Raw genomic sequence first — 144179 nt, 5'->3', positions numbered from 1 at the left:
AGTATTCTCCAATGTTTGCCAATACAACGACTGACGGCATTGGAGATATTGCTGTAGGTCGTTACACACGTTAGTGGAACCTCAGTTGCTGTATCTTTTTCATGATCTTCCAGAAGGGTCTTCTAGCGTTCTTTGACTGGGTTAACACCTGTGACCCCCACCTCAGATTTACTCACCAATACAATTCTGAATCCATTGTCTTTTTAGATGTGACTCTTACCAGAGTAGGTAACCAACTTGTAAGTAAAACCTACTATAAACCAACCAGCACTAATAATCTACTCCATTTCACAAGTTTTCACCCACGCCCCTTAAGGGAAAATCTTCCTTTCGGCCAATATCTACGTATACGTAGGAATTGTAGTAGTCTCAGGGATTTCAATAGCCAGGCTGATGACCTTACTGTGAAGTTATCGCAGAGGGGTTATCCTAAGAAAATACTACAAAAAAGCCGTAAGAGGGCGAGGAATAACAACAGGGAGGCCCTTCTGGAAGATCATGAAAAAGATACAGCAACTGAGGTTCCACTAACGTGTGTAACGACCTACAGCAATATCTCCAATGCCGTCAGTCGTTGTATTGGCAAACATTGGAGAATACTGACAAGCAATGGTCGCAATTGGCAAAAACCGCTATTCTCCTATAAAAGAGAAAGAAGCTTGCATGATGCCCTTGTACATACCCGTCCTAGAAGTGACCGGCCTGTAGATCATCAATCTGTCCTCAATGCCTGGGGCTTACCACCTGTCATAGGCCATTTCCCTTGCGGTGGATGCAGTGTGTGCCATCTTACCACCTCTACCAAGGTCTTACACCTGAAAGAAGGAAAAGAGTGGCAACTGAGAGGCCACACCAATTGTAACTCAAGTAACGTTATCTACTTGATTACTTGTCCCTGCAGCCTGAGGTACGTGGGGATGACCACTAGGAGGATAAAAACACGCATTGGGGAGACCGTAGTAACGTGAGATGTGGCAGAAACACTACGAAATTAACCAGCCACTACTTGGAAAACGGACATGGCCCCAACGATATGAAATGGGTGATAATAGAGCAAATCAACTCAAATAATGAAGGCACTCTTTTTGAAAAAGAGCAAAGGTGGATATACCGTCTTTCCACACACCTTACTGGCCTTAATGATGATATTCTGTGGGGGTTGGTAATGCGGAGATAACTACACTATCAATCTTTCCAGTTTTGGTTGTTTCGCTTTTATATGGGTCCCTTTCTGACACAAGTGATACTGAGCCCATATACATTCCTCCCATTAATAGGCTATTTCTAGCTTTTGGTTTTTTCATCAGCTCTTATTCCACATAAGGTGGATATATGTAAGCATTTGCATTATATAACTCAGAAGCCAGACTGATAAAATAACCAACACTTACCATATGTAAATGCTTTGCCTGATATGTGTTTCTACATACCCTAGTTATTCTAACATAATGATAAAATAAATTCCATCTCAATACAAAGAACTTAACCCATTTTCAAAACGTAAGGGGTTCTGTTCGGTCTACTACGCCGATAATCCATGAACACGGCACTGTTAGGACCATAGCAGTGAGGCCCCTTTAAGAGTTATAAGCAGTGGCAGGATCACGTGACCGCCAGCCATGCAAGCCACGCCCCCCGCCGTACTTCCGCATTTTCTTCTAAATAAACCGAGCGCCGCACTGCCTCAGGGATGTACCGGGTGGCGGACGTGGCCTGAGCAGGTTCACAGGCGGAGAGGCGCTTGGGAGCAAGTACGTTTCTGGGCTTTTCCCGCGAACAGCGCTAACAACTTTTAGTGATTAGAAACCACACGCTAACAGAGTGGACTCACAGCGCGTTATTTTCGCTGTTTCTCCTTATTAGATTCACCGAGCATGAAGGTTTTCCCCCTGCCGCCAGCCCATGATGTCTGTCAAAGAACTTTCTCAAGTGAGTTGGCTACCCTTTCTGACACGATATGTTGTTTGATTCCTCCCAGTTCGAGGGGTGTCTTTTGATTCAAAAAAACTCCAACTGGTTGTTGGGTTCATTTCCTGACGAGCACTTTCTAAGATTTTGGGTCTTCCCTTTTAATGAGCATAATTAATATGCTTGGCTTGTTTTTCGATTGGCTGAGAAAAGGAAATACCTGTTTATGAACTCAAAATACTGAGAAAGCCTTCTTTAACTTTGGCCAGTGCATCTTTTCTAATTACAAACAGAATAATTCTTTGCATTAGTACTACTATTTAAAATACATGTGCACGTTTGTTTAGACGAAGCTAATAACGACAATTGCATAACAGCTACATACAAAACAAACATGCTTGTTTCTTTTTTTCACAGATTTTCGGTCTCTCTCAATGAGGCAAGACCTTTTTGGATATTCATCCTTCATAGGGACTTTTACAAAACCAGGTTGTATTAGTTTACCCTTTTTTCTTCTCTACCCCTTAGGTTAGGACACCTTAGCGAGTGCCCACTAGGGAGTATGAATGTTTGTTCTGGTCCTGACGAATGCTGAGCTGACCTTAGGCTCCATAGCAGAAACATGTTGACCATCTTTGTTTTCTTGTCACCATTGTGAGGACTTATTGGTTCAAACTAACCCAACCAATCATTAGTCCTGTTTTTTTCCCACCGTTTTTAATAGAGTTAGAGCTACCTTCTCAATAAAATTAATTGTTTGATGAGTAGCCCACACTCTTTTTAAAGCACTTTTTCTTTCACAATTTCAATTTCCTTTTCAATCTACCAGGGACCCAATGAAGACAACTGGCTACCAACTTTTAGTTGGGGCCTGAGGGTCCTTTTTACACACCTAGCACGTGCACTCTATTTCTTTACTAATGTGAGAACTATCAGTCGGTACCGATCTTTGCACTGACTATTTGCACATTTGACTCTGTGTTCTCTGTTCTGATGTTCTGTTCTTTTTACCTGACACTCTTATGTTGATTGATATAAATTAAGCAAACTATAGACTTTTTTCTTTCATTTTCTTGTGCATTACTTCTGCTGGTGTGTTTTAATTTGTAAACAAGTTCTTTAGTAGACGACTTTGAAAAACTTGTTTACCATGTTTGCTTAGAACACCAATTCTTACATTTTGCATAATCTTCATCTCTTGCTTGTCGCATATTCTGAGTGGGTTCTTTATATTCAAAATGTAACCACAGTTTCACATTTCCAATACTTCCCAAAGATTTCTTAGTGTCTTGTAGAAGAGTTTTAAACACTGGTTCTCCTTTTACAGGGGTTAGTTGTAGCAGATCTCTAAATACAATTAAATGTTTTCCTCCAAAGAGAACGTCGTAATCTGTTTTTAAATACCTGTTGTATTCTTAAGTGTACAAAAGCAAGCATTAAGTTTGAGACCATGCTCACCTCATCAATAATTAAAAGTTTCATTTTCTTCAGCACTCTTGGCACTTCATAAGAAGCTTCTCCAGACAACTTCTGATATTCTAATTTATTATCATGCTCAACTGGTAAGATCAATAATCTATGCAAAGTAACTCCTTTAACATTGCGTGCAGCTAATCCAGTTGGAGCTGTTACCACACAACATACATTTGAACCAGTAGCTTTTTGAAGATAACTGGTCAAAACTTTAATTAAAAAACTTTTACCTGTCCCAGCTTGACCACTGATGTACATCAGAAGAGGTTTAAAAGATAAACACCCATTCCTTTTTTTCATGCAACAAACCATGTTCTATACATTCTCTCACTTGCACATATATTTCTTTCTGTTCAACATTTACTTGCTCATCTAAGTTTTCCAATGTAATATTCTCCTTGTGTGCTTGTTGCATTGCAATTTCGACTTCATGCAAAGCAATCGCTGCTTCATTTTCCAGCATTGGTTGTTCAAGAGGATCTTTACTACATGGACTAGTATTTTGACTATCTTGAGAACTTTCATGAGCTTTTTCACCTGTAATAGTCTTTTCCTGTTCAACTTCATCATTCAACATTTTTAAATATGTAGGGAAAATTGTACATCCAATGCTATCTTTACATGCATTAAAAGAATCTTCATAGCAGTCAGAGGGGCCGATTATGATCGCGGACGGACTTGAGTCTGTCCGCGACCCCTGAGAAGGATGGAACGTCCGCAGGGGCTGCGGCGTTCCCTCCGAGCAGATTAGGATGTGACCGCCAGGGTGGCGGTCACATCCTCTATCTCTAACATTGTGGCGGGTGCAGCTTCAAGCTGCACCAGCCGCAAGGCAAAAAATACATGCATCGCATTTGCATACACAAAGCGGCAGGCACTGCGCAGTGCTTGCTGCTTTGTGCACGCAAATGCACGGGGGTAATATAGGTACCCCCCATGTGCACCCCCTTTCACCCAGGGGGCCCGCAACGGGCCCCCAAATTGAAAGTCCATATGCTTTTCCACGGCGGAAAAGCCGCCACGGAAAAGCATGTCTTTCCCACCAACCTAATATCACTGGCAGTGTTTGTTAGACACCGCCACCATATTAGGGCTTTTCCGCCGCGGTCGTAATGCGACCGCAGCGGAAAAGCGGCAGACAGAATTCAAGACCCACCAGCCATCCTAATATGGCGGTGGGTCTTTGGAGGCTCCGCAGCGGTTTTCCGCATCCTCAGGGCCGGCGGTGGCTTCCGCCGTCCCGGAGGATGCGGAAAAACCGCAATCATAATCGGCCCCAAAGTCTCCAAGTAATTCACATTCACTACGCCATGGTTTAAACAGTTGCAGAAGTGCTAAATAGTAAAATTCTCACTTATCTGGAGTTTCACAACTAAGTTTCTTGTGGTTTACAAGATTACCCTTTGCATGTTTTACTAAACAACCATTATATCCAACTACTGCAAATGTTCCTTCTTTTAAATTCTGTTTAACATTTCTTTTGAAGCTGTAATGTTGAAGTACTTCATACAGACATAGCTGTTCCAGATGTCGACTCCTTTTCGGATAGTATGTGCCCGACATATTCGTTTTAAGATTGTCTGTACTGTCTGGTTCATTTGCTGCAAATTGTTCAATTTCGTCTAATGATTTCAACACTCTATTTCATTTGCAGGCTAGACCTAATTTTACCCAAATGATTCCTTGTGACTTTGAATATAAAAGTGAAGAGCACAAGGGGTCTGAACATTCATAGGATCCAATTTCTCTGTGGGAAATCATTTTCAAAGTAAAGCTGAACAATTTTTTGCTAAGGTTTTTCTCTTGTGCAATTTCTTCCCACATTTGTTTCATCTCTGTTTTTTCCGATTTTGTTATGTACTATGTAACATAACATGCAACAGTAATTGAGGTTATCTGCAACATACTGCATGTCCATGTTCGCATTCCACATTTTTAAAATGACTAGATTGTAGTCATTGATATACTTTGACACTTGTGTTCTTTTTAAGTTGTAGGTATTCTTTGGAAATTTCCGAGTTATTGTGTGCCTTACAGAAGAAAAAATAAGAATTTACTCTTCCTTTAGAAATGCCTCAACGGGGAAAACCAAACCGACATTTGGTGTAAAATTTTCCTTTAGACTTATATTTTCTTCTGCAGTACTTACCACAACGATGACTTTGGACACCTAAACCTTGCTGTTCCAAGTTTCTAGCTCCTTCTTCTCTTGGAATCTCATATATCACGTACTGTTCAATGAAAGACAATACTGTTTCATCAGAATCATGTCCAAATGTAGGTGCATCCTTGATCCATAGTAGCATATGTATATGAGGTGCATCTCTTGCTTGATACTCCTTTCTCCAAAGGAAATCGGTAACTACTACAAGAGGTGGATTCTTTTTATTGCAGATGAAAGACATCATAGCTTGAAACCTATGATTAAATATCTGCACACATTTACAGGATCCAACTAACACAGTTCACTAGGAGTCTTTATTTCAACCTTTTTTATATTGGAACTCGCTTCTCTTAGAAACTCAAGCAAATCTTCCCATGCATACTCTGCACAGCTAAATGTGACAAACCATGTTGGTGTAACTAAGCTCCGTAACATACATTTGAGTTCTCTATGACGGCGATACCTATACTCATTTGTCCCACGTTGACATGCCATCAAATTGATTAACTGTGGTTGTAAATTTTCATCTGTTTCTTGAACTTTCTCCACAAATTCTTTCACAGAAAGAAGTGATTGATGAACTCCAGTTTTAAGTGTGTGGTTCACTGCATACGACAAACAACTTTCAAACAAAAGATGAAATATGTATGGAATGCACTGTCGAAATCTAGGATCTTCAGAATATAATCTTGTTTGACTGATATTCTGAAGCTGGAATCCATACAGGTCAGTCATCATATCGTCCACCTTCTCCAGTAGGAAACAGCTGTGGAAAACAACAAGCTTCCAAGCTTTTTTCCCATACACTCGTTTGAGTTCCCTGTGCTTTTTTCATTTTAAATAACTCAATGCTGCTTCCTATTACTTCTTTTGAATGCAAAGGACATATTGTGTAATGTTCATAAATCTCTTCAGTCCTTGACTTGTCCACTTTCTCTATTTTACCACTTGAAATTTCAGATTCATCTTCCAAACTTATTACCTGTTCATCCACATTTACATTGTTGTAATAAATATTGTTCTCTATAAGATATAAGGTAGCCTTTTCAACTTTATTAACATCCACAAATTCTTGCCATATTTTCTGACTCTTTGTTGGTACACCATTTACTAAAATAACTACTGCCTCCTTTTCCTCTTTCTCTCCAGCAATAGTTTCAATATTTTTCTTAAAATCCAAAGGTAAGTACACCACTCTTCCTTTCAGCCCTCTTTGCAAATCTGTTGGTGGCAGTTTACCTGTTAAAGGCTCCATCCAAATTATAGTTTGAAAAGGATGAACAGATTGAATTAAAACTGACTCATATGTATTCAATTTAGCCAGTTCCTCCGGAATAGCTACTAATTCTAAGTTATTATGTCCTGCTCTAGCAGGCTTTTTGTTCTCTTCTAATTTGTTGTAACAATATTTGCATATACATTGATCACTACGTAACTTAAATCGACCTTCCACAAACAAGTAAGTTGCAAATTCTTCCCACAGTTCTCCTTTTCACTTTTCAAATACAAATCAACATTCGTACTTTGACTTTTATAATGAGTACGTTGACAACAAACACACACATAGTTTGGTATTTCAGAGCACTCTACATAAAACTTTCCAATTTCTTCAAACTGATCAGTATTAATCACTTTCCCATCTCTTCCAACATCTGTAATTGTCAAACTTTCACATTCTATGGACTGCTCTTCCGAACCAAAGTATCGCATTTCAATATCATCACACTTTTTTTGAACATCTGATAAAGAACCATATAAAAGACATGTATTCAGTTCACTTAAACATAATGCAGGACTTTTTACATAGTACAGTTTCCTTACAAACTTCTGTATTTCTGAATGGTTTACTGCTAACATCCTCAAGTGATGTAAAACACTTTTGCAAACCTTTCTTGAAAGACAAGCCAGAGAATGCCCATACTTCTCAGTATATTTTCTTACATTACATGGATCTAGTCCTTGTAACAACTTAATCTTCTGTTTAATACTTTTCTGTGTATTTTCTTGTAGCACATTTTGCATTATATCAATAGATTCCTGTCGAATACTACAAATACTACTACAAGCCCACTTATACACAGGAGCTTGTGGACGTTCCCTTGCACTATGGCCGCGATACCCGCCACCCCCTCTCAACACACTCCCCAAGGATGGGAAACCGAAACCGTTCTGAACTTTTGGAAGACGGGAGGGAGTGACCCTCCCGGCCGTATTTATTAAAATATGAAACAAAAATAAAACATTAAAATAACAGTTTCATATTATGTACAATTTCATTACCACATTGCGATGTTTGGCTAACCTTAACATATTCTCTAATACAAAGGTTCTCCTAGCCGAACTAACATCCTACAAAACATTAACTTGAAATTTTGAAATTGTACATCCTAACGTTTAAGGGCCAACGGCAAGGTCGTAACCGGTGTCAAGATCCCTAAACCCGAAATATCCCCCTCACTTGTGAGGGGCGACCGCACAGAGGTGTACCTCAAGTGCAACTACCAATTTCCCTTGACTTGACGGGGGCCCCAATAAACTCGACGCCACTTAAAGGTCGTTCGAGGACTCGTGTGAGGTATCTAGAAGGTAGCGTAGACCCCCTCCCAAACCCCACACAACTTACCACATCTGCCGTCGCAGATATCCTGGCCCCGGGAAATTCCCCAGGAGGGGGCTGTAGCCCCTCCTACCCAGGAAGGGGCCTTGACCGCCTTTCCTTTCCTTTCGGCGTCCCATCCTTAGAAGGGACCGCCTACCCGTTGAGGGGCCAATGGCCACCTCCCTCGAGCGCTCCCATCCGTAATGGGTGACGCCCACTCATAGGGATCTACTAATTAGTGCTCACCGATCATGACCTTACCGCCCGACCAAAAAATAAATACGACAATTTACCTAAATTACTCAATTAAAAACAACCATAAACCATTTCACGTATGATCACTAATCGATACTTAGTGCAGAATTACTTTATTTGAAAAAACATATTGTAGCTGACCATTCTTTATTGCATACTAAGAATAACACGACAATCACCACAACCTGCAAGAAATAGAATTACCATATCAAAACTTTATTCAAAACAACTGGCTGTCCTCAGGGGCTGGTGGGTGGGTTCAAAATTGGCTCTTCGTTCCGTCTCGAGCTCACGTGCAGCGAGGGGGTGCAGCTTCAGAGCACAGGAACAAGAGGATGCGTTCTTGGCTTGTTGCTCCTTTTATCCGTCTTCAGGGCGGGCGTAAACCCGCCCCTGCCTGCCCTTAGGGCGTGGCCAGCCGCGTCAGTGTCTAGGCCAGCCCACTCGAGGGCGGGAAACAGCGCGCCCCGGCTACGCCGCTTCGGGCATACCAGCCGAGGCTCGCCTCCCGCCCAAAAATGGCTTCCCGGGGGGCTCGTGGTACTCGGCCATACGTTCGGGGGGACCGAATGGTCGCCCCTTTCCATATGGCCGCGATACCCGCCACCCCCTCTCAACACACTCCCCAAGGATGGGAAACCGGAAACCGTTCTGAACTTTTGGAAGACGGGAGGGAGTGACCCTCCCGGCCGTATTTATTAAAATATGAAACAAAAATAAAACATTAAAATAACAGTTTCATATTATGTACAATTTCATTACCACATTGCGATGTTTGGCTAACCTTAACATATTCTCTAATACAAAGGTTCTCCTAGCCGAACTAACATCCTACAAAACATTAACTTGAAATTTTGAAATTGTACATCCTAACGTTTAAGGGCCAACGGCAAGGTCGTAACCGGTGTCAAGATCCCTAAACCCGAAATATCCCCCTCACTTGTGAGGGGCGACCGCACAGAGGTGTACCTCAAGTGCAACTACCAATTTCCCTTGACTTGACGGGGGCCCCAATAAACTCGACGCCACTTAAAGGTCGTTCGAGGACTCGTGTGAGGTATCTAGAAGGTAGCGTAGACCCCCTCCCAAACCCCACACAACTTACCACATCTGCCGTCGCAGATATCCTGGCCCCGGGAAATTCCCCAGGAGGGGGCTGTAGCCCCTCCTACCCAGGAAGGGGCCTTGACCGCCTTTCCTTTCCTTTCGGCGTCCCATCCTTAGAAGGGACCGCCTACCCGTTGAGGGGCCAATGGCCACCTCCCTCGAGCGCTCCCATCCGTAATGGGTGATGCCCACTCATAGGGATCTACTAATTAGTGCTCACCGATCATGACCTTACCGCCACAGGCCGGATAGTTGACCGGCTATCCGGACCCCCCACACACTCCTACCTAAAGGTCATGTCTTAAAGTCCCCAGCCAAGCTATCAGGTCTCCTATGAGTAACTCGTTCCCCACCCGGGACAAATGAACACCATCACCCAAATACATACTGTCCCCTTTAATACAACCATGCGAAATAGAATGCAGTGTACTTGATCGGAACAATCGACTCACTTTATTATTAATCTTCCTTACTGAATGATTCAGAGCAGAAACTGAAAGAGCCCCCCGCCACACTTTTCGCGGTATCATATGGGACCATGCGATTGTGCACCCTGGAACTCTTCTCCCTAACCAACTTACAGTGGAAAGCATTGCCTCAAGAAGTAGTCGTCTACCAGTGGACACCAAATCGTTGCCCCCAAGATGTACTATGACTATAGCCGGCGGTGACCTCGTCCGCCCTAACAAACCCTCAAAAAATGATTGAAACTGGTCAATACAGAGCCCGCCCTTTCCGTAGAAGGACACACTGTACCCGTATTCCCCAGCCACGTGAATCATGTCACCTGCTTTGAATACGTCCGCGGCCCGCCTCACGTATGAGTGGCCCACGACCCACACCTCCTTTTTCACAGCCGGTGATGTCTGACCGCTGACCCGGTGTTGGGTCGACTGCCCAGTCCGCCCCGCCTCGTAGGCTTGCGCAACTGAAAACCAAAGAAAACAAGAAGCGTGAGTACATCATTACAGCTTCACAACATGTGCAGCCGCACATACCTTTTATAACAGTTCGAGGACCAACGCCCCACACGTTTAACTTGTTCGACATTCAGACCCCTGGCTGTAGCCTCTGTAGCAGCCCCTATCCGAAAGGAATGGGTCCCAAACTCGCCGGGGTTCAAGCCCGCAGCGGAGACTGACATCGCAAGCACCCGCTGAAACTGAAACCTCGTCAGTGGGGTGGTGTCAGCGTGTCGCAACAATGTCCCCCCCCATGATGCCACCCTTTGCGCTAAATATTCCTCTACGCAACTTACCGGGCACATGGAGGACCCGGGAATCCTTTGTATGATTATGCAGTCCCCCATCGCACCCTGGTCGGTCTTGGACCGGACAAACGAGATGGACATTGCCTCCCCTCTGACCTGAACGTGCTCTCGGCACAGTCCCCCCGTCACATCCCGCTTGTTCCTCGCCACTAGTTCGCTTACCCGCATAGCCCCATGGAATGCCAGCGCAAAAGCGGCTCGGAATAACACTGTTTCAAATTGGGATGAACACGTTGAAGGGAGTACAGATAATAACAGGGCCAGCCTATCCAGACCTATCGGGCGCCTTACATCTATTCTGCGACCCTCAAGGCGTTGCCACCCACGTAGCGCTTTTTGTACAACGAAAGACGCTGTCGGGTCCTGGATCCCATAAGCCCTAGCCACGAAGGAAATGGCTGCCCGATGCCTCTGGGCAGTAGCCACAGATTTGCCTGCCTGATGTAAAGACAGCAGGAAATTTACTACCCACTCCTCCTGGCCCCAAAGCTCCCCTCCAGCAGTCCCCAAAAAGGCCAAATAGGAACGGAACGCCCCTTCATATGCCTTCCTTGTCCTGGGTGCTAAACTCTCTCCCACGAGGTTTCGTAGTTCGGGGCACCGAGAGACCAGAGAACTTCGGGAAAGGGTGCCGCCACCGGGTCCGCTGTGGGTAGAAAACCCCAGAAGGCCTGCATACGGAAACGAGAAAGCGCATCAGCCGCTTGGTTCATCACCCCCGGCACATGTCTTGCCTTAAATAGGACATTCAATTGCATACACAACAAGACAATTTCTTTCAGCAGCCTCAGGATCCATTTGCATCGTGCAGCCTGGCTATTGATACACTCAACCACGGTCATGTTATCAGACCAGAATACCACAGAGTGATCTCTAAACCCCTCAGGCCAAGTTCTCAGGGCCACCAGAATGGGGAACAGTTCAAGAAAAGCAATGTTACTCGTCAACCCATCCTCATGCCACCATGACGGCCATTTTTGAGCCGACCATTTTGTGCCAAAGATGGCACCAAAACCAATGCTCCCTGCCGAATCTGTCCACAACCCCAGCTCCTCGGAGGACACCGCCGGTTTGTTCCAGACAACTCGACCATTGAAATCCGCCAGAAATGCCAACGAAACGCGCATGTCCTGGCGAACCTCGGCCGAGAGCCTCGTGCGATGGTGACCCTCCTTCAGGCCGACCATGGCCTGAGCGATCGAGCGGGAAAAGGGGCGGGCCATCGGTATTACTCTCAGGGCAAAATTCAGCTGTCCCACCAATTGTTGTAATTGCTGCAACTTAACCTTAGACTGACTAATACACGTCTCCAGGGATGCCCTGAACCTAATCACTTTTTCTCTTGGTAAACGAAAACAACCCTCCTCCGAGTCGAGCTCGATCCCCAGAAACTCGAGGCAAGTTGAAGGACCCACCGTCTTACCGGGTGCCAATGGCACACCAAAATGGTTCATTAAGACACAAAATTCATTCAAAGCCTGACCACATTCCGGGTCCCCGGCTGCCCCTAGAAACAAAAAGTCATCGAGATAATGCATAACCTGATGAAACCCCGTCTTCCTTGTGAAGACCCATTGCAGGAAACAACTGAACTGCTCGAAATAAGAACAAGATATAGAGCAACCCATTGGCATACATCTATCCATGTAATAGTGTCCCTGAAACATGAAACCAAGAAGACGCTGGTCGTCTGGATGTACCGGGAGCAACCGGAACGCTGACTCGATATCAGATTTCGCCATCAGCGCACCGGGCCCTAGGCGATTCAAAATGGCTACGGCCTCATCGAAAGATGCATACCGTACTGAACACACTGCTGGGTCTATCGCATCGTTTACGGAAAGGCCACGTGGGGCTGATAAATTATGTATCAGCCGAAACTCACCCGGGTCCTTCTTGGGGACCACCCGGGTCCTTCTTGGGGACCACCCCTAAGGGGGAACAAACAAAGTTAGCAACCGGTGGCACCTTAAACGGACCGGCGACTCGACCTCGAGCCACCTCTTTCCCAATCTTCTCCTGTACCACGGTCGTGTGCTGCAAGACTGATATTTGGTTTTTACATTTCGCTAAACCCTGAAACTCCCCCACTGGGATGCGGAAACCATATGAAAACCCGTTCCGCAACACCCCAGCGGAAGCGTGGTCCGGGTATTCGCTGAGCCAAGGAATCATTGCCATAGTATCAATCGGAGTAGGTAAAGGCGCCCCTCGGACTATTTCAGACCTGTTTGGCGCCTCCTCTACCCCCGTTGTCACCCGTTTTGGCTCTGCACATGGACTCAGGATGGGACGCTTGCCCACACCCGCTACATTCGTGCCTAAATTTGCATGACCCCTGGGGCCTCGTACATTTACCCCTGTTAAAGTTCCAACAACTCCCCTTTTTACCAGTGGTGCCGTTCGGCCTGGACTGGTACTCGTTACTCGCGCCTGATCGAAAGGAGGTCCCAGAATATTGGCGGGAGGACTCCCCCACACTACTCCCTACTAATGGCAAATTCAACATACCAGTATCCGCCATTTTTGACCATGACACAGAATCGTAACAATCCCAAGTTAAGTTTTTATCATGTTCTTTCGCTTTTCTGAAAATATTATCGTAACAGAACCATTGATTGCCCCCATGTGACACGGAATACCCCATGATACGTGACTGATAAATCGGCAATTCAGACAGTAATTCGGGCCTACGTTCGTCCAGGATGGATGTAAAATTCCCCCACGCCTTGCCCCAATTGCCAATGTTCTCATTTACCTTGAAGGCGGCCATCTTTGCGCGCCAAACACTCGGATGCATGAGCTCCTTTTGGCTCTTAACATATTCCATCTCATAATGATCGGTAAGTAACGAGAAGATGTTTACATACTCATCTGCCCATATCTTCTCCTTAATAGCTAGAGGGACATGTTGACCCAACTTTTCCCTTCTTGACGGGGCAGACTCATCCCTCGCAATCGGCAATGGCCGCTTACCTGAACCGGAAGCTGTATCTGCGGCTGAGCCTATCCCAGGTGGCTTTCCTCCTGCCGCGGCCGGCGTGATGACTGGCGATGCTGCCTTAGCCGCCTCCCTTGTTTCGCGCAGTTGCCTCATCAAGACCCGTGCGTCGTCAGCCGTGGCGCCCTCGTTATTTCTACCCAACCACGCTGCTAATTGTGCTGCCAGCTCGGGCGGCATATTGTCCCCGGACACGGGGGTGACCACCACGGGAATCGGATTCCCCTCCGCCGGCACCGGAGTTGGCTCTTCGAGTGGGGCAGGGGGAACCGGGATGTCCCCTCCAGCTGCTCCCCTTCTGGGCCTCTTGCCTTTTCCTCCCGGAGCTGCTCCAGCCAACGGACGTTTCGGTCCCTCTTCCCCATCTTTCTCTGCCATTCTCTTCTTTAAGTCGGTCACCTCTTTCATAAGAACACGCAGCATCTGGTCGGTAGTCATTCGCTTTCCAACTTTCTTAGGCATTCTCGAACAGAATATCTGTAAAATAAACAAGAAAGATTAAAACGTTCAAAATTGGCTCTTCGTTCCGTCTCGAGCTCACGTGCAGCGAGGGGGTGCAGCTTCAGAGCACAGGAACAAGAGGATGCGTTCTTGGCTTGTTGCTCCTTTTATCCGTCTTCAGGGCGGGCGTAAACCCGCCCCTGCCTGCCCTTAGGGCGTGGCCAGCCGCGTCAGTGTCTAGGCCAGCCCACTCGAGGGCGGGAAACAGCGCGCCCCGGCTACGCCGCTTCGGGCATACCAGCCGAGGCTCGCCTCCCGCCCAAAAATGGCTTCCCGGGGGGCTCGTGGTACTCGGTCATACGTTCGGGGGGACCGAATGGTCGCCCCTTTCCATTCTTCAGCTATTAACTCTTCTGCACTTTCCAAACCATTTCCTCCTTTGGAATGAGGACAGCCATGCTGAACTTCGTAGCAACGACCTCCAGCATCAACTGCAAATGGTAAACTATTTTCATGAAAGTTACTTTTCAAATTAAAAAAAGGCTCACTAATATAAGTATGTTTCCGATGTTCACTAAAAATTTTGCAGAAGTTGGTTCTGTTCACGTCTCTTTTTTTACTTTTTTCTTTCAACACTTTGATTATTTTATCCAACAGTTTGATTCTCTTCAAAATCAGAAGGAATAACTTCTGTTTTAAACTGAAAGCAGTATCCACTATACTTTCAATACGCTGCTTCTCTTTGAATTGCAACACTTTTCTTTTATATTTGCAGCATGTTTTCATTAAATTCTGAATCACTCTAGATCGAAAAAGTCTCTGAGGAATTACTTGAAATTGCTTTTGTCTCCGAGTAACAGATACTGTTTCTTTATCATGTTTCCTTTCCCTGGTATTTGAAATTGAAGTCTACATCACCTTACTTGAAAAATTCTTCTTTTTGCTTTGTGTGATGTTTATTTCATTAAATGTTCGTAATATTTTTTTCACAAATTGACTAGTGCTTTTACTAGAACAAACTGTTTCTGTACTACTTGCATTTTTCTCTAATTGAAGATTTTTCCTTTTTGGACAAATATATATTTTTCTTCTCTTTTCTTTTTTTTCACTTTTTCTAGGCATTTCCAAATTTTAATCCAAACAAAGTAATTTTCTGAAAAACAAAAAATAGATTCAGTTATTTTTTACATCTGTTCACTATGTTAAAATAATAACTTACAATTACAAAACTTCTACTAAAGACTTCCAGACCCAGTGCTGCAATGTGATGGAGCACAACAGGGGAGCAATAGGATGACAAGTAGTGCCATAGAACATACAGCAAGTATTTATTTAATTATTTACATACACCTTTACAATTTATATGTAACTGCACTACCTCGTACTTTTCACCTTTCTGCCGCACCCCACCACCCCACAGCACTCTCTCTGCAACCCTCCAAAGACAACTTTATAAATACTATTTAAAAAAAATGTAATCTTTGTACTTAGGATGATATTATCAACCAAACGGCACACACAACAATGACCATTATTAGCCTAACAATTTTATCTCCAACTTCGCAAACATAACACTGCAACCAGGGCTTTAATTGGGGGGGGGTATGGGGGTCTGAGCATTAGAACTTTATTTTTGGGGGCCTCGAAACAGGTCTTTATGGGGCTCTATATTCGGGCCTCGCAAAGGAAGTCTGATTTTTGTCTTTTTATTGCACTGCAGTGAGACTGTGGGAGCATGCACATTGCTCACTACTGAGAAGTGCAGACATCATGCCAGATGAGTCGCATTGTAGGAGAAGGGAAATCCTTTAAAGAGAGCCATTTTCTCTCAGGATTTCCCTTCTCTTTTTGCAACGCAGGAGCAACATCATCGTAGGGTGATTAGCAGCCAGACCACCAGGCGTGCAACGCCCATTGCTTTGGACTCTCTGAGACAGCTTACCAGGCGCATACACAGAGCCGCACCCGAGTACTTTACAGGTCTTCAAAAGACCATTTTTTCATCATCCCCACTCTGCCTATTGCTAAAAGAATTAGGCTCCCCCTCTGGTTGCGCCTCTGCGGACGACCACAAGCAGGCAACTCCAGCACAACTCCTGCTCTGACCCTGCACAGTGCCTTGTTTTAGTGCTACGAAAACACACCCTTTGCCTGGCTCACTTAGTGCTCACACCCCCTCTTTAATAGGAAGATAAAAGCTTTGCAATTCCTTTAATATTCCTATACTGTGCTTCACATGGAAATATAGAACTGCATGTTCAAATGAAAGAAGTAAAGGTATAAACAATCTGTGAGTCACTTAAAGGCAGTGTTCCTAAATACAAATGGACAAAGCGTTGTGTTTCTAAATTAACGGCTTATACTGAAAAGTTCCTTTATATTTCTTTTGCTAGATGAAGCTTTTTTTAAAATACCACCAGAGAAAGGTGGTGAACTATGCTCCACAAAGAGCAACTCAAAGCTTTGTTGTTCTTTATAAGAAACATCTGCCTGTCAATGTTTATCGCCAGCCTTTTTGACCCCTTAAGAGGCTGGGCGGATGAGTATAATACGCCGTATTTAGGATCAGGTGGAGGGTGCACCGAAATAAGGACGTATAGTTGAATAAAGGACGAGTGGATGCATGGCCAGATGGATAAATGGATAGGTAGATGGATGGATGTATCAATGTATGGATGGAAGGATAAATGAATGCATGGACCAGTACTTAGGATAGATGGGTGGGCTGATAGATGCTTAAGATTAGTTCTGGGACTGATGTATCTATGGATATATAGGTGTATGACTGCATGGATGACACAGTGCTTACCATAGGCGAGTGCGCTGATAGATGCTTAAGATAAATGCAGGAACAGATGTATGTATGTATATAAGTAGGAATGTATGCATCAATTAAAAGATGATTAGATGGTGCAGTGCAGGATGGATGGATGCTGGGCTTTAATTGGGCCGGGTCTGAGGACCGGTAGTTATTTTCAGGGAGCCTCAAAACGATTCTCTATCGGGCTCTATTTTCGGCCCTCGCAAAGATAGTCAATTATTTTTATTGCACTGCGGTGACAGCGTGCTCATCGATGTACGCATGCTCATTTTGCTCACTACTGAGAACTGGAGACATCATGCTAGGTGAGCCACGTTGTAGAAGGAAGGGAAATGGAGGGGATTTTCTAAAGCACACAATGCTACTTATCTTGCTTTGACCACACCCCTACTAGCATAGCCCACACCCCTTTAAGAGGTTTGCCCCCCTTTTAGAGCACCCCCAGTTTACTTTATCCTACTTAAAAACCTGCCTACACCTTAGTAACAGAAATAGTCTGAGCTTCCATTGAAATCTACAATTGCACCAAGTGTCATAATTTGCCATCAACGCTGGCAGCCTTCTACCACAGTGTAAGCGTGTCTATCAGCACGAAGATTTGTTATCCACAGAAATGTTGTGTGATTTATGTAGCTGTCTGCTGGAACACTCATCATCAAAAGGTATTAAAACATGGGAATTTGCCAGGAAAACATATACCATACCATAAAGCGATTCATAAATGGGCCCACTGCCACTACACCACCCTCTTCCCATCCTTCCTTAACCTTACACAATCAAAGAAAGAGCCCCAGCAAACATTGTAGAGTCACTATAGCAATACAGGATCTTAATTTCAACAACTGTCTGCCGGAGCGCTCATCAGCGAAAATTATTAAAACATACAAATTTGCGGGTAAAACATATACCATGCCATAGGGCTCTTTATAAATAGTCACAGTGGTACTACATCACCTTTAGTCGCTCAACATCTGCACATTACTAAATTCTGCGTTTTAATCACCAAATACCCACCTTCCCCACACCCACCCCTGCCCTTGCTTAACCATACGAAATCAAACAGAAACACCCACCATTCCCAGTAGCGCAACTATACCCATAGACGGGGTTAATTTTAAGAGGTGTCTGCCGGAACACTTATCAGCAAATAAGTATTCAAACATGCAAATTGGCGGGTAAAACATAAACCATCCCATAGCACGGTTTATAAATGGGCCCAGGGTAATTACACCATCTTTACTAGCTAGACATCTATATGTTACTAAAGTCGTTTAAACACTCTGTAGAGTGTATAGCAGGGGATGGGGAGAGTAAACAAAGTTGTAATTCCTAAACTTTTGATATACAGTCCCCTTACTATATCTATACTAAAGACATTAAATGGAATGAAAAAATTGACGAGTGTCTCAAAAGGGATAGTGAAGCTGAGCACTGGTAAAACCCGGACCACTTCAACACCTACATATATCCAGCACAAGAACACAGCCTGACAAATAGGATCAATTATAATCACATGTACTTTACTAATGTCAACAAAGTCATACAGAAAATATACTGCACATGTTCATTTCTTGTTTATTTCTCACACATTTATAAAACATCTCTTCTAAAGAAGCATTCCCCAACCAATTCTATTTCATAAGAACAGACAATGATTAATACGTTTACTACCATATATTTTAGTACATCTACCTTTTTATTATTCACTAGTCAGAAACTACAAAAACTATTAACTATACCCAAATGCAAACCAGAAACCATGTTCATATTATATCTCAACCTATGATCAAATGATTCAAACTATGCGTACATATAAAAGAAACGTATCAGTTTTACTATCTCCATCTCCTCTCCATGTAATCTTCAAACACTGTAGACGGGCTCACAGTACAACAACCTTCCTCCACTTACATTCAAATCTACCTCTCAGTGTCAAAAATGAGACCACAACTGCCCATATAACATTTCTGGGTTTCGTTTTATCTCTTTTAACTTAATAACACATACATCTCCTACCACCCCACCCCCACCACACTATTTCCACAAAAAGTACAATTTGCAAACGTGGGACATTTTCTTTATCTCACCCGAATACATTAGCAAACCCAAATTAACGCTGTACCTCATTTTCAGAACCATACAGTTCTTTAAAGATGACAAACTACACTTCTTCTTTGTGAAAAATTCCTAAACATATATAAAGTACTTATTTAACAACAGGGCAAACTTTATGCATATTTTATAACCAATATGAAACACCACACTTTACTAACACTATATTATTTTGATATAAAAAAATACTTTCAAACTTAAAAACATCACCTTAAATACTTGTTCATTTCTACCTCACCTTTGTAGTTGGTATGCAGATTGCAAATATCACACACACATGGATTTCTTTCTTTCTCACACACTACATGTAAAGCACCGCTTTCATCAAGAATAGAACCAGTAATGGCACAATTTCTCTGTCGCCCCACACATAAACACATGTAAAGAACAAATCAGAATACTTCATTCCTTCAACGACATTCCAAAACTTATCTCCATTGGTTAATTTAGAATTTTACATACGAAAAGCTACTTAATATTCCGCGCCACATACAGGTCAGAAGTTCAACCTATTTTATTACCACACTTCGTGGAATATTCTACGACACCTGCAGATTAAAAGTTCATCAATTTATTTTTAACCTAACAATATAGTTATGCAACATTTTATCGAACATTTAACGGCACGTGCAAGTTAAAAGTTCACAATAGGGGTCAGTAGTTCATCAGCTTTATCCCCAACTCCAGCAACACCTCAGCTTACGCCCCCAGTGCCATCAGACCCGTAGGAGTCAGTGCTTTCCACTTTACAAATACTGAATTCATTTAATACGCATAAATTAACCTTTGCACTTCCTATATAACACCCCCTAAGCACCATACTCAAGTTACAATGTTCGAAACAAAAGTTCCTCCGAGTAGGTATAACTACATGCTGACACTACTTGGACAGATGTGGCACAGCGACCAGAGCACATGACTTCACAGCATATGGCACACAGTTTGGGCTCACGCTTTCTTCCCCGAGTCCGGCAGCAGCTCAGCTTAGCAGCATGAGACTCTAGACAGTACCTCACATATTTTCCGTACCCCAGGACTTTCAGACCAGTACGGGTCAGTAGTTCATCCAAGTAGGTATAAACACATGCTTACACTACTTCAACAGGTGTAGTACAGCTGCCACGGCACATGACTTCACAGCATAAGACACACAATTTGGGCTCACGCTTTAATCCCCGAGTCCCGAACCAGCTCACCTTACCAGCATCAGACTCTACGCAATACCTCACTAAATGTCCGTAGCCCAGCACTTTCACACTGGTAGGGGTGAATACTTTGCTTCGCACCCCTTCTATAAGCACATCCTAAAAACCCCACAGAGGTTACAGTTCTCCTCCCCTCCTCATTCCTATTTCTTTCGCCCTTTTTCCCCTTACTCAGTTCAACGGAATCACAAAATGGCAGCCAACACTTCCTAGTTGTAAACGCTCACAGCGCTCTCAGCCAATAAGCAGCAAGCTCGCGCTCGTAACGCCTCAGCCAATCAGATGGCAGAATTCCCAAATATCGATATCTGTAAATGTAGAAATTTCTCAAAAACTACTGAATGGATTTACACCAAATAAACAAAAGCATGCTTTCTAGACCAAGACCCTTCTCCCTGCCAAATTTGGGGTAATTCCGTTCACCCGTTCGACCTGTAGCCTTGTCTAAAGTTTCCTATGGAAATTAACATGGAGAAAACACGTTTTGGGACCCCCTTTTTTCTCAGCCACCCCCTTGATGAATTACCCCCAAACTTTCAACATAGGAGCTGACATGAACAAAGAATTAGTTTTGAACATTTCATGAAGATTAATCAAACAACGTCAAAGTTATAAGCAAAACATAAAATGCTCTTCCTATGGAAACTAGGTCCTAACTATAACTACCTACTGGCAACCGCCAGTAGGTAATATATAAACATATACATGTATATGTATATTTGTATTAACTGAAGACACTAAAGGTTACAGGGACGTTACAGTTAGGTTTAGAATTTACACACACAAAACCATAGAAATCCAGCAGTTATAGTTATCGCAAGTAACTCTAACTTGTGCCCTAAGGTAACTAATAATCTTGCTTTTGCCATGTACAGTTTTCTCAGCGAGTTTCCCTGCAAGTGTTGTATGAAAGGAAAGAAGGCTAGCACCACCCTTGACAAGGATGGAAGAAGTCCTAGTGGCATTTACAACACATATACCCGTTTAGGCACTGCCACTTACTTCAGTGCAAATGTTGCAGTGAAATTATCAATGATGTCATAGAAGATGTCATGAGCGATGTAATTAGCAGTGCATGGCAAGTGCATGAGCTATAGTTACCTAAGGGTACAAGTTACAGTTGAGGTAACGATAATGCATTTCTATGGTTTTGTGGGTGTAAAATCTGAGTCTAACTATAACGTCCCTACAAATCTTTGTTTTTCCCCGCAAATTTCTACTTTTAAAAAAAATTCTATTTTTTTCTATACCAGCCCTGCAACATTTCCTTTTTTCAGTAAATTCCTACGTTTTATTAATGCTATTTACTAACTATAACGTACTTATAACTTATGTTTTTTTGCGAATTTTACTGTTTTATTTATATAAATTGCACTACAATTTGACCCATAAGTTCGATTTACTAATATACATTTTCGCAAGCTTATAAATACATTGTATTAACACATTCATTCTTTTGTTTTTTGCTATCCTATATGTCTTCAGGAAGGCGTGTATCTGTCACCACTTGTCTAGGCCTGCTGAAAAGAAGAACAATGCTCACCCTTCGCTCTCCACCCTGAGCTTCGCCGGGAACATGGGACTATAGTTTAAGTTCAAGACTCTTAGCTTCCTTTTCACTACAATGAAAGTTTTCTGCTGTTCCTGAACCCTTTGGGTATAATCCGGGAATATTGCTATAGAATGTCCCTCAAAGAAAACTTGTTTGCGGCTGCGGGAAAGCTGAAGCATAAGGTCCGTATCCCGGAAGTTAAACAGTTTTGCAATAATGGCTCGGGAGGTGCTCTAGGTCTAGGGGGGCAGCCAGTGCCCTGTGTGCCCACTCCACACTAAGGAACTTCAACAGTTGTGTGGGAGCCATTTCTCTGGTGATCCAGTCTTCCAAGAATAGGCCTACATCAGGCCCTTCCGCTTTCTCTGGAAACCCCACAAAATGTAGGTTTCCTTTTCTGGAGCAACCTTCAGCGTCTTCCGCCCTATCATCAAGCTTAATCACCTGACCCTTCAACTCCACCACTGTTTCACCAAGGTACTTTACCTCTTTCTTAAGGGCCTCCGTGTCTTTCTCAGTAGTCGTCACCCTGCCAGAGACTTTCCTGAGGTCGCATCTTAATAGATTAACATCTATGGCCACAGCTCCGATCTTCTTAATCATATTGTCTCTAGTGGATTGGACGGCTCTGATAACAATCATCAACGTTGGAGTATCCCTGGCAGCTTCCTCTACTGTTCCTTTTTCCATTATAGGGTCCTCACTTCGGTTCTCCGGACCATGGAGTAGAGGTTGAGCGTAGTTGGAAATCTTGTTGGATTGTGATTTCTCTGTTTTGTCTTTACCCATACTGTAATTCGAGGTGCAGCAAGGTTGTCCGTATGAGTCTTCTCCACAAGAGGTGTAGCCAGTCTGTGCCACACATCACTAAGATGTATTCCAGGAAGGATCTTGCGCTTCCACACACAAAGTATCAATCTCCCAAGTCGTGTTGGCAGGACACCAACCAGGTCAAAACCTTTCTGCCTTCCGTAGCTCTGTAGCAGGAGCACCACAGTCACTCCACTCCTTCGTCGTCCTTGGCGAGTTCAAACAGGCTGTCTGCTACCTCCCATGTAGGTTGCCCCAGTGGACCCCACCAAGACCCTCCGTCTTGCCTCCTTGAGGGGTCCCTCAGCAACCTCTCCATCAGTCCCATGGTAAGAGGGTACCTCTACCCTGATGCCTTCTACCACTTTTACATTTTACATTCCCCCTAGGAATCGTGTATCAATGCACAAAATGGTAGCCTCAACTTTCCTCTCAGGTTGCGACCAGCATTTCTGTTGGCGCATGGATCGTGGTAGGTCTGCATATCTAGATATTCATAAATCCTTGCCAGTCTCTCACTGGAGCCAGCAGTACTTGCTTGCTCCCATGAGAGTACTACATAAGCACAGGAGCCATGCTGGCTCCCTCAAGACTCTCACTTGATTGGTAAAAACTGAGAGGTATGAGTTTCTGTGATGTATTGGCCACATACAGGCCATTGCCCCTACAACTAACAAATGTCACACACAGCAAAAGGCCATGCGTACGGGCTGTCTGCCAAAAGCCATTTGTGGAAGGGGCTGACTGCCCGCAGTGGGTAGGCGGCAGGGCCTGGACACAGGCTAGGCTACCAACCCAACACCAAGCATGACCAAAGGCTGTGCGCAATGAGGGGTTGGCAGTGGTATAGCTATATTTGGTAATAAAAATGACGTTAAAACAATTAGATTATCATTGATAACATCACTGATGTCATCTGAAATTATGTCATTGATAACAATGCTGTGCATTGCTGGGGCGTGAATTACAGTTACCTGTAATAACTATAACTGGTGAATATCAGTATTTTTTGGTTTAAAATGTTACATTTAAACAATTTCACCTAACTAGAACATCACTTTACGTACCGTTATAAATAAAATATTACTTTATGTTTAAACAAAACTAGACATTCCCTGAAAAATCCAAAGGTTAAGGTGACAGTATAGTTAGGTATGGTAATAATATCAAACTGCCATCCTGGGTGCAAGGGGAGCTGACTATATTACTTTTATCTTACCCGGTCCATTCAGCATACCCGGATGGTAGCAAGTTTTTTTCTCTGTGTTTGCTACTCGGGAGAGTATGGGCTGTGAATCAATTTTATATTCGATGCACACACTCTCACAGGCGGGGCACAAGTCAGTGTCCCCGTGGATTTCTCGGGCCCTGGCTGAGTGGATACCAAGTGCCCTCCTATGGATTAGTGAGGGGAGACACATGCCTCCTTCCCATAACAAAGTCAAAGTCAGGGGATAGTATCCTGTGGGCCTTTTAGCAGCCCGAGAAGCGGGTTGCATTCCCCTTCCTAAAAATAATTAAGCTGTCCCCGGGGGATGGGGAACCCAAGTCCTTTTTATAGCTAATGGGGTGTGCCGCATGACCAAAGCCTGTGTGCGAAATAAGTAAATCGGCCTCGGAGATAATGTCCCTGGGGCCTTGAAATGCCTCAGGAATGGGGATGATAAAACCCACTTCCAAAACTATATTGAAACGTGCTGGAACCTGGTCCACCCCAGAGAGGGGGCTTCAAATTCAAAATGGCAGGAGCTCACCATTTTTACCATTTTTTTACCGGCACCTTGGATTATTTAAATAAAGGAAATCACTGAAATTCACCAGTTATAGGAGTTATCTCAAGTAACTATGACTTGTAACTTAAAGTAACTATAACTCGCACCCCCGCCATGCACGTTGTATTCATCAATTATGTACTTTCAGATGTTGCAGTGATGTTATCAATTATGTCATCAAACATATCATGTTTGATGAAATATGTGAGGTAATTAGTAGTCCATGGGGAGGACTAGAGTTATAGTTACTTGAGATAACTATAACTGGTAAGTGATTTTGTAAGTCTAAAATAGTATGTTTAACTGACGATTTCACCTAACTATAACCTGCCTTTAACCTGTGGTCAGGCTCTGTGCCCAACCCCCACATGAAGTCAAACCCCCTCTGCGCACTGCCTTTGGCCAGGCGTGGCAGTGGTTGGCTGCAGCTCACGCAGCTAGGCCTTGCATCCAACCCACCTGCTGGCATTGTATAGGATTAGTACAGTCCCGAAGTGGAACAAAGGCTTTTGTCATTTTTCAGCTTGGCATGGATCACACCTGCTAATACTATGCTTAAAAACTCTGCTCAAGAAACAGACATTTTATTTGAGAAGATTCAGAGTGTAAGTGGTGTTGTAGTGTGCTTCATATTAGGAGTTGCTCTCTAGAGTTCCTTGCTTTCTTTCTTGAATAATTTATGCAGCACTCTAAGCCGTAAAGGGTATTGTTTTGATATTACATTGAGATACACACATATATATACGTACAAAGTGACATCTAAGATCTCAATTGTATTGTTGCTGATGTTGGCATTAAACTCCAAATTGAGATTGTTGTTATTGATCATCATTAACAAATGTCTGTGCACTTTCCACACTACCTCTCCAGACTACAAAAACGTCATCTATGTATCTGAGCCAGGTAACCATGTTGTGATATGAAGAACCAGAGAGAACAGCCATGAGAACGCTCTCCTCCCACCATCCCACATGCAAGCATGCTTAGCTGGGAGAGATGCAACCTCCCATGGCCACCCCGCTGAGTTGCTGGTACACTGTTTTGTTGAACATAAAAAAGTTATGACATAAGCACCATTTAATTAGGAACAGAACAAAATCATTATGTTTATAACAGTGGATACGCTTTTTGTCGAGAAAGTACTTGCAGCCTTTTGACCATCTTTATGACAGATGCTAGTGTAAAGTGAGGTGATGCTGAGAGACATCAGATGTGGTCATCACACCGGGGAATGTCATTGATTTTCAAAAGGAATCACTGGTGTCCTTTAAATACATTGGTAGACTGGTCACCAAATCCTGTAGGAAAAAGTCAACATATTTTGATATGTTCTCACACATGTCACATGTTTTTGCTTGCAGAAATGATTGGGCGGCCTGGGATTGGAGTAGAGTTCTTGTGCACCTTGGGAAGAAAATATAGGATTGGGAGCACTGGAGAGTCCGTGGTCAGAAATGTATGTTCATTTCTGCCAAGAATTATATATATATATATATATATATATATATATATATATATATATATATATATATATATATATATATATATAAATATATATAAATATTTATATATATATATATATATATATATATATATATATATATATATATATATATATATATATATATATATATATATATATATATATATATATATATATATATATATATATATATATATATATATATATATATATATATATATATATATATATATATATATATATCCAAGTTCCTGGGTTGCTCCAAAGGGCTGCGGTCGGCCCCGTGGGAAGTGGCGTGAACGCCGGCGGAGCACGCCGGTAACTTCAATTGACAATACTTCGTCTCACAATTCACCACGCTCTCAGACACCAAGTAAACGCCAGAGATCAGCAAGGTCCAAGGGTGTTTATTGACACCTTACGACATGTTTCGGCTTACGAGAAGCCTTGTTCACGTAAGTTTGTGCATCGCATCTGTACAGCGTAAATACTGAACAACAACAGAAACAACGGACTCAGGTCACAAGTCAAATAACAAAAAGTGGGTCGGCCATGTTGGAACGGTCAAATTACGCTGTTAATGCGTCTTAACCAACATAACAATGCACATATATGTAAAGACAAATCAAATCAAAGAGTCATGGTCATGACACAATGTATATCCTCACAAATCAAATTAATGCATATTATTGATATGTGCACACAAACGAGACAAGTGCAGTCTGTGCTGGCGCTCGCGTTAAATGGCCAAGTTGGATCGTGAATGATATATTGGAGGTGACCAACATGCATGGCACAAAAGGTAGAAGACTGTCCAAATAGATGACAGTGTCTAAGCCAGTTACTAGGTAAAATACCTGGGTTCCCATAGTGCCTGCAGAGTGATGCAGTAGGCGGCGAAGCGCCAAAGTTCTATCAGGCGGCCTGGTCATAAAAGTCAATATCTGTGAAGTGAAGCCAATGAAGGCGTGCTCTTATCTTATATCAGGAACGTGCAGGGAAGATGACTGGTGCAGGTGCAGTGAAGGGTCTCAATCCCAGTGATGTTCCTGTGAATTTAAAATAGCAGATGTTAAAATCTAACATGAAAAACAGCGTATGCATAACGTCAATAAACCTGATGGTAGGCGCTAGGAAGGGAAGGTAAGGACAAGGAGAGCATGTTGTATCACAGTACATTCAATGAGACAAAAACAGGGTAATTAAACATAATCGTTCTTAAGATGAATTGCTAGTTCTTCATCATGATTGAGCCCCCCCGGGGCCTTGGTTTGGAAATTGATTATGTGTCTGGATTCCCTCTGTCTCATTTTGAGGACACGGTTCCCGCCCCTGGGATTTCTCTCTATTTGTTCCAGAATGAAAAATCTCATAAGGGTGGGGTCAGAGAAGTGAAATTCACTGAAGTGGCGTGCCACAGGGTATTTCGCATCCTTGTGGATGATAGCACGATAGTGCTCTAGGATGCGTTTCTTTGCATGGGCGGTGGTACTGCCAATATACCATAGTTCGCATGGGCAGACAATGACATATATAACAAACATGGTGTTACAAGTCAAGAATTGGGTAATCTCTTTCTTTAAGCCATTGTATTCTACTTTTTTGACCAGAGTACTACTCTTGCATGCTTTGCAGTGCCCGCATGGGAAGTATCCCTTGAGGCCAATGCCCTTGTTCTTAGAATAATCAGTGATGTCACTGCGGACACATATGTCTCTCAGGTTTTGGCTTTTTCTATAGGTGATGCTGGGTCTTTCGGGGATCAGATTACCGATAATGCTGTCACTTTGCAGAATATGCCAGTTTTTGGTGATGATTTTTTGGATCTGCTTGGATTTCTTATTGAAGGTGAGGATAAGGCGTGTGACACTGTCACTGGGTGAAATATCATCCTTGACAATGTTTTTGAGGGTGTCACAGCGTTTGACGGTGTCAGCTTTTTGTTTGGCCTTTTTGAGCACCCAGGCAGGGTAGTCACGCTGTTTGAATCTATCTAGCATGTCCTTAGCCATCAATTGGTAGCTGGCATCAGTGTTGCAATTTCTCCTTGCCCTCAGCAACTCCCCGTAGGGGATGCTCCACTTCAGAGGTTCAGGGTGGCCGCTGAGGGCATGGAGAATGCTGTTGCCTGCGGTTTCTTTTCTGAAAAGAGATGTGAGGATCTGATTACTGACAATGTCAATTCTGACATCTAGATATTCAGCCATGTCTTTGCTTATGTTGCTCGTCAATCTAATGTTCTTGTTATTAAGATTAAGACGATCAATAAAGCCAGAAGCCTGTTCTTCAGTGCCCTGCCATACCAGGAAGAGATCGTCGATGTATCTCCACCAGGTGATGACATGGCTGATCTCATCTATGTATGATGGATCCGCAAAGATCTCTTGTTCCCATTGTCCCATAAAGAGGTTCGCAAAACTTGGGGCAAAGCTTGAACCCATCGCCGTCCCCGTCTCTTGCCTGTAGATCTTACCATCAAACAGGAAAAAGTTGTTTGCGAGACAGAATGCCAACATTTCAAGGAGCATTTTGTTATGCTCTCTGAAGCACAATGGACGGTTCTTAAGGAAGTAATCACAGGCCTCTACACCCTGTTGGTGGTTAATTATGGTGTAGAGAGCCTGGACATCCATGGTAATGAGGAGATAGTCTTCATTCCATGTAAGGGTGTTAAGTTTGGTCAAAAAGTCTTTGGTGTCTTTTATATAGCTGTTGAGACCCTGTACCCACTCTTGAAGATAATGGTCAATATACTTAGACACATGTTCTGTCACACTGCCTCTGGAAGAGACAATGGGTCTTCCAGGAGGATTTTCTCTACACTTGTGCACCTTGGGAAGGAGGTATAAGACGGGCAGGGTCGGGTTGTTGTTCCTCAGATATCTGTATTCCTCCCATTCAATTATTCCCTTATCCTTCCAGCATTCCAACTTTTCCCACATAGAGGTTATACTGTTGTTATATGCTTCAAAATCACTTGGAGCATAATATTTTACATCAGATAATTGTCTTAGGGCTTCCATAGTGTATTGTTCCCTATCAAGAATGACAATATTGCCCCCTTTGTCTGCGGGGCGTATGACGATGGACTGGTCAACAATAAGAGAGTTAAGAGCTTCTCTTTGGCTCTTGGACAGATTGTTCCGTTTCCAGATTTGTTTCTTGTTCTTAGACCTGTGGGTGCTGAGCTGTTTGCTGACACATTCATGGAATGTGTCAATGGCGTCATGTGCCATGATGGGGATAAAGGTGGACTTGGGCTTGAACGCTGAGGCTGCGCTACTGTCAATGGTAAAACCTGCTTCACAGAGGAGCTGTTGGTCATCTCTGGTCTAGCAGATTCTTCTTGGACAGACTCACTGTTAGGCAGCATAGAGCTGTGTTCTAATTCAGCAATGTTGATAATGGCATCAATGTCACTTATAAGAAAGGTATCTGTATCAACTTTCTCGTTCACAGCGTCATTGGTACACGGACGATGTCTCAGTTTGTGCCATTTTTTAAATTTCAACTTGCGAATATATTTGAATAAATCAATTCTTGTTTCACAAAAATTCAAAGAATTTGAGGGGCAAAAGGATAAGCCAAGACTCAACACAGTTTTTTCAATGTCAGTTATGGCTCTTTTTGAAAGATTAATGATAGTCTTATTTACCATTGATGCTTCCATCATTGTCCTCTTCCAGAGCGGGTTTTCATGTGTCCCACGTTGCCCTTTGAGCTGCCTCTTCTTCCACCTCTGGAAGAGCCTCTTCCCCCGGTTCCTGCGCCTCCTCGTCCTCGTGGACGTCCTCTTCCCCTTGTTGGGCTCACTGGTGTTGCCGGAGTCTATATATATGGTGTTGCCTATATATATATATGCTTAAGAAGTCCTTGCTGAAGCAATAGCACCTCGCCAGAAGAACACAGCCCACACTCCAGGTAGGTCCAAAACCATTTATTTGAATAGCTGACGCGTTTCAACCAGGAGGTCTATATATATATATATATATATATATATATATATATATATATATATATATATATATATATATATATATATATATATATATATATATTTATTTATTTATATATATATATATATATAGACTAGCAGCCCGTCCCAGCGTTGCCTGGGGCAGAAAGGGGCTGGGGGCAGCATTCTAAGCCTCTGTGCACCGCACCGCACCCCTCCCCCCCACATTGCCCAGTCCGCATCCCTCCCGCCTCCCGCCTTGACATTGGCTATACCGCCTCCCACTTTGAGCCCGCCGCCCGCCGCCCCGACCCGACATTGAGCACTGAGCATAGCGCCGCTTTGAGCCCGCCGCCCCAACCCGACATTGAGCATAGCGCCTACCGCCTCCCGCCTCCCTCCTCGCGCCTTGAGTCTCCCGCCCGCCTCGGCTTTGTAAACCCCCCCCAGGTCCCGACTTACCTCCCTGCGCTGCCACTGCTCCTCCGCTTCTCACCGCTCTGTATTGCTGTTGCTGGTGAACTCCGCTCCTCCCCTCAGGCAGACGCTACTCATGTCCTCGCTCTTCCTGTTGCTGTGAACGACGCTACTCCCCTCATGCATACGTCGCGGCCGGCGCTACTTGCAAGGGACTACTTTATTTTTATTTGTGAATATTTTAAACAACATTTTTTTATTTTTTATGTAGCCTATGTCCTTCTGCTCGCCCTGAGGTTTTCTAAGATGTATTGGGTGTTCAGATTGGTGGTGTAGTTTTCGAGTTTACCTTGCCCAAAGGTGCAAGTTCTCTCTTTATAATAGTAGTATAGATACACACAAGTCATAGCAATAGACTCTCAAATGCTCAAGGTAGGCCACAAGCCAGAACTTAGGCATATACTCCACCCTAGCTGAAGAGAGGTACAATATATATGATGACTATGTATACAGAGAACGAGCCACCATGCTAGAATACCAACTGGACATTTTATCTGAGTGTACGCATTAAAGTACAACATGGAAGTCATGTCAACAAAATATGATGTCATCAGCGGGTCGATGTTTTGTTCCCTTCTTAGCCTCCCAAAAGCCGTTCATTTGCTTTTGAGGGTTGTATGACACTACAACGCAGTCTATTACCACGCGTGCCATTACAACGCTGTTTTTACAACGCAAGTCGTTACAACGACTTTCGCTGTAAGCGCTGGATAGTGGAATAGTTTAATTTTCTATTCCAACTCCAGCCCACGTTACAGTAGGGAAGGTGTTGAAATAGAAAATTAAACTATTCCCTATCCAACAGCGGCCTCCAGCGCAAGTTGTTGTAACGACTTGCGTTGTAAAAGCAGCGTAGTAATGGCAGCGCGTGGTAATGGCAGCGCGTGGTAATGCCCGCGTTGTAAAGGCTGCTCACCCTTTTAAGAGTTATAAGATAAGTACAAGAAGAGGAAACTACTCAAAGTAATGTAAAGGGACTCTTGGACACATGTTTACTTTCTATTTCTGGTACTGCCTTTTGACCAATGCAACAAAGGGTAGTAAGGGCAGTGACAACCGTATCAAAGTTCAAGACGGGGGGTAACGTTTGCTGTGACCTCTGCCCTCATCTGCTTTCATGAAAGAAGCTGCAGCAGTGCAAGTCCTTTCTACTACTTAAAATAACCTAGGAACTCAGGAGGCACCTAAAGTGTAGCCTCACCCCTGAAGGAGGCATCCCGAGTGTAGACTCACCCATGAAGCATGGATCCAGAGTGTAGCCTCACCCCTGAAGGAGGTATCCTGAGAGTAGCCTCACCCCTGACGGTGTCGGAGAAGGTTTTTGAAGCACTATATTTAGGATGATTTAGAGGTTCAGCAGAGCAGACACACCATGGATGGAACAATTGCACTAATAATGCAGCTACGTGGAGTGACCTGTGTGTAATGAGTACTGTGACCTTTTTCCAAGATGGCACCCAAACTCCTCTGATTGCAAGGACTGACACAAAAGATCACACTTTTTATTACGTCATAGTGAACCACCTGTGCATATAAGCATTTTCAGGTACTTGTCATGTCATTTGCAGTTCCTTATTAGCAAAAAATAAGGATTCCCGAATAAGGAATCGCAAAAGCCTATGCATGTAGGAATTGCTGAGAAAATAGAGGATCCAACAAATTCCTTAATTGTGACTCGCAAATTGCGAGTCGCAATTAAGAAATGGCTTCCCATTCATCCCTATGGGCCTCTAGGCCCATAGGAATGAATGGGAGATTGCACGCGCAATTAGCGAGTTGCAATAGATACTCGCAAATTGCGCAATTTCAAGGGTGTCAAAATGCGCCCCTGAAATTGTAATGTGCACCCATGTTGCGCACACACATGCCCCAAGGGCATGTGTGTGCACAACATGAAACTTTGAATGCACTTTAGTGCATTTTTCAAAGTTTTTGAAAATTACCGACTAGTTTAAATGCTCAGTAATTTGCGGACCCACATAGCGAAATCGCTATTTTTAAGTGGGTCTTGCATTGCATTTAAGGAATCGCAAATTGCGATTCCTTAAATGCAGTCGCAATTTAAGAAATCACAATAAAGTGCGATTTCTTAAGTTGCGAGGGCCTTAAACCATGATGCATCGCAAATGCGCTTTTTGCAGCAGGAAACAGCCAATGTTTGCGAATCGCACCGTTTGCGCTCGCAAATAAGGTAGATGCATGTGCCTGATTATGATTACCACATAGCGATTTTAACTGAATTGTTATTTGGTAATCGTAAAATGCTATGTATGTAAGGAATCGTCAAAGTTTGAGCGAGCCCCTAATATTACCTAATACCAATTCGGTAAATAGTGACTCCCTATTAGGCAATATTACTCCATTCGATTGCGAATGATTTTGCATTAGCCAATTTGCGATTACCCAATTACCAAGGGTGCCCAGGGCCGTTAGGCCCCCCTGAAGCACCACATATATGTGCACATGTAAAGCGCACATATGCCCAAACAAGATTCACATTTTGCACATGGTTACCATCGACTTCAAGGTGATTGTAATAGCATTTCCTAAATGCATAGTGTGCATTTAGAAAATGCTATGTACATGTGCTTACAGGATCGCAAATTGTGATTCCCTATTTGCATTCAAACTTTTAGGTAAGCACCCATTATAACACGTGGCCTTCCTTGGAGGTTTCTCTTTTTCTCTATCAGGCAAATAATTTAAATCGGATTCATAGCAGGGAGCTGTGTAACCACAAGAGTTGAATATGCTATTATAGTGGATGTGCATGAAGGCAATGTATGTAATTTACCAGTAATGTAGTTCAGTGTATTAAAACTCTTTCTCAGGCCTTTATATTTTCAGAGGTCAGTTAAATGAACCCTAGCCAGTATTTGAATGCAATAATAATGCCCACAGAAACACAAAAACTGAGGGTTCAGCCTTACCCTGTGCACCGTGTATTACGTTCCTATTCTGTTTGGAGGTAAAAAGGCAATTTTGTCCGGTTCCAGGCTTAGAAACTTTCAGATCTGTGAGGTAATTTTGTATAGCTTGTTATCTCTATTTGCACTGAAAATCCTGTTTGTGCCTGGATAATTGGCCTGACTAGAATGAAGGCCTGAGTTGTTAACAATCTTTTATTCATGTTTTGATAAAGAGTACTTAAATAGTGATATTTGTAGCAGTTTGCTCTTTTGCCCTTGGGGTTCTGTTCACACATTTCACAAGTCTCAACAGGCAGCCCAGCAATTTCCCCCCTTTTGATTTATGTTTCCAATACTTCACTGCTCAAAATCCTTCTCTATCAGTCTTAAACTTTCACAAAGGTTCTGTTCCAGCAAGCCTTCTGCTGCCTGAGTGATCTGTAAGATCTGAAATGATATATGCAATTCAAAAAACAAGTCGCGAGTTAGAAATGGAGGGCAAGATTTACTAACGCTTCAAGCAACGCAGTGTACGAAGGCAACTTGCTGTGCTGCGTTACATGAAACAGAAATGCACCATATATGCTAAAATATGGTACACTTCTGCTCTCTAATAGCGCTGGCACACTTCAGGCAGCCTGACGCCAATGCAGGCACTCTTGCACCAAGGTGCAAGAGTGCCTGTGTTGCAAGGAGATTCCTTTCTGCACAAAAACAATCTCTCGAGGCATTTTTCTGCTATGATTGCAGCACACACATAAAGAGGAAATAGGGAGAAGAGAATAGTTCTCTCCTTGCTACACTATCCTCTGGGAGGCGTTTATAAAACATTGTGAATCTGGGATTGTTTGAAATCCATGGGTGGATGCACGGGATCGCGCATGTTCCACCCATGGAACGCCTCCCAGAATGAAATGTAATGCAGCGCAGCACCAGCTGCTGCACTGAGTTACATTTTTCTTTACAACGTCATGCAAGGCAATTCGCCCTTGCCTGGGTTTGTAAATATCTACCAGTATTTAGCGACACAGATGCGCCAGAACAGTGGTGCAACCATGATGCAAAATGTTAGTAAATCTGGCCCATAGTTTTAAGTAGGCTTTTGCGGGAAAATCAAAGTAATCCGTACTGTTAACAGGATCGCAACCCTTAGATGGCCAAGCGAAAAAAAGCAAAACACAAAGGGCCTCATTTAGGAATGTTTTGGCACAGGGCAGCGCAGCAAGTCACTTTGTTGCACTGCCCCGCGTAAAAAGGAAAGGGCAGGAAATTGCCTTATTCATGATATACACCGCATTCCTGTCCTTTCCCACTGGGCTGGTGCAGTTTTGGTGCATTGCACCAGTGCAGGCACCCTTGCACCACAGTGCAACGGTGTCTGTTTTTTGGCAGGATTGTTTTGGTGCAGGAATGGGAAGCTTCCTGCACAAAAAACCATCCCCGCAAGGCATTTTCCTTGTTCTATGTGTGCTGCAGGAAAGAACTAAAAACGAGGAGAAATGAAAACATTTCTCCTCATTACGCCTGCTCTGGAGAGGCATATGGTTTTAGCGCTTCCTCTGGTTTACATGATTTTGTAAATCTGGGGCAGCGTCCATAACCATGGCTGTTGCATGGGAATAGCGACCGCAATTCCCATAAAATGAATCCTTGATGCAGAGTAAAGAAGCAAAGCGCTTTGCTTTACTCCGTATCTATGAGGCTATCCAGGCTGGATTTGCATCATCTCATAGATATGATTAAGAGGTCTGAGCCACCGGTTCGTTAAAAACATTTACACTCCAGTGGGAGAGGCCTCTTGTAAATTAGCCTCAAGCTCTGGATGTGGAGAATATTGTAGCCTCTTTGTATTCAACCCTGGGGTCTGGATTCATTGCACTGTAGTCTCACAACTCTGAGCTCCTATGTACCCATAGGCCGCACATCCAAGGGCCTTCCTGCCATGTTACCTGGCAAATGATGCATCTTGAGCAGTAGTAAGAGAAGTGACCCATCTCTCCTCTTCTTCCACCTGCAGGACACCGTGCGTGTTTGGGGGAGACGCTGGCCAGGACCGAACTGTTCATCTTCTTCACAAGCCTCCTCCGGGCCTTCACCTTCCGGCTACCAGAGGGAGTGAAAAATGTCAACATGGAAGTCATCTTGGGGGGCACAGTACACCCACACCCTTTTCAGATCTGTGCTGTACCCCACTAGGTATAGGGTGCCCCTGGACAGAAGAAAGAACTATTATTTAGAAATATTTTACAGTTGCATTGCCCACTTGGCACCATCTTATACCTACCTATAATAGCTCATTGGATTAAAATGAAAGTAACTTATGCAATACTATTGGTGGATTCATTTTGTTAGAGTCATGCAATGGAATTATTACTGTCTGGAGTACTGTTGTAAAATAGCTGTTTTCATTTACATTTCATAAATAGCTTGATTTACCTTAAATTATAACTAGTCAAAAATATACTGTCAAAGTGTCAGAGAATGTCTCCAAATCTTGTTAAGCGACAAACCCTTAAAGCATGTGTACACTGTGACTGTTCTGCTATTGTGCCCTTCATTGTAGTTCTGACTCTGAAGGTGATGTAGGAAAGGGGGTGGGATACTGCAGTCTCTATTGTAATGTTTGCTCTATATGCAACCCGCCATAAGGAAGAGCCAACCGGTAATGCGTTTATCAGGGTTAGCTATAGTTAGTGTAACAGGTGCAAGCCCAAAGGTTGGTGGCTTGCCTCAAAACAAAAGAAAACACATGCTGGGCAATCCCAGTGAAAACAATTCCGCCCAAAAAGCCTTTTTTGATGGACTACCAAGTATTCATATGTATAAGCGAGCATGCAAAAACATAGCTAACCATGCATGTCTGTTTCAGAAACCAGCCAAGTCTTAAGCGTTGGCGCATGACCTCAGGGACAGAGTTTAAGGGCAGATTGACTGAAACGAAATTTTCTAATTAAGGAAAAGTCATATATGGTCTGTGAGAAATGCAAGAAGTCTTCAACACAATTTGAGGAGCATTCATAGACAAGCTAAAGTTTTATCTTGTGAAAGATGATGACAAGTCATGGGCTGAAAGGGATGGCCCTTCTGGTGATGAAAGAAAGAATGAGAGATGGACTCTGTGGTCAGATTAAGGACATTGGCATCGCCTAATGTTTAGATCACTGCTTCTGGTATCCTCAGCCCAGCAAAGTTCAGTACAGGCAGCTATAGCATGTCTAGCTCCTGGCTGCCTGACCTGAAAATGAAGAATGTCTGTCAGGGTGACCTTTGCTCAGCCTGACAGACACTCTTTTTGAGGGGCAAAAGGGGAGGGGGTGAGGCCCCTAGGACGGGCCGCAGCTGATAGAGATGGGGGAAAATACAGACATGTTGGGGAGAAATGGAAGGTGACATAGGGCAAGACACAAAAAATAGAGAGTGGAGAGGTAGTGAAGAGAGGTGGGGAAGTAAGAGGGAGTTGATTGGATTAGCAAATTATTTAATGGCAAGGTCGGGGAAAAAGTGCTGCGTCAGGAAAATGGGTACACGTGGTGTGGACGTCATCAATATCACATAGTGGGGTCTTTAAAAAGGCTTTCTTCCCTATCTTCCGTTTTGCCAAAAGAAAATCACATTTAGGAAGTGTGTTTTCAAAAGGCATCCCTCCCACAAGAATTGATAAATGTTCCTTTCAAAATGTCCCTCAACTTTCTTGGTAACCTCCTTTCTGTCTTTACATCACCGGTGCAGAACACACATGGTCATCTGCTGAAAGCCTGCACATCAATAGTGAATAGTAATGTTCACAAAAGCCCTGCTCTGTGCACAACTCTTACCTTAACATGAGAGCAGGTGTTAGGCGATGAATGCTATGGCTATTTTTGTGTAATTGCAGAGGAGCATTGTAGATAACACATTATCAATCACCAGTTCTCCTGACCAATGTGACTTATAAGTTACACAACATGTTGACATAAAACGAGTACTATTTCCACCCATAGATAAGTTATGAAAACCAATTTCCAAAAACTGACTTTGATGTTTCAAGGAAGAACATTGTATTGTACTGTAACATTTGTATAGCCTTACTCTCTGTTTTTGGGGTGCTGAATCACTTGTTCACACAGATAGCACTCTGCGCCATACGGAGTTTCTGGTTGGAAGGGTGCTGTCACGCAGCGCAGCTCAGTCCACGTGGCTCATGGCCATCCTTGGATTCCCGCCTGCTGCCACTGATGAAGGCCCAGCCTGCCTTCTCCCGCCGGCTGCTGGGGGCGGTGCATGCGGCCTTTTAGTGGTCGGCATCAGAAACGCGATTCGAGTTCCTGATCAGACCCTACCGCGCATCCCACGCATTTCCACTTTTCTGTTTCCTTACCAGCTGCAACTCTGGTTCCACGACAGAGAGGAGTTTTGGTACTTTGTGTTCCTCTGCGGGAGTTCGTCTCTGTTTCCGATGTCTTGACTTGATGTTTCTTCCGGATGTATGACGTTACAACGCAAACTTTTACAACGCAGACCGTTACAATGCAATTTTTACAACGCAGATACATTTACAACGCATACCTTTACAACGCAAGACATTACATAGCAGATGCTATTACAACGCATGCCATTACAACGTAAGTATAGATAAGTATATTATTTTAATAAAAAATGTAATTTAATAAAATTTAATAAATTAAATAAGTTAAATTATTTATAAATAATTAATTTGTACTAATATATATTTTTAAAAAATAGTTTATTTTTAAAAGAACTATTATTATTAAAGAACTATAATAATAAATAAAAATTAATCAAAATAATTTTTTTAAATAGTTTAAAATTATTTATTTAAAAACGGAACCCTAAAAATACCCCTGTACCCCAAAACCCAAACCCAGCCCTAAAACTACCCCTGTACCCCTAAACCCAAACCCAGCCCTAAAACCAAAAATACCACTGTACCCCAAAACCCAAACCCAGCCCTAAAACCTAAAAATACCCCTGTACCCCAAAACCCAAACCCAGCCCTAAAACCTTAAAATACCCCTGTAGCCCTAAACCCAAACCCAGCCCTAAAACCTAAAAATACCCCTGTACCCCTAAACCCAAACCCAGCCCTAAAACCTAAAAATACCCCTGTACCCCAAAACCCAAACCCAGCCCTAAAACCTAAAAATACCCCTATACCCCAAAACCCAAACCCAACCCTAAAACCTAAAAATACCCCTGTACCCCAAAACCCAAACCCAGCCCTAAAACCTAAAAATACCCCTATACCCCAAAACCCAAACCCAACCCTAAAACCTAAAAATACCCCTGTACCCCAAAACCGAAACCCAGCCCTAAAACCTTAAAATACCCCTGTACCCCAAAACCCAAACCCAGCCCTAAAACCTAAAAATACCCCTGTACCCCTAAACCCAAACCCAGCCCTAAAACCTAAAAATACCCCTGTACCCCAAAACCCAAACCCAGCCCTAAAACCTAAAAATACCCCTGTACCCCTAAACCCAAACCCAACCCTAAAACCTAAAAATACCCCTGTACCCCAAAACCCAAACCCAGCCCTAAAACCTTAAAATACCCCTGTACCCCTAAACCCAAACCCAGCCCTAAAACCTAAAAATACCCCTGTACCCCAAAATCCAAACTATATATATAAAATTACTTTAATTAAATTATTTTATTAATTTTAAATATTTTAGAAATTAAAAAAAAGGTAAAATAAAATAAATTACTTACCTATACTTACGTTGTAATGGCATGCATTGTAATAGCATCTGCTATGTAATGTCATGCGTTGTAAAGCCATGCATTGTAAAGGAACCTGCGTTGTAATGGTATGCGTTGTAACGGTGTGCATTGTAAAAGTTGCGTTGTAACGGTGGTTTCCCGTCTCTTCCAGGACAGGTGATTCCTGGGAGTTGCTGAGACAGCTCGCAACATTGTTGCTCCCTAAGCAGTGCAGTGTAGTTAACTCTTTGCATTGTGTTCAGTCCCTGTAAGAAAAGGAAAAGAAAGGTTGTTTAAAGAATCTTTGTTTTGGTAGTGGTAGGTTGTGCTACATTCTGTTTTCTGAACACTCCACCTATACTTATCTGATTGTTCGGCTCCTTTGTTATATATTTTTTTTTTAAGTTTGAGTTTATTAAGAAACGAAAACAGAAAATTAAAAAACAGTTGAACTTTAAAAACTTTCCAAATTTGAAACCAAACAAGTTTCCAAAACTGGAGTATAGGAGGACATTCAAATAACATATGTTTTAAGTCAGCAATGGGGCAAGAACAAGACCAACAAGAAGAGGGAGTGTCTATTGAGAAAGTCGATAAAATCAATGGAGTAAATAAAATTCGATTATAAATGAAAAAAAGGGTTTGTGTGGTGTTGGTGGCTCTAGAGGTCTTATGAATCTTTGACCAAATCGTGTCCCAAAGAGGAACCGACCAATCCTGCGAAAAGTCTTTTTCCCACGCTTCCCCAACCTTAGTTTTGGGTCTATCTAAAGAAAGATTAAATGATTTGTAGAGGAAAGAAGCGGAGGGAGAATGTGTTAATGCTGAAGATACATTTTGAGAAGTAGAGGGAATGTCACTAGTAATAGCTAAAGATTGAAGATATTGAACGAGAATGGGACAGAGCAAATTATACTGTGGATGAGAAAATGTAGGTAAAGAGAATTGAGATTGAAGATCAGAAAAGGTACGAGGTTGATTATTAGATTGGAGCTGAGAGATCCATTTCAAGCCTTTGGAATACCAAGATTTCCAAAAAATGGAACGATTACGGATTCGGAGATGATTATTATGCCAAATAGGCTGATGATGAGTAAAATTGATAGAGGGATAAGAGGAGGACAAGAAAGGGATCAGGAGATTACGGGAGTGAGAAATAATAGGATTGCGAAGAGAAGCCAAATTGGATGTAAAAGATAGGGTTTCTCAGAACTCAAAGGGAGCAATGAGTGAAGATTCCATGTTGAGCCAGATAGGAGGATAAAGAGGAAGATCAGTAGACATCCAACTGGCTGTTTGTTTTAGTGAGAAAGCACAATGATAAGCTTTAAAATCTGGGAACCGAAGTCCACCATTAGATTTGTCTTTCTCCAAGGCGGAAAGAGCTATACGAGAACGTTTACCTTTCTACAGAAATTTAAGTTGGGTAGAATCAACTCTCTTAAAATAGTTGTCCAGAATACAAATAGGAATCATGGGGATCGTATATAATATAAGTGGAGATAACATAATTTTAATTGAATCAAGACGACCCCTCCAAGATAAAAATAGAGGGTTCAATCGAGTAATGGCAGCAGTCAATTTTTTGGTTATATAATCAAAGTTTATTTTGAGAGTGTCAGATAGAAAAGGGGCGAACCAAACTCCCAAATATTTGATCTTAGAGGGTTGCCAAGAGAAGCCAGAGTGTTCAAAAAGTTGTTTTTGGCATAATGAGTTTAGAGGTAGAATTTCACATTTGTCAACATTAAGGCGGTAGCCAGAGACTTTAGAAAAGGAAGAAACCTGCTGATGGAAAAAAGGAAGAGAGGATTGAGGATCAGAACAATAAAAAAGAATATCGTCAGCATAAACCAAAAGCCTAACTTTCTGGGAACCAAAATGAAAACCAGTGATATTGTCGTCTTGTCGAATTTTGGTGAGGAAGGGTTCTAAAGCTAAAACAAATAATAAGGGGGATAATGGACAACCTTGTCTGACACCTCTGTGCAGTGAAAAACAATCTGAAACTATACCATTAACAAATATTGATGCCTGGGGACCAGAGTAAAGTAAAGAAATAAAAGTAAGAGATTTAGGTTGAAACCCTGCCCATTTTAGAGCATTGAACATGAATTCCCAACTAATTCTATTGAATGCTTTCTCAGCATCCAATGAGATAGCAGCTAGAGGATGATTTAGTGAGGGGGCCTTACTTAGGACGTTAAAAAATACGCACAAATTATCAGAAGAGAGTCTGCCTTTAACAAAAACTGATTGCTCTGGAGCGATTAAGTCAGGTAAAAGTGGATCCATCCTAAGTGCCAGAATCTTGCCGAAAATCTTATAGTCAGTGTTTACTAAAGAAATAGGACGACAATTCTTGCATAAAGAGTGATCTTTGTCTTCCTTAGGGATTAAACAAATAAAGGCTTCTTGAAACGTACCGCGTGAAGAGCCTGAATCAAGAAATGATTGAAATAGAATTAAAAGATTTGGTAGGAGGAGAGATATAAAGGGGTTGTAGAATTTAGTGGTAAATCCATCGGAACCAGGAGCTCTCCCACGTCTCAAAACTGAAACAGCATGAGAGATTTCTGCAAGTGAGATGTCAGATTCCAGGGATCCAAAGTCAACATGATTGGAAGGAGGTAAGGGTAAAGAATGAAAATAAGAAAGATCAGCCGAATCTGGAATGGTTTCAGGAGTATAGAGGTTTTTGTAAAAAGCGACAAATTAATTTAGAATATCTTTGTCCTTAAATAAAGAAACTCCAGTAGGGCCTTGTATAGATTCTATTTTCGTACACTCCTTTCTCACTTTCAAATAATTAGCTAGTAGTTTACCCATTTTATTTTGACCTCCATAATAACGGGAAGTACATTTTAATAAAACATTTGAGGCAGCATCAGTGATTAATTTGTTAAAAGTAAATTTTGCATCAATAAGGTCCTTAAGAGAGGATTCAGAATTAGAATGATGATACATATACTCAAGTGGTTTGATTTTATTGAGAAGTTGGGTACATTGAGCTTCCATACGCTTTTTCTTCTGTGAGTCAAAATTGATGATAAAACCTCTAGCAGTTGGTTTGAAAGAGTCCCACACCATAACGAAAGGGGAATCAGGGGTTTGATTAATCATAAAAAAATTGGTTGCAAAAGTTTTGAATTTTTGACAAAAAATGGGATCAAGGAGTAACGAATTATTAAATCTCCATCTTCCTGGGTGGGGAGAGAAAGGAATGAGGTCTATGTCAACAAGTACGGGAGCGTGATTGGAGATTAGTATAGAGCCAATTTCAGAATGAATTGCATGCTGGGCTAAAGATTTACTTAGAAAAAGATAATCAATACGGGATTGGGAGTGATGGGAAGGAAAATAAAAACAATATTCTCTAAGGTCGGGGTGACATAATCTCCAAATATCTACTTAAGCTTTGTGATGTATAGATGCTGTGAATTGAGAATGCATTTTAAATGTAGAGAATTTAACTTTAGAATGCCTATCTAGTATAGGGTCAGGATTTGGTTACAGTCACTACCAAAAATAATGTAATCATCATTAAGTGAGTACATCTTTTCAGAACTAGTGGGTCAAAAAGATCCATCAACCAGTAGGAGCGTAAACATTACCAATTACAATAGGAATCTTATCTATAAGTAATTTAACAATTACCCAACGACCATCAACATCACATTCTTGATATACAGTAGAAACACTTAACTTTTATGGCAGAAAATCACAAGTCCATGTATCTTACCCACAGGAGAACTGAATACATGTCCCACCCAACAACGTTTGAGTTTTGCAGCTTCAGTGTCTGAAAAATTGGCCTCCTGGAGTAGAGCTAAATCTGTTTTAAGCTTGGCTAGGTGGGATAATACCTGTTGCCTTTTAATTGGAGTATTTAAACCTTTAACTTTCCAGGTGGTGACCCGGAATGTAATTCAATGAGAGATAGTATGAACAAAGATTATGCTTACTGGAACAAGAGAGAAAATCTTGTAGAAGAGATAGAGAAGAAAATAGAATATAAGAGAACCTAACAGAAAAGAGAATCAGAAGATAAGAAGTAAAAGAGTGCAAAGACAAAAAAGCATAAGAAAGAAGATAGGGGAAGAACAAAGAAAAGCGAAAAGGGGAGGAAAACCGAAAGAGCCAAGGAAAAGAGAAGAGGATAGAGAAAAATAAGACAGTACAAGTCTGATACAGACGACTGAAAAACAAGAGCAAACATCCCCGAACATCTGTTGAATTACCTCAAAACTTCACATAACAAAGGGGACACATCAGGATGGATAGACGAACAGCAACACCTCATCTTTAAACACAGGAATTTAACCCTGCGCAGTGGAACTGCCCAAAAGAGCCGACGTATGGTGTCTGGGAATGGAGGTCGGCGAAGGAGCTCCGCAGTTACGCTGCCATCTTGTGCGGCGCACAAGCAACGCCCCCCTCATTTGTTGTTTTGAGGAGTGTTTGTTTCGCCCAGTTGTGGCTTCTTGTTTTGTTTTTCTCTTTGGGCATCCATATTCTGACCTGTGATATATACACAGAGACCACGAGTATCAGTTACACTACGGACCCAGAGTTATATTTTCTTTTCTACCGCATATTTTTGTATTCTGTTTTCTCCTGTACAGGGAAATTTGTTTTTAGTTTTTTCCTCACTTTTTTCTACACTTTGTTTTGGTTAAACTCCTGCAGTCCTTATGAATAATAAGTATGCCTTTATTTTTCTAGATGCCTTATGTGAATCCTATGTCCTAGTGCTTTATACATTTTGTATGTGATTACGACATATCCTTCCACAGGTATAAAGCAGAAATAGTAATAGCTATATTTCAGTTTGCTAGTGTATCATATATACTTACCCTTGTGTTTTCTTCTTAGGGTGCCCTGGTGATACAGCATCGGACGAGCCAGTGGATTTAACCCCTTCTCCCGTTCCTAGTTTTGTCTCCTCTTCTTCCCCACCTTCCCTCTTTTGCTTTGACTGTGTTGGGCGAAGGAGGTGGGAGAGGGAAGTTGGGATTTAACATATGTTCCTTTCATTTCGCTCCTGCAGAATACCCAGGTGAGCCTTACAGGTGCTGTCTTTGCTTTGTGCCTATGAGGGAAGTGTTTACACTCCGTGCATGATGACCACTGAGGTGTGGTTATCATGGTATTGGACTCAGTGCTTTGCGGTGCGAATTACACCAGGCACATTCCCCGGCAGCCTCTTTTAATATTAGGACAAGCAAGAACAAGAGGAGATCAACCATGGGAAATTCAAACACAGTGCAGGTTAAACAAGGGGCAACAAGTCCAGCCCACAATATTTCAGACATCACTTAGTCCAAAAACAATAGCTGTGCTATCCAAAGGACTGTCCTTTATACCAGCACACCGGACTGACTTTGACCAATTAAAAATAGAAGCTTATTTTGCAAACTTCAAAGACACATTTATTTTCACGAAAAAAAGGGATTAGCACAGAAATAACAGGGTTGCAGGAAACAAGAATCTGCATTTGTGCCTCCTAATTCTGAAACCTCTTTGGAGATCATTACTTGTGAAACTAAAGTACTGTCAGCTATAAGACGTTTGGAAAAGAAATGCAAATACTTGAATCTCTTTTTCAAGTTCTGACTGAACTCAAAGAAAATGATAAAAAAGGTTATCAAATCAGTGGAGAAATGAGGGTCAAAACATTTCCTTCACAGAGATGATATACCAAGGAAGGCATGAGACAAGTTTTGGATCAAAACCTCTGTAAAGGGATCCCCAATGAGAACAGCTGGAAGAAATGATCCCTTTACTAAAACATTGACACATGGAAAAATGGATCGCATCTATGGAATATGATTTTCTTATAAATAATATGCTGAGAACACCCTAGTGTTATACCTCCTGCTCAAGATTCATAAAGATCCTCAGTATCTACCAAGCATGGTGATTGTCTGGGTCGCACACCATCCTGGTACCTTTCTTCACATGTATATGTTCTTTCCTAACCTCACCTTGCTACTATGATCCCCCAATTATCACTTACTAGACTCTAACTTCTTCTATCCCCCATTCACCTTTTCAATCCAACTAACAGAGTCACATGTCCACCACTCAAATTAACTCTCAGATTTTAAAATCACATTGCAATAATTCATACAAGACACTACTGATTTCATCATTGCTCTGTGCGAGGTTCAATAATGTAACTCCGACAGGTACATGTACTTACTACGCATTAGCTGTGTCGCAGGGTTTTGTTTCTGTGGCCTACCCAAGTGTAGAGCCGCCCCTCCCCCGTGATGTGTATAACCTCCGCTGACTAACTGTGCTTGGGTGCTTCAGGCTCCATGTTTTTCAAATGTTTTTTAAACTTTCATTGCGTTCCTTGTCAGCAAGTGTATAAAGCCCAAACTGGCCTGTCCTCAGGGATTGCAGAAAATGGGTAAACAGGTAATCTGTCATTTAAATGGTTCCTGCTTGACACATTAACTAAATAAGCAGTCATCGTTGGCATGCAGATTTTAACAAAAAAAGTGTTTCTGGCTCAAACCGTTCACAAGTTGCTAAAGCGCACCTGTACGTTTTGCACATTTTGTTGTGCAGTGGAAGTACCTTTGTAAAGCTTGACGGGTCACCTTTCCGTTGCGAATTGCTACATTTGTGTGGTAAATTGGTACTTCAGTAATGCAAAAAAAATTGAATATTCCCTTTGGAGATGCTATGCTCAATAAACCCACAATTATTCACAACAATCATTCACAATCTACCACACTATGTCCATTTAATACTCCATGTAATGCTCCTACAGGTGTGTAGGTCTCCTCCCCAGTTGGGGGAACGTGTTGTGCTGGGGTAGTCCGCTACGATGTGACTTCAGCTGGCTGCACCCCAATCACCTGCTCTTCCCATATAGCACTAATTTGGCGGGTTGGTGTTCTCGTCTATCCCCTCTGTAACTGTGGTCGCTTCTAGACCAGGGTTGTTTTCAAGGTGGTCAGTCTAGTAGGGGGTTGCTGGGTCCTCTGACCAAAAAGAAGGAAAAGAGGGGGGACAAGGGCCTCTATTCTTGCCCAAGGTGCGTGTCTCTGCCAGTTGCGGTGGTAACATGTACCCTGTATCCCAGGCTGTGCCCTATATCCTCTGAGGCTATTCTGCGGCCCCCGGTTGCGTGGATCCTGCCACTCTTTGCTGACCCAGTCTCCGTCGCCACTCTGGCGGCGTAATTATGCATTCACCTTCTCATCAGGATCCGGTCTGGCCACGCGTGGCTCACGACCTCAGCTGGGTATGGGATTTCTGCTGCCAGCTGCACCGGGTCCCAGTCTCCGGCCCGGACTGCTCGTGGAGGCGAGAGATGCCGCTCCTGGGCGGCCCTACCAATGTCCGCTTATTAATGCTTCTGTCCCCGAGTCATTCCGCGCACTCCTCGGCTCTCCCTCGCTCTCCAGATGTCCTCTATTCAGCTGGGCCTGGTCAAGGCCCGGCAGGTCTTAAAAGTCTGGGCCTCGATTTATGGCCACCACCCTGGGACGTCCACCACCTCACCTTTGTTTGGCCGCGTCTGTGATCCGAACCTCAATCACTTCTTTCTCTGGGCAGCTGTCACCTCTGACCCTCACCCAGCTCGCCTCAACGGGCCCGCAGCTTACTGGTGCTGCTGAAATCAATACACCATTGCCGCCTTTCTGAGTGCCTCTATGTTGAAGCCTCCATCTTCGTCCATCTTGCTCACTCCAACTCGTCAAATAGGGCATTTTCACCACCACTTCACCCACAGCTGGACTCCCAAGCCTTTCCGCACTCTCGGAGCGAGTTCACAGCTCCCAACGACATTGGATAATGCAGGATATTCAGCGGGGATGCGGGAGCTCCCTTAGCTAGCAACCATGCTCGCCGGCTGCTAGCCACGCCCTCTTTAATAAACATTATTGATACTAAAGTAAAGTAAAGTGGGGCCCACAGCTTCTTGGAATACATCAGTACTAGTTCCCATCTTCAAAAAGGGGGATAGGTCTAATCAAAAAAACTATAGAACTATCTTCCTTTTGGATAGCATTGCAAAATTGTTGGGGCGACCTCTGCTGAATAGATTGGAGGCTAGGACCATAGAGAAGAACATTTTACTACCGGTGCAATATATTTTTCAAATAGGCAAGGGAACAATTGATCAATGTCTTAACTTAAGTCTAATTTTAGCAAAATATACAGCACACCGATTCGAAAAAAATATATATGGCCTTTATGGATTGTTGGCCGCTTTTGATTGTTTTCCCACCCCAAACTCTGGGCCATCATGAAGGAAATGGGTATAGACCCCCAGTTAATTGCTTTTATTCATCAAATGTATGCCCAGGCCACTGCTTAGTAGAATGGGGAATTCTCTGGACTGTTTAAAACTTAACAGGGGGTAAGGCAGGGCTGTGTCCTTGCCCTTTTTCTGTTTTCACTTTATACCAATGGTATACAGGAAGTTGTGTTGGAAGCAAGACAAGATTTAACAACCTTTAATGCAGTATCACTTCCAATTCTGGTCTACGCAGATGAAGCTGTATGATTGCAAGAACTGGGTTGGGCTTACAGAAGCTGATAGTGGCCTACTCAACATTTATGTCCATTCTGGATCTTTGAGTGAATGAAGCGAAAACGTCTGTGCTTGTGGCAGGCCCCAGCCCTAAAAAACTCCCAATGTTTCATATAGAGCAGTGCAGATTGACAGTGGTTAATACTTTTACTTACCTGGGGGTTGAATATGATAGAAAAAGCACTTGGTCCAATATGGTGAGCAATAGAGCCCTTGCCATGGAGAAAAGTGTAAGCGGCATCTTTTCCATTACTAAGAAATTGGGCACTAGGAGGATTGATGTGATAAAAATGTGTATGCCACGAAAGCTGCAGCATCTTATGGAGCTGGGGTTCTCGGGTACGGTAGCAATTGACCAATTGCAAAGAATAGAAGATTGTTTCTATGAAAGACTGTTAGCTCCCCAAGCGACAGTGTGAAATACCTTTGCCGCACTGAGCTAGAGGCCCCCTATATCACAGATGTAGTGAAACTTGCAGCGATTATGCTATGGCACTTAATTTGGAACAGAGTTACTGTCACTGTGACTCAACATATTATTAAGGACTGTTTGACCCTAGACAATGCACACAAGTTCGCCTAGCTGCAATATGTGAAACCAGTGCTGGAGAGTCTGGGGATGGGGGACTTATTTACAAACTGGTCTAGCTGCAGAACTATGTCCAAGGTTAGAGTTAGTAAATATTCTTGGACAAAGCTGCAAGTAATCGCGCTGATTCTAGTAACACTAAAAACTCAGTAAAGGTATATCTTACTTGGCAATAAATTATCTTCCAGTAGGCACTTGTGATAAAAGCTCTGTACAGTCTGATTTGCATATCCTATTTTTCTGTACATTTTTTACCCCATATAGAAAGAGGTACATTCTCCCCCTCTTGCAATAATCCCATTTTAAACAATGCCGCCCTGCACTCTATTGTATTAAACAACTATCTAATCCTCTTATCTGTTATAGTACGGCATTGTTTCTAGGATCCTCGTGGACTAATAGGAAGGTCTTGACAGAATGGGATAGGGGAGGAGAAATGGGAAATACTGGGCATTGGGACTGACTGCATAATGTGGGTTTGCCATTTTGGGTACATATTTTATATCTATTATTTAATTTTATTTTAATGATGTTTTTGATATTATATCTATGAATATTTGGTGATAATACCAAAATTATTGGTAAGGTTTGATATATTAGATTAGTGTTGTAAAAAGGGAATGATTGAAACTAAGTTCTGAGGGCACAATGCACTTTATTTTACTGTGATGATTAAGATCAAAGCAACAATGAACTTTAAAGTGGGGGTCCTCACAGTCGAAGGCACAACGCACTTTATATATCTATTTATATGGAATTTGTACATGTAATTGATTCTTATTGATGTATTTTTATTGCTACCCATCTGGTATGTTTTTAGAGATTTTTTAATCATGTACTTTTAATGCTTTGGAAACAATGCAAATTAAAGATTATTGACTATGACTAAAGTTTCTATATTGGCACTCATTTTATCATAATCCTCCTTCCAAAAATGAGATGTTACTTCATTGATGTAAAAAGAGCAATCCTTTTACTTAGACTATACTAACTCACTCACTCAGGAAATCTGATAGATTGATTATTACCTTTGGGGAGCTAAGCAGACTAGTAAAGGACAATTGACAAGATGAATGGCTGCTCCTTGTGCTGACTTTAAAGACGTTTCTTTGCAAGAGCTGTGCTGAGCAGGCACTTAGGCTACTCCACATACTTTCTTGAACCACTATAAGATTCCAGGTGTGGATGTTAGGAATAATTTTTAGGGTTCAGAGTTTTGGAATCAGTGTTAGATCATTGAGGATTATCCTTAGTCTGTAGTCCTTGTCACAGATCTTTCAATCCTACCAATTTCTCTGGAGCTTCTGGTCTCAGGTGGCTTTGTAATCCAGGAAATGGAATGGGATTGGCCATTTCCTATACCACACTTTAGCAATGGGATTAAGTTGAGTCCACTCCTAATCCTAGTTTTGGTTCTGTCGTAGAGGTTGTTTCACTTTATGAGTAATGGACTGTAATGAGGGCTACAGTCTATGGATTATGAAGTGTACCAGTAAGTAATGTGACATTTATACACACCTAATACATCATACACATGCATTACAATCACTTACAGAATTCTGTTTTTTAAAGAAGATAAATCTGTTTACAGATTCATGACATATTTTGTGAACCGGAGATCATGGTACATGTAGTAAATAGTAGTAAAGAGATTGTATACCTGAAGCAGATAGCAATGTTGTAGTGTAGTTCCTATTTCCCTAATAGGCTCTGCACATTGGAATAATTTACCCTATAGGTTTGGCATAGGACTGAGGTCAGTATACCCCTATTGAGTATATTAAACTAAATTACTTTGTACCAGCTAACTCAGAGGCCACTAGAAACTCCTGTAAACAAGAAAGGAGTAGTTTTTGGCAACAGCTAATGTTAATACCATCTTGTTTTCCCCAGCCTGTTGCTGAGAGGATACCGCAGAACAACCTCAGTGTATTTGTCCGCGATGGGTACTGAGGTTTATGTATTATGTTAATTGAGCGAGTGGATTGAATATGTGTTGTTAGTTTAGTGGAATGAGTCTGTGATTTTGAATGGAAGATGAGTGGGTGCTTAGGGGTGTCCTATTTATTTCTATTGTGATTTAATGATTGTATATTGTATATATCTCGAAGAGGATGTTTTTGTATTCGCGTGAAATTAACTTTATATTTTGAATATGAAAATAAAACTATATATGTATTTCGATGCTGTGTGGATAATTTAAATGTGGGAGCCGTGAGTCACAGTGAGCTTAAAGTTGAGCGCATTATTTATGTTGGACTCCTTATGAGCCTTTAAACTAAAACATATAGGGCAGACTTATCTCTCCTGAATTGGATTTGGCAACAGCATAAACATGACAACTTTGTTTCCCTTGAGAATCGGAACAGTCTCAGAATCATGGGAACAATAGAAAACACTTGCACTCAGCTAATCGTGCACGCTTAGTTTCTTCAGAGTTACACAGAAAGAATCGACTGGCGTTTCAATAAAAGGGATTTATTGAACAGTCTTGATTCTCGAGTAAGAGATATGAGCTGTTACAATCATAAGACAGTATGCAAGATATATTATGCACAGCGTAAGCAGTAGAAAGAAATAATACTGCATTAGCTTTGTTCTTTTATTTATGACACATATTAATATACATCAATAACACAAATTAAAATGTGAATGCTCATATGATGCATCTCTATCTAGTTCTACCCCAGTGTACCTAACCTGAGTATAGTACAAGGTAATCAATAGGTGTTATATTCTATAGACCCCCGCGAAGGGAGTCAGAACACTGGAAGCTGGATTCTCTGCGAGCAGGGATGACAGCGTCTGGTTACTGCATCAGGCCGTGACACAGACTCCTCTAAAGTAGAGGTCTCACCTGTATCTCCTTATCTCCATACTTACTTGGGCAAGGGAAGGTATATTTATACCTGGAAGGTACTTTGGGATGTTAGCATTGACGTAAAGTCGAGCAGAGGAAGACATCAGGAATGAACCCTTAAGGAATAGCGGTTCATGCATAATAAATGAGATCTTGGAGAAATCAATAATCCTGGGCTAGGGAAACTCCCAATAACTTAAGGGTCTGGTTTCTAGGAACTCGTTGTGACGTTGGGGTACTCCAATTAGCAGGCTGCCAGCTGTAAAGTGCTCAGAATGTGAGACTGATCTCTTTACAACCTGCAAAGTGCACATGAGAAGCTTTTTAGAGCCAGAACACCATCCAACTCCTCCGCTATTTGGGTTTCCTAATTCTCTTCATCCTTGCCAGGCCCTGAGGACTTTGCAGAAATCTTCCTTCTTGGATTCCCAAATACACTTTAACCCTCCCATTTTGCACATGTTCCTTAATTCTGCAATGCCAAGGATCTATCTCCCTGGTAGACAGACCCAACTTCATGTTCCCAAATCTTAAAGGTGCTAAAAATAGAATCAGAAATTGATTTTTTAAACAATTAAATTGACCCAATAAAATGCCTTATGTTAATTAAAACCCAAAGACGTTTCGATGTCAGTTAAATTGAGAGATATTTAATTTCATAACTCAAACCTGAGTGGTACTACTATACAGAAGTTCTGAATCCCACATCTACAAGTTCTGGATCCCATCACTGAACACAAGTGTAAGAAAGAGAATTTTTGAATTTGGGTTGATGGTAGTTCACCGCAATTAACAACATCACTGCGCTGCTAGGTCCAGACTAAGGTTTCAGGCGCCCTAAAAGACGCCACCCTGGACCACCACCACCTCATCAGGACCACCAAGAAAGCCGCCTTCGAGAACCGCCTAGACAACAACGCACACAATAGCAAGGAACTCTTCAAAGTCGTGAGGGAACTCTCCAACCCCAGCTCCTGCACCAACGACATCCCACCATCATAAGCTCTTTGCGACACCCTCGCTGCCTTCTTCCACCGCAAGATCACAGACATTAACGACAGCTTCAATCCACGCTCAGACCCACCCAACCGCACCGCCCCGGACCCTCCGTTACCCACCAACCCCAAGCACCTCACAGTATGGACCAGCACTACCACCGATGACACCAGCAAGACTATGAACTCCATCCACTCAGGCGCCGCATCCGACCCTCTTCCCCACCACGTCATCAACAAGGGCGACAGCTCCATCGCACCCCACTTATGCAACATCATCAACCTCTCCTTCAAGACCGCAACCTTCCCTGAGAGCTGGAAACACGCCGAGATCAACGCCCTACTGAAGAAACCCAGGGCGGACCCAAGCGACCTTAAGAATTTCCGGCCCATCTCCCTTCTTCCGTTCCCTGCTAAGGTCATCGAAAAGATCGTCAACACCCAGCTCACCCACTACCTAGAAGACAACAGCATCCTCGACCCCTCCCAGTCAGGCTTCCGCACGAACCACAGTACCGAGACCACCCTCATCGCCGCCACGGACGACATCAGACTCATGATCGACAACGGGGAGACAGCAGCCCTCATCCTCCTCGACCTCTCCGCTGCCTTCGACACCGTATGCCACCACACTCTGAGTACACGCCTCTTCAACGCAGGAATTCGCGACAAGGCCCTGGACTGGATCATCTCCTTCCTCTCAGACAGAACCCAAAGAGTCCGCCTCCCCCTGTTCCACTCCAGAGTCACCAAGACGATCTGCGGTGTCCCTCGAGGATCATCCCTCAGCCCCACGCTCTTCAACGTCTACATGGCCCCGCTCGCACGCATCGCCAGACTCCACGACCTCAACATTATCTCCTACGCCGACAACACCCAACTGATCCTCTCCCTCACCAACGAACCCCGCACTGCCAAAGCCAAACTCCACCACGGCATGAAGGCTGTCGCCGACTAGATGGAAGAAAGCTGCATCAAGCTCAACACAGACAAGACAGAGATTCTCATTCTCGGACCCAACCCTTCAGCCTGGGACGACTCATGGTGGCCCACCTCCCTGGGCATCGCCCCTACACCAACCAACCACGCACGCAATCTGGGAGTCATCCTCGACTCAAAACTCTCCATGGCCAACCAGATCAACGCCGTCTCCTCAACCTTCTTCTACACCCTCCGCATGCTCCGCAAGATCTACAAATGGATCCCGACCGACACACGAAAGTCTGTCACTCACGCCCTCATCAGCAGTAGACTAGACTATGGCAATGCCCTCTACGCCGGAGCCCCGGCCAAACTCATCAGCAGACTTCAAAGAACCCAGAACGCCTCCGCCCGCCTGATCACCAACGCCCCTCGCCGAGACCACATCACCCTCCATCTGAGAAACCTGCACTGGCTTCCCATCGACAGAAGAATCACTTTCCAGCTCCTCCCCACGCACACAAGGCACTCCACAACACCGGCCGGGCCTTCCTCAACAACCGACTATCATTCTACGCACCCAACAGGAGACTCCGCTCTGCCGACCTCTCCCTGGCCGCCATCCCACGCATCCACAAAACCACCGCCGGAGGCAGATCCTTCTCCTACCGAGCCGCCAAGACTTGGAACTCCCTCCTCCTCCACCTTCGGCAGACAGAGGACCCACAGACCTTCAGGAGACTACTCAAGACCTGGCTCTTCGGCCTCTAGCTGCAGCCACCCCCCCCCCCGTCCCCCCCAAACCCCCCCCCCCGGGCGCCTTGGGACCCTCACGGGTATGTAGCGCGCTTTATAAATGCCTGATTGATTGATTGATTGATTATTTCAGTAATTTAATTCTGAACTTAACCCTTGGTAGCACCATGCAAGAGAAACCTGTTTCTTTAGCCCAGAAGAGACGCTGCTTGGGCTGATTGGCCTGGGTGGATGGTCCTGATCCTCTGGAGGTCTGGAAGTCAAAAAAGTACACAACTTTTCAGAGCTCTTAGAAAAAGTCCAGTTAAATACAGAAAAGGACCTCATGAACAGCACATTGTGGTCAAAACACACTCCAGCTAAGGCCACCATCATGATCCAGCCAGGATCCGGTAACTCCTGCTCAGCTGGGCAGTTTTATGGCAAAGGCCTTTTGAACGTTGGTCTGTACTGTGTCATCACAGGGGGTCAGCTAACTGGCTGAGTCCACTTATTTGTCTTGGTTAAAAGTGAGAGCAGTTCCGCCCCTTCAGATCTTCTCACAGGTCTTAAACTACAGGTGCCGTCCTTTTTCTGTTTCATCCTCAGGTCCAGAAAGTGTTCTAGGAAGGGTACCTTGAGGGGCCACATTTATCTTTGGCACTAGCTAGTGGGGGGATTTGAATGAAAGGTTAAGGTTGGAGAAGGGGGACTAAAATGGTAAAAATGAAAGCTAAACTTAACAGAGCATCTCTGTGAAACTCTCTCTGAGGGAGAATTCCCTACTCTCTCCTCATTTGTAAGGACTTGGATGAAGATATCTAGATTCAATGTATTAAAGATTCCTGAAAAGTTATTGAAATATTTTCTCTTTAATATGAAGGATTTCTTCATGGTGCAAAAATATCCCAAATCTACAGGATGCATTCAGTTGGAAAAACAGGAGACACAATCTATTTACATGCTTTTGGAGACAGACTAATAACTGAAACTTTTACCAGGTCCAACCTCTTCCAGCCTTCCAGCTGATGCTTCTGAGAGATTAGTTTCAGCTAAAGTGCATTATCAATAAAGTAAGAAGTAAAGCAAAATGCATTGTTTGACAATTTAGCATGTTCTTCATCTGTAAAGCACCTTCTGGACAGGGACCCGCTCTCTCCACCCGCAGCTCTGCTGGTCTGCTGCTGCCTGGTGTGAACAGGGTTCGAATCCACCCTCGGCCCACTCTCTGACTGCCCCTGGTGCTTTTCCTGCAGCTGGTACTTTTGCCCTTATTTGTATTGCCCTATTTGCAAAGCGCACCAAAGTCAAGACTGTCTAAGCCTGTCTACGACCCAACTGCGGCCAGCGCTACTGCCCCTCGGCCCTCCATGAACTCAACGCCGGCAAGAAAATTAACTGCAAGCTCGCCTCTCCTCTCGACATGCATGGACCTTTCACCTGCCCTCACTGCCGCCAAGCCTTTACCTTCTGGGGGGACATTCCACCTCCCTCCAGCAACACCTCCACTGCACCCCAAACCCTGCGATGTATCATCCTCAAAGTCCGCTACCCCCAAAGACATGCCACAGAAATCTGGGACCTTCTCGACAGCAACTTCCCGGACATCGACTTCCTCAACAAAACCTGGATGAAGGATATAAGGTCACCAGTAGGATCGCCCCAACCAACTCAGGGGAGGCATCGCCATCGCACACAAGGCCAACCTTCATCTAAGCACCTACACTGATGAGCCCACCGACCTGAAGGAACACCTCCACTTCAAGATACAGACCAAACTGTCCTCTACCCTCCGAGGCATCCTCGTCTACAGACCCCCGGACCTCGTGCTCCGTTAGCCGTTAGCAGTCACCTTGCTGTGCTGCCCTACGTCAAAGAGAAGGGGCAGGAATGCACCATATTCATCCAATACAGTGCATTCATATCCTTTCCTCATTGGCTGGTGCTATTTCATCAGCCTGGCGCCAATGCAGGCACCCTTGCACCTTGGTGCAATGGTGCCTGTGTTGTTAGCAAGATTGTTTACATTAGTATAACTTTATTTTGTTAATAATAACATTAATTTGAATTAATTCTATACATAATATTAAATAGGTAGTACTATGCAATAAATATACATTTTATATTTTAACTGATTTTTTTTATCAAATTGAAATTATAAAAATGATTTTAGTTTGATTTAATATATTAAAGACAATTACAATTTTAGTTCATAATATTGTAGCTACTTTACATGTTATTCTATGTTTAAAAAGATTACAAACAGTATCTGATAGTTTCAATATTTAAGAAGGGGAATGGAGCTGACCCTGCTAATTATCGCCCAATCTCCCTTCTGGACAGCACAGCAAAGGGGATGGGTAGACTGTTATTAAATAAGCTGGAGGAATGGGCAAGGGAAAATAACATACTTGCAGAAGTCCAAATCGGTTCTAAGAGGGGGAGGAGTACGACTAACGAATGCCTCAAACTGGCCCGAATCGCCGCCAAATATGTTACTGCAAAGAAAGGTGAAATATACATGGCATTTATGGACTTGTCTGTTGGCCAGATGTTATGCAAAGAGTTGCTGGCACCACATCGAAGGGAGTACAGTAACATATAATCTACTATAAAGTGTGTACTCTGCCATTGTGTAATCAAGACTCAGTTCAAAATGTGTGACCGACCTGGCAGCTGTGTATTCCGGTGGAGTATGTCAACGAGAAAGGAGTACTGCGGGCCTGTGTCACGGAGGCCGTGACTGTCTGAGGAGGCTGCTAAGCTCGCGGGACTCTGGCTTGGGGCTTGCACCGGCATGTGGTGGGCCCTCTTTGACACACGCTGGTGTCGGCAGGTGGGTAGTGAGCCCTGGCTACATGACGGGTCTGGGACCAGCAGCCTGGGGTGCAGCAGGCACACAGGATCGCAGGCAACACTGCTCACGGCAACGGCCTCGTGGACGGCTGGGAGGCGCAGTCCTGGCAGAACCATTGGGCATTCCGGAAGAGAGCCATGCCCATAGCTACGTGCTTTTAATTCACACTCCTACGCTGGCCTGGCATACGCCGGTCCGGCCCACTTCGCTTCCGCTTACAGGGGGGTACGTCACAAGCTACATTTCCAGGATCTTCCCCACTGGCTAGGGTGACATGGTTGCGTCCACTGTCAACTAAACTCCATACACCATCAGTACATGTGGACCTGCATTTGTCTGTGGTCTGCATACTGCAGTCTGTCCAGCACATCTCTGCCACACTTGGCATTGTGTACCTTCTCATTCATGGGTCACTTGCCTCCGTCGCACATGCCTGGTTCCCACCTCTCCCCACATTCCGCAATTGTGATGCTGAGGTGCCATGCCATTGATAGCTCTTTTACATGGCTAGCCCAGGTTGCCACAGTGAGTAATGTGGTTGTGTCTAGTGTGTGGGCATGTTGTTTTGCACGTTGACTGTGAGTCTGTGACATGTGCCCTCCCAGAGTTGTGAATTTGGGGGCTGTGGTGTGTGCATTTCCTTGGGTGCCATCCTGGAAGCTCTGATTGATGATGGACTGTAGGTAGACTTAGGAATCATGCACAATATCTGGGTAGTTGGTGATGATGTTGGTGGTGATTCCAAGGTGGTCCACTGTTGCCTGCTTATTGATGGAATGTGTGTGCTTTCTGTTGAGGTAATTGTGTGCAGTGTCACCAGGGTGCACACGTAGGACATTTGTGCAGTCAATTGCCCCCTGACACATGCAGGAAGCCAGCTATGGCATAGACGCCTTGCTTGGCCAACAGCTGTTCCTGCACAGGGGGGCGGGTATAGGTACTGGGGTACCAAGCTGATGATGGCATCCAGGACAGTTGTGATGAACGTGGGTGGGCTAGCTGTGAGACTACTCCGACTCTGCCGGCAGTTGTTTGGGAGGGCCCAGAGGCAAACATGTGCAGCACAGCCAGCAGCTTTGTGTGCGGAGGGATGTTGGTTGTCGGCTGTGTTGGTACCGTCAGCTTGTGGGGAATGGTTGTCAGGATGCGTAGGATGGTTGTCCTTTTCAGCCTGTGGTGGGCAATTGCATTCTCTGGTGTTGGGTCTGTGAGGTTGGTGCATTTTCTGAAGGCCTGCTGTCTTTGTCTGCGCTGCCTCTGTGGTGGTCTGGGGGGTGGAGCAGTGGGGGGTCTGGGGGGTGGCGGTCCTGGGGGTGCTGTTGTGTGTGTTGTGGCCGTGTTGGGGCTCCGAGCTGCATGATGAGTAGCTCTGTTGTTCTTCAGGTGTGGCTGTGGGATGGGCTCCCTTTTCTGGTGCTGGCTGTTGTCCGACTCTGCACCAGGTCAGAGCAGGTGTTAATTTCCTGCTGCTAACGCGCCTTATCGCATGTTTTGTGGTCTTATCGCTGATCTGGCTGGTCGTTGAGAATGTTGAGGTGTGGTATTGTTGCAGCTTTTTGCTTGGGAACGCCTACTCTGCATCTCATCAGTGTTAGTTGCCGAGGTCATTCGTGGCGATATTTTTTGAGGTTGCTACCACCGTAAAACTGGTGATATTGGCTGTTAGCACCCGCTTTCAAATGGGGCGGTAAATTTAGCGTGACTTTGGCTGTGATAAGGTGCCGATAAATCGGCAATAGCTCCTTGAAAATATGCCCTACTGAGTGCAGTGGGCTCCTGCTTTCTACCCATTCTCCTGAGTGCTTTTGCTAATTTTTTCTTTTTCCTTCCGTCTGCAATTTTTCTGAATGCTTTTCCTTATTTTTTCCTAGTTTCTTACTGCTTTTTCCTCCTCCTCCATTTTTCTGAGTGCTTTTCCTGCTTTTGCCTTGTTTTTCGCTGTTTTTCCCCATTCTGAGTAATTTCTCCTGCTTTTCCCTCATTTTTCTCTTGTTGCTCCTTGTTTTTTCACTCCTTTCCTGTTCCTGCCTGCCGCCTATTTTCCCACTCCCTGCCTATCTCCCCCCTGGTCATACTTAATGGAGGACGCAGCGCGATCCCATTGAGCAGGCCCCATGCCTAGCTCTCCCCCTCTCTCCATGAAGCAGCTCGCAACTCCAGTGCTTTGAGACCCTCATGGGTGATTTGCAGCGCTTTATAAATCCTGATTGATTGATTGGCTACTTGATTCACTGATGGTGACAAACCAATATCATAGGCTATGTGCCCTAATGTTTTTGGGGAAACATTATGATAAAGGCAGTGGGCCTGATATAGTGATTGTGAAAAGCATATGCTGAACCCAATAGGCATAAAATAGTAGAATGTTATTACTCTGAATTAAAGACTATGGATAGGTTTTTTTGTTACATGGATCTGCGTAATTACTTTAGTAGGCAAGGGGGTTACGGCTGGTTCACCCCTCTGACAAACTGCAACTATAGAACATTTGTACTGTGAGAATCTGGTTAAACCCTATTAAGAGCTATTATATTTAGCCATGCCAACTGTATTTTTGTAATCATTTCTAATTTGATGCCTGCTTGCCTAACAATTGCCTTGTAGGAAAGCCTATTCTCGGTATAGTAGGCCTGAGTTGGTTATGTTGACAAGCCAATGTTAAAGGTTGTGGGCTTGATTGGGGTACAGGGACATGTTATGTTATGTTATGTTATGTTATGTTATGTTATGTTATAACGTTTTATTGAGCACGAACAGCTGCCCCAGCAACGAGGCGTCCCGGCGCTAAACTATAACAAAACCTGAGGGGGGAGAAAGAAATGTGATGCTTGATGACATAGGTCTGACCTGCTTAATATGAAATGTTATTTTAAAGGCTGCAGGCCTGGCTTATTATTGTGAAAATCATAGGGTAAAGCCAATTCCCCCATAACAATGGTTTATCACATTATGTAACAGGCTGTCAGTAGGTAGTTGGTTTCCTTAGGTGTGATCTCTTTATAATGAAAAGTTATAACAAAGCAAGTAGGTCCTACTTAATTACTGAGAAAAACCAGTGTGTTAAAGACAATAGGCTTCTAAGGTGGATTCTTATTACACTGTGGGTGGTTGTTGAGTCCTTGAGTTTTGAATGTTTCTCCTTTTATAGTTCCCTTTTTTATCTTTGCTTCTCTTTTTGTTTTAATGTTTCCTAAGAGGACACTACTGTGCTGATGGGTTACTTCCTTGCCGCTCGTTTTAATTGCAGTGCATCGAATCCTGCACGGCCGGTTGCTCTGAACCAGTCAAGTGGTTGTTAATAGTGCATCAGTTTTTTTAACATTTAGGAATGTTGAAATGTTGGTTCTAAATGTGGCAACCATGCTTGATCTTTAAAATATCAATAGACTATTTACATTTATCTTTACAGGACAGGCACCTACTGCTATGTTTAGTTTGCTATTATAAGCATATGCCTGCTGTGTTCAGATGACAGCATGATATCTTTTTTCTAGTTTTGTTCTTTTAATTTATCTTGCATATGTTTTTGTTTGTGTGTGTTTTATTGTGTTTATGTCAGAGGCTGAACACAAGGAGTCAGTGAACTGATGAATGGATGTGATCCAGTGCGAACCCACTAAATTGATCAGGGATAAATATTCAATAACATACACATACTCCTACCCATACACATTCACCTGAATCCCTGGGGTCAAGTTTGTTAAATTTACTTCAATTTACTCTTGTTACTCAGGCACACAATTTTAAACATACTGTACTTTTGAGTATAGAACAAGTGATAATCGACAATTCATCTATTTGGTCGATAGACCAATTAGTTGAAGAGTTGATGGCAATAGTAATTATCAAAATAAAATCAATCTTAGAAACTGGATTAATAACCACAAACTCGTGGCGCGATTTAATAACTGTATCTAGTAATAATAAATGCTCAAAGCGATTACATTCATACCTTCAAATACTGGAAACCTCCTGAAAGAGAGAAAAACAATCTAATCATAGCAACAAAGAAACTATCATTTCAAATATACGTTGCAAAAGAGTAGATAGATAAAGAGACAATAGATTCAAGTAAAACATATATCCATTTTAAACCAACAATTTGGAGGGGATAGATAAGGAGACAAAGGTTTTGAGAGACAATAATACAACTGCAAAATAATTTCTGCAATGTTAAATTAGACCAAATACAAACCCAGGGGATCTGTAAGGGAAAACCCCCATTCAGGCCTAGGAAGCAGTGGGGGACCCCTGAACCAAGAGTTTAGGGATCAAAGACTCAAGAACCAGGACAGGGACAGGACAGGAACAGCAAGGCCTCTCTGCAAACCGACAAACAGTGACGCAACCCTTTCTCTCGGACACCTTCAGCCTAAGCGACTAAACCACACCCCTAAAGCACCTATTCTTATACCCTAAAAGTACATGTCCATCCCACAAGAGTTTTTAAATTCACATTTTCTAGCTAAGGGATTGGTTGAGTTTCTAGCGGTGAAATGTCATCCCACTATGAAATCATCTACTTTTGACTTCACCATTGTTCTGAACAATTTTTTTATACAGTCATCAATACCTCTTCTCTCTCATGAGTACACATGCAACAATTTCTTGTACATTTTAATACATTTAACAGCTACAGGTTCCATTCCCACAATGACACTGGCTTTGGCTGGCTTTCAATGTTCTGTCCTTCACCAGGTCAGGCTTTTCCAGCTTTGCACAGCAGTTCAGTCACGTAGTCACATGGTTACTGCTCGCTCCTAATTCCACCCGCCCTCGGTTAAGCTAACTTTAAAAGATGGAGGACTCGTCCATTACTAAAAAGAACAGGAAACGAACATGTATTAATTATATGACAATGAAATTTTCACTGTTTACCACCCACTTTAGCTCTACTTAATATTAACGGTTAGCCTAGCATAGCACAAGCAGAAAAGCTGCATTATTTATTAGTTTGAAGCAACAAACACCATGCTTTTTACTAAATACACATGCGGCATTGCCATGCAAACCTTCCTAATTCGTTCTAAACACAAGGTTAATTCATTTACATATTACTCAGGGTTATTTCATGCATATTGCAAAGCAAACTTCCCTTGTGTAGTGTAAATGTGCACATTAGTTGTTCTGACACTACTTACTGTTAGTACGTATTACAGGGGTGTTCGGTTGAGCAGGTTTCTTTCGCGAAAATCCTGCTCCATCATATGTACATGTGGAAAGATGAGTAATTTAGTGCGTGTATGATGACAAATTGAGTGCCTATAGCCATCGATACCTCAAAAGGCACTTTCAATCATGAGCCAGACCTATCGCATTGCCAATGCTTGTTAATTTCTGACTGTGACATATTCATTTTAACAGGTGTGGGGGTTTTGGGTTTTCAGTGCAATGGTCCTTCCACCTCTTATTTTCATTTTCCATAAAGCAAGAAATGTGAACCTTCCATGATTGTGGATGAAGAGGATTTAAATATAAATGGGTATTTAAATGCAAATGATGTTCATCAATCTAAATGCACACACGTACGGTGTTCTCTTGCACAGCTACAAAATGCTGGAGCACAGCCCAGGGAGTTTGAGTTTTTTTATTGACAATATATTTGGATACACTTAGGAGAGGTCAACTTAGAGTAGGGCAGTGATGATGCAGCAAATGTTCCAGCTCTGATAAGCCAATATGTGATGTAAAAAGACCAACTGGAAAATAAATCCACACTAATCAACATGTCTGTGGTGGCCTCTTCCTAAGAAGACCCACAATTAACATGCTTTGTTTCTGAGGAGCACATTTATACGTAACTTCCATGCACTGGGCAGATGCCCAGAAATGATGTTGTGTTTATTGCTAGAACAAGTTTATGTCCTCAGGAGAGGTCAAAGGAGGGTATGACAAAAACGCCATGTCCCACCGTAGAGAGATAAGCTTGTGTGTTAATATGAAGCCTAGAAAGCAAACACCAAAGGTAAACATCTCTGTTCTAGTTGTTGCAATGAATATAAAAGGGGAAAAAGTGGGACAGAAGCAGGGGAGTGAGGGGAGCTTTTACTGAAACAGGGAGAGTAGAAGAGAGGTGCACGGGGGTAAGCATACATATTGAAGAAGATAGACATTGAGGCTGGACAGAAAGGAGGAAAGGCAGACGGAATTGAAGGAATTCAAAGCACATGAAAAAAGGTGGAACCTGAGCACAGAGTACAGGCATATTCAGGGCAGGGAAAGACCTGCAATAGATTAGAACATGTTAAAAATAGAAAGAGATGAAGAGAGTGAAATACTAGGAGATATAAATGCAGGATTGGTCAACAAGAAATAAAGGACACTAGTTCTTGAGAGAAGAATAGTGTGAGGTTTGAATATAGAAGTAAATGTCCATTCTGAAGAAGAACACCTAGAAACAGAGACAAGCGTCCACCGCAATGCTGCTACTCACTCAGCTGTTAATTGCTCTGTTTGCTATTCTCCTCATTACACATTACCTCAAGCTTCAGTGGTTGAGGAGAAGATACCCCCCTGGACCGACCCCGCTGCCCATCATCGGCAACCTGTGGACTCTGAAATTTGTGCTTCACCACGAGACTCTCATGCAGGTACCATAGAACTGGTTGCAATGTTGTTACCTCTGTTGAATATTTAGCCATCACACAGACACACGCACACACACACACACACTTATACTTGAACTCAAGAAAAAATTGAAGGCAAGTCACTGGTCACAGATTCTTTGTATTTCTTTATCTGTGGCACACACCTGAATTTGTCTCTGCGCATCCATCTCCTGAGCCTGGCAGGAGAGTTTCATTCATTCAATCTTCTTTTTACTTCCTTTTCCTTTTTCACTTGTCATACCAAGCTGAGTCGCTCACCTTTTCTTAAATCTGCCATTCACCGTGAGTAACAACAAAATGCACACAGACACAGTTTCGATTGCTAAATTTCTTAAACCACTCTTGCCTCAACAGAGACAATTTGCTCAATTATAATTGTACTTTTACTGCTGCATGTTTTCCAATGAGTGCAATTTGTAGGCCTTCAGTGTTTCAAGCATAAACTTCTCCTAAACTAATCAGTACCATTAAATGCATAAAGTTATTTTCCCATAGGCTTTGTCCAAGATGACCAAGGATGTTGATTGCTTGTCAGTTCTCTGTGTCGCTTTACATTGCTCCCAGTCCCACCCCCCTCACCCGGCACTTCAAAAGTGAGCCAACGTATTACAAGAGCCAGGCGAGTTCCCAATTGCTGGTTCCACTGGGCTTTGCAATCCCCTTTTAGAGTAAATACTGAGCACTAACATTAATTATCAAGATGATGGTTATGATTAGATGCAAAAGTCCAGTCACTGTTTTGCTTAAAGCGTGATTGATTGGGGATAGATATTCCTGTTGCTGACTGTTCACAACTAGCACTCATTTATTCAGCAGACTGCATTAGAGTAACTCTCTGGAACCACTTTGATAAGTTACATATACTGTTCAATTTTCATAAACTGAACATTTGAGTTTCTGGCAAGTCAATTTTTAGATAAACTTCACTGTTTGCAAAGGAGCTGAAGTCTGTGGAGGGGATGGGCGCATAAGCACATTGCTCTTATGAGCTTCAGGAGAGGAGCTGGGACTTACCTTATTCCCCTATCTCCCTTCCAGAGCTGCTGCTAATGTCCTGGGAGTTTGAAAAAACACCTGTGAACATGACCAGTACTCAGCCTCCAAACATGAGCTGGAAACCCACACTGCACAGGGGTTTCCAGCTCATGCTATCTGCCACTGTGGGATACCAGCTCCTCACTGGGAGATCATGTGAGCAGAGCCGATATCTGTTAACACACGGTGGGACCATGTGTGTTTAAAGGTCTGGGGTTTTAAAACCAACAACAATCTCTCCTCACAATCTGCAAAGTTCAAATGTGACCACCACACAGAGCTCAGTCCCACGATGTACGTTTTATGGTTTCATTTAATCATTGCCATTAAAGGAAATGCATTATTTATTTCAAAATGTAGCACTTAAAAATTCATACCATCTTCAGACACTGGGAGAGTCTGCTGTTGGTAAAAACTTTGGTGGAGATTTCCATGGTGCCCCAGGTTTAAAATGTCTGATAATGAGCGGGAGCCATGACCATGGCTGTATGTACGGAGAATGTCACATATCTCTTCTTTCTTTTTCAATTTATATAGCGTGCAAATACCCATAGGTGTCTTGGCGCTTCCGGTACTCCTTACTATGCTTCAGACTAAAAGAAAGAGCTAGAAGAGCCATGTCTACAGTTGATTCCTAAACTCCAAGAGAGTAGGAATTTCCCTCAAGTATCGTGGGAGAGAGTTCCATTCCTTTGAGGTGTTATAGCTGAAACTCCGTCCTCCCCATTTCACCTTTCTTATTCTGGACATGGGCATCAGATGTGTGTTGGAAGATCTCAACAATCTGTTTGGGGTATACCATTTAAAGAGATCCCATAAAAATGTGGACCCTTCTTTGTAGAGAGCTTTGTGAGCAATGCACAAGGCTTTAAATGTTATCCTTTGGGCAACTGGCAACAAATGGAGGCCCTGAATTTCAGTTCAGACCGACTGATATTTAGGCATATCCAGAACAAGTCTAGCAGCAACATTTTGTACTGTTTGTAGTTTTTTTAGTAGAGTTGCTTGAATATTGATATATAGACCATTACAATAGTCTATTTTGGGTAAAACCAGTAAAGTCACCTCATCTTTCTTGATTTAAGCGGAATAAAAGGACACATTTTCCTTAGGATTTTTATCATGAAGTACGCTGAGGACACCACTTTAGATACTTGAGATTTGAGACTCAATTTCTCGTCTATAATAACTCCCAGATTTTTAGCTTTGGTCACAGATGTAGGAGGGGGGCCGAGATTGTCTCGCCACCAGTCTGGGGACCAGAGAGAAAAGAGATTCACGAACATGATCACTTCCGTCTTAGTGGAGTTTAATTTCAGACAGTGATCACTCATCCATGAACTAAGTTTAGTCATACAGTCATGGAGCTTAGTAGAGAAGTTGATATCCTTGTCCACTGTCGAGATAACCAATTGGGTATCATCGGCATAGGAGGTAGGAATAAGATCAAAACTTCTGATTAGTGGGGCCAATTCCGCTACATAAATATTAAAGAGTGTGGGGCTCAGCGAAGAGCCCTGCGGGACCCCACAAGGCAGTGTAAATGGTGCTGATTTAAAGTTGCCCAGCTGAACGGATTGAGTTCTGTCAGACAGAAAAGAGGTAAGAAAAGAAAGAGCAACTCCTCCAATTCCTATAGTTTGTAGACGCTGCACCAGAAGATTGTGGTCTACCGTGTCAAATGCAGCGGATAGGTCTAGCAGTATAAGAACTGCTTACCCACCGCTATCAAGAGACAAACACATTTCTTCTGTGGTTTTTAATAAGAGCCGTTTCCGTGCTATTATTAGTCCTAAAGCCAAACTGACTATGATCCAGGACTTCGGTGTTAGTAATGAAAGTAGAGAGTTCTTTACTTATAATTTTCTCTATTATCTTTGCCGTAATAGGAATTTTAGCAATAGGTCGATAATTGTTAGGATCAATTGCATTGAGGTTAGTCTTTTTCAACAAAGGGAGAATACAGGTCTGTTTCCAAACAGAAGGGAAGTACCCTTGTGCCAGCATTTGATTAAACAGTTTGGACAAATAGGGGCCTATAAAATGACCAATACTTTTTAAAAATTGTAGGTGGACAGGGGTCTTCCGGTGATCCTGATTTGGCCATAGAAATAGACGTAACTATTTAGGTTTCTGAGGTTGGGGTAAAGTTGAGAAGAGAAGTTTTGGCTGTGTCTTGCAGCTCTATCTTCTCACAAGATTTGGAAGAGGCAAATTGATTATAAATTTTGTCCACCTTGGATCTAAAAGTGTAAGCAAGAGTATTACAGATTTCTTGGCTGTGATTGGTGAAGTCTTCATTTCTACTGGATGTCAGATTTTTAACTGTTTGAAAAAGTTCCTTACTTGAGTGGCCTGCTGGAGGTGTAATATTGGCTCTTTTCACAGATACCTTTTTTTTAAAAAAATCCGTGAGTAAGGCTTTGTATTTAGCTTTTTCTGGAGCTTCATAGTGTTGTCTTCATGCTCTTTCTTGTCTCCTGCGAGCCTGTTTATCCAATCTTAAGGCTTCAGAAAACCAGGGAGCTGAAGATGTTTTCCTATTTTTATTGGTGGTCATAAGGGGAGCGAGGGGAAGGCAGTTGGAGTCCAGCCATGAAGTGTACTTTATGGCTGAAGATTCAGCATTTAGCTGCAGATCCGACTGGGTTTGGGCCAACTGATCTACCAGAACCTGAGGGTCAATGCGGTGCCAGGATCTACTAGTGGTCCTAGTAGGAGCCTTACTCCTATGATCACGTAGAGGAGTTTTATATCTAAAAAGAATAGCATGATGGTCAGACCATGATAGTGGAAGAGTATGGATGTTGTGAAGAGCAGGGTTGTTGGAAAAAAGACCATCTAGAGTGTGTCCTGCTACATGTGTAGGTTCTTGGATAAGCTGAGTGAGACCCAGCTCAGACATCAACTCCAAGAGCTCCTTCGTGTCTTTCTCCTCCAGTGTTTCCAGGTGAAAATTGCAACCATCCAGAAACGTAAAATATTTGTGTTGGAGGCTACATTCTAGGAGTGAGCTTAAGTTTGCCAAAAAGTTATTTCTTGGACCAGGTGGATGGTAAATTAAAAGATCATTAAAACAGTCTTGACCCTGAAATTTAATTTTATAGTGAGACGCCTCGCAGTTGGTGGAGGTGACTATTGAGCAATAAGCGCTAAATTCAATTTTATGAATTAGTGCAAGGCGACCCCTCTACCCAAATGCCTATCATGCCTAAACATATGATTTTATATGTTTGTTAATAATTAAGGCTATCAAACCCATACCTTCTTGAGAGGATCTGCATATAATCATGTTTTCAGGGACCAGAACAATGGCAGAAACAAAATATGTGTCCACATTAAATTCAAGACAGGGCCTGCTGGTTCACGTGCACTTATCATCTTTGTCATGAGCTGTTTTATTAATGATGAAGTCCTACTATATATTAGAGCAGGTCTTTACTATGTGTTCTCTCCTTTAACCTCTATAAGTATCTGAAAGTGAAAGGTGTGCCCCTTTCACATAAGCACATTAGGTCTAGCTGAGGCAGGTAATTAGGCTTAGTTTCTGAGTGTACCGCTTCTTCCGGCCTAACACCGGATCATCCTACCATATTTTATTTTTCTGTTGTGTTGGGACATTTCTGACAAAAGTGCTGATGCTGACATGGTAATTTCACTTTCATCAGAAAAAGAATGTTGGGTGGGTTTCCATGTCAGGTGGGGCTGCTCCACATTTTTGCCAAACTGAGGGATTGTTTCTACAAAACAAAAACACATGTTCCCCACAATAGATCATACCTTCTAGTGTCTATGTCCAGGTGGCTCCTCTACCTCTACCTGTAAATAAAGTGGAGCAACCTCTGGTTTGGTGAGGAGAGAGTCTGAGTCCTTCAACCAATTTAGAGCAGTGAGAACTCTAGATTGACCACTGGTGCAGGCTTTGCTGACTCTTCTGATGATCAACCATTAGAGGCGGTCCATAAACGTAGACCCCCTGCCCATAATGTGTCAGAATTTCTGCCCTGTCTAGGGCATATTCCAGATGCAGATTATCCCTGTCCACATCTGCCATTCAAAGACCTGGCAGGAAAAACTCTCTCTGGTGCCCAGGGAAAAAACCTCTCTGTGCATCAGGGTTATTGGTATTGTTTTGTTTAGTATAGCATGAAAAACCTAAATAGAAATGTTTCCTCATCACAAACATTTTTTCATGAGCAAAGCTGTCATACTCTGACCTACATTGGCAAGCCACACATAGGCATGGAGTAAGTCACAGCTACTCACATAAAATTATTTGACAGTTGTACACTATGACCAGTCAGACAAGAGGTAACATTTTAAAAAGATGGAGAACATTGTTGTTTAGAAAGATGGAGTATGTAAAAGAGATATTCGGAATGAGAACTTTGTAAAGTAGGATTTTCGGCCATTTATCTGGATCATATACTGTCCTTTCATAGATATGAACTTGATGCTGTGCACCTTTCAAGCTGCTCAGATGCTTACTGAAATAAGAAGATTTCTAGTGGCTGCCTGATGGGACCTTATGTTCTGTATTAGTGGTATTTAGGAAGGGCAAAGTAATGTGTGCAGTTCTATGCTCCATCAGTTCTACTACCCTGTGTATCCATCTTTGTGTGGGCAGCCCTAACTCTGAAATGCATAATAGTGACCTCCCCTAAAAGGGACAGCTTTTCAGTTGCCCCTCTCCTCTTGTGTTCTATTCACTTGTTGAGTGTTTACTTCCCATCTCCAGCTTGCAAAGACCTATGGGAATATTTTCACTGTGTGGCTGGGGCATCAACCAATAATTGTGCTGAATGGATGCCAGGCTGTTAGAGATGGTCTAATCTCCCACTCCGAGGAGCTTTCTGGACGCCCCTCAACTCCTTCTACAGAAGAGCTTTCAAAGGGAAAGGGTAGGTAACTCCCATCGCACAATGGTGCAGGTACACCTCAAATGATAACATCTTGTTTTTCTATTGCTCTTCATCTGCAGTTTTACCATTTATAAGTCCTATAAATAGCAGTTGTCAACATTTCGTGTTATGCAGTTCAATGGTATTCAATTCTGCAACCTTGGATGTATAGGAGGATGAGTTTCTTGCCAGGGACAGAGTGTGTGATCGGCAGTATCAAGAGTTTTACTCACTAAGCCACTCACTGAGCTCTTAGGCTATCAGAAGGCAAAGAGAGGAGTGAGAAGGACATGACATTCACTGGGAGATGAACTGATGGATTACCTCAACATTTAATGCAGTTATCTATCTGCTACCATACCATTCTGCTTTCGGGAATGGTAACTCAATGCCTTGTACACATGTACAGTTGTAGTTCATTTGTTGCATGTCTTCTGCCTACGTTTTGCTGATCATTATGACTGTAACATTGATCCACATAACCAATTCACACAGTGAACTTTCTGTAAAATGGTGGGAATTACTCCTGAGTTATTCCTACTGATGGAAAAAAATATTTGTGAATCTTAGTAAATGAAAGGATTGATGTATGGATGGGTGGTGCGGATCACTGACATAACATCGACAGACAAAATATCGAGAGGACAAAATATCGAGGTCAAAATATCGACTGCAAAAATATCGACTTCCTATCTTCAAACAGGTAAGTACAAAAATATCGACTCCAAAATATTGAGTGTAAAAAATATAGACTGTCAAAATATCGAATTTTTTAAATGTCTTAAAAGTAAATTAAAAGTAATATAATAATAAATTTAATTAATTTAAACATATTTAAAATACTTAAACGTAAAATTGAGAAATAATGAATGTAACTTTAAAAAATAGATATATTTTTAATATATATATATATATATATATATATATATATATATATATATATATATATATATGCCTGCTTGCTCGAAACCAACAGCCTGTCCCTCAGTTTCGAACGCAACCAGGAAGAAGGAACGGAAGACCCAAGGTGCAAGTGAGATTTTTTATTTATCGCAACTCGCCAGCATAACGTTTCGGCCTACACAGAGGCCTTGGTCACATGACGCTATGGAGGAAGAAGGCAATTTTTAAAGTGCAAGTGCGCGAAAACTGGTGCATTTCATTGGCTGACCAATCAGAAAAGTTGCAGAATGTAGTAATAGACATGGAAAACATACTAATTCCAAACGCATAGTGGGATAGTCCCCAAAAGTGCATAGCATTCACTTTAACTCATACATTGGTTAAATCCAATAATATTCATCCTATACAAAATTGATGTAAAATACTCAATAACAAAAAGGGTTATAATATTATTATTTACAAAATAAATAATTGAAAAAATATTCGGATAAAAACCACCATATAATTGATTTTATATATAGTATAAACGTTTGGTTGATGTTTGTATGTTATATGATTATTGATATTCGGGTGGACCAAGAGGTTTTTCAAATCTGATCACACACCCCTTTTAAGTATGTTCTTTCCTTATATTGTCTATCGAATCTTTACCATACTAACAACCAGTAAACACCTTTTGAAATACAACATCTAGTTCAACTAATGGCAACCAGATTAAAGTAAAAAGTGAAAAAAACTAAGTAAATTGAAATTGTTTTTTGTGAACAATATTAGAAAAGCAAGTAATGCCAGATGTTTTGTATAGGTTACTCCTAACCTATAGCATATACTTGAGGTGACACATATTTTATATGAACTTCAACAAGGGCAATTTTGCCACTGACCAACCTAGCTGGAAATACATATATAATTGGTCTGGTCCAAAAAATTGGAACAACAACGGAAGAGCAATACACTAGCCTTTTGCACGTCACAGGTACTTGGACAAAATAAACCCCAAACTCTTGGTTATTATAGGCAAGTATGGAAATCTTCCGTAGAGTTGAGGCCCCGCGGTGTCTTACTGTCCATTTTGTAGAATATATCTAGTTTCTGATGCTCTCAGGATACCCTCCCTATTGCCACCTCTCCTCAGGGGACCCACTGTATCATATCTAAGGAGTCCACTGTTGTTATTGTGGCACTCCTTAAAATGCCTGGCAACTGGGTATGTGGCGTCATTGGTGTTGATTGCCCTTATGTGCTGGAGTATCCTCTTGTGAACCTGCAATTTGGTACTACCAATATATTGCAGGCCGCACGGACACTCCAGCACATACACCATGTACTCACTCTTGCAAGTCAGTTGTTTGTTGATCTTGCGAGGCACCAATGAAAATGCTGTCATAAACTCAGTTTTACTGATGCCATGTGAACATGCCTTGCAACTGGAACACTTTCGAAATCCCTTACTGGATGCCATCCAGTTTTTGGGAGGAATCACCTCAGGACTAGATTTAACTGAGGCATCCTGCATAGAATAAGCCTTCCTGAAGGTGATATCCAGTTTGTTGGGCATATGTTCCCCGAATACTGGATCAAACCGGATTAAGTTCCAGTGTTTGTTCACTATTTTCCTTAGTGACCCATGCTGCCTGTTGTAGGTCCAAATGAGTCTGGTTGGTTGGTGTGTATTGGTATCAATGGGTTTGTGGGCTTTCTTGTGGACTGGTGCGGCGTCACGTGACAATGCATTTGCCTTGTTAATAGCTGTATTTATTATGGCCTCACTGTACCCTCTACCTAGAAATCTATCTTTGCTTGCTGCCTGGGCCACCTCGCACAGGTGGTTTGTGCTACAAATCCACCTGATCCGGATCATTTCCCCATAGGGGATACTCCTGATCAAGTGTGCTGGATGGTGGCTGTCGGCATGGAGTACCGTATTGCCCGCAGTGGGCTTTCTGTACAGTTTTGTTTCCAACTTTTCCTCTTTAATCTCTACCGTGATGTCCAAGAAGTGTGCCTGTGACTAACTAATGTCTGATGTGAATGCTACGTTAGACTCTTTGGTTTTTATAATATTGTTTTTGTATGACTATGTAATATGTGATGTACTGTAATACGATAACATTTTAATAAACTACTGTTTTTAACACATACAAATATAGAAAATCTTTTTTGAATGCCACAGGACTTATATATTTTTAATTTCAAGTGTGTTTTGTTGACCTCGAGTATCTAACTGATTGGGTTTTTTTTGGTCTGTCTATTAATTGTGGTCCGGTTGAAATGAAGGACTAGGTGAGACATAACAATGTTGTTTAGGTCGAGGTAGGTCCTTTGAGATCAAGGGGCCGTGACAGAGGGTACCCCCCGACAACTAGGGACTTTCTTGTGTTTTAATAATGCTACGTTAGAAGCATTACAATTCAGAGTTTCAACAAAGTTAACTGCCTCCTCACATGTTCCTCGCCAAATCAAAAATATATCATCGATGTACCTATACCATCGTATAATATGACTGTTGCAGATGTCACGGTGGTCACCAAAGAGGACCTGCCTCTCCCAGTAGCCCATGTGCAAACAGGCGTAACTGGGAGAGAAACAGGCCCCCTTGGCAACACCCCTGACCTGCTGATAGTGTTGATTGAGGAACATAAAATAGTTATTTTTTAGGCAAAAATTGGTCATAGATAACAACATTTTGTTGTGTTCTAACATATATATACATATTATTTACAAAACATATACAATTGTTTACCGTAGGATAGCGAAAGGGTTACTTACATTTACTTAGTAGGGAAAGCATTGGATAGCGTAGGGGTAAAAAATACTATTCCCACTCCAGAGAGTGCAACAGTAGGGAAAGCGTTGGATAGCGTAGGGGTTAGAATTACTATTCCAACTCCAGTGAGTGCAACAGTAGGAAAAGCGTTGGATAGCGTAGGGGTAAAAATTACTATTCCCACTCCAGTGAGTGCAACAGTAGGGAAAGCGTTGGATAGCGTAGGGTTAAAATTACTATTCCCACTCCAGCGAGTGCAACAGTAGGGAAAACACTGGATAGCGTAGGGGTAAAAATTACTATTACCACTCCAGAGAGTGCAACAGTAGGGAAAGTGTTGGATAGCGTAGAGGTAAAAATTACTATTCCCACTCCAGTGAGTGCAACAGTAGGGAAAGCATTGGACAGCGTAGGGGTTTAAATTACTATTCCAACTCCAGCAAGTGTAACAGTAGGGTAAGCTTTGGATAGCGTAAGAGTAAAATGTACTATTCCAACTCCAGAGAGTGCAACAGTAGGGAAAACATTGGATAGCGTAGGGGTAAAAAATACCATTAGCCCTCCAGAGAGTGCAACAGTAGGGAAAACATTGGATAGCGTAGTAGTAAAAACTACTATTACCACTCCAGAGAGTGCAACAGAAGGGAAATCGTTGGATAGCGTAGGGGTAAAAATTACTATTCCCACTCCAGTGAGTGCAACAGTAGGAAAAGCGTTGGATAGCGTAGGGGTAAAAATTACTATTCCCACTCCAGTGAGTGCAACAGTAGTGAAGGCATTGGATAGCGTAGGGGTAAAAATTATTATTCCAACTCCAGTGAGTGTAACAGTAGGGTAAGCGTTGGATAGCGTAGGAGTAAAAATTGCTATTCCAACTCCAGAGAGTGCAACAGTAGGGAAAATATTGGATGGTGTAGGGGTAAACATTACTATTACCATTCCAAGGAGTGCAACAGTAGGGAAAGCGTTGGATAGCGTAGGGTTAAAAATTATTATTCCCACTCCAGTGAGTGCAACAGTAAGGTAAGCGTTGGATAGCGTAGGGGTAAAATTTACTATTCCCACTCCAGTGAGTGCAACAGTAGGGAAAGCGTTGGATAGCGTAGGGCTAAAAATTACTAATCCCACTCCAGTGAGTGCAACAGTAGGGAAAGCGTTGGATAGCGTAGGGGTAAAATTTACTATTCCCACTCCAGTGAATGCAACAGTTGGGAAAGCGTTGGATAGCGTAGGGGTAAAAATTACTATTCCAACTCCAGTGAGTGCAACAGTAGGGAAAGCGTTGGATAGCTTCGGGGTAAAATTACTATTCCAACTACAGTGAGTGCAATAGTAGGGCAAGTAAATACATATTATTTAAATATAAATAGTAACACCAATTTTAAATTAATTAAAATATTTTACAATTGTGTAAAATATATTAAATAATCAATTTAAAATACAAATACAAATTATTTAATAATAAAAATTATCTACTAATAATAATTATTTACCTATTAAAAATAAAATAATTAACAATTTAAAAGAATTTTAAGAAATTAACTCAATAAATTATTTATTAAAACATGTAATTACTTACAATTAAATTACTTCACAAGCTATTCCCCTAAAACACACAACACACTACAGAACTTAATTTAATAAAATTAACATAATTATCAATTAATCAATTACAATAAATTTCAAAATATATTTTAATTAAGTACAACTTAATAATTAATTTACGATTAATTCTAAATAAATACCAATAATTAAATTGACATATTTAAATAATTATAATTAAATCACTTCCCACCCTATTCCCCTATAAACCCACAACCTGCTACAGAAAATAAATGACAAAAATTACCATAATTATCAATTAATCAATTAAAATGTATTACCAATTATATTTTAATTAATTGCCAATTATTATTTATTTAACAATTAATTCTAAATAAATACCCCAAAATTAAATTACATATTTAATTAATTATAATAAAATTACTTCCCACCCTATTCCCCTGTAAACCCACAACCCGCTATAGAAAATAAATTACTAAAATTAACATATTTATCAATTAATCAATTAAAATTAATTACGAATTATATTTTAATTAATTACCAATTAATAATTAATTAACAAATCATTCTAAATAAATAACAATAAATAAAATAACATATTTAAATGAATTAAAATGAAATTACTTCCAACCCTATTCCCCTATAAACCCACAACCCGCTACAGAAAATAAATTACTAAAATTAACATATTTATCAATTAATCAATTAAAATTATTTACCAATTATATTTTAATTAATTACCAATTAATAATTAACAATAATTCTAAATAAATAACAATAAATAAAATACCATATTTAATAATTATAATTAAATTACTTCCCACCCTATTCCCTTATAAACCCACAACCCGCTACAGAATTATATTACAAAAAAAAGAAAAATTTATATTAAATTACCCTCAATTCGATATTTTTGTTGTCTATATTATGTCTAGTCGATATTATGTCCATTCTATATTTTTGATTCGCTATTATGTCCATTCTATTCGATATTAAAATTTTCTAGTCGATATTTTGGTAGTCTATATTATGTCTAGTCGATATTATGTCCATTCTATATTTTTTACTCGATATTATGTCTAGTCGATGTTAAAATCTCGATATTTTGACTCTACAAAGGGTGGTGCAACAATGCTAGCACAGATGGTGAAGAACTAGAACAACTTGTGTATAGTGTGCGCTAGTTACACCATGCAGTGCTTCTGCCATACCTGTGCACTATGTGTAGCTGTCTGCCTCTAAGGATACCCTATGTGTGGTCTCCTTTTCCAGCATGATACCAATCTCTGCTACAGCCTGTCTAAGCTTCTGCATTGTGAGATGGCGACTGATGGTGCAGGCAGTTGTGCTATGCTAGGAGGGCCTGAAAAATGATCTAGCCACAGAAACCAACCAGAGCTCAGATGTGGTGCAAATCGAGCCAGTGAAACAATAGGAATCTAAGGGCAAGATGTATCAAAGAGTTTTACCCATTCTGTTTCTATGGAAAAATGTGATTATACATATGGCCCTATGTGTTAGCACTTGAGTAAATCAAGTATGGTTAAAAGGATTCCTGGAAGTGAAAGAAAGGGAAGTGACTGTGGATCCCCCAGCACATCACTTCATCAAGTGATACTTAATTTATTTTTCAACTGCAAGTGGGGTCTGATACAGAAGACTGAGGGGCAGAGTGATGGGGCATAATGTTTGCACCTTAAAATGAAAGTCGATGACACAGGAGTCTTTTTTTGTAGCATTTTGGAAAGAGCACAGTTACTTGTACAGGTAAAAAATTGGTAGAAATGGAGAAAGCATTTTTCAGCCAGACATAAAAGATGAACATGCCAAATATTTACTATAGAGGTAATTACAAAAAAAAACCATACCATTAATTCCTTAGGAGTTGTATTTTCTTCTGGACACAACTGGAAGCAGCAGAGACGCTTTGGTGTAAAAGTCCTAAGGAACTTGGGACTTGGGAAGAAAAGTCTAGAAGCGCGGATCCAGGAGGAGGCGCAATCCTTGGTGGAGTTTTTCACCATGCAGAGAGGTAAATTATTTGATGCTTCAGTGCCGCTTCTAAGATAATAAAAATTGGTATTGCCATATTTCAACATTAGAGGGACACTTTACTTCAGTTACTCTAATGTGACTGGCCCATAGACATTTGAAGCAATTAAGAATCATTGCATACCATGGTTTTCACAGGCTGGTCAAATAAGCCTCATCAATATATACTATCACCAAATAAACATTTATTAGTTTTTCACTCTTATGAAAACACAGACCAGTCACATCCAGGAGCTTATCTTGGTGCATCGTAATTGCCATTTTTAAACCCTTCTATGGATCATTGGTTGGTTTATTCATCTATTTAGGCATCATTGGATTTAATTCTGGTGTCAGACAATTTTTGTCAATAACAGTAGAACATTGCTCACTTCTGACCCCAACGACTTCTTCAGTTTGGTAAGGCAATACTAAGAAACATAACCCAAAACCCACCAGTCTTTTGGTCTTGGATGAACTTTGTTTCACCCTTTGGATCCTCCGCCACGTCCTCTTCTATTTTTTCATTTCATCAAACATTCCTGGGCCATAGTGACAAATTATCTTATCCTGCAACAGATAAACATTTCTCGTTTTTGTTCCTAAGATACTGCTCCTTGACCTCACACCTGGTGGTGGCTACTTTCCAGAGCAATAACTCTTTAAATGAGGAAACATTTTAATGTCTTACCTCTGTAATAATATTGTAGCCAAATCTAGAAGGTTTGATTCTCCCTTATCATTTCTATGTTACTAACACATTTCCTCTTTTTCATTGAGTACCTCTAAGAATCTGATATAGACCAACAACGAGTTAACCTTCTACCAAGGTTCTTCCCTACCTAAAATGTCATCCTTTAACTAGAGTTCACTTATTATATATATTCTGCTAACCAAACATAAATACCCAACTCCTTTCTTGCAGGAATTTGTACACACGGCCTATAATGGCGTGCTCAACCCGTAACGGCAGAAAACAATATCTCTCCAATATTTGAGCAGCTTCTCATGTGTCATCACAGATACCTTTATTCATGATATGCCTGCAGAAGCCTATCTTATATTCACCCAGTTCACCAAGGGATTCCCAAAAGTGCACTGGGGCAATGTGGTCAGGGTTATTACCTTTTCATTGGTGGCCGCAAACAGGGAATGCCCGCTAGTCGGCTGTACTAAAGAGTTCAACTTTGACTCTATTAGGAATTAGTCAATAGTGTCTATGGTGCCGCAGCACCTTCATAAGCGAGGACCCCAGGAACCAAAAGGCTCAATTCAAGTGTTACCCACTCCTGCATCTCAGAACCACTCAGAGCTGACTGCAGGCAATCACAAGCGCTGGTCCTGTTCAGAAAAGTAGAGCTGCTTGAGGTACATGCGGCAACACCCAGAAGGAACTGGCTCTCTCCTGAGCTGTGCTGTTTACTTCCTCCAGTGAACGGAGTTGCTCCCAGCCTGCGACGAAGTGGTAAGTCAATATGCCCCACAAGGTGGAGGTGGGGGTGGGGAGGGGGAGATTCCATCTTCCAGCTCCTGACCTGACAACGGCGATCGTGAGACGTCTTCCTCAGCATCCTCTGCAGTCCTCAGTTGTCAGTTAGGAGCATATCTACGTGTGCTGGCTCGACTCGCTCTTCGCAGCCTCAGTCTTTTCCTTGGCAGCAGCCCAAACCCCTGGCAGCGTTGGGCCATGGTACTTTAAGGACAAAGCGCAGAAAACTATGGTGCAATAATCCACACCACAGTGGACCCCCCACAAGTCTTGATGTGCTTGTCTCAGAATCATATCAACAATGGCTCTGTCGGGCATACAGCGTCACCGTAAAGAGGTGGTACGGGCTTGGTGGTCTCTGCACGGTGCTCGATGCACAGGTCATTTCACAGCTGGCCTCTCCTGGCATCCTGGGGTTGCCGAATCAATCCTACACATGGGCAATGAGCCAATCAATGCACAGCCATATCCTACCTCCTCACACAGGGAGTCCTCTCTGCAACACTCCCAACTGGACCTCGCAGAGCACCATGGTCTTGGCGAACAGGCAGGCACTGGTGCTCTAGGCTCCAGGACAGGTGGTCTTGGTTTCCCTGGGTGATATCCCTCATCTAGAAGGGAGACTAGAAGAACTTGGCCCCTAGTCCTAATCACAGGAAGGCACATGCATGATCCTTCTTTGCCCATGACAACAAAACAATATCTAAAGCAATGGGGTAACCCAGTATCCCTCAGAACCTGGGCATGTATGATACATATAAAAATGGGTTCTGTCGGGTCAAACAATTTCTTTGTGGTTTTCAATACACAATGCAAATTACGTAATTGAAATACAACGTGCACTTGAACACAATAGAGAAAAAACAAATAAATCTCATTAGAAAAGGTATTTTACTTCATATTTGCAAAAATTTGAAACAAAGACAAAAATGATCAAGACATAAAGGGTGTTCGATAACTTAATCAATTAATGGCACATGTGAACCTGATTATAGTGACATGGTGAGTGAAGTGATAAAGTAATAACATTTATGTATTATACAAGAAGGTGAACAATTACAGTACAACTAATTTCACAGACAGATACTGAGAAAACAAGGTCCAATTATATTGATAAAGGTCACCCTAGCTTGATAAGTGAATTACATGAATTAATCTGTTAGGTCTCCTAATGTATGGACAAAGAAGCTGTCGACGTTTCGACCCTGAGAATATGCATTAATTGAAGTTGTCAACGTGAGTCTTCTTCAGGACAAATAAACAAAAAGGACGACCTGTTGAAAAAAAGACTAGAATAAGAGTGGTGTTCAAGTGTCTAAGGATCATTAAGAATAAAACGTTAAAAAAGGGGTGTGAACATTGCACTCAACGATAATCTTGAGATTTCTACGGTGTAGGTGAACCTCAACCCCAAAGCCTTGGGGAGAGTAATTCAAGGGTACAGTCCAATTAATGAAAAGTCTGGGTATCCTAGGGTAATTATGAAAAACAATTGGAGAAGGAACATGATTGTAGGTCCCTTGGATGATATACACGAAAACTATGAGTGTAAAGGCCAAGAGTGGTTAAGCGCAGCATACCTGTAGATGAATTACAAGTGACTGAGGGATTCCAAGCTGCTCAAAGTTTCTCAGCCAAGTCCGCAGTAAACAGTCAAGGGAGCGATGAGTTATGTGCTGCTAAAAAAATAGAATGGGGCCTTACTGCATGTTTCGAAGTGAAAGTAACAGCATGGAGGCATATCATCACAAAGAGGGACATACCTGGAGTGGCAAATGCAATCCATGCCAAAACGCAAGGAGACAGAGTGCATCGTAATGAAAGCTCAAGGCTGCATTGTAACTAGGGAAAAAGAAGGAACATCGGGTCTTAGACAGTGTTGCCCAATCGTGACTAAATTAATTACACTGGGGCGAAAAAGGCACATACCTTGTGGATCATAGAAGTATCCGTCGAGTGACAAACAATCCTTAGTGTACTGCTAGAAATGAGAATTCTTCACCTAGTAGACGTGTTAGTCAAGCCAAGCGCCACTTTGTAATAAATCAGGGCTGCATTTGGCTATGGAAAAGGGATGAAAGGAAAGGTCATAATTTTCATGTCAAATGAGTATGAAACTGGATAGGGCAGAGCTTTCCAGGACACGTACATTGTGGTGGCTGACTGGTGGCAGAGATCCTTGAAATGATTCTGGGTCCGTGGAACTTGGCGTGCCAAAAATATGTACTACTTGCTGCGTCTTACGTGGCGTGCAGCAGCTAAAACCAGCAGGTAACTGGGAGTGAGCACAGAAAACAGCCATGTTTGAAATAACTACTGGTGTGTTTCTAAACTTGAAACAACATGTCAATAGCTATTTTACGATCTATTATGCAAGCGGGACCAGCTCATACATTGTTACAATTGTTGTCTCATCTGGCAAACTTGGACTACAGATGATTTTAAGCGCATCGTGGTATGGTCATTTCAATGGGAACATGCATAAACACTTCTAAATACACTTTGAAAATGAAACACCATGGTGCTGTGTAAAATATAGACATTGGTCTATTGGGTACATCAGTATCATATATGTTAGAACATGGCAAAAAAAGCACATTTCTATTTGCAAGGTATAATAAAAATTAATAAAGTATTGTGTCTGAATCACACAGTATGTCAAGGGCCAAAACCCCACACATATACAATGACGCGCATTGGCGCTAAATCTAGACTTTTGGAAGAATGTTATGGTGTGAAAAAATAACCTAGTGGGGTAGACATCAGTATGCGTTGGATTGCAATGATCTGGGGGGATGGTGGCGGGTGCCATGTGTCAGTAAATACATGGCTACCAAAGTGGTACAAAAAACCTTGGAAGGTACCTAGTCCCAGCCGGTACATTACTCACAGGGAATGGAATGAGACAAATATCATCTGTTCCTAAGTTGGCCCATCTGTTTGTTGGTCTCCTCCAGTTTGTTCAATCCGCAAGTCACTGTATTGAGTAGATGGATCCACTTGCATTCTTTTAGATTGAGTGAAGCGGAACGGTTACCACCCCCAGGGTGTAAATGTACCTTTTCAAGCCCAGTCCATCTGATGCTTTCTGGGTGAATGTAGGAATTGACAAAATGATCAACCAATGGTGCCCCTTGAGTGTGGCATCTAATCCGACTAATGTGCTGTAGGATCCTGCTTTTTATCTTTTGTGTAGTTTGTCCCACATATAGTTTGTCACAGGGGCATTTGATGGCATATATTACATTGGTACTGTTGCAGTTAGTGAAATGAGATAGTGTGTACGTAGGATTATTGTGTGAAAAACTGTTTCCCTCAATAGTAAGGGGCCAACTCCTACATTGTCCACATTTGTGATGGCCAGTTATTGGGGGTAAACTGAGTTGTGTTCTTAAGTCAGGTGGTTTTGGCATTTCCAGATATGCACTGACTACAATGTCTCTGATGTTTCGTCCACATTTAAATGGTTCTTCTGTGATCCCAATCTCTGATGCGGCTAGGCCCCAGTATTTCTTTATTATTTTTTTGATTTCTTGACTTTTCGGATTATAGGTTCTGACACACACGATCTTGTCACCTTGATCAGTCTTGGGTTTGACATCAAGCAGTGCCTGGTGTGGGCAAAACAAAGCTCTCTTCTTGGCACATTTTAAGAGGCCTTGTGGATAGCCTCTGTCTTTCAGTCATTGTATAAAAATCTATGACTCTTTAAAATAGTCTGATCTGTGTGAGCAATTACGCCGTTGGCGTAAAAATTGCCCATATGGCAAATTGACACAAAGGCTCCTGGGATGGTTAGAGTTGTATTTGAGCAAGGTGTTTGCGCACGGTTGGCTTTCTGTATAGGCTGGTGAATTCATTCCTTCTTCTATTTGTAGATTCAGGTTCAAGAAACTGATGGAGGACCTGCTAGACGTAATGGTAAATTGGATGTCATTGGTTCTCCCATTCAACCAGATAGAGAAGTCTTTCAGTGTGTCTTCACTACCGGTTCAGATCAGGAAGACGTCATTGATATATCTCATCCATAAGCAAAACATCAGCATTAAAGATCCAGACAACAGTAAAGATGGGCACTCAGGGCAGGGGTACACGCCTTTTACCATGCAGAGGACCTTTACATCACAACATTGCAGAATTTAAAAATAATTGTATTCTGAATAGCCCCATAGATAATCTCTAGATGTTTCTAAGGCCTGGTTGATCATTACATTTATTTAGTACTTTTGATCCATATTGGTGCTTACAACATTCCCATCATTTATATAAATAAGTTAATAACACTGTTTTCTAGGAGGTTTCTTACATTTAAAAAAAACATATTTTGGTGATATATATCTGGCACAAATTAATTTCACTTATTTCCAATGAAGATTGTAGTTAGCAGTTTGAAAATTGTATGACTTCTCCGAATTAGTGTTTCAATTTTTTTTTTTAGATTTTTTTCAGAGCATCACAATGATTGCAAAATCTAAAATGAGTTACAAGTAGATTTTCACAGGGTAAACCCTAGAAAAAAAGTTTAAAGTAGCAGGACAATTCTTTTTTTTTTGTTTTTTTTGTTTTAAATGTTTTATTGCGAGTTGATCAGGTTTACAAGCAAATACTGTTCACAGCACGAAAAGAAGATAAAAACATAATACTAATTAAAGAAAAACATTAAAGAATCCTTCATATATACAGCAAAGATTATATGTACAGTACACAACACTGTTAATGAATAACATTGATAAACTGGCCTACTTAACCAGTTCCTCCCTCCATCCATCGCTCTATCGGTTCCCAAATTTTGATTCCCATTCTCCTCCTTTTACTGCCTTTTGTCCTATATATTGCTCGCTCCATAATATATCTTGCCAACAAGCGACCTTGCCAGGAAACAAAAGAGGGTGGGTCTGGGCTAATCCAGTCTTGCGTCACACAGGAGCGAAAGATCCCAACAGAAATAAATAACAGTTTTTTATGGTCATCTATCATAGATATGTCAGAAATTCCTATCAGAACAAGTTCGGACGTAAGTATTACAGGTATTCCAAGTATCAAAGAAAGAAAATGTTGCATTTCTAATAAGATTCTACTTAAATGTGGGCATGAAAAAAACATATGTACAGAGTCAGCTGCATGTAAGCCACATCATACTACAAGCAGGACCAACTGAGGAACCCCATTTAGAGATTTTGGCTGGTGAGTAATAAAGATCATATAACACCATATAGTGTTGAGTTCTACTCCTACCCGAAAGCAAGATGGAATTAGCCAAGTGGATAGATTCTTCCATTTTAATTGAGTTTGAACCTAGTTTCTCCACCCATAAATTTTGCCTAAACAAAATATCATCTGGTTGTTTTGATATCAACTGATTGTAAAAATAACCAATTTTCCTTCTTTGATACAAAGAGTCAATCAAAAAAATTCGTTGTAGCGACGTTCGTTCCCGTTCTGATAGTGTATAAAAGTAACTATGCCACTGTAAGTATTTAAAATAATCAGCATTGGTAAGTTTATATTTTATTTGAAGTTCGGTAAATGACTTAAGTTTATTATTCTGTAAGAGATCCCCAAACTGGGTAATGCCAAGGTTATGCCATCTTCTCCCAGTACTATCTATACCCACAAATGGGAAAATATGAAAGGAGGTCAAGGGGTGTATCTCGTGATTCTGGGGATGTCAAAAATTCGCTTGATGGATTTCCAGGCCCTAAAAGCAGCTTTAACAATTTTAAATTTTGTTTTTTTGTAATAGCTGGGCTCGACAAATTTTAGTAAACAACCCTTGGCCTCTGTCCCTAGAACCAATTCGTAAATAGATGGAGAGTGAGAATCTAGAATCGGAGCCTTTTCACTGACAATTAAGGGAGCGATGAACTGCAATACTGATGATAGGTAATAATAAAAAAAATATGGTGTACCCCAGCCCCCCCTATCTTTTGAAATTATCATTTTTTGATAGGCTCTACGAGGTCGTTTATACCCCCATAGGAATCTTCCTGTCATTTTCTCCAGCTGTTTAAAAATAAGCGTAGAGAATTCTAAAGGAATACAACGAAATAGATATAAAAACTTAGGGAGAATCATCATCTTCAAAACATTATTTCTACCATATAAAGAAAGATGTAAATGGTTAATGCGCTCTAGTAGAGTGTTAGATTCCTTTATCATGGGCAAGATATTTATTTCTGGGATCTGTGAAACTGGCGATGTGATCTTAATACCCAGATATGTTGCAACGGAAACTATGTTGTTATGTAATGGGGGATTTAGACCTGTGCATAAGATTTGTGTCTTAGCCATATTTAATTTATAGCCCGAAAAGGCGCCAAAACGACTAGCCAGGTCTTCTATCCTTGGGATAGCTTTACTTATATCTGTAGTAAGGACTACCACATCATCAGCATATGCGAGTGCCCTATAGTGTATGTCTGCTGCTACTACAGGTGTAATATCATATTCATGATTCAATTTGTTTAGAAAAACATCGATATAGATTGCAAAAAGCAAAAGAGAAGCAGGGCACCCCTGCCTTGTACCACGGCAGATTGGAAAGGTGGTCGACTTATTTATTCCAATTTTGATGGATGATATAGGAGTGTTATACAGAGCTTTCAATGCTCTAATCATACTTGGTCCAAACCCCTTAAATGCAAGTAATTCCCATAGATAGGGCCAGGCCACTCGATCAAACGCCTTCTCGGCATCTAAAAGAATTACTCCCATTGATGTGTTTGTACCTTCAGCCCAATCCAGCAAGGAGATTACTCTACGAACATGATCAGTGGTATCCCTTTTGGGTATAACTTTTTTTTTTTTTGATGTGAGAATTGTAGCAGGACAATTCTCACATCAAAAAGTTTTGTTCAGGCAAATTGCCTAAAATTTTTTTTTTTCCTGTAAATGTTATCCTCTGAGGAAGATTTCTGAAATTGACAAACGTTATATCTTCATAGGAAGGAGGTCACATCAATGTGAGATTTTATGAATGTAGGAACGATCATGCAAACCTTACTATGCGACCCCTTCATGGTTGGCACATTAAGGTACTTGGTTGGTACCTTCAAATCCTTGGTTTGTAAGCTCAGACTCTGTGTTGTCAAAAAATGTGCTCAGCCACAGTGAATGTCTCAGTGTGCAATGCATGGACTTCTGAAGATGCTCCTGACCAAAGTGAGTCATAGTTCAACTTTAAGGTCAAGGATGATGTGATTGTAGATTTTAAAGTGTAGTCGATTTCCGGCAGCACATGCATAGAAGCAGAAGTCTGTGTAGCAGGAAATTTGAGCTCTGAAGTATTGCTCATTGATATAATATCCCTGGAAATAACTAGAGTGATCACCAACTGATCCATGTGGGTGCTTTGGTGCAATTTATATTGTTCATGACTGCTTAGTGACTATGAACAGGGTTTTAGGAGTTGCCATGTTTCGACACAGTGAACACGATCCCCAATGGCCTGTTTTGATTATGAGTGACTCAGTATTGGCAGCCAGTTAGCAAATGATAACAGTGTACTTTGTAACCTGAGTGATGTATGTTGCCAGAACATGTTTTGTATTATTTTGTGCTGTGAGTTGTTCAGTTACTATTCTTAAGATACAAGTACCTTATGTAACTAAAATATTATTAAAGTGTTATTAGTTTATGCAAACTAATTCTGGTACAATATTCATCATTATTTCAACTATAATGATTGGGGTGTATTATATCTAAATTCACCCTTCACACAACCTCCTTTAAACTAGGCCTTGGTAACTCAGCCAGGTTGCCTGGAGAGTCAAAGGGACTTCCATTACCTACTTTCCATCCAAGACCCAAGTACTTATTCTCTTAGTTAGTGGGGACTTTGCAACTTCACATTTGATATTGCTTGGTTGCTCATGCAACTGAAACAACCAGGGAATCACCCTAACAGCTATTGGTTAAGAAGAACAATGAAGGAGTAGACAGAATGCCTGAAATAATCTTCACAATATTCCTGTCCATGGTTTTATTCTTATTTTGCATCATATTTTAAGATGTGTATCCCAAAGCTGTCCATAGTGACTCGTTCCCTCTTTCTTCCACAGGGAAAAGCCTGGATCCCACTCAGCCGATTGTCTTTTCAGTAACCAATGTTATCTGTTCAGTGATTTTTGGGCACCGCTTCTCCCGAGACGATAAAGAAATCCATCAGCTCATTGAAGCAAATGAACTTGTAGTCAACAATCTAGGCACCAAGTGGGTCCTGGTGAGTCTTACAAAAGCCCCATATTCTATGTTATTTGTCAATCGGAGGAACACTTTGAACCAAGATATTTGTAGGTTTGAAGAAAGGAAAAAGTAGGCATGTGAAAAAAAGATAGGTACATAAGACATAAAGGCTTATTCACAAACTTCAATTATTTGTATGTTTAGCAGTACTACAATATTACTACTAAAATACTACAATGCTGTTCACAAACCTGCCAGAGTTACCTCCACCTCTCCTATCCTTTCGATGGTGTGAACCTCACACATTGAAGTTTACTACCAAGGGGCCAATTCCGATCTCGCTCGGAAGGGCTCCGAACGCGATCCGGCCAGAAAAAGTACGAGCCGTATGTGTGTTTTCCATCCCACTCGTACAGCAGTACGAGCGAGCAAGTACGATGCGAAAAATGCAAAATCACCGACCGAATCGTTTCCGGATCCGAACCGCCCTGTATTTCTCATCCATAAGCAAACCGTGCTGTGCAATGGAGGCGATTTCTGACCGAGCCAGTACGATGCATGATTCGGAAAAGCCGGATCAAGTCGGTGCCTCTGAGACGTAAACGATCCTGGAAGCGGACTTCAGGGGTCCACGGCGGACCCCCCTTCACCCGTAGCCTTGCGAGTTGATCACAGGGGGGGACCCAAGGGTCCCCCCTATACATGCGTGTACGGTGTGGGTGGCACAGACGCGTTCCCACCACAGGGGGCGCCTTTGTGCGCAACATACCTTTTTCATCAATGGGAGCCTCTATACGCGTCGTACAACAGGCTCCCATAGACTTCAATAGGGCTCCAAGTGACCTGTGTCCGTCAGCGCCTGTTCGCATCATAATCGGGCACTCGAGCCCAGGAGCACGAATCGGTCGGGAAGCTCTATGGGCACGAGTCGGACGCAGGGCTTTCCCAGTGAGATCGGAATCGGGCCCTTAGTAATAAATATGGGGGGCTGGAGAAAGGAACACACTTACAAGTAAATATGAGGGATTTAGTAAGGAATGAGGATGGGTTTGGAGGAGGTTGGGGAGGGGTTTAGTGGGGACATACACCAGCCCACAAGAGAATAAGCCCATTGCTATTCACAACCTACACTTCTAAAGTTACTACAGCTAAGAATGGACCCAAAATAGAAATAAATAGAAATACCTCCAGCACCACCCAAGGACTCCAGCACAACACAGGTAGTTAAAACCCTCCCATAAAAAACAATATTGGCCGGAATTAAAATATAAGTCCATGGGAAATACTGGCAAATTATATTAATTAATATTAATAGTTAAAAATATAAATGAATATAATTTAATGTTAAAAAATTGAAAAACATATTTATTATTTAATTGGAAAAAATAGTAACTTTTTCAGGTTTATAAATTCATGTTACATATATAAAATCAATTTAAACGAATATTTAACATATAAATACCATTACATTAAAAAAAAGTATTACATTTCCCCAATTTACAATGCAATGGTCTCGCCTTTGCAAAAGTTAGAACTATTGGCATTGTAAATGACAACATTTTATTTATGTGCTGGTTTTGAAAACAGATGCCAATAGCATAATCTCTCGCAAATGTCACACACAGAGCCCACAGACCCACACACACACAGCCACACACACACACAGAGTCACACACACACAGAGCCACTAACACACACAAATAGCCACACACACACACAAAGCCACCCACACACACACAGAGACACACACACACAGAGCCACACACACACAGAGCCACACACACACAGAGATCCACACACACACACACAGCCACACACACAGAGCCACACACACAGACAGAGCCACACACAGGGCCACACACAGAGAGGCACACCCACAGAGAGGCACACACACAGAGCCACACACACACACAGCCACACACACACAGAGACACACACACACAGAGCCACACACAAACACACACACACACACAGCCCCACACACAGAGCCACACACACACACAGAGCCACACACAGAGCCACACACACAGAGCCACCCACACACACACACACAGCCATAGACACACACACAGAGACACAGAGCAAAATTCCAAGAGCCAATGTAGTTAAAAAATTACTTGTGAAGAAGCATCAGGGGCACCGTGGAGGTGCTGACAGCTCATTTGCTTACGTGCCTCCTCCCCCAATGATTTAATACGCTCAGCCTAGTCCAACCAGTCATGACCCACAGCCACTTTCTATCTCAGTCTACTCCAAACAGTCATGGCCTACAGCCACTATCTATCATAAAGTTTGCGCAGACAGATGTGAACAGGGAATGTGCAATCGATCTACTGACGGGTATTGCACATTCCTGGGTGGAGCTTGTGCACAGGCATAAAGGCAGGAGCAGGGACCCTACGTAGACATGAAGAGGGAACGTGTGCTCCCCTGAAGGGGGTGTCTGGTGCGTGGCTTTGGTGACGGGAGAAGGGAGAAGGGATCCTCAGTGGGCTTGAGGAATGGATAAGTACTCTGCTGAAGATGTGTGAACATGCGTGGGTCTTGTGCTCTGCCACAGTGACGTGAGAAGGATACCTTTGCACACGAGGTACGGACGCAGCTCTGCTTCAAGGGGGTGGTGCGGGCAGGGTCTTTAGTATGCTGAAAGAGAATCTTAGATGTGAATGCAGCGAAAGGGAAATTGCTTTTGTGAAAGCGCAGGGGCTTAAGTAATAGTGCTGTAGCAAGAGAAGCCCGTTATAGACATGGCCCCCTGGTCAAAGAGCGCCTGTCCTGGGGTCCAGTGTGGAAGCAGGGGTTCTGTGTGGGGATGGGAACTTGTCCCTGGCACGCGGGCCCTCTCACCCCTCGATCGTGTTTAGGCCAATTTTGGTGTTTACAGCCGAAATGCAGCCTCAAAAGTTGGGCTTTTAATGACAATATGCCCCTGCTGTACATGTAGCCGAAATGCTGCCTCAAAGATTGGGCTTTAGGGTAAATATGCTCTCGCTGTACTTATAGCTGAAATGCTGCCCCCCCGGTATGGTCGCAGTTAGGCCGGGAGACCGGGACAGGCCTTGGTGCCCCAACCCCCAACCACGTTATTCCTAGCCACAATCAGGGCAAAGTTTAAAAGGAACAGTCCAGCTCGCAGCCTCAGACTGCTGAAGCGAGCCTTACCCGCGGTGGGGGGTTCTCTGTCTCTGCCGGCCCCTGGACTTGATTTAGAAAAGGGGGTGGTGATGAACAGAGTGTCTGAGTTAAACAGACCACTCTTACCCAGTCCAAAGATCAGGGCTTGATCCATCACCGTTATTTATCTCACTGCCCCATCCCAGCTCAGAACCTGGCTATATGCAAATCAGTCTGTCCCTGGCCCAGTGCATCATGGGAACAGGGCAGACTAAACTACCAAGCCAATTCTTCACCAGAAAGGAGACAAGCTACCGGGGACCGGTTTCTGGCATTTCAGCCTTCTTCGGCCCGGCTTGCTTGAATCCTGATGGAGCAGTGAGAAAGGGACTCATGTCTGAGTATACCCTGCCACACCTATAGTGGCCAAAAACGATTTAGAAAAGGGGGTGGTGATGAACAGAGTGTCTGAGTTAAACAGACCACTCTTACCCAGTCCAAAGATCAGGGCTTGATCCATCACCGTTATTTATCTCACTGCCCCATCCCAGCTCAGAACCTTACTACCGCAGATGAGGTGTTAAAGTGCTTTTTCTGCAAGTAGCATGCTACTCCAGGTCCCAGAAGGATTATGATGAATTAATATAGTGGACCCTTGTGGAAGCTGGAAGCTGTGTGCACGTCCTACCTGGACTAGGATCGCTCTCCTGTGACCCTGCGAGTCTGTATCAGGGGACCTTCACAGCGCCTCGCCGGACCCGCTTTGCGGGTCCCGCAGCGTCTTGTTTGTGGAACTGCTGACTGGTGTGGAATCAGTGTAGAGGAGCGCGGGGCAGGTGACAGCGTCAGCGGGGCTGCGAGCTTAAAGGCAGGGACTCCAGTGTCCAGGAGTCCCTGCGCGCCCGATTGCAGACACCTGGGCTGCTCTCCCCGCTGGCCACGCCCCCGCCAACGGAGTAAAAACCGGATCGTGCCTCCTGTTTCTTTGGGACCCTTGTGGAAGCTGGAAGCTGTGTGCACGCCCTACCTGGACTAGGATCGCTCTGTGACCCTGCGAGTCTGTATCAGGGGACCTTCACAGCGCCTCGCCGGACCCGCTTTGCGGGTCCCGCAGCGTCTTGTTTGTGGAACTGCTGACTGGTGTGGAATCAGTGTAGAGGAGCGCGGGGCAGGTGACAGCGTCAGCGGGGCTGCGAGCTTAAAGGCAGGGACTCCAGTGTCCAGGAGTCCCTGCGCGCCTGATTGCAGGCACCTGGGCTGCTCTCCCAGCTGGCCACGCCCACCCGCCTATCAGCCTATGAGCGTGTTGTAGCTAGTATAAAAGTCTCTAGGGCTTCCGCTTCGCGGGAGTGAGCGGGAGTGAGCGGGAGCGCGCCGGGAGAAGCCCGGGACAAGGGCGGGACCGTCGAAGGCCGTCATAGGCCGGAGTAGGCTGGGCTGGGCCTACTCTCTTGCGTTAGTTACCTGAGCCTTTGGTTTACATATCTGTTATAGTTCCCTAAAGCCCCTTATCTATCATTGTTAGAAATGCCCTCACCGGCAAGGGAGGGTACCCCCAAGATGCAGGGAGGGGCTAAAAATAGGACCTTAGATAATTATTTTCCCCGGTTTGCGGGAGAAGGGGACAAGGAAAGTACCCTGATCAGGCTTAGGGCGGAGCGTAGACGCTCTATAGAAAACCTGAAACACAGGCCCCTCGGTGAAAACTCTACCTCACTTAGTGAGGAGCTAATCCCAATAGACGATGTTCCCCTCTTGTTGAGGGAATGTACCAATATTCCATCAGATCCAACCATGAGTTTAACCCCTGCCAATAGCCCAAGCCCAAGCAGTGTGACCATAGACCTAATCTCTCAGCCTCCCCCGGCCCCCAAAGCCAGGAAAGCCAAACCTAAGCTAGTCACTGTGCAAGGGGTATATGGGCCCCCACCGAATAAACACAGGAGGAAGTCGAGGGGCGCTCAGGGCAAAAATAAAACAAAAATCCCCCACTCTGAGTTTGGGAGGACATCAAAACTCCCTCCACCCACTGAGAGGTTAGTGGAAGAGGTACACTTAAAATCCACTGAACAGGCTGCTACTGCTCCCGTCCCGATGAATGACACAGGAAATAATGTTACTAGTGTCCCCCTCTCTGTTGTTCCGCTAGGAAATTTGGAATTCTTGCTCAGGTCCACATTATTATTAGTGAGAGCATCAAAAAGGTTGAGATCAGACTCACCATCCTGGAGGCTACACTAAACAGTATGAAAACCTTGGCCGGCCTCCAGGGCAGATCTCCAGAGACTATTCCCACCTCCATGGCTCCCCAGAGGCCCTCAAATAGGGCAGAGAGTTTAGCCCCCCCACAGGCTGTTACTGTTGATGCCCCTCCTCAACCCCCTAAGACTAACCCTGTACCAGCCAGGCCACCTAATTCCAGCAGGTCATCTCCCCCTGTAGACCCAGCTCCTTCAATACAACCCAGTGATAGCACTGCTCCCCCACCTTTAATGAAGCTTCCCTCTAGGCCACGTAGGCCCAATCTACCCCCCGAGGCAAATGATTATACGGTTGTTATGGCTGGTGTTCCCCCACTTGAAGCTGGCGAAGTTGAGAACTTTTGCTCATTGAAAAGTAAGGTAATCAAGTGGTTGAACGTGAACAGACCCCTCCCGGTATATCTCAATAATGAAATCATAATGGTTAGAAGGGTGCCCTGGGTGGGTAAAACATACAAATCCATAATAGGGGATTGCATATTGGTGAGTTTCAGAGACGCTGGAACTGTTACACATATATGTCAAGGGAAGAATAGGTCACTGGAACCAACAATTCAAACCCTCCATGTGTCCTTCTTTTTCCCCCCTATCCCAATGCACCCTACTCAAATTTACGACAACTGGACGAGGGTCGTCCGGAGGGGAAGACATCACGAATTTAACACTCGGCCATTATCTCGCCGCCCGGAGCTACCTTTTCATAGCTTCAACCGATTTAGTTGCCTGAATGGTCTTGAGGGGGTTGATTGACACATGGGCAGGTTCTCCAACTCAATGGGTACTGTCTCTTTAGGAGATGGAAAAAAGGGGTCTCAACACGGGAGTTGGAGCAGCAAAGCCCCCTTGTACAGCAAACTTCATCTAGCTGGGTTGGGAGGCCCGCGCCAGATGTGCCCATGGTTACAGACACTGAAAGCACAGGGGGAAGACATGGGCTGGATACAGGATGGGCAGAGACAGAGGCGCAAACTGGGTCCGAAGGCAGAACAGAGCAGGTCCATGAGGCACTGAGAATTATTTCCTGGAACATAGCAGGTTTGGCAGCTAAATTTAACAACTAAGAGTGGCGTGATTACATTAGTAAATTCCATGTAATCAGTCTGCAGGAGACATGGGCCCTTGATAACAACTTCCATATACAGGGGTATAAATGTTTTTTTGTACCGGCGCAAAAATCTAGATCAGGGAGAGCCATGGGAGGACTATCCATTTATGTAGATTTAGACCTCCCGGGCAGTTGGTCCACCCCAGATTGGAAATCCCATGCTATTCAAGTAGCACGGTTCACGGGGAAGGGGCTAAGACTCACTGTTTTCAACATTTACAATAATGAGGCTGGGGGAGACCACACCTCACTTGTAGGAGAGTTGGAAGACAGATTGGGACAGGAAATTACAGCTCAGAAAAGGGGGCAGTCACATGCTCTGCTGGTCATGGGTGACTTTAACTGCCACCTATGTTCGGCACTGGTTCCAATAGATACAGAATGGTCTCAATGTCCCGTAGAGAATGGGCCGCATTTCTCCCACACGCCGACAGGGTTAGCTTTTAGTAAGCTCCGGCTCAATTACGACCTAGAGCACACTATCAATATGATGAGTACGCAGAAGGATGGCACCCTTCCACCCACATTTAAGGGCAGAGGATGCTCATCTATTATAGATTACATCCTGGTCTCAAGATCCCTATTAAGTAGAATCATTAGCATAGGGATTGAATGGAGCAGTTTCAGCGACCACAGCCCCCTCGTTTTGGAGCTGATCTATCGGGCGGGCTCAAAAAGAAGAGACCAACGCACAATCACGGAGAAGGTAACAGATCAGGGCAGAAGATTAAGGTGGTCCAAAATAAACAGGGAAACTTTTTACAAGTCCCTGGGGGACGCTGGTAAATCCGCTATTAATGACTGCTTAGACATAGATGTCCAAGGACCGAGGCTACTTGAAGCATTCGGGCAGATTGCTGACCTGATTGATGGCCTATTGAAAACCAGCGCGCCCACAAGGAACCATTGTAACCCACGATGGTTCGATAGAGACTGCTCAAAGGCTTTGAGGGAGCTTAAAAATAGCCTCAAAACTAAACCAAGGGATTCCCAACAAATTGAGGTGTGTAGGGAGAAATATAAGAGAGAGACCAAGAGGAGGAAACTTGCTCTACAGGGAGAAGCGTGGGCAGACCTAAGAGAAGCAGGGGAAAAAAAGGACATGTCCGGGTTCTGGAGAATTATTAACAAACCCACCTTCCAGGAAAATGACACCCCGGAGATAGGGTCCAACATCCTCCCAGAACAGTGGGTTACTCATTATAGGGGCTTGTATAATTATGAGCCCGGTACTTCCGTAGAGCTACCTGAGATTCCACTTCAGGCCTCAACTGTAGTATTTACCATTAAGGAGATCACTGCTGGAATAGAGGGTTTGACCAGAAATAAATCCCCTGGTCCTGACGGAATCCCCCCTGATTTGTTCCTGAGCTGTATAGAACTTTGGGCTCCCATAATGACCAGGGTCATAAATACTTCCATCACCTGTGGCCTGCCACCATCTTGGTCCAAGGCCATAATTGTGCCGATTTTTAAGAAGGGCAACAGGGACGACCCCAAGTGCTATCGTCCTATCTCCCTGATTGATGTATCTGCCAAACTCATGGGTAGGGCGATCCTTAATAGATTGTCCGAGTGGACCGAAGAAAATAACATCTTCTCGGACACTCAATACGGATTTAGGACGGGGAGGTCCACTAGTGATCAATGCCTGAACCTCTACATGCTGACTGCCAAATACATCATGGCCAGCGATGAATCCATCTACATGGGATTCATGGATTTGGCAGCAGCATTTGATCACGTTAACAGGGAGAAACTTTGGGTCATGATGTCTAGTATGGGGTTAGAGGGCGGCCTAATTAATATCCTAAGGGAACTTCATAGTGACACTACGGCCAGGGTTCGATTTAACAGGGAGGGGGGTTGACCGACTCATTTCCCTGTAAGAGCGGAGTTCGGCAAGGCTGTATTCTTGCCCCTTTTTTGTTCTCCCTTTATATAAATAATTTGGAGCAGTTTTTACTAGACTTAAAGGCAGATTGACCACGGGTGGGGTCGCGTCACATCCCCGTTCTGCTTTACACAGATGACGCGGTCTTGCTCGCACGCACACCCAGGAGCTTACAAATTTTGATCGACGGATTCGTTAAGTTCATGGGCTCCCTAGATCTTTTTGTTAACCTAGGCAAATCTTATGTGCTTCTGGCCGGTAAAAAACCCTGCTCCACATTTACTTATAAAATTGGAAGCCACATAATCGAAGAGGTTAAAACTTTTCCTTACCTAGGGGTAATTTTCGATGGTGCCTTACAGTTTAACTCCCTGGTTGAGGAGCACTGCAGTAAAATGATCGCTACTAATGGGGCTATAGCAAGCTATGGCAGGAGGTTAGGTAGATGGAGCCCGGAACAGGTGATGAACCTTTACAGCTCCGTATGCTGCTCCAAAGTAATTTATGGGGCAGAGGTATGGGGCTTTGTTAACACCACAAGAATACAACAGGAGGAAAACAAATACCTAAAAACCATCCTGAGGGTACCCCCAAGTACTGCTGGTTTCATAGAACATAGGGAGCTAGGGAGGCCCCACCTAGATGATTTGGTAAAACTAAGGCCAATTGTGGCCTGGTTAAAAATCTGGGTTAATCCTGATGCGTCACTAAGCAGAGAAATTTTAAAGGATTGCTTAGATAGGGACAAATGTATGCGAATATCATGGCTCAACTATGTAAGGAATACCCTAGAGGAACTAGGTTATGGGAACCTCTTTACCAACCCTGAAACAATTGTAGCCCAGCACAAGATGTCGGTAAAGAAAGCCTTTTTAGAGCAGAAAATGCAACAGAGAGCTGAGGCTGAAGGGCTTAAAAAGACAGTGAGGGCCCATAACCTGGTTAAGAGTGTTGAGGGAATGGAGCCATATTTGTACCTCATGCACAATGCTCAGGACAGATTTTTGATGTGTCGCTTTAGGCTTAACCTACTCCCATATTTATTGGCATCACCAGCAGGGTTCTCAACAACAATTGAGCAGAAGGGATCCTGCGGCTGCGACAATAGGTCTCCGCAGGATTCCCTTCACTTTGTTTTACTCTGCCCTTTTTTCACAATGCCTAGGCGCAAATTCCTAGTGGAAATTTTAAAACAAGCCAATTTGAAACATGCTAATGAGGCACTAGTCTATTTACAAAAAGCATCGGACCCTTTTACATTGTGCTGTATAATGAATTTTATCAAAGTGGCGGTCCGTTTAAGGGTAACCAGGGGAGAAGAATGAAGTTTTAAACAAAAAATGGTTATTGATCTTTTAATGTGTTGCACTTTTCTTCGCTCTTTTGTATTATGCCAATATTAATTTTTACAATTGGGATCTTGAAATTGTTTAATGACTTTTTATTCATGTTTATATGTATGTGCTTTTATGGTGATTTTTAATCATCGAATAAAGAACCCATGAATTGAATTGAATAATATAGTGAAATATGAAATTAATTTGAGTGGTGGATATGTTACTCTGTTATTTGAACTGAGGCTAGTCGAGGGATAGAAGAGGATAAGGTTTGCATTTATATAGCGCATACTACCCCTGATAAGGTATTGGAGTGCTTTCCGGTGAGTAGCACGCTACTCCGGAACCTAAATATTAGAGCACTGAAGCCTTGACCACGGTGAGTCATGGATGTTTCCCAGCCCATTTGCTAGGTTTTAGTCAGGTATGTATGTGTCAAAAGCTTAGCTATGTCTTAATTTGTGCATTTTACCTTTAATGCATTTGCACTATTTGTGTGCAGTTGTTAATTGCCCTGACTCAGACATCAAATTTACTAATTAGGTTGTCATAGAACGGTTGCCCTGATTTACAGAAAAACACATGCAGTGGAAGCTCGTTAGCAGACTTTCAATACCCAAAGAGGCAACATGCCAGAACTTTTTGTCCTTAAAAATAAAATAATTCGGGGCAATGGTGGACAAGGACAGGTTACCTGCACTAGGGATGTCCAGCATAGTATGACTTTGACAATACAGTCCTTGGGCAGAGCAGCAGTTGGGGAGCAGAATGGAAAAGACAAAACATTGTAGCTTCAAAGAGTGACTTTGGACACCAATAAGAGAAAAGGATCAACCAGAAAGTGGGACTGGGGTGGGAGACAAAGGGAAAGGGAGACAGCGGCACTGTGCCTGGCAGGGTAAGGGGTGGGCCAGGGAGTGTGTTTGGATTAGGGGCATCGTTGGCCCCTGCTTTAGCAGCTACAGGTGTGGCAGAGTGAGAGGGAGGGAGGAAGTCAGGAAGGAAGGAATGGTGGATGGATTAAATAGTTTAGAGAGGGTGGATGATAGATACATGAGTGGTATAATGCGAGAGTGGTATAATGTGAGAGAAAGGATGAATGGATGAGTAAAAGGGTAAATAGATTATGGAGTGAAAGGCTGAAGGGATGGAAGAGTGAAAAGATGGATGGATGGATGGATGGATGGATGGATGGATGGATGGGAGTGTGAAAGGATGGATGAAAGATGGATGCATTAAAGAATGGATGGATGAGTACAAAGGAGGGTAAATGGATGGCTGGATGTAAGGGTCGATGGATGGATGAGTGAAATGGTGGATGGATAAGTGAATGGGTAAATGGATCGATAAGTAAAAGATACGATGGATTCCGATTAAATAGATGGGTGGAGTGAAAGGGTGGATGGATGGAGTGAAACTGTGGATTACTGAGCGGATTGTTGGATGATTGAAAAGCTGAATGAATAAATGAATGGATGGATGGGAGGTGGTATGCATAAGTGAAAGGATGGATGATTGAGTTATTGGGTGGATGGATGGATGAGTTTGATGGATAGGTTTGAAGATGGATGGCTAGGTTTTCAATCAATCAATCAATTAGGGGGTTTGAAGTACGCTACTCACCAATTAGGTCAGCTGAAAAGCCAGGTCCTGAAGGTGTGCTCCTCATTGGGCAGGCGGTGCAATGCCCAACGGGCACACCTCAAAGAGGGGCTCTTTATCGGAGATCTTTTATCCAACTGCCTATGGGTGAAGTGTGGGTGAGGGGCCAGGACAGAATAGATGGTGTGGGTGAAGATAAAATGAGGCACAAGGTACCGGAAAACAATTTTATTCTGGTGGTCCTCTGCCGCAAATAAAATCAAGGGTAGCCTGTATTCGCTGGAACTCAGGTTTCCAGGAACGATACAGTACTACGATGTGAAGGGTGTGATCAACATGCCCAACCAGGAGCATTGCCTATGATGAAGCATGGCACTCGCAAGGGTGTGTGAGGCCATTATATCCAACATATTGGATACCCAGGGTTAGCTCTCCTTTGAGTACTACCCCTTGCACCTTAGTGACCTTCCTTTTCTTACCTTTAGGAACAGCCCCGTTTCCTTTTTGTTGTCTACATGAGCCAGTGAAGTTCTCACAGGTTTTGGGTGATGAACTCATGTCGTTGGATGCCTAGGACGAGTCTGGCCAAGGTGTTCTGAATGGTCTGGAGATTGTGTAGCATGGATTTGTTGATCCCAGCATAGGGAGCGTTTCCGTAGTCCAGTGTGCTTGTTATGAGTACATTAGAGTAACAATTAACAGGAGTAAGGCCCGTTAACCCAGGTGAGACCGGGCGTAATGTGCAACAAAAACAATGTCTCAACTCGAAGAATTTGAACAAGGACAATTCAAATTGGTGAAATAAATTACAAGGGGGGGACAAAAAGGGGAAAAAGAGAGACCACAACAAGCGGGTAAGGTAAAATAGGACAAATTATAATTTGCGTCAGTAGTTTAGGAAGCACTACAGTACATCAATATACAATGACCATAACACACTGGGCGTGCTGGTGCAAGTGAACGGCAGCCCTGGACTGGATCTGATTGTTCCTCACTGGAAGAAGCCAGAGAAACAGGCTACCTCCCTTCCTCTCCGACCCCATGGAAACCACCTGCGGAGTCCCACAAGGATCATCACTGAGCCTGACCCTCTTCAATAGCTACATGGCCCCCCTCGCAACCATCGTATGAAAACATGGCCTCAGCATAGTATCCTATGCCAATGACACACAGCTCATCCTCTCACTCACCCGAGACCCCAACAACGCCAAACTCAATTTCCAGAAAGGAATGCAAGAGGTGGCTGACTGGATGACCAACAGCTGCCTGGAACTCAATGCAGAGAAGACAGAAGTCCTCGTCCTTGGAACCACCCCTTCAGCATGGGACAACACCTGGTGGCCAACCGCCCTCGGGAGCCCACCCACCCTCACAGACCACGCCAAGAACCTGGGTATCATCCTCGACTCCTCGCTCACATCCAGCTGCTTCAACACCCTCGACATACTCCGCAGGACCTTCAAATGGATCCCCCACGAGTCAAGAAAGTCAGTCACCCACCCACTCATCACCAGCAGACTGGACTATGGAAACGCACTCTACGCCGGCATCAACAAGTCCCTACTTCGCAAATTCCAGACCATACAGAACAATGCAGCCAGACTCATCCTTGGCATCCCCCAACAAGAACACATCAGCCAACATCTATGAAGACTCCACTGGATCCCCGTGGAGAAAAGAATCACTTTCAAAATCCTCACCCATGCCTACAAATGCCTACACAACAACAGACCTGAATACCTCAAAGACAGACTCAACTTCCACTTACCCAAAAGAAGCCTCCGCACCTCCAACCTCACACTAGCCGAAACCCTGCGCATCCACAGAGCCAGAGCAGGCAGAAGATCCTTCTCCCACATCGCAGCCTGACATGAAACAAGCTACCAGCAGCCCTCAGACGCACCCCCTCCCTGAACACCTTCAGAAAGACTCTCAAGACCTGGCTCTTCGGCTCAGCAACCCAGCGGACCCATCCTTCCATCCAGCGTCCTGAAACACTCACGGGTGAGTAGCGCGTTTACAATTCCCCTGATTGTTTGATTGATTGACCCTGATTGATTGATTGATTGAAGTGTTCAGCCAGGAAGTTGGACCGTGACAAAGAAGATAAAGAACCAATATCAGAGTAGCGGGATGAGCACCAGGTGGGATTGATGTGTATAAGGACTTGGGACACAGGATACAGAGCTACGTGGCAGAGTGCGACCTCAAAAGGGGAAGTAAAGGCAAGGGCCCCACCAAAACATGAGGAAACTGGGATCAAATGTAAATCTTGAGTAATGCAACTACAGACAGCGAGTGGATGCAATACATTTGAAATGTGTCAAGTAGAATAGATTGATACTGGGCACTCTGTACTAAATTTAACAATAAATAACAAGCTTTACATTTCCTTCAAACACATACTAATGATCAACCAGTGTGTTGACATTCTATTACAGTAGCATTACCAAGAAAAGACTCACATTTCAGGCACAGACACAGATCGGTAAGATCTGGATAAGAGGTAAAATAAGGAATGGAACAAGCCCAAGGGAGCAACCCATTTCAGTATGTGAACTTGCCTCTCACAGTGGAGCTTTTGGATGTACAAACAATTGAGCAGTTTTGAAAATAAACTCCTGGAATATTTCAGTATTTGAAACATGGTATAAGACTGGTTTCAAGGATGACTAGGTTAAAGCTCCTTCAGACCACCTCGTTCTGAGAGCGGACCACCACTCCTGGTCCCAATGATGCATATTTCTATTCCAGACTAATTTACAGTCTTGCATTCCTTGGTAATACTTCTTAGGAAGGTAAACAAGACACAAATATCACAGCTACTGAACTACCACCCTTACTTTGCAGTCCTTATTACTAGCCTGGTGGGTGCTGCTTTTAGGAAGAATGGACACCTTCATCTCAGAGGGTGTGTTACCTGTCCATCACCATTTAGTTGTATCTTTGTGATGAAGCCAATGAAGGCAAGGATCCACAGTGGAATCAAGATTAAATAAAACAGGATTAATCTCTAAATTCTTACACCTAGTCCCTGCATTGTATCACTGGTCCAGTACACTTCATACCATTAGAAAATCCTCTTATGTTTTATTTATTTGGAAAAATACTTAATTAGTTTGCCTTAGACACCCACATATACACAGAAATAGATTTAAAAAGCATGATGCATAGATGTCTTCTAACAATCTCATTTACAGCTTTTTATAAAGGGAGAAAGAATTTTCAGCAAGTCTTCTAATAGTCTGTTGTTAGGAATTAGGTCCGGGCCGCTTTCTATGGCCATGCTTTGCCTTCACATGACCTGCCTTGATGGGACTTAAGACTGGCCCTGCCCATGAACCAGTAATTGGTATCTTAGTATATTGGGTTCCAGGTTCTGGGTTCATTGACTTAGTCTGTTGGGTTCACGGGCTCGTGTTCCCTATCCATTTCTCTGTTTTTTGATTCCCGTTTTGTTTTTCCTTCTTTTGAACCCTTGTTCCCCTTTTTTGAACTTTTTGTTATCCTCGAGTCATTGTTTGGGTGTTAATGACCCTGCCTCTGGAGCTCGGTTTGTGACTATCATCTATTTGGATTATCGAGGGATTGCTGGGGCTCCAGCCCCCTCGGACACTCACCTAAGGAAGAAGCGTGGCGTATTGGGACTTCGTGAGAGAAGAGAGGAGCCACCCGGAAGACGCTGCGAGATTGCCGAGTAGCGCGCTCGGCTTCCGCATCTTGCGTACCAGTCAACATCGTTGTCTGCTGTTTGGTCGTTTTCCGACGCGCTGGCAGAATCAGAATAGCGCGAGTTCGCGCCGGACGCTGTGTTTTGTTTTTTGTGTCCTTCTTGTCCCCGTGCCCCATATACATTCCAAAGACTGTCCCTAGGCGGGGTTTAATGCCATTTGTTTGGCTTTTTCCCCCTAAACACATTTTAAGAGACCTGTGAAGAGAGAGCTTTCTTGGAGTATTCCCCAGGACAAACGAAGACTGCTTTTGGGGATACAATCGTTTTCCTGCTACCTGAAATTCCCGAGGCCAATCCTGTCTTTATAACAAGTAAGGAGGTTGTGTATTCTATATGGCAGAGTTTGGTCATGGATTAAGGAGGGAGGCTGTTTAGTGGGATTTGGGGGCACAAGAAGTAATTGTGTATATTACTCCTTCAGGTACAGAAGCGTGGAGGTGGCAGCAAGCAATTGGTCTGCTGTCCAGTTCTGGGGTGAAGCTGTCCTGACGTCTCTTTCCCTTGTTTTGTTTTCCCACCTCCTGTCCTGGGCTCAGGTGTTGTCTCATGGTTATATGTCTTATGAGTGACATTTGAGTCAGGGTAGTGGATTGGGCCGTACTACGTTCCTGCAGTGTTTGGGCCAGCGGAATCTAACAGAATAGCAAGCCCAAGAATTAATACGCTGCCTGGACGAGTATGGATGAGGACATGGGGGGTCCCCTGGGTGGAGCTGATAGGGTGCCTACTATGCAGGATGTAATGGGGGCTGTAGCGGCATTACAGGCTCAGGTACAGGATCTACGGCAGGAGAATGCAGGACTTAAACAAGAGCTCGGGCAGTGAAGGCAAGAGAACAGTCGCGAGACAGGGGACAAGGTCCTATTATACAGCCAGCAACCTTTCAGTATGGAGGAGGGACGGAACAGGGTGCGGGAGGAGGAGCCCCTACAGCTGTTACAGTCAAGTCACCTGTTCCTGTCCCCTTAACCCCCCCGGAGAGGTTTTCGGGAGATAGCGATAAGTTTGGGACTTTCATGAATCAATGTCAGCTGCATTTTATGTGCAGGCCGAATGCCTTTCCGGATGATACAGCCAAAGTGGCTTTTACTATATCGTATTTGGCTGGCACCGCTGCTCAGTGGTCTATCCCCCGTGTAGACAGTGATGACCCCGTTTTGTACAACTACCCAGCATTTAAAGAGTTAATGAGGGGACTGTTCGCTAAGCATGCTTTTATGCAGGCTAGCGATGTGGAACTCTTGAAGTTAAGACAGGGTAGACAGGATTTGTTAACGTATGTATCTACGTTTAATAGGTTGGTGTCTGAGACTCACTGGCCAACGGCCAAGAGGACTTCCTTGTTTTATCAGGGCCTTTGTGAAGAACTTAAGGACGTGGTATCGCAGGTAGTTGATCCTCCAGACAACTGTGCTGCTTTTATAGATCTTGTGGTAAAACTAAATCATAGGTTGTCTGAGAGGCGTGGGGAACGAAATCGTTTTCAGGTGTCCAGGGGGAGTTATGTGAAACCTGAAGTAAAACCCCTTGGTGATCATAAGTTTGCTCCTGAACCCATGTAGATAGGTGGGGTGAGAGGCCCATTAACCATGGAAGAAAAGAAAAGAAGGAGGGAGCAGAATTTATGTTTGTATTGTGGTCAAGTTGGCCACTTTACAAGAGAGTGCCCTGTAAAGCCTTCTGATGTGGTGTTTAACAAGAAGGTAGCATGTATCCATGTGGACAGTCTTCCAGCCTCTATGGAGGGAGCAGGGGGAACCTATAATGTGCTGGGTGTGATAGATCGGGTGCCGAGGCATTTTATTATTCCTGCTCATCTTTTGCTCTCTGTAAGTAATCGAGTACCTGTGTCAGTCTTGCTGGATTCCGGTGCGACTGGGAATTTTATCGATATCTCTTTGGCTGAAAAGTTAGAGATTCCATGTCGTAATAAGAAACAGCCAGATCCTGTGAGAGCTTGAGTAATGCAACTACAGACAGCGAGTGGATGCAATACATTTGAAATGTGTCAAGTAGAATAGATTGATACTGGGCACTCTGTACTAAATTTAACAATAAATAACAAGCTTTACATTTCCTTCAAACACATACTAATGATCAACCAGTGTGTTGACATTCTATTACAGTAGCATTACCAAGAAAAGACTCACATTTCAGGCACAGACACAGATCGGTAAGATCTGGATAAGAGGTAAAATAAGGAATGGAACGAGCCCAAGGGAGCAACCCATTTCAGTATGTGAACTTGCCTCTCACAGTGGAGCTTTTGGATGTACAAACAATTGAGCAGTTTTGAAAATAAACTCCTGGAATATTTCAGTATTTGAAACATGGTATAAGACTGGTTTCAAGGATGACTAGGTTAAAGCTCCTTCAGACCACCTCGTTCTGAGAGCGGACCACCACTCCTGGTCCCGGTGATGCATATTTCTATTCCAGCCTAATTTACAGTCTTGCATTCCTTGGTAATACCTCTTAGGAAGGTAAACAAGACAAACATATCACAGCTACTGAACTACCACCCTTACTTTGCAGTCCTTATTACTAGCCTTGTGGGTGCCGCTTTTAGGAAGAATGGACACCGTCATCTCAGAGATTGTGTTACCTGTACATCACCATTTAGTTGTATCTTTGTTATGAAGCCAATGAAGGCAATGATCCACAGTGGTATCAAGATGAAACAAGACAGGATTTAGGGCCAGATGTATCAAGATACCGTTTTGCGAATCCTAAATAGCGATTTTTTGCGAATCGCTATTTAGAATTAGCAAAACGGTATGTATGTACAAAATCGCAAATTTTTTGCGATTCCTTATTATTCTTTATTTGCGATTTCGCATTTTGCGAATTCGCAAATAAAGAATAATTTTCAATGCATTCCTATGGGCCAGGAGGCCCATAGGAATGATAGTGCAATAATTCTCAAATTGCGAATTCGCAATTTGCTAATCGCAATTTGAGAATTATTTCAAGGGTGCAGGGGTGTCTCAAAGACACCCTGCTGCACCCCTCAAATCTACATGTGTGTGCATGTGGCACACATACATGCCCTATGGGCATGTATGAGTGTCACATGCCACCCTTACAAATGCCAATTAGGGCATTTTTAAAAGAAATCGCAAATTACCACCAACTACAAGTTGATGGTAAAATGCGATTTTTTAACACAAATTCGCAAACCAAAAATGTGTCATACATATCATTTAAGGAATCGCAAAATTTGCGATTCCGTAAATGCTATGGCAAAATAAGGAATCTCAAATAATTGCGATTCCTTAAATTGCGATTTTTTCTTACATATCAAAAATCGCAAAACGGCCGTTTGTGAGTCGCAAAGGCCGAAATTCTGCGAATTTCAGCCTTTGCGAGTCGCAAAAGCCTTGATACATCTGGCCCTTAATCTCTAAATTCTTACACCTAGTCTCTGCATTGTATCACCGGTCCAGTGCAGTTCATACCATTAGAAAATCCTCTTATGTTCTATTTATTTGGAAAAATACTTAATTAGTTTGCCTTAGACACCCACATATACACAGACATAGATTAAAAAAGCACTATGCATGGATGTCTTCTAACAATCTCATTTACAGCTTTTTATAAAGGGAGAAAGAATGTTCAGCAAGTGCTCTAATAGTATGTCACCACTGACTATGATAAACTGAAGATATTATCCCAAAAAAAGAACATTCTTCCTAATCATGTCCCATGGCTTTCACCCCAGCTCTACAACACTGTCCCCTGGCTGATGCGGCATCTTCCAGGACCTCATAATAATATCTTTAAAGGCAATGCCTTCGTGGAAGAATTTGTGAAGAAGGAAATCAAAAGTCACAAAGAGCATGGAGTGTCTGAAGAGCCCCAGGACTTGATAGATTTCTACCAAGCTAAAATATCACAAGTGAGTATTTGATGCTGCTACATTGACTGATCAGTTCTGGCTCTGGTAAAGTGCTCTAGCATCTGGGAAACACAAGTGGCCATAAGGTAGGACATCACACAAAAGAGATTTTTATGTTTTCTTATATAAGTGGGCAGTTTCCAGGATGCATTCTGTGTAACAGTTGACTTTATGATCTTCTTGTATCAATTATTTTATAATAGATGCCACAGGAATCAATAAAGAAATTCAGATGAAAAACAGACTCTGTGTTGACCTTATGAAATCAGACAAAATGTACTCCATATCTGCATTTTACCCTCCTATTGAATTCAAGTCATGTTGTTCTGCGCCATTTTCAAAACCTACAGATGCATTGGCCAGGAATAGCTATTGTATCTACTTCATCACTATCATCGGGCATAAGCTACAATTGGGAAATTACCTTAATATTGGTGGTTATTGCGCAAACATTTGCATGTTCAGTACCAAGCATTATTTACTTTTTAATTTCCAAAATGTTTTACCTACAAAAATTCCCCAGAAAATGTAAACGCTGTTTCTCCTACTTATGTCTGGATGTAAGTCCATATCCCTTTTTATTCCGATCACTGCGCAAACTGTGTTTTGTGCACTTATCGTTATCATCCGGGTCCCATAATGAGTGTTCTAATTTTAGTTGAAAAAGAATATTGAGGCACCAGCTTTAGAGCTCCCTCCGAATTTGCAACTCTGGCATAACTTCAGTCCCTCCCTAATAAACCAACCAAACAGATATTTTCAAGAACGGCTTCTCTCAGCTACAGATCAAATATAAGAATTTCTCTATAACATTAAACTCGGCCACAAGCCTCAGTAAGGTTAGCAATGTAAGGTCCTTTCCTATGTTCTTAAAGGACCGTTCTGCAAACAAAGCTCCAACAACCCATTGATAACCTAGAATCCTTGCAAAGATGCTATCGTTTTTAAAAGTGACTGAAGGAGCAATACATTTGGCTCTTAGTAGAACAAACATAACTTAATACATGTTATTGATCACCCATTTGATTGATTTTATCATTCTCTCCTCCTTTTCCTCTTTCATAACTGCCCTGACCAGTTAAATCTCTCTTTTGCTAAGGAAGATATTGCTTTAACCATCCCTCCCTAGGATGAAGTCATAGATTCTACCACTTTCTTCAAACTTCAATACCTAATTTTATCTAAACCTACTTTCGAATGAAATCTGTAATTTTACTCATCATCATTGGAAGATGCTGGTCTTCTTACGCACAAAGGCGTTCCAGAATTTAGTGCATTAATGTTCATCAATTCCATTTTATGAACAGACTAAACTCTTCTATATCATCCATCAGTTCTCAAGGAGGCCTAGCTTCACAATATGTCATGCTCTCTATATATTTCCTATCTACTGAATGTGAATGTTTTTATTGCATCCAGGACTCTCAAGATGTCACCTCTACGTTTGATGAGCATAACATGATTCGCCTTGTGGCTGAACTTTTTGGAGGTGGGACAGAACCCACCACCACCACTCTACGGTGGGCACTCCTCTACCTGGTGAATCGACCAGAAATCCAAGGTGGGACCCTGAATGGGTATTCATTTTTTATTTTATTTATTTTAAAAGTTTTATATAGCGCTGGCTAGACTCGAGGTATCAGAGCACTTTACATGAGCATCAGATCATATTTACAGGTTACATCATTACAAAGGTTACACAGTTCTTAGAGCATGGCAACATAGTTACTTGTAAGGTAGGGATAAGCAATAAGCACAAATAGGAAAGGGAAACAGCAGGAAAAGTGAGAGATTCAGGGGATGGGGGTTGGAGCAGGGGAAGTAGACAGATAATGAAGGCGGGAAAGAAGAGGGGAGGGTTAGAGACACAGCATGGGAAGAGGAGGGGAAAAGTGAAGGGGACACAAACCGGTAGACGAGTCAAGGCAAGGTCCAAAGTCCGGTAAGCTGTGATCCCAGTGGAAGTGGTATCACTTCCCTATCTTTATTGCGAGAGGCTCCCTTTACGCAGTGGACTCTCTCAGAGGGGTCTCTAAAACTCCAAGGCCTACACACTGGATCCTTCCCCAAAAAGGGGAGAGGGAGTGCTTTGGCAAGTGGTGCCATACCTCAAGTGTGAGTGGCTCCGTTGGTGCAGTGGACTCACTCAGTGGGTTCACTGAGACTCCAGAGTATAAATATTGGATCTTTCCCAACAAAGGGAGGAGGGGTGCTTAGTCAAAGGGCACAAAGGACAGGGGGGTAGGCAGAGTAGCAGGCAAGGGGAAGATTCAGGGGAGAGGGGATAGGAGCTAGAGAAGAGGCAATAAGGAGAGACGAAAAGAAGTCTGCCTAAGGACCAACTGGGTAGGTGAAGACCAAGGAGGGAATCCACGGCCCATCTCCCCTATAGCTAAACCAAGTCGCTCCATCGGGCATCAGACACAATAGTTCAGTCTCAATACATTGAGAGAGGTGGGAAGGAGAGACATAAATAGAGGGAGGATGCAGTAGGAGACGACAGGAGAGACGAAAGGAAGTGCAACAATGTGGTTCAACAATATACCAGAAAAAGAATAACAAGTAAACATTATATCAAACAATCAGCAATACATTAGGGGGGGAGAGAAAGGAGAGAGAGAGTAGTGGGGGGTAGGGGTGGAGGGAAAGTGAGGATAAGGGAAGAGACAACTGTAGAGACGAAAGGAAGTCTGTCTAAAGACCGACTGGGTAGCTGACGACCAAGGAGGGAATCCATGGCCCATCTCCCCTATAGCTAAACCAGGTAGCTCCATAGGGCATCAGACAAAATAGTTCAGTCTCAAGTGGCGAGGGAAGAGGTTCACAGAAAAACAGGGTGGGACAAAGGGCAAGGGCATGTGATGGCAGAGAACAGAAACTGGAGAGAGTAGGAGCGGAGAGGGGAAGGGTTGGGTTAAGGGAGAGGGGGAAGGTAAGGTCAGGAGAGACGCGGGAGCATTAGTCCAAAGTCCGGCTGGGTAGGTGATAGTCAAAGGAGTGAGCACAGAGTCAATCTCCACCATAGCAAGCGAGGTAGCTCCACCGGGCATCATACAAAAGTATGCAGGTGGCCCCATACACTGTACAATTTGGATTCAGAAGTCAAAGAAATAACCATGTTTAATAGATTAACAGAAATAATTAAATATGAAAATCTGGGGTGCAGAACATTCCACAGAGAGATGCACGTTTCATTCAGTGTCCTGAGCCAAAGGTTGAGTTTAGACTTCATGCCACAAGTGTCACAGCTGCTCAAAACAAGCACCGCTCACAAATATCCTTGTTGACAGACTATAATTGGCATGTTTACAAAAACAATCACAGATGCCAATTCATCAAAATGCCAGGTGTGTCGTCAGAATTGATATCACCTAACCTTGAAACCTCCTCCATTTACATCACAGAATGTTACATCATATTACCTTTGATATATAATATAATCCACATTTGTAAAGCGCACAATCACCCGTAAGGGTCTCTAGGCGCTGGGGGCCGTTGGGAAGATTAAGCAAGCTATTGCCCAGAGTCACATGGTGCTGGGCTAATCTGCTGCCGGTCCCGGGGATCGAACCGTGATCCCCAGATTCCGGAGGCAGTCGCCCTAGCCGCGGCGCCACACCGATGAAATTGCTGCAGCAGGCCATTGGCACTGGTGAAGTCAGAAGTAGCATCAGTATAAAAATACAAGCAGAGTGAGATTTATAAAAGAAAGGTGAATGCAGAACACCAACATACTAGATTTAGACTAGGCAAAAGGCATTATAAAACTAAACTACAACAAAACTTCGATTCCTTCAGTGTCTATTTTAATATGAGATTGGAGATTGTGTAAATGTATCTGCTTGATGTACCTTGGTTAACATGCCTGTTATGCTTTTTACGCTCAATACATTTAAAAAAACCAATACGTTGATGCAACAGATGTGGTCGCAACAGATTTGTTTCATATCTCATCACAAGTCTGACTCTTACAACCCCTTCGTGGTTGACAATAAATGAAGATTAAGTTAATAAATTAAAAGCTACAATATAATTGCAATTTTACTCTAATATACTTCATCTGTATTTAAAATTAGCGTAATTCTGTAGAGAACTGCATCCCTGAGGGGAAAGAGCTACTTATGTTGAAATAATTATTGGCTTAGTGTTTTTTTTACCAGATCCTTTATCTTGTACCAGTAGAATCATATGTGAACGGATATCTAGCAACTATATTATATCTGTATATAATTGTAGAAATCAGAACGATTCCATGGGTCTCTAATAGTACCTCACAAGGGCTTGTTCTCATTTTAAGATAAGTCAAGATTTCTATAAAGGTGTATTGTCTGTGCAACCAACCACCAGCACTGCTCTGCTATATTCCAAGATGGCATTGATTTGGTCCAGCCAGTGAGATTGCCTCAAACGAAAAAAAGCTACTGGCTACATAATAGCTTACTCAGCATCCAATCACATAATAGACTTTGTAGATGAAAATACAACTAGGCAGAGCAAACACTGGCCACAAATGGAAGAGACATGCATCCTTCACATTTGAGACTCAGCTCTACATTGGACGTGCTCATGGTTTCTTTCATGGAGGGATGTGTAGGCTTTATGCAGTGCTTAATTTGTAATTAAATTAGTGCCGGGCCCTCGACAGGAGGACACTAGAGCTTGCACCATCCATTGCCTCTGGCAGCACTGCCAATAACAGCACCAACACACCAACATGTCCCAGGAAAACATGCGCACAATGTAGTAGGCAGGGCCAGCACCAGGCTTGGGCAGTCCACCCGGATTCACAGGGCTCCACCCTCACCCTTCCCACAGTACGCATCACATACCCATTTGGGCACATTCTGTGAGCTCTTCCTGTTCCCCCCTACATAATTCAGCCAGTTGTAGCCAGACCTTGCATCTCACACATCAAAGGACAAGGGAGATTGACTAGTAAGGTGGGGGTGAAGAGGATCACCCTGCACAGAAGATATGGGGCTGGACAACCCTCCGCCTCGCACCTACCTTCCACTCATGTGAATCAAACTGAGTATAATTGAAAAATGTAGACTCACACTGCATATAAATATCCACTGAACTGTTCACACTGCCTGTCAAGTCTCTCAGAAAGACCCCAAACTGACACTCTGCCACATACTCATACCATAGGTCACCAACAATGAAGGACAATAAATGGCCTAGCCAAAAGTTAAGTGGATGGTGCTGGAAAGCCATGGAGCAAGCCACATAGCATGTGTACATCACATGCAAGAGGAGGAACATATCACACCACCCAAAGGCCCTCAAATCAGACATGGGTGGCACAGTAAGTGAAATTAAACCACAGTGACCTCTTTGCAACAAGTCAGGGATGCATCAAGGCAAGCCATGCATAGGCACAGGAATGACCGACAGTGTCAGAATTCATACAGTGACCAGTCATACATCTTTGTCAACTTACTTGACATGTGTATATCATCAGCACAACACACGAGGCAAATACTAATAATTGAAATAATAAACAGAAGTTGTTGTGCTCATATCTAAATTGGCAGACACCACCACCATGTGGCAGACAGTCATAAGCCCTGGTGCTGGCAATTAAGTGCTGGTGCTGAGCACCGGAAACCACTGGCTCAAATTAAGCACTGCTTGTATGCTTTCTAGCTGGGGGAGGGACCATCCAAACGAAAGGTAATGAATATGACCCAATAAGGGTGAAGGTAACTTAAACTGCTCTTGCCAGTTCTGTTGCTGGATTTTTATAACATGGGCATTGTTTATTTTAGCACTCTCAAATGGCCAGATTTCACAAAAAATTCAAGTGACATAAAATGAAAATAATCCATAACATTTCTGAATTGATTATCTGAAAGAGCAAAACACTGGTACTTGGAATGAGAATGTGATTGCATTTGATAAAGCTAGTGTGGGTTGACTTGAATTGATGGGAGTTGACTTAGGCTGAGGTATGGATGTATGACGTTACAACGCATACTTTTACAACGCATACCACCACAACGCATTTTTTACAACGCAACACCCATTAGAACGCATTCCATTACAACGCATGCCATTACAACAAATTTTTTAAAACTACCATTGCAACGCATTCCATTACAATGCTTAGTACCTTTACAACGCATACCATTACAACACATACCATTACATTGCATGTATGGTAAGTATTAAATAATGTAGGGGTAAAAATTACTATTCTAACTCCAGGGGAGCACAACAGTAGGGTAAGTGTTGGATAGTGTAGGGGTAAAAATTACTATTCTAACTCCAGGTGGGCGCAACAGTAGGGTAAGTGTTGGATAGTGTAAGGGTACTATGTGTTGTAATGGTATGTGTTGTAATGGTATGCGTTGTAATGACTGCGTTGTATTGACATGCGTTGTAGTGGTATGCGTTGTAGTGTCATGCGTTATAATGGTTGCGTTGTAATGGTATGCGTTGTAATGGATGTTGCGTTGTAAAAGTATCGTTGTAATGGTAGTGCGTTATAAAAGTTGCGTTGTAAAGGTTGTTTCCCCTGAGGTATTACAACTGAGGGATAGGGGGACTTGGACTGAGATTTTGTTGCCAACAATTGTCCTTATTAAAGACTTATTGATATTTGTGGGTTATATTGGTGCCATTCCTCTGACCTGTGTAAATGTTTATCTCCAGATAAAATTCAGAAGGAGTTGTCTGCTGTCTTTGGTGAATCTCAGGTCATCCAGTATGAGGACCGAAAGAGGGTTCCATACACCAATGCTGTAATCCATGAGGTACTACGCATAAGCAGCATTGCATCCATTGGAATGATTAGGCAGACTACTAAGGATATGTCGTTGCAAGGGTTCAACATTGAGAAGGTATGTATGCATCAGCATTGACAGACAAAGGGGCATATTTACAAGAACTGACGCATCGGCATTGATGCGTCAGATCTCTTGTCCTTGTTGCAAATACCCTAACAATGCCATGGATGCGCTGTATTTAAAATACAGTGCACCATGGCACAATGATTCACAAATGAGGCAGAAATTCTGCTGCACTTTTTGACTCTAAAGTTAAGCATCGCTCGAGTTGGTCATAAGACTGACGCAACTCCAGCAACGCATCATAACACATAGACGAGTCCCATGTTAAAAGCCCTGCGTCAATCCGTTCTCCTGGTTTGAAAAGGCATGGGATTTTGACGCAGTCAAGTCATAGAGTGGCGCAATGAAAAGTTGTAGATTTCACTCCGTCAGTTCTACATGGCTTTTAAGGTGGAAATGCCTACCCTGCATACATTATATAGGCAGAACGCCACAGAACCCTGTGTAGTTATTATGTCACTCCACAATATCACTCCAGCCACCAGCACTGCTCTGCTATATACATAAACATATAAAAATCTAAAATTTGACACTTTTGGGGAAATCTTGGTGTGACTAAGGAATTAATTCAATCAACCATATAGTCCATAATTATTAAAATATCCCCTTTCCTACAATCCAATTTCTCTTGAAATTGCCAAGATATTTAATGGATGAAGACAAATTGGTAGCCCAAAAATATTCATGATTGTATTTCACAGTTAAAAAATAACAACATCCCATGGTTGCATGAAACTAGAATTACTTATTTGTCAAAGGTTCACTTCAAAGCATGCGTGAAATACATACATTTTCCTTGTCCTTCTAATGTCAGAATTAAGTCTAAAGTTAAACTCCAATGGGAAAAAGATTTACAGGTTGATTGGACTGTAACTTGCTGGGACAAAATTTGGGCTAAAATACACAAAGTCTCTTGAGTTGTTTACACCAAGCAAACATCATATTTTGTATATTATATACTAATAATAACTCATTTGCTTTTATTTAAAATGGAAACTTGCATCACAGGATAATTGCTGGTCATGTGACTTGATCCATATGTTATTTATTTGCCTGCAAATTCATGTGTTGTGGTTGAGTGTTTGGAAATAACTTAATATGATTTTTAATGTTAACAGTGCTTATTTATTATCTAATATATTCCTTGACAGTATTTTATCTGACTGCCATATTTTGCCTGATCAAACTAAGGGGCTAATTACGATTGCGGATGGAGACACATCTGCGGTGCTGGGTAAAATTATCTTTTTCATATAACAATGGGCAAACATAGCCCATTTTCGGTCCGCTGCGGAGTTACGTGAACCGCCAGAAATGTCCTTCTGCAACTGCGCCCGAGGGAGCCAATAGAGAAACACCGCCGTGGGGAATGACGTCCCGTCTGTTGTACAAATCACAATGTTCTAAACAGCCCATCACACCGGAGCGGAGAATCCAGCTACCCGGAGATGGGGGAACACTACTGCAGAGAGCGAAACTCGAATCCCAGTCATCTCCACGTAGTCCTGACCACCATGGATCCAGCTCTTCAAGCCTTTCCGCTGTTGTACCTCATCCACTATCAGCAAATAAGACATCGCCGCGGACAACACCGCAGGTACGCAAAAACACAACTCTGCATACAACCACAACACACAACTCCTGTGCTGACATACGGTTCCTGTCCACATCTGACACTCAGGAAAACATGCGCACAATGTAGTAGGCAGGGCCAGCACCAGGCTTGGGCAGTCCACCCAGATTCACAGGGCTCCACCCTCACCCTTCCCACAGTACGCATCACACACCCATTTATGCACATTCTGTGTGCCCTTCCTGTGCCCCCCTGCATAATTCAGCCAGTTGTAGCCAGACCTTGCACCTCACACATCAAAGGACAAGGTAGATTGACTAGTAAGGTGGGGGTGAAGAGGATCACCCTGCACAGAAGATATGGGGCTGGACAACCCTCTGCCTCACACCTACCTTCCACTCATGTGAATCAAACTGAGTATAATTGAAAAATGTAGACTCACACTGCATAAAAACATCCACTGAACTGTTCACACTGCCTGTCAAGTCCTTCAGAAAGACCCCAAACTGACACTCTGCCACATACTCATACCATAGGCCACCAACAATGAAGGACAATAAATGGCCTAGCCAAATGTGAAGTGGAGGGTGCTGGAAAGCCATGGAGCAAGCCACATAGCATGTGTACATCACATGCAAGAGGAAAAACATATCACACCACCCAAAGGCTCTCAGATCAGACATGGGTGGCACAGTAAGTCAAATTAAACCACAGTGACCTCTTTGCAACAAGTCAGGGATGCATCAAGGCAAGCCATTCATAGGCACAGGAATGACCGATAGTGTCAGAATTCATACAGTGACCAGTCATACATCTTTGTCAATTTACTTGACATGTGTATATCATCAGCACAACACACATGGCTCATTGTCACACTCCCTGACTGTCAAACATAAGTAGGACCTTCAGACATACCCCTCCTCTACCCACCTCACACCTGGAACACTCAGCACCTGTGAGAAACACACATAATGGTGCAAATGAGGTCCTGTAAGTTCACTGACAACCAATTACACACCCTGTGGCGCACCCACAAATATCAGACTCAGGGATACCTAAACCAATGCTGACACAAAACTAATAGCCAAACACAAATCTCACAAACAACATCTACAGAAGTCCTACAATCCCAGACATGTTTAGCCAAACAGTGGAAATACAATGTGACCCTAGACGTAACAGGAATACACATTATTGTCACTCTGGAGAAATGCACAGACACCATATCCCAACAAAACAAGAATTGCATCATCCTAAAAAAATCATTAACAATAAGTGGAATTAAGGGGGCAAATCAGCTAACACACACATACACACCACACCTGTCATCAAGTGAACATGGTGTCATAGTAAACCACAAGGATGCACATGCACAAACCTGACAAGTGACAAGCCAAAAATAGGAGGACAAAACACTATTGTGCACTCAAAACAAGTTCATGAACATGAATCCACATTGCTGCATGTGACATACACACAAGAAATGCACACTACACATGCAACACACACCTGAATGTATCACAATGCACAAACCACTCACACAATGTCATGCAAATAGAACATCACACACATTGCATACATCCACAAGAACAACACAACAGAGGCACATACCAATCCATCACATAGCAAACTCAGCTGGACATCAGGGAGATGCACACCAACCATGTACAAGGCAACATACACTGAGAGCAATGCATGCACACCAAGCAGCCTGTTCACAACTACGAAACCAGTAGCACACATATCTGAGTGCGACACCATGAACTCCCACAACACAAATCATCACAGCACAAAGATAATATCACACTCAGGAAGGGTAGCAGTACCTCAGCAAACACACATACAGCTTAGCCTTCACCCACGGATGCACATCTCAGGGAAACCCAGATGCAAACAACATGACTAGAAGACTGTAATGCTCAAACATATGCACTGCACATGAGCAACCATGACTACAAACCAGTAGAAGAAAATAACATGAAATTAATTGTGACACTGTCCTGAGTGGCACTTTGTTCCTGTACACAGATCATCCTCACACAGCATAGTGTCACACTATGAAGTGGTGGAGAGGCTCACACACTGGCAAGGCCTGAGGTGGAAGATTTAAGTGGTGTGTAAATCAGCAGTGGACAAGTGAGGAGTGTATAGTCCACAAACACATAGAGGAGTAACTAACAATGTGTAGGCATCACAAGCACCTATAGGGGATTGTATGACTCCACATACCATACTGGAACCAAAAAGGGGTCAAGTGACAGCAATGCATGAGAAATAATGTCAGTGTGGCTGAGCAGGTCTGCACAGTGAGCACAAACAGAAACAAGACATGTGGCTGATCAACAAAACACAACACAGACCTGGCAGTCAAACACTCTGTATAATCACAACTGGCAAAAACAACAATTAGGTGTCCCCCAGGAGTGCAAGGACACACTGTCATATAGATATACTTTGCCTATATGCTGTGTTAAGTTAGCATGAGCTTATTAGGAGTTTAAATGCCATTTTACCTTTCAGCTGCTTCTGCACACAACACGTAGCTGTTGCTTTAGCTTTGAGCCTAGTAGAATGTTTTGATTCATGCGAGAATAATATGTTGTTACTCTGATATCAGCATTGCTTGGTGAGCTGTGTCTGTACAGTGAGTGCAGAAACCTTCAAGGATATCTCAACACAGAGGTTGTTGTGAGGTCTGATCTTCGCACGTTCCTAGACATAACATACATGCAGCTGAGTCCAAGTTCTGGCTTTAGGCGCGTTTTATATTGCTTTGCACAAGAGCATAGAAAAACACATGATGGTGCATCGCATGCAGAGAGCTGGTGGAAGATGATGTGATCCCTTACCACTAGGATCTTAAGGTATGGGGCGCCCAGCTAAAACCCAAAGATACCTTCTTAGATATAATATAATATACTAGCTAGGGAGGGTGAGAATTAGGTGTTACTGAACCCTATTTGTTTTAGCATTTTACCATGCTTTCACCTTTTGTGTTCTATGGACTAGTGACTATGCTGATTACTTTATTTCTTATAATATGTTTGCTTGTATTAGCTAAGATACTGCGTTTGAGAACACTGCATTAGTGAATAAACATTTCAAATATGCACGTGTCTTCTTTTACTCCTTGTTCTGGATTGAAATGATTGTATAACGAAAGAGTGTTCATGTGTTCCACGTTACCTGAGGTGTAATAAGTCCATGTTCTGGTTTGTCTAAGCATTGGGGGTTTGTGATCACCAATGAGACACTGTAGCTAGTCTGGTAGGGGATTTTGGGTACTAAGGTGAGTTTTGGCACACCCTAATTCACTGAGGTTCCAAGTCTCTATGCACAGTTCTGTATGAGAACGAAATCCCTGCGACATGGCGCCCAATCGTTGGTGGTCTAATTACATGATACTTGAGTAGTGCATCATTCAGTACTTAACACCTTCACTATTGTTTCCGGTTAACGGTAGTGTCGGACAAACCTACCTATATTTACATAGGTCTTTCAAGCTTGAATCTTTCTAAACAGTTTCCTTGAATTACTACCCAGTTGTGCTACTAAGTTTACTTTGTACCTCTTTCTTTCTGTGTCACTATGGCCGCGGTGGACATTGCGCAAAATAGCCGCATTACGGTGCACAATTATTTGCAGACTTATAATGTCCCCTTCCCAGCCATGAAAGCAAATACTCGTGAGTTCGACACGTACACTCCCACGGCTGTGCCACAGGAATATGCACTGTATAGGGCACAGGAGATTCATATAGATACTTGGCAGCATCGCGTTTGGTTTGATGGCGCCCTACCCCATACTTTAGCAGCTCCGAGGTTAGGTCCTTTGTCCATTCCGGGCGCAAATTGGCCTTTTTGGCTGGATTTACACCTCATCCTCAACATGGAGCATGTAACGTTGTTGAGTTAAGACGACTACATGTAGTCGCAATGAGCGTGATTCGGTCGTTAGTGCAATACATTACCCGTAATCTCCCAGGCGGGGCCCCAGGTGGTGCGGCGCTTCCTGCCGGACAGGGCGGAATGAAACTCAGTCCCGTTATGGTCAACGCTGTGATGGGCAAGCGCCCCCAAGAAAAGGATGATTTTCCTTTCTGGCTTGCCGAGAAGTTGGACCAGCTGGAAGCAGTATTTCCTAACACGACTCCTGGTGAAAAACATAGGATTCTGACAATTAGCTTGCCGAAAAATGTAATCCCTGAAATAGGTGACTGTGAGACCTGGGGTAAGACGTTTGCGGCGGTCTACACGAGGTGTTACGGCACTCCGTCTATGACTGTCCTGCCGACGGTCCTTAAACGTGTTCAGGATGAGCACGGACCTGAGGCTGCGGTTGAATTGGGTATGCGCCTCTGTGGCACCTTTGATGTGGTTTCCGATCTCATACTTGCTAATGTCAAGGGGGATGCGGTAAACTTCCAGGTTGCGTATGCTTTTCAGGCAATTCCCGATGCCGACAAACCCTGACAGTTGGCGAGGATTATTGTGGCGGCTTATAAAACCGTGGGCTACAATAGTAGGGGTCTTAAGCCTTTTTCTACTAAAGAGAAAAAACAACCCCAAGGGCAGAAGTCAGACATTGATGAACAGCCCAAGACCAAAAAACAAAATTGGCCGAAAAAACAAAAACAGGGAAAGCAACAACAACAACAGAAACAGGAGTCTCGTCCTGCGTCTCCATTGCCTGCGCCCACAGAACGTGTTTATGACTTGCGCGATCGTACGATGATAAAATCACCTGATCGTTTTCAGGTTTCTGATCAACGCTCTCCTCTTTCATTTCATGAGTCATTGGCCTTTTCGACCAGTGGTGGAGGAGGCGGCAGGGGTAGGTGTGGCCAGCAAGGACACGACCAGCCTCGCCCGAAAGACGGTAAAGGCAAGCAGGACGATTCTACACCGAAGAGACCCTAGTTTCAGAAAAAGAAAGTCGCCGCTTTAACAGCAAGATATGTCACAGATAGTGAGAACGCAGCTTCGGAATCAGACATGGGCTCTCACCTTGCTGGACAGCACAGTGGAGATTACCATAGTGCGAGAGGCCCCGCGTCCACTACTGAAGGTGATAGCGACTGACCGTTATGTTGTTGTGGAGACAGCTGACACTAGAGTAGCTCCCCCTGACAGACTTTTTGAAATAGTCCTATTCATTGAAGGTGACATTCAACGTACCATAAAAGGGGTATTTTGGCAGAATCTTACTACTACCTATGACAGTTTTGTTAGCGGAGGCTGACTGGCCCCCACCTTTTGTGCTCGCGGCTCCAAGAAGGGAGGAGGTAATCCTCCCTTGTTTCGTGCACACTATCTCGAAGGAGCATGTGCTGAATTTTACATAAGAGTGGGCTAAAGCCCTCGCGCCGGCTCTGTACCGTACACACTGTGGATGGGATAGATTTTCCCCACACCACGAGATTCCTTTGAGATCTACGCCACAGCCTCAACCTCAATATACCATAAAGCGCAACGCTAAGGCTTCCGTTGCAGAAATCCTTGAACAATTGGAATATCAAGGAGTGATTGAAACTTGTGTGTCACCAATGAATAACCCTCTTCATACTGTGACCAAGCCTGACGGTTCATATCGTTTGGTATTGGATTACCGGCATTTAAACTCACATTGCCATACCTGTGCAGTACAGAATACTCACGGCTCTGCCTTAGTGGATAGTCCTGTGCGTAAGCGGTTTAAAACCACGCTTGACATTTCCAACGGTTTTTATGCCCACCATTTGGATGGTCTGAGTTCCCAATGGACCTCCTTTACTAGCTGCGGTGTCAAAAACATTTCAAACGTTTACCAATGGGCTACCAAATCAAACTGGCTGCCGGAGCACGCGGCTATACTGCAATCTTTGCAGGCTGATCTGCTCGCTTCTAAATACTTATTGACTCGTGATAACCACACCAACCTGGTGATAAGAATCATCCCTGGGATGGTGGGTTTCACATACCTTACTTTTAACGAAGGAGACACAGTACCTATTGCTTACAAGTCACGCTTGTACACTTTGGCTGAAATGCGATTTTCCACTGTGAAGAAAGTTTTGATGGCTGTACAGATGGCGATTCTGAAAGAAAGTGCTCTGTCACAGGGAAAGCGCATGTTGGTTGTGACCCCGTGTCCTGCTTTGGAGGCAGATACGAAAGCCAGTGTCCCTAATTCTAAAGCTTTGCACCCTCAGTGGATACAATGGGCAGCATCATTGATGTCTCTGAATGTCAGGTTTAATTTTTTATGCCTCCTTACGGTCGCAGGAGTTCTTGCAATATGAGTTTGTTCATCCTGCACCTTTGGCTATGCGGCCTTTGGAGGATTTCCATTGCATCATATACGGTACATGGTTCGGCGCAGGTTGCGCATGGTTCTAAACACGCCTACATTTCCGCATGCGCCATTACGGTAGGTGCCATGGTGAACGACGAGTTCAAGTCCAGAGTCGTGCACACGCAGACTCTAGGGGACTGCACCGCACAATTAGCAGAGCATCGTGCTCTGATGCTTGCATTGGAGTACGCAGATCCTAGATCTTTGGGCATCTTCTTCTTTGACATGCTGTGTGATGTGAAAATGTGTGAAAAGAGGAGTTGTGAAGGTGGTGGTGGTGATGTGGGTGGTATGTATGTTGTTGTGAGGGTGTGATGTGTGCAGATTTGCCTCTCCTTTGTGCTGTGGGGTTGGGCCCTTCAGTTGTGGAGTTGTGCAAAGAATTCTGGTCAGGAAAGGAGCTTGTTTTATACTCAGCATTGTGGTTGGGTCAAAATGGGGTATTCATGTCAGGTGTGTTGTGTGAGTTGACCTGGGAGTTGTATATTTTAGTTGCCATGGGCATGTGTCATTGGGGTGTGTTAGGTGTTTTTTTAGGCTGAGCCAGATTAATGGCCACACTTGGTAGCCTTGTTGTGTGGTTGCTTTCAACCACCATTACTCTCCTGGAGCGACCGCGGCGGTCGGAATACAACAGCCCTTCCACCGGTTCTCTCATTCATCAATTGTTGTGATTGCGGCGGTCGGAAACAACTGATCGTTCCGCTGTCACCGAAATCGTATCCTAATTTCACATGTGGTCAATCCGCTAGTCGTGCAGCGGTTTTGGGTCTTTCTGCAGCAAATCTGACCGCCGCAGATTAATTTTCACCTGCTCTGGATGGTCGTGATGGAGTTTTGGGGAATCCGTCAGCCGTGGTCAGATTGTTCTGGTGGTTCATCTTAATCTGACCGCCGGTTTTCCCGCGGTACATGCGGTCAGTTAATTTCTGCTACCACGGCGGTCGGAATGGGTTTCCAACCGCCATCCTAATCAACCCCTAAATTCTTAAACCTTTTACTTGCTGTAGTATTTCATCAGATTACTTCAAATTGGAAAACTGCTGTGATTCTTACTGATAGAGCTTGGTGGTAATGATGTTTGTTTTAATCATAGTTTAGATAGAGTTTATATTCATCCTAGTGTGTTAATATTTAAAAGAGAACAGATCTGGTCAGCTTTAACAACATTATTTAAAAGCTCTAGATTCCAAAGTAAGTCATGATATTTCATTGCTGAAGAAGTTACAAAACCTCCTTGAATAAATCCATTGTGAATCTCTATTTATATTGTATTATTCATAAAGTACTTCCGGTTCATGCTTACAATTTATTTATTATGACTATTATCATTATTTTTGTTATTGAATATTGATGAAATTTCAATTTTTTTTACATGTTGAACCTATTTAATTTCTTATATTTCTCGTTTCCTTCCTTTTACCTGCCAATCTCATTTTTATGTTATATTGTATAGATTTTTCACTTTCAAAAGTCTTCATATAGATTCAATCAACATTCCTGTTGCTTTTTGTATGATAATGTCTATCATTCTTTGCATGTATTATAGATGCCAAATATGTTACATTTTAACTTTTTACTATCTTCCATTAGTTGTGTTCATGTTATGGTTTCACTTTGTCAATAAAACATTTAATACTGAAAAATAAATAAATAAATAAAAGAACACTTTTTAAAAGATTTGTGCAATTGATATAATACTTTTGGCAGCTTCAGTGTAGTGTGAATGATCTAAAATTGTGGACTTATCAGCTTAGGACTTACCAGCTTTGAAAAGTATAGTTTTTCCAAAACCTGCAGGTTCACAACAGCACCATGGAGTGATAAATCAAAAGTCGGTGTTTGGAGAGTTAAAAATGTACTTTGAGTACCTCTAACGACATTTATCGAAGAATTGTTCATAGGAAGAATGGCATATGTGTTGGGGGTGAAACAAGGAAGTGTCTATGAGCAAATTAACCACAAAATTGTGGAGGCTCTGTGTTTACTTTCAAATCTGTGAGACATTCTGTCACTATGGCAGAGTGTATTGTGAATGTAGTATGAGCTATTTTGTCTCAGACGAATTGTTGAAAAGTATATATGGTTGATTGTAACTCAAGAACATAAAGCACAAATGAGAAGATGTTTTCCTTTCTTGCAGGGTTCTCTCATCATAGCTAATATTTACTCTTCTCAGTATGATCCTGACCACTGGGAGACACCGAAACAGTTCAATCCTGGCCACTTCTTGGATATGGAGGGGAATTTCATTCAAAAAGAAGCCTTCTTACCTTTCTCTGCAGGTTTGCCTTAGGAGGTTATCGTGGAGAAATGTCATGCCACTCCGTCTCACATCCTCTGTTGCTCTTTCTTCTTTTGTTTAAGATGATACGGTAGGATCACTGATTTACCAGATCTTTGATATTAAGCTTGTTCTTGTTCATGATTAGTTTGTGATTATTGTTTTCTAAACGGACAGCCATTTGGTCCACAGCCCCACCAGAAATAGTAGCAGAGGGGTGCAAAATACTTAAATAAAAAAATAATACGAAAAGTGAAAGTGACTACTGAACCGATTGTACTGATATGTCTCAAACAAAGTTTATTATATGTGCTTCACCCACCCTTGGCAGTACCTTTGTGCTGACCTATGTGCAGGTTTAGGTTGTGAGGTGTAAATGGGCCATTTAAATGCCCTCTTTATGCCCAGTAGTGCCTCTATAGTTAAGGTTGACTCCTCCTAGGAAATCCCTTTTCTTCACCTATATTAACTATATAACACTATGGTTAATTTGTCCATACTACGGGCATGATATTTGGAATTCACAAATGCAGATCTCTCCCTGGCCTGTCCTACAGAGTTGAGATCACCCAGAAAACAGACCTTCGCCCTCACACCTCCTGGCCTGGGCTGCTCCAGCAATAAGAAGAAGCATGGATACCTCCTTTTAAAACAATAAAATACAATAAGCATGTGATACCTCGTTTAAAAAAAAGAAACCCACCAATCTTGAACAAGAACAGCATCCCAAGTTTTGTCTAAGGCTGTGGGGGGATAACTAATGCCTCTATCTCTGCCTTCCCAGATGGTATTGGTAATACAAGTGTTATGCCAGGACAGCTATTAGCTATGGCTCCCATACTACCTGCATAAAAATATAAGGTCAGCTAAAATGTTCACATACAGAGGAATGACATAGAGTGGAGTCACATTCAGTGGACTGGCACAGAGTGGCGTGGCATAGAATGGCATGGCGAGGAGTGAAGCGACAAGTTGTAGAGTGGAGTGGTGTGTCATACAGAGGAGTGGAGTAGCATGTAATGGGGTGTCTTTTGCATTTTCCATCGACTTTTCAGACAGACATAGCTGAAAAATTGATGTGTTCTAGGTTTGTAGATTTTCACTAATAGGAAGGTATGAAGCATTTTTCAAAAGTGTGAATAGATGAGAAAATATATTTTTATTTTTCCATTGGAGTACCACAGTACTATTTTGGAAGTGGCATTGTACCTAATTCATTTTTTTAAGGATTTCTGACAATCAATAAAACTGTATTTTTTATTGTTGTTTATTATTGTTTTGTTATAATATTTTTTATAGTTTCAAAAGGTCACAGTACTTCTTGGGAAGTACAATGGTACTTCTTATCTTTTTTTTAAATATAGAGTAAAATAAAGATACATCTCCCTACCTATTAATAATTTTATATAATGCCTCATCTCTTCCTAAAGGTTAAAAACCCAAATATATATATTACTTTAAAGAGAGGCACAGCAGCGATAATTCAGGTTTGAAATATGTTGTTATTGATGCAGTCAATGCCAGCAGAAGGGGCGGGGACAGGGAGTCTAGGCTGCGAAAATTAGAAACTAGATACAATCTTCAGCTTGACTCCAAAAGCCCGGGAGGCCTCAACATTACAGAGGATCTGCACACATGTCTAACATAACCCCAGCTTACTACAGCTAGCTGCAGCATTGAGCCCCCTCAAATGTAAGTCATCTCACACATTCGTTTCCATCACTGTGACTCTGTAGGAATTTACTTTTCCACTTATGTGAATGAAGAAATACGGATGCATTACTCTTCACTTCTGCACTTGTGGCAATGAGATATCCCAAAGTAATCAGAAAATCATGATTTTTTTATACTGTATACACCCACGTCATATATAGGGGTGGCTGACACATAGCTTACACAATATGTAAGGTGTTTTATATCATCAGAAATTAGTCTATGGGTAGATGATTCATGTTATCATGCTTATCTAACGGATGCTGGATTAGTTCTGTTTTTTTAACCAGTTTTTGACAACTAGCACTTTTTAAGCACTTTCTTGCACAATCTGCATGTCAGACTACAGTAGACTACAATTATTTAGAATCCAATGTAGTTCAGCCTACACGCATATGTGTTAGCCCTTTTCAGGTGACCAGAGTGTGTGTAGTCCTAGGACGTTTCACATTCATCTCCAAAATTAGGTTAGGGGATTGATCCCATAATTAATCTGCACTCATATTTTATTGTGTATATGTATACGTCATAGGCTAATGTGCTTGACATCAATATGAGGAACATTGTAACCCTTTTATTGTTATATATTATATCTAGGGAGAGAGATAGCACCTAGTTTTGAAATAGTGCGTTATGTAAGCAACAATGGGTGGGTGATTCCATCTGTATTGTTACGGTCTCCTATATTAACCACAGGATTCACAGCCTGAGATTTGACCTAATAGCTTAATAGAATGCAACAGTGGACACTCAAAATGTTATCCAGGGCACCCAAATTATGGGGGCCCCACAGAAAGGACAGGGACAAGGCTACCATTGGTTGACAAGCTTTTGTTGTCGCCCGCCTAGCAGTGGATATGCTTAATTTGCACAATAGCATTTTTTGCACTTATGATCATTCAGTTTTAAAATGTGTTTTATTTACATGTTTTTATAACTGTTTTTAAGATCAAGTATTTAACTGTTATTATAACATTTATTTATTGTAATATTTATCTGTCTATGAATATGCATTAGGCCATTGAAGTTGTTTTATTACTTAACCAAGCTACTTACAAACTTATATGTATCACAAGATTGGAGGTCACTGTTACAAATGGAGTGTTTTTAGTATTTTGTCTATGTCTACAATTTGTACTGTCGCATGATGCACTTTTAATATGGGCATGGGCACTTTAAAAACTGTAGCATACCAGAATCACATTGTCATGTGATCAAGGCTCTGTGGAGCTGAAACGTTATGGCGGCAGGCTACAACAAATAAAACATTCTGCACTTACTCCTGGTCCGTGTCTACGTTGCTGCGGTGGGGATGCTGTGATATATATATATATAGTTGAACTGGCTTTGGGACACTGCTATTTTCCGGGCACTTATTAGGCTCCACGTTGCTCACCAGGACCATCAGGACGCTGCTCAATTATCACTGGGACCGGCGCTCCAGCTCCGACGTCAGACTACGTTTCCCGGCATTCCCGTTCGCTGACACGGCAAACACGCACCAGGAGGCACATAAAGGGGTGGTTGGATCCTCGCCCGCGGGACATGCACGGGAGAAGCCTGGGACAAGGGTGGGGCCGTCTTAGGCCGTCCGAGGCCAGAGTAGGCTGGGCTGGGCCACCCCCCTTGGCTCTCACGAAAATAAGGTACTGGTGGTGTTATACTTTGATGTTTAATTGCCTGAAGTGCTGCCAGTTGCCTAAGTGCCTGGTGCTTTCCCTATTAGAATTTTGGAGCTTTGCATTGTGCTTGACATGAGTAAACGGAAAGGTGCTGCCGGTACGCTAGATGACTTTATAACTAGAGCTGAAACAGTACTGTGCCATGAGATCGAATTGGCGCAGTGAAGGCTATCACTTGACGCTTCAAACCTTCCAACATATAGGCAATCCATCATACAATCACCGGCTACTGTTTCGCACCAGAATGAGGGCAGATGTTCTCACACCCCTCTAAACACTTTGAATAATTCTGTGACTGAAATATTACAAATTAAAGAGGGGAAATTAAGTACAAATGAACCAGGGGTTGCTGGGATATTCAAAAAGATTACGGCCCTAAAAACCAGTAGGAGTACTGAAAGGAAAAACAAAGAATTTATCAAAGGAGAAAAGATCTGGAGAAAAGAAAGGGAAGTCTGGCACAACAGCAAAAACCAACAAAGGGGACACTAATGTGCAAGACTATGAAGAGGTTTCATGTAGAACAATCGGGGTCCAAACGGACATTGACCATTGTTTTAAACAAGGCATACGTGATAGGGGGGAGGAAAGAGAAGATCGTACTGTGGTGGACATTTTGAAAAACGCCCTAGATCTGATACAGACCCAAATAGATGAATGCTTAAATTAAAAAATTATGGTTTTAGATAGTAAAATCAACCAGTTAAACCTTACCATAGCCAAGCTATGTACAGTAATTGAAGATGGTAATAGAATAAAAGAGGAAGGGTCCCACCTACTATTAGATTTGAAGGCAGAAAACAAGGAAACTGAGAAAGCCAAAAATGTTGTACAAAGTTCTAAACAATCAAGTCCTGTTTTAGTAAATCATGCTAGGGCAGGGAGAAGATTAGAGGGATCAGGGGATAGTATGCCCCAGAACAACATTCCCGTTCGATTCGACAATAGAACAGATCATGTGGGGAATGATAGTGTGAGGGCAGTTATCCACAGCCCTAAGGGGACTGATCTGATCCCCAATCCTGACATTTTGAGATTACCTCCAGCTGCATGTACCTATATATTAGTATTATCAGGTGTGCCAGTCTTAAAAAGAGAACAGAAGGAATCCTGGGATAGCCTTAGGAACAAAGTAGTTGATTGGCTCTCTAAATATAAAAAGTTTAACTCCAATAAGATGAGTGAAATTCTGATAGTGAGAAGGGTAGGGTGGGTGGGTGATTCACTAAAAGACACAAAAGGTGACTGTATTGTCGTAAATATTAGGTACCCCCATACTGTCCGTAAGCTATTGAAAGCGCATGAGGAGATGCCAACCCAAAATTCTAGTATTCACTCTCTACCATTAGGATACTTCTATAAACCTGTTGTAACAAGACCAACTCATAACCTTGGTAATTTCTCATTCCCTGAAACCTTGAATAGTTTTCAAGAATTAACTTCCCTGGAGGCGGTTGATTGACCACAAATGATGAATAAGAAAGCTATAGAAACGCAGGAGGTACCCGCAGAGTGTAATCTAGAGGGGAATGTTATTCACTGTGAAGAACTGGTGGGAGGAACAGAACTACATGTTTGTGAAACTGTACTTCCTATCTCTAAAGTAAGTTCAATATGTGAGAATGTACAGATTAGGGGAGTTAATGGCATTGAAAATATGGCAAGAGATGCACCATCCAGTGCAATGGGTCATAATCACATTTCTGACCAAAAACTGATATCCTGGAACATAGCGGGCTTGGGTAGAAATGTTAGTGACCCGGAATGGAACAATTACATTGATACGAGTGACATTTGTATTCTCCAGGAGACCTGGGCTACAAAGACCCTATATAGGGTAAATGTAAATGTCCAGTATTTGTAATGCGTGAACAATTACCTTAAGGTGTCAAGGCGCTGGGGGCCATCGGGAAGATTAAGCTAGCTATTGCCCAGAGTCACATGGTGCTGGGCAGACCCCTGACGCCAGAGACGGGGATCAAACTGTGATCCCCAGCGTCCAGCGTCAGTCGCCCTGGCCGCTGCGCCTTTCAAATAAATGCTGTTCCATCTGTGAGAGGAAGGCCCTCTGGTGGCCTCATAACTTGGGTAAAAGTGACCCTTAATATGAGTGTCACTCAATTATGTTTTGACTCACAAGACATCCTTGGTATTAAAATTGTCACCAAAGATAAAAGGGTTCTACACCTATATAATGTTTACAACAGACCATGCCCATCATACAGGGAGTCACCAATAATGGAAAAATTGGACTCACTTCTAAACGTATTAGATCCTGGAATAAGTATAGTATTAGGTGGTGACCTGAACTGTAATTACGAACCTATTGCAGGGTTTGGAAACTTATTAGATGACGAATATAGTGCTAATAAGATACCCACAATGAATAGAAGTGGGACGGTCCCAGGTACCACTCTTGCTCTCCGAATTACGAGGGTAATGACTGGTCACGGTTTGAGGGCATGTAATGGACGCTTACCATCGGAAAGCCCAAAGGCCCCAACCTTTTTCAGAAGTAAGTGCCAGAGCAAAATTGATTACCTTATTTTATCATTGGACATTTGGATGTTTGCTGTAGATATAGAGATCAGACCTAGAATAGAAAGCGACCATCGTCCGCTTGAACTTTTCCACAGCAGCTTAGTGTACAGCGTGAGCAAGAGTGAAAGAATAACTTATACTAGCCCAGATCACATTATAGTCAGCAACAATCGCCGCTCAGTCAAATGGGCATACATGTTGGAGCATGATGACTTGTTGCCAAATTTTTATAGTACTTTTGCCAAAACCTTCGACTCATATGATGCCCCCCAAGATGGAAAAAAACATTCCTAGATTTACACATGAGGTTTTTTAAAGAACTTATCCTGTTGGTAACATAAAAAACAAAAATGACTGGTGGAGTTAGTAACTCTCAGTTGGTAGAGAAATCCTGGTATAACAGGGAATGTCATAGTGCAAAGGCCTTTTTAGTCCACGTAATAAAAAACAACAATATGTTGGTAAATCAAAGAGGCTAGTACTAAATATAGAAAAATCCAAGAGAAGGCAAAAGCATCTTGGGATGAAGAAATCTGGTCTAGTATGTTAATTGCTGCTGAAAATAGGGATCAAACGTCGTTCTGGGAAGTGGTGGCCAAAGGACATAAAAAAGAAAAAGGATCCCGGGAGGTCTCTCTCGTTGAGACTACCTGGATCGAGCATTTTACCAAGTTATATGATGTCCCCGAGGGGGATCAGGCTTTCCCTGAGGCCAATACATTGTTGATCAAAAGCGAAGATAAATTAGATTTCGACTTGCAGGAAACCGAATCAGCCATCGACTCAGTAAAAAAATGGGAAGGCCCCGGGACTAGACAAAATTCCAGGTGATTTATATAAACATGAAACTAGTATCTGGGGCCCCTACATTAACTGCTTATGTAAGGCTGTAGCTGTGGGTGCAGATCTCCCAGAGACATGGAGGGGAACGGAAATCATTACAATTTTTAAAAAAGGCGATAAGAATGATCCTGTAAACTATCGCCCTATTAGTTTAATTGACATCTTACAGAAAATCTATGCAAGGCATATTGTAAATCGTATAAATACCTGGATGGAGGAAAAAGCGGTGCTTACAAAGTTTCAAGCAGGGTTCAGAGCCAACATATGTACCATTGATCAGGTCCTAAGGTTTTGCTGTCTGTGTTGGAAGTATGTCACCTTGAGAAAGGGTCACCTGTATGTAGCCTTCGTAGACCTTCGGGCTGCGTTTGATTTAATCCCCCGAAAATTGTTATGGGAGACACTTAGACACCAAGGGCTACCAGCCAACCTTTTAGAGCAGATTATAAAACTACATGAAAACAATTATGCAAAGGTTAGGTGGGGCCCAGGAGGGGAGCTAACAAGACAAATTCAATAAAGAGGGGGGTTCGTCAAGGATGTGTGTTGGCCCCTACATTGTTTTCCTTGTTCGTCAACAACATTCCATCTTGTATGGAGGATTTTAGTAATGATTCTCCAAAAGTGGGGGGTGAAAGGGTCCCAGCCCTCCTTTTCGCTGACGACACTATACTTATATCCCAAACACCTAGGGGCCTACAGAACGTACTAAACACATTCCAGACATACTGCAACAAAAAGGACCTTGAGATTAATGTTAGTGTATCAAGGTGGTCTCACAAAAGTAACGATCAATGCACTTTATGCCCGGGTCAAGTTAAGGAAGATGAATTCCATATTTTGTTCTTTTGCTTGGCCTACGCGGCACCCAGAAAAAGATGGATCAAACCTCTCTGCCTAAATATAGGTACAAGATAATACAAAGAGGCAGGAAGGATTTTAAAAACTGATACCAGCCAGGTTACTGTCTTTGGCATCAGGAGATTTTTGTTAGCCATAAATTTCATAAAAGTTAAATTGGGTTTAAAACTTTAGTAGAAATTCCCTGTCTTAAAATTCATAAATTGCTCCATGTTATATTGTTACAATGAATTGGTAGAATATTTATAATACAATTTTTAACTATTATTAGTGCTGGATCGTTGTGGATATATTCTTGAATTTTATATATTCCTATTTTATACATATGCCTTTTTATATTTTTAAGTATTTAATGAGGTTTTAAATGTAATGATAATCACCCCCGAAACTGTCTTCCGGGATCTTTGCTGAATCGCACTTTACCTCGTTTGCCACTCCCAATCACGTCAATCACGTTTTAATGTATTATGTTTTAATGTAAATGCACTTGTTTTTATGTATCTTTTATGGTACTAAATGCTCCGAAATAAAGATTATGAAATGAATATATATATATATATATATATATATATATATATATATATATATATATATATATATATATATATATATATATATACTTTTTTTTCAACTGAAGACACAAAGGTTACAGCGAAGTTATAGTTAGGTTCAGAATTTACACATACAAAACCATAGAAATCCAGCAGTAATGGTTATAGTTATCCCAAGTAGTTATAACGTGTGCCTTAAGGTGACTATAACTCTTGCTCTCACCATGCAAATGTTGCAGTGAAATTATCAATGATGTCATAGAAGATGTCATTAAATGATGTAATTAGCAGTGAATGACGAGGGCGTGAGTTATAGGTACCTTAGGGCACAAGCTACAGTTGAGATAATGATAACTATAACTGCTGAATTTCTATGTGGGTGTAAAATCAGAACATAACTATAACGTCCCTGTAATCTTTGGGTTTTTTCAGACAGAAATTCTGTTTCCTACCTCAACCAGCCCTGCAACATTTGCTTTTTTCAGCAAATGCCTACTTTTTTAATGATATTTACTAACAATAACATCTGTATATCCTTTGTTTTTTTGTGAATTTCACTATTTTTATTTATATAAATTGCACAGCGATTTGACCTATAAGTTCAGTTTGCTAATATATATTTTCACAAGCTTATAAATACATTGTATACAAACATTTAATTAAGTTAAGGTAACTCATGTAGTATTTCTATAAATGCAAATAAATGCAATGCACCAAGTCTTTCTTTTTTTAAATTCATTTTATGGATCCGTTGTGAACCCTCAGACAAATAAGGGGTCTGACAGTTATATTACACGCATTCAATACCTAAACAACAGAACATTTAATAAAAAACATATGCTACTGCAATTTATCTAAGTGTGTCACTGACTGTGTGTGGGTGTGTGAATGGCTGTGTGAGTTGCTGTGTGGGTGTGTGAGTGACTATATGGGCGTGTGAGTGGGTGTGTATGGCTTTGTGGGATGTCAGTGGCTGTGGGAGTGGCTTTGTGAGTAGGTGTATGAGTGGCTGTGTGGGTGTATGAGTAGGTATGTGAATGACTATATGAGTGTGTGAGTGGTTGTTACAGTGGTTATATTGGTGTGTTAATATGTAAGTGGATGTGTGAGTGACTGTATGGGGCTTTGGGTGTGTGAGTGGTTTGTGGGCCTGTCATTGGGTATGTCAGTGGCTGCATAGGTATATAATTGGGTATGTGAGTGGTTGTGTGGGTATGTGAGTGAATGTGTGAGTACGTTTGCGGATCTGTGAGTGGGTGTATGTGTTTTTTTAAATGGGGGTCTGGATCTGCAGATCCACTGAATCCACGAGGATCCATGCAGTAAAGCATTTTTAGACAATTTCTTATCCATGGGGTGTCACTTACAGTCCCATGGGATCAGAGTACCCTGATGCATTCTATCACTTTTACATTTCATTTTCTCCCCAGGAATCGTGTCCCAATGTACAAAATGTTGGCCTCAACTTTCCCCTCAGGCTGTGGTCAGCCAATCACAACATTCTCTGTTCGCACGTGGTTCTGCGGGAGATCCCCATCTCTAGATATACACAAACATTTTTACTTTAATAACTCCAAAACTACTGAACAGATTTACACCAAATTCCAGGCACTCTTACTGGGCCAAGATCCAGCTTCCTATCCAATTTGATGTAAATCTATTTAGCAGTACAGGCTGCAGTTGTGTCTGAAATCCCCATAGGAAATTGCATGGGGAAAACCGATTTTGGGACCAATCCTTTTTCTCGCCCCCCCCCCCCCTTTAACGGATCACCCCAAAACTTTCCATATGTATCTTGTATATAAAACTCATAAACACAGAGCACAGCCAAAGTGGGGTCAAAACAAGATGGTTGCCTTTTACTCTTGTAAGGGTAGTCATTTACCAATCATATATTGCATTTTCATTGGCATGCACTGCAGGATGCCGCAAAATTACTCCGATAGACTGTGGCCCAATGTATCACTATGTTTTTCTCCCTTCTTAACGCAAAACTACCACCATCACCGTTTACCTGCTAACTCTCAGGTGGGACTCAAAGTCCCAGGGAGCAACAAGCACAGGAAGGGGGGGGGGCTATCTACCAGTGCATATAGTGCTACAGCATATACTGCAGCATGGGAAGCACCCGGGAAAAGCCCGGGTGAAGGGCAGGCCTGTCCTTGCCCTTCATTGCCAGGAAGAGGCAGGGCAGGGCCATCCCCTCTTCATCTTAAACCCTGAAAAATGCAAGCTGGAAAGCTTTGTAAGTGATTCCTCATTGTATTTGTTAATTGATTAACGGCACAAGCTCAGAGCTGTCTATACACCCTAGAAGGATATTGTTTACAAACGCATTTAAGGATAACTGCAAGAATAGTCTAGCATCTGGGTTCTGGCAGCTGGACATAAGTACTTTAACAGGAAATGGGCAAAAGACAGTTAACTAAAGTACCCCCTGGGAAACCACAGTTCAAAACAGCTAATGCAATAACTAATTAGTTAACCAACGCCGTGGGCCTGACTGAAAACAAACTATGTAACATGGAGGAAAGGCTTGTGGCAACTGAACATATTGTTAACAGAGTACCTTGTAATGTTGTGGCACAAGTTGAGGAGATAAAACACTATTGAGACTGCTGAAAAGGGAAAATCTGGGGGAAATCCACAAAATGTAAGGAAGATCACTGTGTATTTAACGAATAGCTAGAGCTAGTTGAATATTCTAACTCCCAAGAAACAAAATGGCCACACACAAAGAAAAGTAAACTGTCTGGGGATTTTAGCACAGTAACCTCTATAATTCATAAGAAAGCCCATAGTACCCGGAGGAAACATAGCAACCAAAAAAAGAAAGTCGCCAATTTAAGAGATACTAATGACACCGGTAACCCTGAGGAACTTCTAAAAAAATTGTTTGCCAAACTGGAGAACGTTGAGCGGAGGATTATAACCGAGTTTGCTGAAATTAAGGGTAGATTGAGTGCAATGGAAAATGCCCCCTATGAACCTAGCGAGAAAGCCGGTGAAGGCAACCGAAAGGGGTGTCCTACCAAATGTTCAACACGGAAATACAATATCTCAGATTACGGAAATACAATATCTCAGATTAAACATGCTGCCGCACCAACAGTGCCAAGGTCAGAGATGATGTGAGATAGGGAGGCATTGCGTTGGCACCAGAGTATAAATACATCAAGGGCATGGCACTCCTCTCCAGAGATATTACATTTACCTCCAGAGGCAACACCTTACATTATTGTCCTCAAATGAGCTTCCAAATTAACATCTGAAGCTAGAGAATTCTTGATAGAATTAAGAAATAAAGTGGCGCACTAGATGGCTAGCTTTAATTTAAATATCAGTCTCCTCTGTGAAGAAATTATGATGGTCAGATGTGTGAATTGGGTGGGACCTACTGAAAGAATGGATACGAAGACTGTGTGGTTATTAATTTCTGATAACCATTCATGGTAAGATCCTCCCTGAAGAAGATTCAGTCCAGACAACAAAATATGATTAACGGAGAAGAATGAGTTGTCGCTGCCCTGCTAGGCTTTATTTATAGACCTCTTCCCGTATTTCCTAACATACTCAATTAGCCGAGGTTTAAGACTGCACATACACCTAGTAAGGGCCCAATAGTAGCTTGTACGAATCGTAATGCCACACTCTCCAGCTTGAGTGAACAGGATTGACTGAATGAACATGGTGAGGTAGAAACAAAACATAGGGATAGGAGTCCGAAGGGCAAGGAGAACAACAATGCTGGACAAACCAAAAAAGTAACCGGTACAATTAGCCAAATTAAATTTAGATCTTGGAATATACCCGGGATTAAGAATAAGCTCAAGGATAAAGAGTGTGTAGACAGCACTAAATCATTGCATTTACTATGTCTCTAGTAGACATGGCATACCCAAGTACCATATATCGATGGCTTTGCCATGGTTTCTACCCCAGCTATACATTCACTGTCAGGATGAGCTGAGGGAGGTCTGGCAGTCTTTACCTCCACCTTAGCACTGATACAATTAGAAAAAGTGCATAATGACTCCCCTTATTTTCAAATGGCCCTCCTAGTAGTAGGTAATAATCAATCCTTTATTTGAGTAAACTATTACAATAACATTTTTAATGCTACACGCTATAAGGCTGTGGAGGAGCTAAGGAAAGTTCTGGCTAATTTTGTAAAGGGGGCAGACCATGAATACAATTATATCAGAGTTGGATATTTTAGTAAGTGCTAATATTCAGGAACAAGTGTATGTGGCTTCTCCGACAATATAGGGAATAATCAACACCATTTCCCTCATGATAGCTATGGGGAAAGACTAAATGAGCTCCTGTGTAAATATAACCTTGAAGTTTCAGTATCAAATGGAGAAGAGGGTGAAACACCAAAATCAACCTTTCAAGGTAGAGGTAACCCATCATGTATTGACCACATTATAATGTCAACCAAAATTCTGAAATACTGTGGGTCACTCCATATTGAATTCATGAGGTATAGTGACCATGCTTCCGTGACTCTGTCCATAAGCGTTAAAATAAACAGGACTGAGTATAAATTATCAAATATAGCTGATGTCGGGAAAAACAGTATAAGCATAAAATGGAGAGGGATAAATGAAGATATCACGTTGCAAAGGGTGGTTAAAGACAATAGAGAAAGCTTCTCTATCTGCACTGATATAAATTCCCCTCCCGACATGGTTGTGGCTGCGTTTGATAATATTACAATGGCAATAGCCTCTAACCTAAGAAAAGACAGTTCTGCAAATAAGAGACAGACAAAAGGATGGTTTGATCATGTTTACAACCGTGCTAAACAAGAATTTTAAAAAAACATACATACAAATCCCAGAGAAAGGTTAGAAATTAAGCAACTTAGATTCATATACAATCAGGCAATAAAACGAAAGAAGAAAGAGGTACAAGAGCAGGCTTGGTTCAAATTGAACCAGGCAGCAGACACAAGGGACTCCACATTATTTTGTAAGGTGATAAACCACCAGCCACATGAACCCTTTTCCGCCCCAGCCGCAAGGCGACCGGGGCAGAAAAGCGGCGGACGGTGTTTCCGTCCTCCGCGGTCCACCCGCCATTTTATTATGGCGGGGGGAAATAGGTGGCGGCCGGGGTCGGTTGTCGGGCAGATCGCCACCGCCTGCATGGCGGTGGCGATCTGCCCGACATCCTAATGGGCCCCTATGTGTGGCAAGATACATGACTAGAATAATGCTGATTGGCCTACCCGAATACCTAGTGAAAGTTACAAATACTCAAGACAAATTTTATTTGAATAGGCTACGACTGGGAACAATACATGAACTGGTGGCATTCCCAAAACATGAAAAAAGGGCAGACAATAATATACAGTTGCCCATTTGATGGGAAAACCACTCAGTCCAAGATGGGCTTTATGATGTACTGCAAGTTTTATTGCGATATTAGGTGAACATTTGTTAGACCAATTTTTGGGGCAATGAAACTCTTCTTCTATAAGGATGCCATGAATTTCATATGTACCCTTGATTTTGAATTAGCATGATGACTGAAAGATGACCTTAGGTTTATAATATTTTTAATTCTGAGAAAAGTAATATATAGTGGTATACATACATATATATATAGTTACCTAGTTACCATATAAAGTGTATTTTGGTTAGCTGATAACTTTAGTGCCGCTTGATACATTTTCATGACATTTTCCATGAAAAGGGTACAGCCACTTCAGCTCCCTCCTTTAAAGTTTCAGGGAGATCCATTGAGCAGGGAGTAGAGAAAAAGTGAGGTCCTAAAACGCAATTTTCCAAATCTCATTTACTAAGGGATGGCCCTGACTTTTATAACAGGGATTCAGCTTAAATGGGTGAATTGAATTACACCAAATTTGGCAGAAACCTATATCTTGATCCAGGAAGTGCGTTTTTTTGTGATTTGGTGTACATCTGTTCAGCACATTTTGAGAAAATAAAGTCCACATTTTATGTACCGCTGAACGGTTTGGCTCCCGCAAGAGTACCGTGAGCATGAAACTTTAAATAATAGAGCAATTTGATTGACAAAGAGGACCTCTTTTTCCATTGGTCGTTTAGCTCCCATTTGTCCCACATGATTGGCTGGCTGCGGGAGCACATGAACTAGTATATACAACTGGTTTACATGGGAAACAGCCTTTAGATTGCATGCTTTACATCGCATGCCATTACAAAGCGGTCGTTACATGACCATTACATCGCAAGTCGTTACAATGACTTGCTGTAGGGGGCAGAAGGTGTTGGATTTACAATCCAACACCTTCCTTGCTGTTGCACAAACTGGAGTAGAAATAGTAAATTATACTATTCCTAAATCCAGCGCGTCCGCTATAGTAGGTCATTGAAATGACTTGCGATATAATGGTTTGCGTTGTAACAACGCGGTCGTTGTAACGACTGCGTTGTAATGGCATGCAATGTAAAGCATGTGTACTAAACATATATATTTATTTACATATGTAAAACAACATCTGGAAAAACTGGATAAACAACGGCGGCAAGGGAGCTTTCCGCCGCACCACTACGTGTGCTATATACAATAAACAGTTTGCTTGTTAGGATCCTTGATTTTTGCCCGCCTCTAAAAGCCAGCCACCATCAATGGCCTTTCATTAAACAGTCTATTTACACAAATATTTACACTAGAACAAGGGTGAAATACAGTACCGGCGAATGATAACTTCTGAGAGGTCTAACTATCTGTCTTACACCCTGAAGAAGCCCTTATGGTGGGCAAAATGCGTTGGCTGTGTCGAACTGTATTGTTTCATACAGAATGAATAAAAGAAGTATAAGATGTTTGTAAGGAGCATTGGATCTCTTGCATCGTACTGTTCTGTGTCGTAACGCTGACATTATGTTGTAATTACTGTCGAAATTCTTGGTAATTTTTCTCTCTATTTGTGTAAGTAAAACAACATCTATTTGTTTGAGAGTCACAAAATAAAATTTGATCGAGCTAAATATAGTAACTTACAAGTGCCACATATCCTTGTACTGAACACTGTGTGCATTTATTTTTGTATAATGCATTTGGGTGTGTTTTAGTAGGTAGTAGGAAAATACAAAAATACCTATGCACAATCAAAAATAGTCAAAATTAATATTTACAAGCAGATTAGCTAATAGTCACAAAATACATGAACACTTGCTGTGGTCATTTCTTTCCTATCCGAAACACTACTCATGAAAACAATAAATGGTGGTTATAAATGTCCTTCAAAAAGTTCATAATCCACCTGGAGGTAGCAAGGGAAATAAACAAGTAGCATCTTTTTGTGCCAAATTGCACATTTCCCCAACATGAAAAATTATGAAAGTTCCTCTTCTGTTGGCCCTTTAAAAACAATAGTTTATCGACATGTTTCAGCATTTCTAGAATTGCAGGCCTCATCAGCAGTGTCGGATGACAAGGGACCAATTCCATGGATAAAAGTAGGAGACTTCTTACGCTTTTTACTAATCTTCATATATTGTTACACAAAGGAAGATACAGTCACAATCCTTCTATGTGCGGTGATTCCCCAGTCACCAGTGTGAACTCATGTTATTCGGCTGGTTTGAATGAAGGTAACTGGTATCTCTCCCGCTATGGAGCTCAATACATGGTCTCCTGTCCCTGTCAGGAAACCTGTCAAGGCTTCTTCTATATGTATCCGATGTATCGACCGATTGGCTGGATGCAATATGTGAAGAAAGCTGTGGCTGCCATTTCAGGACTGGTGCTTGATTTCTGGTTCTTGAATGAAAATAAAAAGATATAAGGGGGCATTACAGAGGTAGCCTGACCCTGGGACCATATTAGGGAAAACATTGTGGGGTTGCTGGGATCTTGTGGTGGGAGTACTACATGAGCACACAAGACTCCCTCTTGATCGGTAAAAATAGGGAGGTATGAGTGTCTGTGGTTCATTGGCCACATACAGGCCATTGGCCCTGCAGCTAACGAATGATACATACAGTCAAAGTCCATGAGTACCGGCCGTCTGCCAAAAGACATGTGCGGCAGCGGCTGGCTACCTGCAGCAGGTAGGCAGCAGGGCCTGGACATAGACTAGGTCCTGCTACTAACCCCACATAATGCATGTAGCCTCACCCTTTAAGGAGGCATCCAGAGTATAGATTTAGCCCTAAAGGAGGCATCCCAAGTGTAGCCTCACCCCTGAAGGGGGCATCCCAAGTATGTATATGTATGTGTATGTATAATGGTTTTGTAACGCGCACTGTTACTGGGGAGTATCCTGGTGCGGTGGGAGAACCAAAGAAGGATGAGCAGGGATCAGCTTAGAAACTGCTACTGAATAGGTAGGTTTTTAAATTCTTTTTAAATTGGGCTACCAATTGACTGGAGCGCAGATGAAAGGGGAGAGCATTCCAGGCACGGGCAGCGACCACAGCAATGGACTGTCCCCCTAGTCTGGTTCGCTTGAATCGGGGAAGGGTCATTTTAAATAGAGAAGATGATCTGAAAACTCTTGTAGGGGCATACAGTGTAAATCTTTTCTTTAAGTAGACTGGTCCTTGGTCCAAGTGTAGCCTCACCACTGAAGGAGGCATTCTGAGTGTACCTCACCCTTGAAGGAAGCATCCCAAGTGTAGTCTCATCCTTGAAGGAGGCAATCCAAGTGTAGATTCACCACTAAAGGAGGCAACCCAAGTGTAACTTCACTCTTGAAGGAGGCATCCCAAATGTAGCCTCACCCCTGAAGGAGGAATCCTGAGTGTAGCCTCACCCCTGACGCAGGCATTCTGAGAGTAGCCATAACACAAAGAACATGAGGAGAGGTTCCAAGGGAGACAGTTTAAAGACCTGCGAGAAGAGATTCCGCTAACATTATAATCATAACACAAAACTTCTCGGGTCTATGCTAGCATGAAACCAGTTTGGGAAGAAAGAAAAGTGTGGATCTGCGTCTAACAATAAAACCCCAAGGGGAGCAATCCCTTTTAGATGTTTCTAGATTGTCCTAAGCTGTTGAGGATGCAAAAATCCCATATGTGAGTAATAGGTGTCGTGAGGGTGTAGCACGAATTGTGAGTAAAGATGTAAAAGTGAGTTTAAAACTACCTAGTGGGGACAAAAAGACTTTTTATTGACTTGTCCGAACTTGTAAGGTTTAAAAGCAGTGCAAAGCAGTGTAGATTCAAACTGCTGAGATGTATAAAACGGTCTACACGTTTCAGCCTATGTGATCTATATTAGTATCCAGCCTTTCAACAGGACCCGAACTAATAAACAAAGCGGCTGCTGTGCGTGTGAAAGAACATTTTACAGAGTGATACAAAACCACTTCTACTGTATAGTTCGGTATTCCCGGAACTTATCTGTAAACGTGAGACACAAAAAAGTGCAACGAGTCAAAACAATACATTATTCCCAAAACGGTACATGCTTATGTTGGCGGTTTGTTAACATATCTTTATTGAGTCCAAAAAGGTACTCTTCTACTATCTACTCACCCAAATTTGTAGTATAAGCTACCCCACCTCTACCTGGTTACAACTCAGGGAAGGGGGCCCTGCTCTGTAAAAACAAAACCAAGTGTCACACATCTGTGGTATGCAATATGGACACTTGTCTAGTTAAAGGAAGGATGTGCGGGTGGTGTACCTAACGGTTAGAGACACCGTGGGAGATGGACGCATAGAAGATTAGCACTTAATTTTATAACTAGCCCCATCAGGAAAAACAAGGAGAGAAAAATATGTTTCTCCTTGTTACACCCTCCTCTGGGAGGCGTAGTAATTTTGCACAATCCCAGGTTTCTAAAAATTGTAAATCTGGGATTGTGTGAAATCCATGGGCGGATGCATGGAAACACCCTTGTTTCACCCATGGAACGTCTCCCAAAATGAAATGTAAAGCAATGCAGCACGAGCTGATGCATTGAGTTAAATCTTCCAAGGCAAACTGCCCCTTGCCTGGGTTTGTTAATATCTACTAGCATTTAGCAATATGGATGCAGCACAAAAGTGGTGCAACCATGACGCAAAATGTTAGTAAATCTGGCCCATAGTTTTAAGTAGGCTTTTGTGGGGAAATCATAGTAAACTATACTGTTAACAGGTAAGCAACCCTGAGAGGGCCAAGCGAAAGAATCCATGGCATAAGTGTTGGCGCTGCCACAGGTTTACACGACTTTGCAGATCTGGGGCAGCGTTGAAATCTATGGGTGTTGCATGGGAGCATCCACTGCAATGCCCATGGAACGCATCCTTGATACAGAGTAAACCAATACAGCACTTTGCCTTACTCTATATCTATGAGGCTATCCTGGGTGGATTTGCATCGTCTCATTGATATAAGTGAGAGGCCGGAGCCACTGGGTCGTCAAAAACAATTCGGTTGGCTGAAAATCTGGCCCATAGTTTTAAGTAGGCTTTTGCAGAAAAATCTAAGTAAACCCTACTGTTACCGGGATCATAACCCTGAGAGGGCCAAGCGAAAGAAGCCAAAACACAAAGGGCCTCATTTACAAGTCTTTGGCACAGGCCAGAGCAGCAAGTCGATTTTCTGTGCTGCCCTACATCAAAGGAAAGGGCAGGAACATGCTGTATGTATGATACTGATTTGCATATGGCTGGGTCCAAACTGGGGTGGTGTGGTGAGCAAAAGAACAATGGATTAAACCCAGATCCTTGTGACTGGGGGTGAATGTTTGCATTGTCCAGCATTCCGTCCATCAGTTCTTTCTTTTGCATATTTATGATATACAGTCCATTCCTGTCCTTTTCCGCAGTGCTGGTGCAGTTTTGGCTGCCTTGAGCCAGTGCAGACACCCTTGCACCATGGTGCAAAGGTGTCTGTGTTTTTTGGGAGGGCTGTTTTTGTTCAGGAAGGGGAACCTTCCTGCACAAAACAACAATCCCACAAGGCATTTTCCTCATTCTATGTGTGCTGTAGAATGCAGCACACATGGAAAGAGGAGAAAATAAGGAGAAATTAAAACATTTCTCCTTGTTACGCTAGCAAGTAAGGTTTTGGCGTGATTTTATAGACCTGGGACAGCATCAAAATCCATGGGTGTTGCATGTGAGCAATAATGCCTATTGAACGCATCCTTTATACAGAGTAAAGCAGCGCAACGCTTTGCCTTACTCCATATTCACAATGCTATCCAGGATGGGTTTGCATTGTCTCATAGATTCTGAGCTACCGGATCGTCAAAAACAATAATACTCCGGCAGCACAGGCCTCTTGTAAATAAGCCTCAAAATCTGGATGTGGAGAACATTGTAGCCTCTCTGTATTCAAACCTGGGGTCTGGTTTAATTGCACTGTAGTTTCACAACTCTGAACTTCTATTTGCCCATAAGCCCCACACCCAAGGTCCTGTCTGACATATTAGGTGGCAAATGATGCATCATGAGCAGTAGTAAGAGAAGTGACCCAGCTCTCCTCTTCTTCCACCTGCAGGACACCGTGTGTGTTTGGGGGAGACGCTGGCCAGGATCGAACTGTTCATCTTCTTCACAAGCCTCCTCCGGGCCTTCACCTTCCGGCTCCCCGATGGCGTGAAGAATGTCAACATGGATGTCACCTTGGGTGCCACAGTACAGCCACACCCTTTTCACATCTGTGCTGTACCCCACTAGGTAGAGGGTGACCCTGGACAGAAGAAAGAACTATGATTCAGAAATATTTTACAGTACTATTACCCGCTTGACGCTGTCTTCTAGCCACCTATAATAGTTCATTGGATTAAAATGAAAGTAACTTATGCATTCATATTGGTGGTTGCATTTTGTCATAGTCATCTAAGGGAATTATTAATGCCTGGAGTACTGTTGTAAAATAGATGGCTTCATATACATTTTATATTTTGCCTTGATCTACCTTAAATTACAACTTGGCAAAATATACTGGCAAAGCGTCAGAGGATGTCTCCAAATCTTGTTGAGCAGCAGACCCTGGAAGCTTGTGTGTGACTGCTCTTCTTCTGCTATTGGGCCCTTCTTTGTAGTTCTGACCCTGAAGGTGATATAGGGAATGGGACCGGATACAGCAGTCTCAATAGAGGTGTTTGTTCTATAAGCAACACACTATCAGGAAGACTCTTACTGTGGCATATTGCCAACCGGTTATGCAGGTATCAGGGGTAGCTATAGGTAGAGCAACATGTGCAAGCCCAAAGGTTGGTGGTTTGCCTGAAAAAAAAGAAAACACATGCTGGGCAATCCCAGTGTAAAATAAAATTAAAAAAGCCCTTTTTGATGGGCCACTAAGTATTCATATGTCTAAGCGAGCATGGGTTGGTGTATGACCTCAGGGACAGAGTTTATGGGCAGATTGACTGAAACAAAATTACTAATTAAGAGAAAGTCATATATGGTCTGTGAGATTTGCTAGAACTCTTCAACACAATTTGAGGAACATTCATAGACAAGCTAAAGTTTTACCCTGGGAAAGATGATGACAAGCCTTGGGCTGAAAAGGATGACCCTTCTGTAGATGAAAGAAATAATGAGTGATGGCCTCTGGTCAGAATAAGAACATTGACATCGACTAATATTTAAATCACTGCTTCGCAGAGTTTCGATTGATAAAGTAGCGTTGGCCAAACTTGGTGCAGTGTTTTTTGTTTTGTGTACATATACTTCTTTGTGTGACTTGAACTTATTTTTAATAAAATACTGAAATATATTCATCCCATTTTGTGTAATTGTTATGATCACAAAGAGCAAAGTGGCATCACAATGACCAGTGTTGAAAATAGAGGAAATGCATTGTGGGAGCACAGTATACATTTCATGGACAAGGCCAGGGGTGCATGTGTCTGCTGTTGACGGGGCAAAGTGAGAGGAGTCTCTGTGACCCATGTTCCACACATTATATATTTAGTTAAGAGTGGTTATGTTGTACAAGCAAGACTCACAAAAAAGAGTGACAGAGTGTCCTAAGAGATACATAAGTAGATATTCTACAGAGGTAGGTATATGTGAAACAACGTAAAACAAAATGTAAATAAACTACAAACAAGAGGGAGCAGTGGCGACCAGTAATAGAAGAGTGGTGGATGGGACAAACACGCACACATACATACTCATTACCAAATATTCAAACATACACGCACGCACCAAACATTAATTAAAAAAATAATAACACTTACCTGCAGCTCTGCTTCAGAGTTCCCAAGAGCGTTAGGAACTCTGCCGCAGAAGTCCCAACTTGGTCACAGGGTGGGATGGGGTTAGTGAGACTGCTGACCCCACCCCACTCTGTGGCGAGGTTTCACTGATTGACACCTAGGCCTGAGCTCTGCATAGCTTAAAACTGAAGCGCCCAGGTCTGAGGCAATGAGTGTCGCTCCCCCTTGTCACGAGGGGAAGGCCTTGAGGACCTTTGTTGAGCTGAAGAAGGAGTTGTGACATCTTTAGCCCAGCAAAGTTCAGTTCAGGCTGCGAGGAGCCTGCGCCTTTAGCGCATGTCTAGCTCCTGGCTCCCTGATCAAAAAATGAAGAATGTCTGACAGGCTGACCTTTGCTCAGCCTGACAGACACTGCTCTTGAGGGGAAAAAGGGGAGGGAATGTGGACCCTATGGACGGGCCACGGCTGATAGGTAGAGATGAGGGAAAATACTGATATGGTAAGGAGAAATATATCGGAAGGTGACTTAAGTCAGGACACAATAAATAGAGAGAGAGTGGAGAGGTAATGGAGAGAGGTGGGGAAGTAGGAGGGAGTTGATTAGGTTATACAATAATTTAATAGCAAGGTCGAGGAAAAGTGCTATTTCAGGTAAAAGGGTACTTGTGGGTGGATGTGCTCAAATGTCACATAGAGAGGTCTTTAAGGCGGATTTCGTCCCGCCCTTCTGTGTTAGCCAAAGGCATTGTCTTCCACAAGTGATGATCAATGTTTTTTTTTAAATGTCCCTCTCCTTTCTTTGTAACCTCCTTAGTTCCGTTATATTACCAGTGTAACACAAAAATGGTCATCTGCTGAACAACTGCACATCAATGGTGAA

The 144179-nt window shown here is 42.6% G+C and overlaps 2 protein-coding genes and 1 non-coding gene across 12 annotated transcripts in view; all 3 read left to right on the top strand.

Annotated features, from left to right (window-relative positions):
* Positions 1-35643, top strand: part of LOC147684122 (cytochrome P450 2J2-like) — a 149321-nt gene extending 113678 nt beyond the window's left edge. For all 5 annotated transcript variants that reach the window (XR_015300982.1, XM_086944505.1, XM_086944506.1 and 2 more), the window contains one exon: positions 35332-35643. Coding sequence is in view for 4 of the 5 variants with exons in the window: in XM_086944505.1 (XP_086800631.1) it covers positions 35332-35510 (179 nt within the window). In the remaining variant the exon portion in view is untranslated. The remainder of the gene's footprint in view (positions 1-35331) is intronic.
* LOC147684123 (U6atac minor spliceosomal RNA) lies at positions 21256-21387 on the top strand. Its single transcript, XR_015302019.1, has one exon. It is a non-coding gene; the product is annotated as a U6atac minor spliceosomal RNA (small nuclear RNA).
* Positions 35644-62554: 26911 nt separating the features above from the next.
* Positions 62555-142854, top strand: LOC147684121 (cytochrome P450 2J2-like). Of its 6 annotated transcripts, XM_086944489.1 has the most exons (10): positions 62555-63118; positions 68910-69072; positions 76188-76337; positions 85886-86046; positions 104777-104953; positions 106373-106514; positions 111611-111798; positions 121857-121998; positions 125110-125356; positions 141628-142854. In XM_086944489.1, the coding sequence occupies exons 1-10, from the start codon at positions 62948-62950 to the stop codon at positions 141815-141817; spliced, it is 1731 nt and encodes a 576-aa protein (XP_086800615.1). In that variant the 5' UTR covers positions 62555-62947; the 3' UTR covers positions 141818-142854. The 6 variants fall into 6 exon arrangements, with proteins under 6 accessions (XP_086800615.1, XP_086800619.1, XP_086800616.1 ...); XM_086944493.1 differs by lacking the exon at positions 68910-69072; XM_086944490.1 differs by lacking the exon at positions 76188-76337.
* Positions 142855-144179: the final 1325 nt, after the last annotated feature.

The sequence above is a fragment of the Lissotriton vulgaris genome, chromosome 11 (genome assembly GCF_964263255.1).
Source record: "Lissotriton vulgaris chromosome 11, aLisVul1.2, whole genome shotgun sequence".
NCBI classification, from domain to species: Eukaryota; Metazoa; Chordata; class Amphibia; order Caudata; family Salamandridae; genus Lissotriton; species Lissotriton vulgaris.
This window is presented reverse-complemented; position numbering and strand designations above follow the sequence as displayed.

Bases quoted from the DNA above. Each gene is read 5' to 3' on its own strand.
- LOC147684121 (XM_086944489.1), top strand. From the start codon at position 62,948: ATGCTGCTACTCACTCAGCTGTTAATTGCTCTGTTTGCTATTCTCCTC. The intron at 86,047-104,776 runs GTGAGTCTTACA...CTTTCACCCCAG, and splicing joins TAGGCACCAAGTGGGTCCTG to CTCTACAACACTGTCCCCTG. The intron at 111,799-121,856 runs GTATGTATGCAT...CCTTTCTTGCAG, and splicing joins AAGGGTTCAACATTGAGAAG to GGTTCTCTCATCATAGCTAA.